The 144,179-nt window shown below is 36.5% G+C and overlaps 2 protein-coding genes and 2 pseudogenes across 2 annotated transcripts; 1 reads left to right on the top strand and 3 right to left on the bottom strand.

Moving 5' to 3' along the window:
• Positions 1-54,084: 54,084 nt before the first annotated feature.
• LOC116892755 (vomeronasal type-2 receptor 116-like) lies at positions 54,085-74,489 on the bottom strand. Its single transcript, XM_032894633.1, has 6 exons — positions 74,266-74,489; positions 68,839-69,133; positions 62,020-62,826; positions 61,067-61,267; positions 58,375-58,498; positions 54,085-55,028 (listed from the first exon to the last, which is right to left on the bottom strand). Exons 1-6 carry the CDS (start codon positions 74,487-74,489, stop codon positions 54,085-54,087), a joined length of 2,595 nt encoding a protein of 864 aa, XP_032750524.1.
• A 16,918-nt stretch (positions 74,490-91,407) lies between these two features.
• Positions 91,408-92,373, top strand: LOC116892757 (annotated as a pseudogene).
• A 21,739-nt stretch (positions 92,374-114,112) lies between these two features.
• On the bottom strand, positions 114,113-132,608 carry LOC116892756 (vomeronasal type-2 receptor 116-like). Its single transcript, XM_032894634.1, has 6 exons — positions 132,388-132,608; positions 126,704-126,998; positions 125,599-126,390; positions 124,764-124,979; positions 123,106-123,229; positions 114,113-115,041 (listed from the first exon to the last, which is right to left on the bottom strand). The coding sequence occupies exons 1-6, from the start codon at positions 132,606-132,608 to the stop codon at positions 114,113-114,115; spliced, it is 2,577 nt and encodes an 858-aa protein (XP_032750525.1).
• Positions 132,609-138,393: 5,785 nt separating this feature from the next.
• The window catches only part of LOC116893488, a 28,780-nt pseudogene continuing 22,994 nt past the window's right edge, over positions 138,394-144,179 (bottom strand).

Here is a 144,179-nt window from a genome sequence, read left to right as displayed (position 1 = left end):
TGGGGTAGACTCTGAATGGCCATTCCTTCAATCTCTGTTCAAAACTTTGCCTCCCTATTCCCTCCTAAGGGTATTCTTGTTCCCCTTTTAAAGAAGGAATGAACCATCTGCATTTTGTTCATCCTTCTTGAGTTTCATGTGTTCTGTTCATCTAGGGTAATTCGAGCATTTGGGCTAATATCCACTTATCAATGAATGCATACCATGTGTGTTTTTCTGTGATTGGGTTACCTCACTCAGGATGATATTCTCCAGTTGCATCCATTTGCCTATGAATTTCATGGAGTCATTGTTTTTGATAGCTGAGTAGTATTCTATTGTGTAGATGTACCACATATTCTGTATCCATTCCTCTGTTGAAGGGCATTGGGTTTCTTTCCAGCTTCTGGCTATTGTAAATAAGGCTGCGATGAACATAGTGGAGCACGTGTCTTTTTTATATGTTGGGGCATCTTTTGGGTATATGCCTAAGAGAGGTATAGCTGGGTCCTCAGGTAGTTCAATGCCCAATTATCTGAGGAACCTCCAGATTGATTTCCAGAATAGTTGTACCATCTGCAATCCCACCAACAATGGAGGAGTGTTCCTCTTTCTCCGCATTCTCGCCAGCATCTGCTGTCACTTGATATTTTGATCTTAGCCATTCTGACTGGTGTGAGATGTAATCTCTGTGTTCTTTTGACTTGCAATCCCTTATGACTAAAGATGTTGAACATTTCTTTAGGTGCTTCTCAGCCATTTGATATTCCTTAGCTGAGAATGTTTTGTTTAGCTTTGGACCCCATTTTTTTTTCGGAGATGGGGAATGAACCCAGGGCCTTGCGCTTGCTAGGCAAGTGCTCTACCACTGAGCTAAATCCCCAACCCCAGTGTCCTCTGTCTTACAGAAGCATTGTAACTTTATGAGATCACATTTGTCGATTCTTTTTCTTAGAGCATAAGCCATTGGTGTTTTATTCAGGCAATTTTCTCCAGTGCCCATATGTTCAAGATTCTTCCCCACTTTTTCTTCTACTAGTTTGAGTATATTTGGTTTGATGTGGAGGTCCTTAATCCACTTGGACTTAAGCTTTATACAGGGTGATAAGAATGTTTCAATCTGCAATCTTCATGACCTTCAGTTGAACCAGCACCATTTGCTGAAAATGCTATCTTTTTTCCATGTGATGGTTTTGGCACCTTTGTCAAAAATCACATGACCATAGGTGCTGAGTTCATTTCTGAGACTTCATTTCTATTCCACTGGTCTATCTGCCTGTCTCTGTACCAATACATACAGTTTTTATCACTATTACTCTGCAATACTGCTTGAGTTCAGGGATAGTTATTTCTCATTATGTCCTATTGTTGTTGAAGAAAGGTTTAGCTATCGTTGGTTATTTGTTATTCCAGATAAATTTGCAATTTTTCTATCTAACTCTGTGATGAATTGGATTGGAATTTTGATGGGAATTCCATTGAATGTGTAGATCGCTTTTGGTAAAATGACCATTTTTACTATATTATTCCTGCCAGTCCATGAGCATGGTAGACATTTCCATCTTCTGAGATCTTCTTCAATGTCTTTTTTTCAGATACTTGAAGTTCTTATCATACAGATCTTTCACTTGCTTGGTTCAATCACTCAGAGGTATTATATTATTTGGAACTATTATGGAGGTGTCGTTTCCTTAATTTGTTTCTCAGCTTGTTTCTCTTTTGTGTAGAGGAAGGCTACTGATTTGAGTTAATTTTATAACCAGCCACTTTCCTGAATGTGTTTATCAGGTTTAGTAGTTCTCTGTTGGAACTTTTGTTGTCACTTAAATATACAATCATATCATCTACAAATAGTGATATTTTGACTTCTTCTTTTCCAATCTGTATCCCCTGGATCTCCTTTTTGGCTGGTTGCTCTGGCTAGTACATCGAGAACTATATTGAATAAGTAGGGAGAGAGTGGGCATCCTTGTCTAGTCCCTGATATTAGTGAGATTACATCAAGTTTCTCTCCATTAAATTTAATGTTAGCTACCAGTTTGTTCTATATGGCTTTTAATATGTTTAAGTATGGGCCTTAAATTCCTGTTCTTTCCAGGACTTTTATCGTGAAGGGGTGTTGAATTTTGTCCAATATTTTCTCAGCATCTAATGAAATGATCATGTGGTTTTTATCATTCAGTTTGTTTACATAGTGGATTATGTTAATGGTTTTCTATATAATGAACATTCTTGCATCCTTGGGATGAAGCTTATTTGATCATGATGGATGATTGTTTTGATAAGTTCTTGGATTCGGTTTGCAAATATTTTATCGAGTATTTTTATGTCAATTTTCATAAGGTCTGAAGTTCTCTTTCTTTGTTGGGTCTTTGTGTGTTTTAGGCATAAGAGTAATTGTGACTTCATAGTAGGAATTCGTTAGCGCTCCATCTGTTTCAATTTTGTGGAATAGTTGGGATAGTATTGGTATGTGGTCTTCTATTAAGGTCTGATAGAATTCTGTACTAAACCCACCAGGACTTGGGCTCTTTTGGCTACTATGAACATAGTGGAGCATGTGTGTTTGTTATATGTTGGGGCATACTTTGGTATAAGAAATTTCATTCTTTAGGTTAGGGAAGTTTTCTTCTACGATTTAGTTGAAGATATTTAGTAGTTCTTTGAGTTGGGAGTCTTTACCCTCTTCTACACCTATTATCCTTATGTTTGATCTTCTCATTGTGTCCTGGATTTCATGTATGATTTGAGGAAAAAGGTTTTTCTGTTTTACATTATCTTTGACAGTTGTGTCAATGACTTCTATGGAATCTTCTACACCTAAGATTCTCTTTTCTATATTTTGTATTCTTTTGTTGATGTTGTATCTATGGCTCCTTGTCTCTTCCTTTGGTTTTCTATATCCAGAGTTGTCTCCCTTCTTTATTGTCTCTATTTCCATTTTCATTTCCTTCACCTGTTTGATTGTGTTTTCCTGGAACTTTTTTTTTTAATCCTCTCTAAGGGCTTCTACTTATTCGTCTTTCCCTGCCTTCTCTAAGGGAATTCTTTATGTCTTTCTTAAAGTCCTCCATCATCATGATCAAATATGATTTTAAATCTAGATCTTGCTTCTGGTGTGTTTGGATATTCAGTGTTTGCTTTGGTGGGAGAAATGGGTTCTGATGATGCCATGTAGTCTTGGTTTCTGTTGCTTTGGTTCCTGCGCTTGCCTCTAGCCATTAGATTGTCTCTGGTGTTACTTTGTTCTGCTCTTTCTGACAGTGGCTAGACCGTCCTATAGGCCTGTGTGTCAGGAGTGCTGTAGAATTGTTTTCCTGCTTTCTTTCAGCCAGTTATGGGAACAGAGTGTTCTGCTTCTGGGCGTGTAGTCGTTCCTGTCTACTGGTCTACAACTGTTCCTGTGGGCTTGTGTCCTGAATCCACCAGGCAGGTCGCTTGGAGCAGAAAAGTTGGTGTTACCTGTGGTCCCACAGCTCAAGTTGCTCGTGGTGGAGCTGCTTTTCAGCTCTCCCTGAAGGCGGCAACCAGGAGGGCCTGTGCCGCCTTTTCACGGAGCCCCCTTGCACCGGGGTCCCAAATGGTGTTAGGCATTTTCCTCTGGTGTCAGAAATGTGGGCAGAGTGTAGTCTCTTCTGGCTTCCCAGGCATGTCTGCCCCTCTGAAGATTTTGCTCTCCCTCCAACGGGATTTGGGTGCAGAGAACTGTTGACCGGGTCCCTTCACATCCGGGCAGTGTCTGGACTGCGGGGGACCCGCTGCTCGAGTGCCCCTATCTTCTGGTTCCCAGAGGCCTTATATAGTTTCCTCTTTGGCCAGGGATATGGGCAGGGTTGGGCAGTATTGGTGGTCTCTCCCGCTCTGCAGTCTCAGGAGTGTGCACCTGTCCGGGCTGTGAGCTGTCTCTCCCAAGGGGTTTTGGAACAGTGAGCTGTGGGCCAGGATCAGCGAGGTTGGGGCTCCAGCTAAAAACCGGAAGTGTCAGTCCCAGAGGAATTTTGAGAAAACTGTACTGGAAGCACTTTGTCTAAGTGAAATAAAATCTTAAAGGTTGGGTTAAATTGACTCTAATTTCTCTGCTGACTATATTTAATTCTGATGAGGGGGATGAGATAGGAGATATGAAGATTCCATGGCAGGCTTAAAATTGGCAGTTAAGGGGACTAGGCCTAAATCTCTGTTTCCAAAAATTGGCCAAGTCCGGGTAAGTCACTTTAAAAAAAAAAAGCTTCAGATGGTCAGAAGCTATCTGTCCATTTATAAATATAAAAGAGGCAAACAAAGTGGATTTGTCAACAGAGTCTATCATTCTGCTTATATAAGAAACACAACTCAGAAACACACACACACACACACACACACACACATATATATATATATACATACATATCATATGTCTATATATTACGCCAGATTAAAGGGATTGAAAAGGTTTTCAAAGCAAACAGATGCAAGAAACAAGCTGGAGTAACTATTATAATCTCTAATTAAATAGACTTTGAACCAAAAAAATCTAAAGAGATGGGGAAAGGCAAATCATTCTCATTAAAGAATAAAATAACCAAGATGACCTCTCAATACAGAACATCTTTGCCCCAAATGTAAGGTACCCAAACTTGTAAAAGAAAAATTACTAGTGTTTAAATCGTACCTTGTACCCCACACAATAATAGTGGAGGGCTTCTACACCACTTTCTCACCAATATACAGGTTATCAAAACAGAAACTAAAGAAATAATGAAATTGATAGGTTATATGAATGAAATGGACCTAACAGATATCTTCAGAACCTTTCACCCAAACATAAAAAAATATACCTTTTTCTAAGCACCTCATGGAACATTATAAAAGATTTACCATACAATAAGTCACAAGGCAAGCCTTAACTTATATAAGATTAAAATAACCCCACTGCTTCCTATCAGAACACTGTAGATTAAAGTTGACTTGAAATACAACAGGAAAAATAGAAATTTCATTTATTCATGGAAGTTGAACAACTCTCTACTCAGTGTTTACTTAGGGAAGAGAGAAAAAGGAAATAAATCTCAGACTTTCTAGAATTCACTGAAAATGAAGGCACAACATTCATAAGCTCATGGGGCACATTAAGAGCTGTACTAACAGGTAAGTTCATATAATTAATTGCCTTTATAAAGAAATTTTCTACTAGCAATATAACAGCATCCCTGAAAGTGCAAAAATAAAAATAAATAAAAACACCAAATATGAATAGATAACAGGACATAGTCAAACAAAGTGCTGAAACCAATATATTAGAAACAATAAGAACAATAAAAGAATCAGCAAAACAAAGAAGCTCATTCTTTGACAAAATCAACAGATAAAAAATATGTATCCAAGCTAATTAAAAGGTAAAGAGATGGTATCTAAATTAACAAAACCAAAAGTGACAAAAGAGGCATAACAACTGAAACTGAGGAAATTAAAAGAAAAGTCATTAGGTCTTTCTGCAATAGCCTGTACTCTTCAAGTCTGGAAAATCTAAATGGATGGTTTTGTCAACAGATATTAATATTAATGTTAAATCTAGATCAGTTAAACCATCTAAACAGTTCTATAACTTTTAAGAAAAAAGAAGACAATACAAGTCTAGCAACCAAAAACTGCTCAAGGACAGATGGTTTTAGTTCACAATTCCATTGGACTTTCAGAGAAGTGATAATACCTATACTTCTCAAAGTATTCCACAAAACAGAAACAGAAGGATCACTGCAAATTCATTCTTTGAATCCACAGTCACTCTAAATCACAAAAAGCCTCAACAAAGAGGGGAATTCTAGAACAAATGTTCTTACATACTTACATGCAAAAATAAAATTTTTGTAAACTTAATCCATGAACCTATCAAAAACATAATTGGCCATGATCAAGTAAACTTCATCTCAGGAATATGGGGATGGTTCAGTATATGAAAATCTGTCACTGTATCCACTATATCTACCATATAAAAAAGTGAAATTTAAAAATCATATGACCATCTCATTAGATGCTTAAAAATTGTTTTTCAAAATCCAAAACCATTTTATGTAGGTTTGTCACTTTGGGCATGTCCTTTGATACCACTGCCCTAGCATTCTAGGAGCCACTATTCTAGTAACCTTCAGACAAGTTGTAGAACTCAGTTTCTCCTGCACATGTCTGCCCATACTCTGTCATCTTACTACCTTAATGGTAATGGACCAAACCTCTGAACCTGTAAGCCAGCCCAAATTGTATATTGTCCTTATAAGAGTTGCCTTGACCCTGGTGTCTGTTTAAAGATTGACTTTAGCTGAGATGCATATCAGTAGAGATATAGAATCTGAAGAGGCCTACTCCTGAAGCCAGGTAGGATTCCTGGTGGAGGAATGAGGACACCGAATTACCAGACAACTTTGAAACAAAAATTTGTGCTACAAGAAATGATGGACAATGTAGGTGCAGAAATTGAAAGAATGGCGAAACAATGATAAGCCCAACTTGAAATCAATTCCATTGGCAAGCACCAATCCATGACACTATTAAAGATATTCTGTTATGCTTTAAAACAGGAGCCCAGCATAACTGTCTTCTGAGAAGTATCACACAGCAACTGTCTGAAACAGATGTGGAAACACAAAGGCAAATACTGAGTAGAACTCAGAGACACTAATAAAAGGACTTGGGAGGGAATGGGGCCTCTGAATGAGATAGGAACTCCACAAAGAGTTCAACATTATCAACTAAGCTCTACCTTTGAGGCTTTAAGAAATTAAGCCACCAAGCAAAAAGCATATATCAGCTGGACTGAGTCTCCCATTTACTCATCTATTGATGCTTGCCTTTAATGGTCTGATTACTTCTTTGTATTCAGAATTCACATTTTTTAAAAGCTAAATTCAATTAGTGACTTCCTCGTTGATGATTCTGATATATTCCTTGCTACAGCAGAAGCCAACCTTTGCAAACAGTCATGGAATATTTTCTTTGGATCTTGTTTGACTTGTTTGACTATTTTTGTGACCTTGTTCAATGATTTTACGACTTCCAAGAGGCATAATATCAATGTTTTTTCATCATATTCAGCCTGCATCTCTACCTCAGCAAAATTGACCTTTAAAAATATTATTATTTCTCAATTTATTTTGTTGTGCTATCTCCTTCACCTCTATTTTCCACCCTGAGAACCATAGTAAATGTGACCCAGATATTCTAATATTGTTTTTTATATGCCTTCAGTCTTGGATTATTCTATTTTTAATAGCCCAAGAAGTCAGCATTTGTTTTACAAATGGACAATGTATTTTAAAATTAGTGATGGTTCTTTTATTTCCCTCAATCCTAGCACACCTACTGGTTACTGTTATAATTTCAGATCATCATCTGTTGATTTTTTTGTATACTAATTGGATAAACAAAAGTTTGTTTTAAAAAAAACAAACTTTGGTTGGCTATCTAAAATTTTTCTTTTGTCTCTACCTAAGTATTTTTCAAAATTAATATTTGATGTTCCTCACCTTAAGTGCCCATGCTTCACACCTCTTCTTTTTTTCTTTCTCCTGTTCAGTAAGTTCCTGTATCCTCTTTTTAAGTTTCAGCTTCTACATTTCATTTTTTTATTTTATATCATAATTCTGATATACAGATGTCTATTTCATTTTGATTGATTTATTTTAAAGATTCTGCTCTAAACCTTGCTTCCAATTCTCATTATTTTCTCTCTGCCACTCAACAAAATCTGGCCTATGAGCTGTTACATCCTCCTTTATTCTAGTGACTTCTCCAGCTCCTATCTCCAACCTTCATTTTCCTCTTTCTGATGCTTATCATAACCTATGAATTTTTGTTCCTTTAGTTCTAGTGCTTCCTCTAGGCCATTTTGCCGAGACTTACACTTATCTTTCTGTTTTGCATGCTACTCCATAAATTCATGTATCTTCTGTTCTAGGCCATGCTTCCATAATCTTAATTTCTCTTTATGTTATAATTCTGATATTGCAGTCTCTACCTTATTTTGATTTATTAACTTTACCAAATTATCTTCCAGACTCTGCTTCCAAAATTTATTGTATCTTTTTGCTGTTTAATCTCATCTATGAAATTCTGCATTTTTGTTATAACATCCTTTCCGTTCCTGTCTTCAACCTTCATTTTCCCCTCTCTATTGGTTATCTTGATCTATTAATTTTTGTAGCTTTAGTTTAGTATCATCTAGTTTGTGTTGCCAAGTCTTGCGTTTATCTCTCTGTTTCCCAGTCATATATGTATAAGATAGCCTGCATCTTAGTTATGTTGCCTTCTACTCATTTCTTACAGTAATACATAGGCAGAGGGAAATTATATCTTACAAAGAAATTTTTAACACATATTATATGTAAGAAAGTAAAAACCTATAGAGAAAGATTTATAAGTTAACAGTAAAGGGAAAATGAGATTGCAATGATTAGCTGGAATGGGTCTGGTTAAAATTATGGTATTTTTTACTAATGCAGAGATAGCTTTGTTATGAACACAAGATAAACATTGACAAAACATATAGTAATTTCTTGTGAGAGATTAGCAATCCTCTAAAACAAGAAATTTTATTTAATAAAAAGAACTTATTAGATTCTCCATCACATAGTAAAAAGAACTCTAGTTTCTGGAGCCCCCACATTGTACAGAGATGCTAATAAATCAGGAAAGGCAGGATATCAGTAAAAAGTAGGGTGGTTGTGAGTCTCTATAAATCAGTTCAAAAATAGAAATTATACACAATACTTGTGGTGTTATCAGATTTACACGAATGTCTTAGTATAGTAGCTGACTCTCAATATGTAGAACGGGTTGCCTTAAACATAGAGTCTGCTGCATTCATTCAAAATGTTGCTATATTGACTTCACTGTTTATTCAGTTAAAACAAATGGTCAGAAATTGCACAATATAACACAGATAGGATTCCATATAGGTATACCAGGCCCTCTGTCACAACATAATTATAATAAAATTATTATTTAGCTATTGATAGGAAGTATACTAGAGTCTTCAGAAGTCCATAAAAAGTACATGTTAACAACAAAGGTATAATGAAAAATTCTTTGTCACTTACCAGCACATTACAAAAATATGAGGCAATATCCTACTTGCTCCTTATATTAGCAAACTCCAGTACTTACAAAATATTCCTAAATGCATTCTCAAAATTTTTGACCAATAGATGTGTTACATTTTACAGAGATTGGCAAACTAAACTATGTACATCATACTATAGACACATACTCTAGATTTCAATGAACATCTATCTTAAAACTAAAAAACGCAGGTTTTACAATTGTTTTATACTGGTTTGTTAGATTTGGAAATTTCATAGACATGGGTCTGTGTATAAATCACCTATTTCAAATATTTGCTTCTTTGATGAGGGGTGAGAGACACACTAGTCTATAAAGTACTCATAATACTATTACCTTACATTCTAATAAGTAATATTTGATCTTTAAATGAAGTGTGAACTATATCATTCAGCAAAATAAAAAATTCTTGCAAATAGGTCCATAATGCTTATATTTGTAGGGCCTTTCAGAGAACAACTTATTCCTGTAACCATGCAGCAACCCCAGTGAAGTGATAGTCACCAACCTACTCATAAAACTTTTATCCCAAAATTTTTCGTGTCTGCAAGAATTGCAGGCAGAGGAGATGAAGCAGAGCATTCTTTCTCTTCTCTTTTTTAATAAAATATTTTGTTTATTTACATGCAAAATGAGGCCACCTTTCCAGTTCTCCTTCTAGAACTCTTCACTCCATCCTCCACTTTAGCCTGTGAGTGGGTACCCCCACACAAACCGAATGACTCTTCCCTGGGGCATCAGTCTGAGGCAAGTCTCTTCTACATATGTGTTGAGGCCTTGGGCTAGCTCATACATGCTCTTTGGTTGGTGGCTTAGGCTCTTGGAAATACCAGTGTTTCTGGATACTTGATATGTTGGTTTTCCTATGGGGTTACCATCTGATTCACCTCCTTCAATCCTTCCTCTAACTATTCCATAAAGGTCCCCAACCTAAGTCCAAGTGTTGGCTGTAAGGATCTGCATTTGTCTTAGTCAGCAAATTCTCAGAGGACATCCATGCTAGGCTCAATTTGAGGCAAAGGGAAGGAAGTATCTAGGTGGGGTGGGGAGAGGAAGAGGCAGTGTGGACAGGTATGGGGGCAGGCCAGAGAAAAGCCCAGAAGGTCAGGAGAATGAATAGTAATATATGGCTACCATGGGTGGGAGTTAGGTAGAAACTCTAGAAAGTACTAGAGACTTGCAGAGTGAGAAGTTCACAGTCATCAATGAGGGTAACCTTAGCTGAAATGTCCAACAGTTGGGGAATGGAACCTTAAGAGTACACCTCCAATAGTTAAGGCAGTGGAGGGGTAGGGACACTAAACCACCTTCAGGGTTTTAACCAAGAGTTTTTCTTGTTCAAGGAAATACAGTGACAAAAATGGAACAGAGAATGAAGGACTGTCTGAACAGTGACTATCTCAACTTAAGATACTTGCTATGGGTGGGTACAGTTCACTTCTTTAAGGTCACCTTTGAAGATGATTTCTTAACAACTTGCAAATTATAAACATAAAATAAATGACAATAACCAGCATATGTGTGATCAATATGACCAGTAAAACCTACTGTACTTAGAATCTTTTAGGTATCACCCACTTGGTTTTACTTTGAGTGGCATAGCTGAGCACACTCAAAACAAGATGATGTAGGTGCAATCAAATAGCCATATCAAGTAGAAGAAAGAAGATATTAAAATTATCTTAAAGCTAAGATCTCATTAAGCAAATGTTACTTCTTTGAAGATGATTGTACCATGTGTTTGAAAACCAAGTATATTATTTTCAACATTACTTCAGTTGGTACAAAGGAAAGAAAAAGTACACAGAATCAATATGCACACCGAGATGTATACACTTCTACTTCCCAGTCTTGCAATAACACTCACAGTTTCCAATGAATAACATTTGTCTTCTGAATGACAGGATTTGTAAAAGAGAACACTGAAGCAATATGTAAAATCAACTGAAATAAGGTACTGTCACCAGTGTGTATTTATAGCATTGCCATGTTAAAATGCTTCATGGAACTAAGCTGAAAACTGCGAGTAAATTTCAACAATCCAGGGTCTTACCAGCTGTCATGTTGAAGAATGTATTTTCTTTCTACCTTTGTAGATATAACAAGTTGTTTCAATCCACATTATATTGCTTTGAGTGTGTTCTGCTATGCTAGAATCCTGGTATCATCTTGTTCTGGAACATACTTGAATTTGCTTAATAATTTGATGTAGAAAATTGAATTCTGTTCAGTGTCAAAAGAAGACTTTAGAGAACATTTTTAAAATGATTTTCTAAATTCAGAATGCTATTGCATGTAGTGTGGTGACTTAAGACATACGAATAATATGCTAAGCATAAAGATGGTTACCTGATATCTGAACTCAACAATACAATGTCAGCCACATTTCAAATACTCAACCTACATACATACTTTTTTCTTATATTGCCTTTGTGTCCTAAGTTATGGTAATAATGAAAAATGTTCAAATATTAACTTTATCATACAGCTCGGTTTCCTAGTCCACATTCAGTTTAAGTAATAGATTTATTTGTTAAGATTTCGGGAAATAAAATAGAGTTGTAGCTACCAAATGAATTATTGTCTTTGAAATTTATACATACAACATGAAAATTGACTTGTAATCTGATAGCAAGGTATAGAAGCTAAGTCACAGTTGAACTGGAGAGAAAACGCAATGAGGGTTCCTGCTCAAGAAAGCTGTTTTCATTCTGTACACTTTGGAACAGCCAGAATGCATTTTCTTTACCTTACAAGGTTTACTTATAGAAAAATTTCCATGAACTATAACAAGTATAGTTATTTGAAGTCAGGAATGTAAAAAGAATACCCTTGCATGTCTTTATTATAGCTGTGTAAAATATGAAAGCCTGGGATAAAGGTTCTAGCTCTTTCACCTGACACAGTACAGTAAGACATATCACTAGTTCTATTCATTTATTGTAGTTGTAGTCATATAGGCTAACTAAAACTATCACTTCCCCAGAATATGTAATCCTCAGCTGACTCCATTCTCTGTGGTACAATAAGTACATGTACAGATCCTGATTGTGTAATAGATAGCACTGGGAGGAAATGTGTAACCAGGAATAAAGGTCTGTGACTTCATCTCCCTTCTGACCTGCAACTTTTGCTTCATGTGCAAGGAAAAATGGCCTAATTGACATTAATTAGTATCAAAAAGTTTTTGAAACATTTCATTTGATAATTAACAAAAGCAATTATGATTTTGATGGGAGAGTTCTCAAAGAAACAATAAGCTTGGAAAGGGATTTACTGCTTTAGTTTCTCCAATTGTAAAAGCACTTCATATGAAAGTTGATAAAAATATAGAACTCCGTCATATGTGTGTTCAGTCCTAAAAATGTTATTACACCTAACACTTAAGTTGATAATTTTCTAATACCTTTATCATCTAGCAGAAGAGTGTTATCACCCAGAAACTATTTGATATTAAAAGAACTGTCAGTAAAACAAAAAAAATCATAATTTACATTAGGGACCATTGTACTCTTCATCCAGCCAAATACAAATTAATTAGAAGTGCTGATAAACAATTATGTTAGAAGTTAAGTTTGTTGCCCAAGCAAACAAAGGACATCTGAATATAGGGTTATCCAAGAAAGAAAGAAAGAAAGAAAGAAAGAAAGAAAGAAAGAAAGAAAGAAAGAAAGAAAGAAAGAAAGAAAGGAAGAAAGAAAGAAAGAAAGAAAGGAAGGAAGGAAGAAAGAAAGAAAATAAAAACTACAAATGTACCCTCTCTAAAATCAATAATGTTGTCTCTAATATTAGGCAAGAACTCATTCTTAAAAATTAATTGGAGATTCCTGAATTAAATACACATGCCTTTCATTTAATATTAAGTGTTGGGGAAAATTGGTTTCCCAGACAAACTGAGCTGAGCCACAACGTTCTTTCCCCAAGTGGTGTAGGTTTAGAACTAGGATAGAAGCTCTTGCCATTTGAAATGCAGGATTCTGAAGTTCATGGCATAAGGCTAGAATGTAATCAATCCAAGCCAGGAATTGGGGCAGCAGGCTCTGAGCTGCTTGGATAAGGTATGCTGCAGAGAACAAGCCTACAAAGACAGGAATGTTGGAATTGAAAATTAATGAGGTGTGGCCTTGCAAGCAACCATAATCTCTTTTATTAATTCATTTATTTTTATTATAAATATTACACTATCAAACTAAATATCACTGGAAATGTCATACATCAGAGTGCTGAACATACAATTTAGTAGAGAGTGTATTACCTGCCAGGCGAAGAACAAAATTTCTTTTGCAGTTTTATATGGTTGCAATTGTACTTCTTGACTTCTCATCTCATGAAAATTGTGAGCCACAACATACACACCATTTTATACAGTAGTGCTCTCTTCACTCATGGCCACCTCAAAAATGCGAGTGCATAATAGATCCAAAGAATCTTTCAACTAACAATTGTTTAACAATTTACAATCAATATCAAAATGTAAACACTTGAAGAACAATGTCACAATTTAGGAAGATAAATATCTTTGTGAGGAGATAACTTTTCAATTAAATTTAGTAAACTGAAAACTTTCTCTATAATGATATATGAAAATGAGGCTCCTGTGAAATGTAGTAAGTTTAGCATGAAATAGCATTGTCGTACCATGGTGCTCAACGTTCATGACCTAGAATGTTCATATCAATAACCGTTGCTAATATTACATATTAGAACTTTTAGAGAACCAATGTTATCATAAGGAATTATGACCTTTGCTTCATCCATATTTTTGTACAATTTCTTAAAATATGAATTCCAGGTGGTTGGAATCTTTTTCACAAAAGCTATGCAAACTCATTTTTTTTTCTCCATCACATCTCTGAAGTCTGATAAAACTTCATTCCCTTGTGTTCCTTTGGAAGGATGAGACCAAGCCATGGCAACCAAAAAAAAAAAAAAATCAAGAGACAATGCCAAATGAAAGAGATGTTTCCTTGGGGGCTGTTAGAGAGAATAGTGATTTCAGTCAGTCAAAATAGAATGAAAGAGCAATTTGCAAATACATTTGGAATAACAAAAAAATCAAAGATAACAAAATCTACTCTCCACATAAAAGGACTTTGGGGGAATCACTATCCCAGCCAGAGCATTTGTGTTAAAACAAACAAACAAACAAAAAACACCCCTCCCCCAAAATACAAAACATGGTATTGGCACAGAGACGTGCAGGTAGATCAAGGGAATAGAATAGAAGATACAGAAATTAATTTAAACACCTATGGTCACTAGGATTTGACAAAGGAGATAAAACCATCCAATGTGGGAAAAAAAGACTGCATTTTCAGCATACAGTGCTGGTTCTACTGGAGTTCAGTATGAAGGAGATTGCAAATCTCTTATCTCTTCATACAAAGCTCAAGTCTAACTATGTCAAAGACACACACACACACACACACACACACACACACAAACAAACAAACAACAAACAAAAATAAACCAAACCAAACCAAACCAAACAAAGCCAGATACCCGGAAACTTTAGAAGGGAAGGTGGAGAAGAGTGTCATCAAACGTTTAGGCACAGTGGAAAATTTCCTGAACAGAACACCAATGATTTATGCTCTAAGATTACGAATCAACAAATGGAACCATATAAAAGTGCAAAGCTTCTGGAAACAAAGGGCACTGTCAAAAGGATAAACACCAGCCAATAGATTGGGAAAAGGTCTTTACCTACATCGGACAGAGGACTTATATCTAATATGTACAAAGAATTTAAGACGTTAGACTCCAGAGAACCAAACAAATCCTATTAAAAATGGAGTGCAGAGCTTAACAAGTATTCTCAACTAAGGAACATCAAATGACCAAGAAACACCTAAAGAAATGGACAACATTCTTAGTTGTCAGGGAAATACAAATCAAAACAACCCTGAAATTCCACTTCACACCAATCAGAATGGCTAAGATCAAAAACTCAGGTGACAGCAGATGCTGGCAAGGATGTGCAAAAAGAGGAACACTCCTCCATTGTTGGGGGGATTTCAAGCTGGTACAACCACTCTGGAAATCAGTCTGTCAGTTCCTCAGAAAATTGAACATTGTGCTACATGAGGACCCTGCTGTACTACTCCTGGGCATACACTCAAAAGATGCTCCAACATAAAACAAGGATACATACTCTGCTATGTTCATGCTGCCTTATTTATAGTAGCCAGATGCTAGAAAGATCCCCATGTCCTTCAACAGAGGAATGGATACCGAAAATGTGGTACATTTACAAAATGGAGTACAACTGAACTATTAAAAATAATGATGTCAGAAATTCTTAGACAAATGGATGGAATTAAAAAAATATCATCCTGAGTGAGGTAACCCAATCAAAAAGAACACACATGGTATATACTCACTGAAAAGTGGATTTTAGCCCCAAATCTCAGAAAACCCACAAACAATTCACAGATCGTTTGAAGGTCAAGAAAAAGGAAGACCAAATTGTGGATGCTTCAGTCCTTCTTAGAAGGAGAAGCAAAATACTCACAAGAGGAAATACAGGGACAAAGCATGGAGCAGGGACTGAAGGAAAGGTCATCCAGAGGCTGCTCTACCTGGGGATCCATCCCATATGCAGCCACCAAACTCAGACACTATGGTGGATACCCAGAAGGGCTTCTTACAGGAGCCTGATATGGAGGTCTCCTGAGATGCTCTGCCAAAGCCTTACTGATACATATGAGGATGCTTACAGCCTACCATGGCATAGAGCACAGGAACTCCAATGGAAGTGTTAGAGCGAGGACTGAAAGAGCTGAAGGGCTTCACAAACCGGTAGGAAGAACAACAATATCAACCAACCAGACCCTACAAAGCTCCATGAAATGAAACCACGAAACAAAGAGTACACATAGAGGGACCCATGGCTCCAGAAACATATGTAGCAGAGGATGGCATTGTCTGGCATTAGTAGGAGGAGAAGTCCTTGCTCCTGTGAAGGCTCATTTTCTCAGGGTAGGGGAATGCCTGGGTGTTGTGGGAGTGGGTGTGTGTGTAGAAGTGGGGGCGGGGGTGTTGTTGGAGAGAGATGGAAGACAGGGAAAAGGGAACAACATTTGAAATGTTAATACATAAAATATCCAAGAATAAAGATATCTTCTTCCTCCACTTTGTTATCTGACAGAGACTCGTCCCTTTTTACCACTAGGCATTTCATTTATATTTCTCTGTAAATAAATTTATTCCCCTTTACTCAAAATTGACTCTACAACTGCAAAAGTATATTCATTCTTAGAGAAACTTTTTCTTGAAACAAGCAAAAAATATAATTAAAAATATGAATCTAAACAGGGGAAACTCAATGATGTCTCAAACCTACCACCCTCAAAATAAATAAATAAATAAATAAATAAATAAATAAATAAATAAATAAATAAAATAAAAATAGGCAATGAAGAAATGTTTCAGGTTGGAGAAATAGTCTTATTCAGAGGTGAGCACACCAATTAGATATCCAAATATCAAATGTACAGACCTGAAAACATTTACACATGATAATATACAGACAGAAGTTGTTGTGTTCATGTATTTAGAAATTCCCATGCAGACACACGTATGTAACAATTAAGAAAAAGAGGAAGGGCTGTGAATTTGAAAGAGGGCAGGTAGTAATGGGTTGGCACATTGGGAGGGAGAAAAAGCAAAGGGAAGTGACATAAATATATTATATTCTCTAAAAGCTAAGTAAATTTAAAAAAGGGATCATAATGCCCAAAGGAGAGTTGAAACAAATTGAGAAAGAAGAACAATAATCACATGAAAAAATCAATTCATTAAACAAAAGATGACAAGACGAAAATACTTTTACTACAATTTTAAAAGAAAATTGCACTTCCAGCATTTTGTAGAAATACCTGGCAAACCTGTTAGTTTTCATTACCTATGCATTTTCATTTACTTCATCATACATTCTCCTGCAAATTAAAGAAATGTAGACTGATTCCATATTTCTGAGTACTTGCTTTGATGTTTGAATGTATCAAATATCTTTTTTATGATTTTTTCTTGGATATTTCATGTATTTTCATTTCAAATATTAGCCCCTTTTCCTGTGATGGTTTGTATAAGCTTCGCCAGGGAGTGGCACTATTAGAAGTTGTGGCCTTGTTATAGGAAATATGTCACTCAGAGGTGGGCTTAGAGACCCTCCTTTTAGCCTGGGGATGCTCAGTCTGTTCCTGGATGTAGTACTTTCAGTTCCTACTGCACCATGCTGCAATGCTGCCATGCTCCCACCTTGATGATAATGGACTGAACCTCTGAACCAGTAAGGCAGACCCAATTAAATGTTGTCCTTTATAAAACTTTCATTGGTCATGGTGTCTGTTCACAGCAATAAAACTTTAACTGAGACACCGTCCTCCTCCACACCCCCTCCAGCCCCTCCCTGCTTCTATAAAGATGTTCCAATCCCAAGTACTCCATTGTGAAAATGTACCACATCTTCTGTATACATTCCCCTGTTGAGGGACATCTGGATTCTTTCCAGCTTCTGACTATTATACATAAGGCTGCTATGAACATAGTGGAGCATGTGTCTTGGTTATATGTTGGAGCACCTTTTGGGTATATGCCCAAGAGAGGTATAGTTGGGTCCTCAGGTAGTGCAATGTCCAATTTTCTGAGGAAACTCCAGACTGATTTCCAGAGTGGGTGTACCAGCTTGCAATCTCACCAACAATGGAGAACTGTTCCTTTTTCTCCACATCTTCAACAGCATCTGTTGTCACCTAAGTTTTTGCTCTTAGCCATTCTAACTGGTGTGAGGTGGAATCTCAGGCTTGTTTTGATTTGCATTTCTCTGAGGACTAAGGATGTTGTAAGTTTGTTTAGGTGCTTTTTGGTAATTTGTGATTCTTAGTTGAGAATTCTTGTTAGGCTGTGTACCCTATTTTAATAGGATTATTTGGTTTTCTGGAGTCTAACCTTTTGAGTTCTTTGTATATATTGGATATTAGCCCTCTATCAGATTTAGAAATGGTAAAGACCTTTTCCCAATCTACTGGTTGGTATTTTGCCTATCGACAGTGCCATTTGCTTTCCAGAAGTTTTGCAATTTTACGGGGTCCAGTTTGTTGATTCTTGATCTTAGAGCATAAGCCATTGGTATTCTGTTCAGCAACTTTTCCCCAATGCCTTGTGTTCCATGTTCTTACCCACTTTTTCTTCTATTAGTTTGAATTTATCTGTTTTATGTGGAGGTCCTTGATCCCATTGGAACAGAGCTTTTCACAGGGCAATAAAAAATGAGTCAATTTTCATTCTTCTACATGTTGACTGCCAGTTGAAACAGCACCATTTGTTGAAAATGCTATCTTTTTTCCACTGGATGGTTTTAGCTCAATGATCAAGTAATCTATGTATGTGGGTTCATTTCTGGGTGTTTAGTACTATTCCATTGATTTACCTACCTGTCTCAACACCAATAAAATAAGTCTTTATCACTACTGCTCTGTAAAACATCTTGAGGTCAGGGATGGTGATTCTCCCGGAAGTACTTTTATTGTTGAGGATAGTTTTTGCTGTCCTGTTTTGTGTGTGTGTGTGTGTGTGTGTGTGTGTGTGCGCGCGCGCGCGCACGCTATTTCAAATGAATTTGCAAATTACTCTTTCTAACTCTGTGAAAAATTGAGTTGGAAATTAGATGGGGATTGCATTTAAGCTGTATGTTGCTTTTGGCCAGTTGGCCACTTTAATAATATTTATCCTGCCAATCAATAAGCATGGGGTTATTTCAATCATCTCAGTTCTTCAATTTCTTTCTTCAAAGACTGGAACATCTTAACATACAGATCTTTCACTTGCTTGCTTAGAGTCAGATGAAGGTATTTTATATAATTTGTGGAAATTGTGAATGCTGTCATTTCACTAATTTCGTTCTCAGCCTGTTTACACTTTTAGTAAAGAAAGGCTAATGATTTTGTTTGAGTTAATTTTATGCCCAGCTACTTTGCTGAAGTTGTTTTAAGGTTTAGGAGTTCTCTGATAGAATTTTTTGTGGTCACTTAATATACTATCATATCAATTGAAAATAGTGATATTTTCACATCTTCCTTTCCAATTTCTATCCATTTCACCTCCATTTGTTGTCTGATTGATCTAGATAGTCAATTACTATATTGAATAGGAATGGAGAGAGTAGGCAGCTTTGTCTAGTCCTTGAAATTTAGATGGATTGCTTCAGGTTTCTCTCCATTCTGTTTGACGTTGGCTACTGGTTTGCTGTATATTGCATTTACTATATTTAGGTATGGGCCTTGAATTTCTCATCTTTCGAAGAATTTTAGCATGAAGGGGTGTTGAATTTTTTTAAGTGCTTTGTTGACATCTAATTTTTTTCTTTCATTTTGTTTATGTAGTGGATTATGTTGACAAATTTCCATATATTAAATCATCATTTCATCCCTGCACTGAATCTTACTTGATTCTGATGAAGGATCATTTTGATTTTTTCTTGGATTAGGTTTGCAAGAATATTATTAAGTACTTTTGCATTTATATTCATAAGGAAAATTTGTCTGATGTTCTATTTCTATATTGGGCTTTTGTGTACTTTAGGTACAACAGAATTGTAGCTTCATAGAAAGGAGTGGTTAGTGATCTTCTCTTTCTATTTTGTGGAATCATTTGGACAGTATTGGTACTAGGTCTTCTATGAAGATCTGCTAGAATTCTGCACTAAACCCATCTGGTACTGGGCTTTTTTATTCTAGGGTGGTGGGAGGCTGTTAATGAATGCTTCTCTTTCTTTAGGAGTTATTGGACAGTATAGATGTTTTATTTGATCTTGATTTCACTTTGGTGCCTGGTATCTGTCTAGAAAATTGTCTATTTCCTCCAAATTTTCCAGTTTTGTTGAGTATAGGCTTTTGTAGTAGGATCAGATAATTTTTTTATATTTCCACAGTTTTGCTTGTTATGCCTTACTTTCAATTTCTGATTTTTTAATATAGATACTGTATGCCCTCAGGTTAGTCTGTTAAAGAGTAGATCTAACTTGTTGATATTTTCAAGGAACCAGCTCCTAGTTATGTTGATTCTTTGTACAAGTCCTTTTTGTTTCTACTTGGTTGATTTCAGCCCTGAGTTTGATTATTTTCTGCCCTTTACTCCTCTTGGACATGTTTGCTACTTTTTGTTCTAGTGCTTTTAGGTGTACTGTGAATCTGTTAGTGTATGCTTTCTCTAGTTTCCTTTGGAAGTACTCAGAACTATGAGTTTTCCTCTTAGCAGTGCTTTCATTATGTCCAATAAGTTTCAGTATGTTCTACCTATATGTTCATTGAATTTCGAAAAGTCTTTAATATCTTTATTTCCACTTTAACCAAGTTATCACTGAGTAGAACACTCTTCAGCTTCCATGTGTATGTGAATTTTTGGTCTTTTTTTAAATTTTTTTTCGTTATTAAAACCAGTCTTTGTCAGTGTTGATCTGATAGGATGCATGGGATTATTTGAGTCTTCTTGTATCTATTGTGGCCTGTTTTGTTACCAAACATATAGTCAATTTTGGAGAAGGTACCATGAGCTACTGAAAAGAAAATATATTCTTTTGTTTTAGGATGAATATAAATATCTGTTAAATTTGTTTGGTTCATAACTTCTGTTAGTTTCTCTATGTCAGTGTTTAGTTTCTGTTTCCATGATCTGGCCACTGATGAGAGTGGGAGTTGAAAATTCCTACTGTTATTGTGTGAGGTGCAATGTGTGCTTTAAGCTTCAGTAAGGTTTCTTTTATGAATGTAGGGACCCTTGCATTTGGAGCATAGATATTCAGGATTGAGAGTTCATCTTGGTATATTTTATCCTTAGATGAATATGAAGTGTCTATAATTACCTTTTTGATAACTTTTGTTAAACGTCAATTTTTTTTGATAGTACAATGGCTACTCCAGCTTGTGTCTTGGGAACATTTGCTCAGTAAATTTTTTCCCTGTCATTTTTTTTTTGTTATCTTTATTAACTTGAGTATTTCTTCTTTATATTTCAATTGTTATTCCCTTTCCCGGTTTCTGGGCCAACATCCCCCAACCCCTCCCTCTCCCCTTTTATATTGGTGTTCCCCTCCCCATCCTCCCCACATTACCGCCATCCCCCCAACAATCACGTTCACTGGGGGTTCAGTCTTGGCAGGACTAAGGGCTTCCGCTTCCACTGGTGCTCTTACTAGACTATTCATTGCTACCTATGAGGTTGGAGCCAAGGGTCAGTCCTTGTATAGTCTTTGGGTGGTGGCTTAGTCCCTGGAAGCTCTAGTTGGTTGGCATTGTTCTTCATATGGGGACTCGAGCACCTTCAAGCTCTTCCTGTCCTTTCTCTGATTCCTTCAACGGGGGTCCCATTCTCAGTTCAGTGGTTTGCTGCTGGCATTTGCCTATATATTTGCTGTATTCTGGCTGTGTCCCTCAGGAGAGATCTACATCTGGTTCCTGTCGGTCTGCACTTCTTTGCTTTTTCATCTTATCGTATTGGGTGGCTGTATATATATGGGCCACATGTCAGGCAGGCTCTGAATGGGTGTTCCTTCTGACGCTGTTTTAACTTTGCCTATTTATTACCTGCCAACGGTATTCTTGTTCCCCTTTTAAAGAAGGAGAAAAGCATTCACATTTAGGTCATCCCTCTTGGGTTTCATGTGTTCTGTGCATCTAGGGCAATTCAAGCATTTGGGCTAATAGCCACTTATCAGTGAGTGCATACCATGTATGTCTTTCTGTGATTGGGTTAGCTCACTCAGGATGATATTTTCCAGTTCCATTCATTTGCCTATGAATTTCATTAAGTCATCGTTTGGATAGCTCAGTAATATTCCATGGTGTAGATGTACCACATTTTCTGTATCCATTTCTCTGTTGAAGGGCATCGGTGTTCTTTCCAGGTTCTGCCTATTGTAAATAAGGCTGTTATAAACATAGTGGAGCATGTGTCTTTGTTATATGTTGGGGCATCTTTTGGGTATATGCTCAAGAGAGGTATAGCTGGATCCTCAGGTAGTTCAATGTCCAATTTTCTGAGGAACCTCCAGACTGATTTCCAGAATGGTTGTACCAGTCTGCAATCCCACCAACAATGGAGGAGTGTTCCTCTTTCTCCAATTCTCACCAGCATTTGCTGTCACCTGAGTTTTTGATCTTAGCCATTCTACCGGAGTGAGGTGAAATCTCAGGGTTGTCTTGATTTGCATTTCCATTATGACTAAAGATGTTAAACATTTCTTTAGGTGTTTCTCAGCCATTCGGCATTCCTCAGCTGTGAATTCTTTGTTTAGCTCTGAACCCCATTTTTAATAGGGTTATTTGTCTCCCTGTGGTCTAACTTTTTGTGTTCTTTCTATATTTTGGATATAAGCCCTCTATCTGTTGTAGGATTGGTAAAGATCTTTTCCCAATCTGTTGGTTGTTGTTTTGTCCTAACAACAGTGTTACAGAAGCTTTGCAGTTTTAGGAGATCCCATTTGTCGATTCTTGATCTTAGAGCATAAGCCATTGGTGTTTTGTTCAGGAAATTTTCTCCAGTGCCCACGTGTTCGAGATGCTTCCCCATTTTTTCTTCTATTAGTTTGAGTGTATCTGGTTTGATTTGCAGGTCCTTGAACTACTTGGACTTCAGCTTTGTACAGGGTGATAAGCATGGTTGGCCTGCATTCTTCTACATGTTAACCTTGAGGTGAACCAGCAACATTTGCTGAAAATGCTATCTTTTTTCCATTGGATGGTTTTGGCTCCTTTTTAAAACATCAAGTGCCCATATGTGTGTGGGTTCATTTCTGGGTCTTCAAATCTATTCCATTGGTCTGTCTGTCTCTGTACGAATACAATGCGGTTTTTATCACTATTGCTCTGTAATACTGCTTGAGTTCAGGGATAGTGATTCCCCCTGAAGACATTTTATTGTTGAGGATAGTTTAACTCTCCTGTGTTTTTTATTATTACAGATGAATTTTCAAATTGTTCTGTCTAACTCTTTCAAGAATTGAATTGGTATTTTGATGGGGATTGCATTGAATCTGTAGTTTGCTTTTGGTAAAGTGTCCATTTTTACTATATTAATCCTGCCAATCCATGAGCATGGGAGATCTTTCCATCTTCTGAGGTCTTCTTCAATTTCTTTCTTCAGAGCCTTGAAGTTCTTATTGTATACATCTTTTACTTGCTTGTTTAAAGTCACACGGAGGTATTTTATATTATTTAGGACTATTATGAAGGGTGTCGTTTCCCTAATTTCTTTCTCAGCTTGTTTCTCTTTTGTGTAGAGGAAGGCTACTGATTTATTTGAGTTAATTTTATACCCAGCCACTTTGCTGAAGTTGTTTATCAGCTTTAGTAGTTCTCTGGTGGAACATTTGGGATCACTTAAATATACTATCATATCATCTGCAAATAGTGATATTTTGACTTCTTCTTTTCCAGTCTGTATCCCTTGATCTCCATTTGTTCTGGCTAGAACTTCAAGAACTATACTGAATAAGTAGGGAGATAGTGGACAACCTTGTCTAGTCCCAGATTTTAGTGCAATTGTTTCAAGTTTCTCTCCATTTTGTTTAATGTTAGCAACTGGTTTGCTGTGTAAGGCTTTTACTATATTTAGGTATGGGCCTTGAATTCCTATTCTTTCCAGGACTTTTATCGTGAAGGGGTGTTGAATTTTGTCAAATGCTTTCTCAGCATCTAATGAAATGATCATGTGGTTTTGTTCTTTCAGTTTGTTTATATAATGGATCACGTTGATGGTTTTCCGTATATTAAACCATCCCTGCATGCCTGGGATGAAGCCTACTTGATCATGGTGAATGATTGTTTTGATGTGCTCTTGGATTCAGTTTGCCAGAATTTTATTGAGTATTTTTGCATCGATATTCATAAGGGAAATTGGTCTGAAGTTCTCTTTCTTTGTTGGGTCTTTGTGTGGTTTAGGTATAAGAGTAATTGTGGCTTCATAGAAGGAATTCGGTAGTGCTCTATCTGTTTCTATTTTGTGGAATAATTTGGCTAGTGTTGTTATGAGGTCTTCAATGAAGATCTGATAGAATTCTCCACTAAACCCATCTGGACCTAGGCTCTTTTTGGTTGGGAGACCTTTATTTACTGCTTCTATTAGGAGTTATGGGGTTGTTTAAATGGTTTATCTGTTCCTGATTTAACTTTGGTACCTCGTATCTTTCTAGGAAATTGTCCATTTCCTGCAGATTTTCAAGTTTTGTTGAATATAGGCTTTTGTAGTAGGATCTGATTATTTTTTTAAAATTTCCTCTGATTCTGTACTAATGTCTCCTTTTTCATTTCTGATATTGTTACTTTGTACACACTTTCTGTGTCCTCTCGTTAGTCTGACTAAGGGTTTAATCTATCTTGTTGATTTTCTCAAAGAACCAACTTTTGGTTCTGTTGATTCTTCCTATGGTTCTGTTTGTTTCGACTTGGTTGATTTCCGTTCTGAGTTTGATTATTTCCTGCCTCCTACTCCTCCTGGGTGTATTTGCTTCTTTTGGTTCTAGAGCTTTTAGTTATGCTGTCAAGCTGCTGATATATGCTCTCTCCTGTTTCCATCTGCAGGCACTCTGAACTATGTGTTTTCCTCTTAGCAGAGGTTTCATTGTGTCCCATAAGTTTGGGTATGTTGTACCTTCAGTTTCATTAAATCCTAAGAAGTCTTTAATTTCTTTCGTCATTTCTTCCTTGACACGGTTATCATTGAGTGTAGCATTGTTCATCCTCCATGTATATGTGGGCGTCTTCCCTTATTCTTATTGAAGACCAGTTTTATCCTGTGGTGATCTGATAGGACGCATGGGTTTATTTCTATCTTTCTGTATCTGGTGAGGCCGGTTTTATGACCAATTATATGGTCAATTTTGGAGAAAGTATCATGAGGTGGTGAGAAGAATGTGTATCCTTTGCTTTAGGATAAAATGTTCTATAAATATCTGTTAAGTCCATTTGGTTCAGGATTTCTCTTTGTCTAAGTCTCTGTAAAATTTCTGTGTCCATGACCAGTCCATTGATGAGAGTGGGGTGTTGAAATCTCCTACTACTACTGTGTGAAATGCAATGTGTATTTTGGGCTTTAGTAAGGTTTCTTTTATGTATGTAGATGCCCTTGTATTTGGAGCATAAATATTTAGGATTGAGAGTTCATCTTGGTAGATTTTTCCTTTGATGAATATGAAGTGTCCTTCCTTATCTTTTTTGATGACATTTGGTTGAAAATCGATTTTATTCAGTAGTAGAATTACTACCCAACCTTGCTTCTTCTGACCATTTGCTTGGAAAGTTGTTCTCCAGCCTTTCACTCTGAGGTAGTGGCTGTCTTTTTCTCTGAGGTGTGTTTCCTGTAGGCAGCAGAAAGCAGGTTCTTCATTTCGTATCCAGTTTGTTAATCTATGTCTTTTTATTGGGGAGTTGAGACAATTGATTTTGAGAGATATTAAGGAATAGTGATTACTGCTTCCTGTTGTATTCATATTTGGAGGTGAAGTTATGTTTGTGTGCTTTTCTTCTCTTTGTTTTGTTGCAAAGACAATTAGTTTCTTGATTTTTCTAGGCTGTGGCTTGCCTCCATATGTTGGGCTTTACCATTTATTACCCTTTGTTGTGCTGGATTTGTAGAAAGATATTGTGTATACTTGGTTTTGTCATGGAATATCTTGGTTTCTCCATCTATGTTAATTGAAAGTTTTGCAGGATACAGTAACCTGGGCTGGTATTTGTGTTCTCTTAGGGTCAGTATGACATCTATCCAGGATCTTCTGGCTTTCATATTCTCTGGCGTGAAGACTGGTGTAATTCTGATAGGTCTGCCTTTATATGTTACTTGACCTTTTTCCCTTACTGCTTTTAATATTCCTTCTTTGTTTTGTGCATTTGGTGTTCTGACTATTATGTGACGGGAGGAGTTGCTTTTCTGGTCTAATCTATTTTGAGTTCAGTAGGCTTCATGTATATTCATGGGCATCTCTTCTTTAGGTTAGGGAAGTTTTCTTCTATGATTTTGTTGAAGATTTTTCTGGTCCTTTGGACTGGGAGTCTTCACTCTCTTCTATACCTATTATCCGTAGGTTTGATCTTCTCATTGAGTCCTGGAATTCCTGTATGTTTTGGAGCCATAGCTTTTTCCGTTTTACATTATCTTTGACAGTTGAGTCGATGATTTTAAATCTAGATCTTGGTTTTCTGGTGTGTTTGGATATTCAGTGTTTGCTTTGGTGGTAGAATTGGGCTCTGATGATGCCATGTAGTCTTGGTTTCTGTTGCTTTGGTTCCTGTGCTTGCCTCTACCCATCAGATTGTCTCTGGTGTTACTTTGTTCTGCTTTTTCTGACAGTGGCTAGACCTTCTTATAGGCCTATGTGTCAAGAGGGCTGTAGACCTGTTTTCCTGTTTTCTTTCATCCAGTTATGGGAATAGAGTGTTCTGCTTTCGGGCGTTTAGCCTTTCCTTTCTACTGGTCTTCAGCTGTTCCTGTGGGCCTGTGTCCTGAGACCACCTGAAAGGTCGCTTGGAGCAGGAAAGTTGTTCTTGCCTGTGGTCCCGAGGCTCAAGTTGCCCATGGTGGACTGCTTTTGAGCTCTCCCTGAGGGCAGCATCCAGGAGGGCCTCTTCCACGTTTTCTGGGAGCCCCCGTGCATCTGGGTCCCAGATGGCATTAGGTGTTTTCCTCTGGAGTCAGAAATGTGGGCAAAGTGTAGTCTCTTCTGGCTTCCCAGGCGTGTCTGCCCCTCTGAAGTTTTAGCTCTCCCTCCCACTGGATTTGGGTTCAGAGAACTGTTGATCATGTCCCTTCAGGTCCAGGCAGTGTCTGGAGGGCGGGAGACCTCCAGTTCCAGTGCCCCTTTTCCCAGTCTTTTCCTCTGAGTCAGTATCTTTCTTTGTCACTGATGTGTGTTTACTATAGGCATCAAAATGCTGTGTCCTGTTTATGGATCAAGTCTGTTAGTCTATGTCTTCTTATAGGAGAATTGTGTCCATGTCTGTTGATAGATATTAGGGACCAAATTGTTCTTTTCTGTTTTTTTTTGTTGTTGTTGTTCTTGTTGTTGTTGTTTTGCTTTTGCTATATGTGGTATTATGTTTGTGAGGCTACCTTCTTTTGTAGTAGGCTAAATTAAATTACATTATTACTTTGTCTCAGGTGTAGTTTCCCTCCTTGACTTGGAGTTTTCAATCTATTATCCTTTGTAGGGCTGGATTTATGGAAAGACACTGTATAAATATGGTTTTGTCATGGAATATACAGGTTTCTGCATCTATGTTAATTGGCAGTTTTGCTGGATATAGTAGCCTAGTCTGGTCTTTGTGTTATCTTAGGGTCTATATGACATCTGACCAGGATTTTCTGGCTTTCATAGTCTCTGGTGAGAATTCTGGTATAATTATGATAGGCTTATATCTTAGTTAGAGTTTTATTGTTGTAAACAGACACCATGACCAATGCAAGTTTTATAAAGGACAACATTTAATTGGGTTTGGCTTACAGGTTCAGAGTTTCAGTTCACGAGCACGGCAGCATCCAGGCAGGCATGGTGCAGGAGGAGCTGAGAGTTCTACATCTTCATCAGAAGGAAACCAGGAACAGATGGAGAATCCTCAGACAAGTAGGAGGAGGTTCTCCAAGCCCACCTCCACAATGATGCACTTCCTCTAACAAGGTCACATCTTCTAATAGTGCCACTCCCTAGCCAAGCATATTCAAACCATCACAGTCTGTCTGTATGTATTACTTAACCTTTTTCCTTTATAGGTTTTAATATTCTTTCTGTATTTTGTGCATTTGGTGGGAGGAATTTCTTTTCTGGTCCAATCTATTTGGAGATCTGTATGCTTCTTGTATGTTTACGAACATCTCTTTCTTTAGGTTAGGGAAGTTTTCTTCTTTAATTTTGCTGAAGATATTTACTGGCCCTTTAAGTTGAGTGTCTTCGCTCTATTCTGTATCCATTATCCGTAGGTTTGACCTTATTTTTGTGTCCTCGATTTTCTGGATGTTTTGGGTTAGTAGCATTTAGTGTTTTACATTATCTTTGATGGTTTTTTCAATGTTTTCTATGGTATCTTCTGCCCCTCAAATTCTCTCTTCTATTTCTTGTATTCTGTTGTTGATGCTTATATCTATGACTCCTGATCTCTTCCCTAGGTTTTCTATCTCCAGGATTTTCTGCCTTTCTGGTTTCCTTATTTTTTCTATTTCCATTTTTAGATCCTGAGTGGTTTTGTTCAATTTCTTCACTTGTTTGTTTGCATTTTCCTGTAATTCCTTACAGATATTTTGTGTCTCCTCTCTAAGGGCTTGTACCTTTTTATTAGTGTAGTCCTGTATTTCTCTAATGGAATTATTTTTGTCTTTCTTAAAGTCTTCGAACATCATCGTAAATTGTGTTATTTAAATCAAAATCTTGCTTTTGCCATATGTTGTGGTATCCTGGGCTTGTCGTGGTAGGGTAATTGGGTTCTGATGTTGCAAGTGGTCTTGCTTTCTGTTATATAACATCTTGCCTTTGCCTTTCATCATCTGCTTATCTCTGATGTTAGCTGTTCTAATTCTGTCTATGACAGTGGCCTGATCCTCCAGCAAGCCTATATGTCAGCATTTTTGTAGACCAGCTTTCTCCAAGTAGGATTTGAGTACAGAGAGGTGGGGCACAGAATTAGCTCCAGACACAGGCTGGCAGAAGGCTCCTGTCCCAGACTGCTAACAGGTTTCTGTGTCCAGAGGGCTCCTGGCGGGTTCCTCTGGGTCCAAGAATGTGAGCATAAGTGGTGATCTCTCCTGTGCTCTCAGGATTGTCTGCACTTCGGAGAATTGAGCTTTCACCCACTAGATATGAGTACAGAGACCTGTGTCACAGAGTCAGCTCCAGGTGCAGGTGAAAACCATAAGGTGTAGTTAATCTTTTTAATAGCTGAGTAGTACTCCATTGTGTAAATGTGCCATATTTTCTGTATCCATTCTTCTGTTGAAAGATATCTGAGTTCTTTACAATTTCTGGTTATCATTAGGCTGCTATGAACTTAGTGGAAAATGTGTCCTTGTCATACGTGGGAACATCTTTTGGGGGTACGACTAGGACTGGTATGGCTGGGTCTTCATATAGTACAATACTCTGAGGAACCACCAGACTGATTTCCAGAGTGGTTTTACCAGCTTGCAATCCCTCAAAAATGGAGGAGTGTTTCTATTTCTCCCCACCCTTGCTAACATTTGTTTTTCCCATAGTTTTTGACCTTAGGCATTCTGATTGGTTTGAGGTGGAATCTCAGGGTTGTTTTGAACTGCATTTTCCTGATGACAAAGGATGTCGAACGTTTTTTAGGTGTTTCTCAGACATTCAGTATTCCTCGAATGGGAATTCTTTTTTAAACTCTGTACTGAATTTTTAATAAGATTGTTTGGTTTTCTGGAGTCTAACTTCTTGAATTCTTTGTATATATTAAATATTCGTCCTCTATCTGATGTAAGACTCGTAAAAATCTTTTCTCATTCTGTTGATGGGCATTTTGTAGTATTGACGATGTCTTTTGCCTTACAGAAGCTTTGGGACTTTATGAGGTTTCATTTGTCGATTCTTAAAGCATAAGCCATTGGTGTTCTCTTCAGGAAATTTTTCCCTGTGACTATGTGTTTAAAGCTCTTCCCCTCTTTCTCTTCTATTCGTTTAAATGTATCTGCTTTTATGTGGACATCATTGATCCACTTGGATTTGAGCTTTCTATGAGGAGATAAGGTTGGCTCAATTTGCATTCTTCTACATGCTGACCTCCAGGTGAACCAGTACCAAATCTTGAACATGCTCTTTTTTTTTTTTTTCCATTGAATGGTTTTAGCTTTGTTCTCGAAGATCAAGTTACCATAGCTGTGTGGGTTCATTTCTGGGTCTTCAATTCTGTTCTACCTGCTTGTCTTTAAAACTATGCAGTTTTCTATCATGGCTACTCTGTAATACAACTTAAAGTCAGGGATGGAGATTTTCCCAGAATTTCTTTTATTGTTGAGAATAGATCTTATTACCCTATTTTCTTTGTATCCCAAATGAATTTGCAAATTGATTTTTCTAATTCTATGAAGAATTGAGGTGGAAATTTGAAGGAGTTGGCATTGAATCTTCAGATTGTGGTCACTTTTACTATATTCATCCTGACAATCAATGAGCATGGGAGATCTTTCCATTTTCTAAGTTATTCTTCTATTTCTTTCTCTGGAGACTTGAAGTTCTTGTCATACAGATCTTCCCTTGCTTCTTTAGAATCATCATACCAAGGTATTTTATATCATTTGTGACTATTATGAAGGGTGTCCTTTCTATAATTTCTTTCTATCCTGTTTATCCTTTGAGTAGAGGAAAGCTACTTATTTGTTTGAGTTAATTAAGTATCTATCTGTTTTGCTGAATTTTTTTGTTAGGTTTAGAAATTTTCTCATTGAATTTTGGGGTCACTAAAGTATACTATCATATCATCTGCAAATAATTATGTTTTGACCTCTCCCTTTCCAATTTTATCCCTTTGACCTCTTTTTGTTTTCTAACTGTTCTGATGGGGATGTAAAGTACTATATGTAATTGGTAAGGAGTCATGATGAAATGTGCGTGGCCACAGATAGATAATAAATTTTCCATTTAACCAAAAGATTACTGCATAATTCACTTTAAGGTTCAATTAAAGGTTTTTTAAGACAACTGGAGGTGGCTTAACTATAAATAGCTAGAGAAGTAGGTGTCACAGCAATAGATTACAAATCTATCACCATACAATGACATATCACATTCCTGACAATTGTACAAAGAGTATAGAAAGAAGACTAAATTTTCATGGATTTATATCCTTATTACATCTTATGACACTTGACATGCATTTACTTTCTTCTGAAATTTGACAGGTAATTCTGTGGAAATGCTGGAAAATATGTTGATGAAAAGGTGACTGTATGAGGCAAAAATAACATTTTGAAGAGTTTCATAGAAGAGGAGGAAATGGAGTATTTTATCATTGCCCAAGTCAACTTGCATGACTGCAGAATACATACTAGCATAGGTGGGTCAATGAGTGATGAGTAATAGAGAAGGGAAGGCCATACATGATATAGATATTGCCTGATTCTTAAAGCAGAAGACAAAGTGGCCTACATAAGGATGATGGAAGAAGGAACACACACTCTTGTTTATGTACTCGCACTTATTTGCCAGTACATCTGTAGGAACTACATTTTCAAGATTCCAGCTGAAACACCTAGCCCCTTGGGATTGAACAACTACTAAATTTGTGGGTTTCCCATCCACAACTGTACATTATTGGGTTAGCTTGACTTCAGAATGCAAGTCATTGCAACAGATTCCAATAATATATAGAGGGATTCCATAATTTCCATGACTCTAGAAAACCATACCTAATAAAATGCCTTAATAGTCAGTTAACACATTACATGTGGGACTTTCTGAACCCAACATTTCCCCTTTTTCAAGACAGGGATTTATCTCTAATATCAGTAAACAATATACAAGAAGAACTATTATGAGAACTATCAGGATAAGAATTGTATTTTCAATATCATTTGTATTTCTTAACACTGAAGAAAGTACTCCTACTACATATCCTATCTTGATGAGTTCAAAATTCTGTATAGGGTTTGTGTCAAATAAGTAAAATATCAAGTGCATTTTAAGTGTGTACATAGAAGTCATCAAGGGAAACCTAAGTTTTTGCGCTTGTGACTATGATAATATTATAAAACTCCATTGATTAATATTAAAGCTCTTAACTATTCTAGTTAAATGGTCTATGATTAGAAAAGTGTTCATACCCATTAAGTACCTCAGAAGAATCAGTTTCATCTGACTAAGCACTAGGCACAGATGAAGCAGTCTCTAAAGATAAATAAAATGACAGACTTACAGGTTGCCTCTGAAGTCACCTGAGATTTCTCTATATCACTGTGTACATCCATCTTTCCAGTTGAGGCACCAAAGATCTGACAGACTTTACTGTAAAATAGCAATTTGGGTGGCTGTCCTACGTTGTCTAGTCAAATTGGGCAATTGAATGCCCAGTGTCCTCCTGGTCAGTTTTGGCATAATTTGAGCAAGATAAGTGGGAATTGCTTTTGTGGCCATCATATGCATTGGAGGAACTTAGGAGTGCTGCCAGAAGCGGTTCTATTTCTCTATCATAACATTTTTCTTGATTGATTAATTAATTTTCATCATGATTGCCCTCTCCAATCATCCCCACCTTGATTTTTCCCCCATTCCCCACTCTATCCCCTCTGCCTCTGAAAGTTTGAGGACATTTGAGTATCCACCAAGCATGGTGCATCACATCTCTTCAGTGTTAGAGGCATTCTTTTCCACTGAGGCAGGACAAAGAAGCCCAACTGTGGAATAGATTCCACAGACAGGCAACAACTTTGGGACAGTACCATCATCATTTTAAGAGACACGTACGGACACTGAAACTCAAATATGCTACATTTGGGTAGGAGCACCCAGTTAAGCCAGTGTATTCTCTTGAGTTGTTGGCTTAATCCCTGAAAGCCCACATGGGTCCAGGATAGTTGATACTGTTGGTCTTTGTGTAGTTCCTGTGTCCTTCAGGGCCTTCAATCCTTTTCTTAACCCTTCCATAAGAATTTCTGAGCTCCTTCCAATATTTGGCCATTGGCCTCTCCATATGTTTTATTAAAATGCTTGATAGAGGACAGATATGCTATAGTCCTGTACATAATCATAGTAAAGTACCTTTAATAGCATCACGGATTGTGAATACCTATCAGATGGTTCTCAATTTAGACTGGTTATTGGTTGGCCATTCTCTCATACTCCATCTTGGTCCCTTCAATTCTTTTTTTTTCTTGGATATTTTATGTATTTACATTTCAAATGTTATACCATTTCTCCTCTTCTCCCATATCCCCTCCCCTCTGCCTGATTCTATGAGGAATCTCCCACTCCCACCAACTCACTCCAAACCTAACACCTTGGCATTACCCTAAATTGGGGAAACAGTACACAGAACCAAAGGCTTTCCTTCTATTGATACTAGACAATGCCATCCTCTGTTACATATGTGGCTGAAGACATGATTTTCTCCATGTGTACTCATTGGTTGGTGATTTAGTCACTGGGAACTCTGGTGGGGTCTGGTTGGTTGATATTGTTTTTCTCGTGGCTTTGCAAATCCCTTCATCTATTTTAGACAGAAAAAAATGGAAAGTTTTTTGTGTGGGTTAATATCTTTATCCCTCTACTGGGAGTTCTACCTGACTACAGGAGGTAGCCTCATCAGATACCAGACCCCCCTTTTATGTTTCTAAGTTAATGACATCTTCATTGTCTCCTGGGTTCCTTCCCCAGTCTCAGCTTTCTTGCAATTCCTAGAGATTCTTCTTACCCATTCCCTGTCCACTATCAGCAGCTGCAGATTTCCATTCATTCTTCTGACCCTCTGGATCTCTTATGTCTCTCCCTACACTTGGCCTAGGATTTTAGCTTAAATTTTGGTTAAATTCTTTTGCAGTGTCATGGGTTTAATCTTTGAACTGGTTATGTCTTGTAAATATGAGACAAAGTAAGGCCATCTGATGAGAATGAACCTTATTTGATCAGATACCTTCATTAAATTGACTTATGGGCAAGATTGATATATTTTTTTATTAGTGTTTAATATGAGAAATCCCAGACCACTGTGGGCAATTCCATCTCAGAGAAGGATTACACAAAGAGATGGAGAAAACCAGTAAGTGCAATAAATAATCAGCATTCCTCCATTGCCGCTAACAGGAAGAATAGCATTAAATAGACCAATTGGTAAAGTAAGACTTGATGTTATACCTTATCTGGTCTTTATTACACAAGGAAAGCATATCTAAACAAAATACAAAATACTCAAAATGTGAGAGGCATGTGCTATATAACTAAACTATAAAGATCCACAATCACATCACCCAGCATTGTGCATTTTTTGTTCATGATCTCTGGTACTCACCCTATTTTATAGAGCACTTTCATTTTCATAAAAAAAAAAAACCAACTGCTTCTATTTTCTTTATTCTTCCTTCTCATCTTCATTTCCTTCTCTGTATTAGCAAGAACCAGTGAACTTAAGTAATCAGAGCAATGAAAGTGAACAAAGGGTAATGTGGAAGGTTTGGATTTAAAAAAGGGAAAGGTGAAATGGCATATTTGTATCATAATCACAGTGAATTTAATACAACAAATTTAATGTCACCGTTATGAAAATACAAAAATGAATTTCAAAATATTTGATATAAATGTGTTTAACCAGAATTCCACCAAAAGACAATTGATGTTAAGGGAGAAAGACAGTGAGGCTTCTACTTGGGCAACAAACTACAGGCAACTAAAGAATGATGCTAAGTGGAATGAACCTCAGCCCCATGAAAGTGACAAAACCTTCCCCAGGTGAAGCTCAGAGGGATGGCAAAAGCATTCTTCTGGTCCATTTGGAAGTATTGAAGGTGTACACAGAAAATATCCACAGTAGCTTTCTTTTCTTTTTTTTTTCCTTTTTTTCTTTATTAACTTGAGTATTTCTTACCTACATTTTGAATGTTAATCCCTTTCCCAATTTCCGGGCCAACATCCCCCTAGCCCCTCCCCCTCCCTTCTATATGGGTGTTCCCCTACCCATCTGCCCCCCATTACCACCCTCCCCCCAACAATCACGTTCACTGGGGGTTCAGTCTTGGCAGGACCAAGGGCTTCCCCTTCCACTGGTGCTCTTACTAGACTATTCATTGCTACCTATGAGGTTGGAGCCAAGGGTCAGTCCTTGTATAATCTTTGGGTAGTGGCTTAATCCCTGGAAGCTCTGGTTGGCTGGCATTGTTGTTCATATGGGGTCTCGAGCCCCTTCAAGTTCTTCCAGTCCTTTCTCTGATTCTTTCAACGGGAGTCCCATTCTCAGTTCACTGTTTTGCTGCTGGCAGTTGCCTATGTATTTGCTGTATTCTGGCTTGATCGCTCAGGAGACATCTAGATCCAGTTCCTGTCGGCCTGCACTTCTTGGCTTCATCCCTCTTGTCTAATTGGGTGGCTGTATATGTATGGGCCACGTGTGGGGCAGGCTCTGAATGGGTGGTCCTTCTGCCTCTGTTTTAATCTTTGCCTCCCTATTCCCTGCCAAGGGTATTCTTGTTCCCCTTTTAAAGAAGGAGTGAAGCATTCACATTTTTATCATCTGTCCTGAGTTTCATGTGTTCTGTGCATTTATGGTAATTCAAGCGTTTGGGCTAATATCCACTTATCAATGAGTGCATACCATGTGTGCTTTTCTGTGATTGGATTATCTCACTCAGGATGATATTTTCCAGTTCCCTCCTTTTGCCTATGAATTTCATAAAGTCATTGTTTTTAATAGCTGAGTAATATTCCATTGTGTAGATGTACCACATTTTCTGTATCCATTCCTCTTTTGAAGGGCATCTGGGTTCTTTCCAGCTTCTGGCTATTATAAATAAGGCTGCTATGAACATAGTGGAGCATGTGTCTTTGTTATATGTTGGGACATCTTTTGGGTATATACCCAAGAGAGGTATAGGTGTGTCCTCAGGTAGCTCACTGTCAAATTTTCTGAGGAACCTCCAGACTGATTTCCAGAATGGTTGTACCAGTCTGCAATCCCACTAACAATGGAGGAGTGTTCCTCTTTCTCCACATCCCTCGCCAGCATTTGCTGTCACCTGAGTTTTTGATCTTAGCCATTCTCACTGGTGTGAGGGTGAAATCTCAGGGTTGTTTTTGATTTGCATTTCCTGATGACTAAAGATGTTGAACATTTCTTTAGGTGTTTCTCAGCAATTCGGCCTTCCTCAGTTGTGAATTCTTTGCTTAGCTCTGAACCCCATTTTTTAATAGGGTTATTTGTCTCCCTGCAGTCTAACTAATTGAGTTCTTTATATAGTTTAGATATAAGCACTCTATCAGTTGTAGGATTGGTAAAGATCTTTTCCCAGTCTGTTTGTTGTCATTTCATTGTGACAATAGTATCCTTTGCCTTACAGAAGCTTTGTAGTTGTACGAGATCCCACTTGTATATTATTGATCTTAGAGCAGAAGTCATTAGTGTTTTGTTCAGGAAATTTTCTCCGATGCCCAAGTGTTTGAGTTGCTTCCCCACTTTTTCTTCTTTTAGTTTGAGTGTATCTAGTTTGATGTGCAGGTCCTTGATCTACTTGGACTTAAGCTTCGTACAGGGTGATAAGTATGGATCAATCTACATTCTTCTACATGTTGACCTCCAGGTGAACCAGCACCATTTGCTGAAAATGCTCTTTTTTCCATTGGATGGTTTTGGCTCTTTTGTCAAAAATCAAGTGACCATACCTGTGTGCGTTCATTTCTGGGTCTTCAAATCTATTGCATTAGTCTATCTGTCTGTCTCTGTACCAATATCATGAAGTTTTTATCACTATTGTTCTTTAATACTGCTTGAGTTCAGGGATAGTGATTCCCCCTGAAGTCCTTTTATTGTTGAGGATAGTTTTAGCTCTCCTGGGTTTTTTTGTTATCCCAGATCAATTTGCAAATTGTTCTGTCAAACTCTTTGAAGAATTTGATTGGTATTTTGATGGGGATTGCATTGAATCTGTAGTTTGCTTTTGGTAAAATGGCCATTTTTACTATATTAATCTTGCCAATCAATAAGCATGGGAGACCTTTCTGCCTTCTGAGGTCTTCAATTTCTTTCTTCAGAGGCTTGAAGTTCTTACTGTACATGTCTTTTACTTGCTTGATTAAAGTCACACCGAGGTACTTTATATTATTTGGGTCTATTATGAACGGTGTCGTTTCCCTATTTTCTTTCTTGGCTTGTTTCTCTTTTGTGTAGAGGAAGACTACTGATTTATTTGAGTTAATTTTATACCCAGGCACGTTGCTGAACTTGTTTATCAGCTTTAGTAGTTCTCCGGTAGAACTTTTGGGATCACTTAAATATACTATCATATCATCTGCAAATAATGATTATTGACTTCTTCTTTCGCAATCTGTATCCTTTTGATCTTTTGTTGTCTGATTGCTCTGGCTAGAATTTCAAGAACTATATTAAATAAGTAGGGAGAGAGTGGGCAGTTTTGTCTAATCCCTGATTTTAGTGCAATTGCTTCTAGTTTCTCTCCATTTAGTTTAATGTTAGTGACTGGTTTGCTGTATGTGACTTTTACTATGTTTAGGTATGGATCTTGAATTCCTATCCTCATGAAGGGGTGTAGAATGTTTTCAAATGCTTTCTCAGCATCTAATGAAAATATCATGTGGTTTTGTTCTTTCAGTTTGTTTATATAATGGATTACGTTGATGGTTTTCTGTATATTAAACCATCCCTGCATGCCTGGGATGAAGCCTACTTGATCATTGTAGATGATTGTTTTGATGTGCTCTTGGATTTGGTTTGCCAGAATTTTATTGAGTATTTTTGTGTCGATATTCATAAGGGAAATTGGTCTGAAGTTCTCTTTCTTTGTTGGGTCTTTGTGTGGTTTAGGTATAAGAGTAATTGTGGCTTCATAGAAGGGATTCGGTAGTGCTCCATTGGTTTCAATTTTATGGAATAGTTTGGATAGTATTGTATGAGGTCTTGTTTGAACTTCTGATAGAATTCTGCACTAAACCCATCTGGACCTGTGCTCTTTTTGGTTGGGAGACCTTTAATGACTGCTTCTATTTCGTTAGGAGTTATGGGGTTGTTTAACTGGTTTATCTGTTCCTGATTTAACTTCGGTATCTGGTATCTGTCTAGGAAATTGTCCATTTCCTGCAGATTTTCAAGTTTTGTCGAATATAGGCTTTTGTACTAATATCCGATGATTTTTTGAATTTCCTCTGATTCTCTAGTTATGTCTCCCTTTTCATTTCTGATTTTATTAATTTGGACACACTCTCTATGTCCTCTCGTTAGTCTGGCTAAGGGTTTATTTATCTTGTTCATTTTCTCAAAGGACCACCTTTTGGGTCTGTTGATTCTTTCTGTGGTCCTTTTTATTCCTACTTGGTTGATTTCAGCTCAGAATTTGATTATTTACTGCCTTCTACTCCTTCTGGGTGTATTTGCTTCTTTTTGTTCTAGAGCCTTTAGGTGTGCTGTCACACTGCTGAAATATGCTCTCTCCTGTTTCTTTCTGCAGGCACTCTGAGCTATGGATTTTCCTCTTAGCACTGGTTTCATTGTTTCCCATAAGTTTGGGTATGTTGTTCCTTCATTTTCATTAAATTCTAAAAAGTTTTTAATTTCTTTCTTTATTTCTTCATTGACCAGGTTATCATTGAGTAGAGCATTGTTCAACTTCCATGTATATGTGGACATTCTTCCCTTATTGTTATTGTAGACCAGCTTTATGCCAGTCGTGGTCTGATAGGACGCAAGGGATTATTTCTATCTTTCTGTATCTGTTGAAGCCTGTTTTTTGACCAATTATATGGTCAATTTTGGAGAAAGTACCATGAGGTGCTGAGAAGAATGTATATTCTTTTGCTTTAGGAAAGAATGTTCTATAAATATCTGCTAAGTCCATTTGGTTCATGACTTCTCTTAGTCTGTCTAGGTCTCTGTTAAATTTCTGTTTCCATAACCTGTCCATTGATGAGAGTGGGGTGTTGAAATCTCCTACTATTATTGTATTAGTTGCAATGTGTATTTTGAGCTTTAGTAAGGTTTCTTTTATGTATGTAGGTGCCCTTGTATTTGGAGCATAGATATTTAGGATTGAGAGTTCATCTTGATGGATTGTTCCTTTGATGAATATGAAGCGTCGTTCATTATCTTTTTTGATTCCTTTTAGTTGAAAATTGATTTTATTCGATATTAGAATGGCTACTCCAGCTTGCTTCTTCTGACCATTTGCTTGGAAAGTTGTTTTCTAGCCTTTCACTCTGATGTAGTGTCTGTCTTTGTCTCTGAGGTGTGTTTCCTATAGGCAGTAGAAGGCAGGGTCCTCATTGCGTATCCAGTTTGCTAATCTATGTCTTTTTATTGGGGAGTTGAGACCATTGATTTTGAGGGATATTAAGGAATAGTGATTATTGCTTCCTGTCATATTCATATATGGATGTGAGGTTATGGTTGTGTGCTTTTCTTCTCTTTGTTTTGTTGCCAAGATGATTAGTTTCTTGCTTTTTCTAGGGTTTAGCTTGCCTCTTTACGTTGGGCTTTACAATTTATTATCCTTTGTAGTGCTGGATTTGTAGAAAGATATTGTTTAAATTGGTTTTGTCATGGAATATCTTGGTTTCTCCATCTATGTTAATTGAGAGTTTTGCAGGATACAGTAACCAGGGCTGGCATTTGTGTTCTCTTAGGGTCTGTAAGACATCTGTCCAGGATTTTCTGGCTTTCATAGTCTCTGGTGAGAAGTCTGGTGTGATTCTGATAGGTCTGTCTTTATATGTTACTTGACGTTTTTCCCTTACTGCTTTTCATATTCTTTTTTGGGGGCATTTGGTGTTTTGACTATTATATGACAGGAGGAGTTTCTTTTCTGGTCCAGTCTATTTAGAGTTCTGTAGGCTTCTTGTATGCTCATGGTCATCTCTTTCTTTAGGTTAGGGAAGTTTTCTTCTATGACTTTGTTGAAGATACTTACTGGTCCTTTGAGCTGGGAGTCTTCACTCTCTTCTATACCTATTATCCTTAGGTTTAATCTTCTCATTGAGTCCTGGATTTCCTGTATGTTTTGGACCAGTAGCTTTTTCTACTTTACATTATCTTGGACAGTTGTGTCGATGATTTCTACGAAATCTTCTGCTCCTGGGATTCTCTCTTCTATCTCTTGTATTCTATTGGTGATGCTTGTATCTATGGCTCCTTGTCTCTTCCTTTGGTTTTCTATATCCAGACTTCTTTCTCTGTGTTCTTTCTTCATTGCTTCTATTTCCATTTTTATATCCTTCAACTGTTTGATTGTGTTTTCTTGGAATTCCTTCATGGATTTTTGTGATTCCTCTCTATAGGCTTCTACTTGTTTATTTATGTTTTCCTGATTTTCTCTAAGGGAGTACTTCATGTCTTTCTTGAAGTCCTCCAGCATCATGATCAAATATGATTTTAAATCTAGATCTTGGTTTTCTGGTGTGTTTGGATATTTAGTGTTTGCTTTCGTGGGAGAATTGGGCTCCGATGATATCATGTAGTCTTGGTTTCTGCTGCTTGGGTTCCTGCGCTTGCGCCATCAGATTTTCTCTGGTGTTACTTTGTTCTGCTATTTTTGACAGTGGCTAGACTGTCCTATAAGCCTGTGTGACAGGAGTGCTGTAGACCTGTTTTCCTGTTTTCTTTCAGCCAGTTATGGGAACAGAGTGTTCTGCTTTTGAGCGTATTGTCTTTCCTGTCTACAGGTCTTCAGCTGTTCCTGTGGTCCTGTGACCTGAGTTCTCGAGGCAGGTCATTTGGAGCAGAAAAGTTAGTCTTACCTGTGGTCCCTAGGCTCATGTTTGCTCATGGGGTGTTGGTTATTAGCTCTCCATGAGGGCAGCATCCAGAAGGATCTGCGTCGCATTTCCCTGTAGCCCCCATGCACCAGGGTCCTAGATGGCCTTTGGTGTTTTCCTCTGGAGTGAGAAATGTGGGCAGAGTGTAGTCTCTTCTGGCTTCCCAGGCGTGTCTGCCTCTCTGAAGATTTAGCTCTCCCTCCCACGGGATTTGGGTGCAGAGAACTGTTGATCTGGTCCCTTCAGGTTCCAGAGGTGTCTGGGGCACAGGGGACCTGCAGCTCCAGTGCCCCTACCATCTGGTTCCCAGAGGCCATATACAGTTTCCTCTTGGGCCAGGGATGTGTGCAGAGGTGGGCAGTATTGGTGGTCTCTTCTGCTGTGCAGTCTCAGGAGTGCCCACCTGTCCATGTGGTGAGCTCTCTCTCCCACTGGGATTGGGAGCAGTGAACTGCAGGCAGGGATCAGCGAGGTTGGGAATCCAGCTAAAAACTGGAAGTGTCTGGACCTAGAGGAATTTTGCCTCTGTGTGTCCTGAGACCACCAGTCAGTTTGCTTGGAGCATAAGTTGGACTTACCTGTGGTCCCCTGGTTCACTTTTGTTCGTGGGTGTTGGTTTTGAGCTCTCTGCAAGGGCAGAAACCAGGAGGACCTGTGCCGCCTTTTCCGGGAGCCCCCATGCACCAGGGTCCCAGATGGCGTTTGGTGTTTTCCTCTGGAGTGAGAAATGTGGGCAGAGTGTAATCTCTTCTGGCTTCCCAGGCATGTCTGCCTCTCTGAAGATTTAGCTCTCGCTCCCATGGGATTTGGGTGCAGAGAACTGTTGATCTGGTCCCTTCAGGTTCTGGCAGTGTCTGGGGCCACCTTGGTGTGACTTTAACCAAGCAAGTGAATGATCTGTATGATAAGAACTTCAGCCTCTAAAGAAAGAAATTGAAGATACAGAAGGTGGAAAGATCTCCCATGCTCATGAATTGGGAGGATTAATATAGTAAAAATGTCCATTTTATCAAAAGCAATCTACCAATTCAATGCAATCCCCATCAAAATTCCAATACAATTCTTCAGAGACTTAGAACAATTTGCAAATTGATCTGGAATAACAAAAAACCCAGGATAGTTAAAGCTATCCTCAACAATAAAAGGACTTCTGGGGGAATCACTATCCCTGAACTCAAGCAGTATTACAGAACAATAGTGATAAACAAAACTGTACAGTATTTGTACAGAGACAGGCAGATAGACCAGTGGAATAGAATTGAAGAACCAGGAATGGACCCATACATCTATAGTCACATGATTTTTGACAGAGGAGCCAAAACCAACCACTGAAAAAAGGAAGGTAGCCTTTTCAGCAAATGGTGCTGGATCAACTGGAGTTCAGAATGTAGATGAATGCAAATCGATCCATTCTTATCACCCTGTACAAAGCTTAAGTCCAAGTGGATCAAGGACCTCCATGTCAGACCAGATTCAATCAAACTAATAGAAGAAAAAGTGGGGAAGAATCTCGAGCACAGGGACACTGGAGAAAATTTCCTGAACAAAACACCAATGACTTATGCTGTAAGATCAATAATATACAAATGGGATCTCATAAAACTACAAAGCTTCTGTAACGCAAAGGATATTGTTGTTATGATGAAACGACAACCAACAGATTGGGAAAAGATCTTTACCAATCCTACAACTAATAGAGTGCTTATATCTAAACTATATAAAGAACTCAATTAGTTAGACTGCAGGGAGACAAATAACCCTATTAAAAAATAGTGTTCAGAGCTAAACAAAAAATTCACAGCTGAGGAATTCTGAATGGCTGTGACATACCTAAAGAAATGTTCAACATTTTAGTCAAAAGGGAAATGCAAATCAAAACAGCCCTCAGATTCCAACTCACACCAGTCACAATGGCTAAAATCAACAACTCTAGCAACAGCAGATGCTGGAGAGAATGTGGAGAAAGAAGAACACTCCTCCATTATTGCTGGGATTACAGACTGGTACAATCTTTCTGGAAATCAGTCTGGAGGTTCCTCAAAAAATTGGACATTGAACTACCTGAGGACCAAGCTATTCCTCTCTTGGGCATATACCCAATAGATGCTCCAAAATATAACAAAGACACATGCTCCACTATGTTCATAGCAGCCTTATTTATAATAGTCAGAAGATGGAAAGAACCCAGATGCCCTTCAACAGAGGAATGGATACAGAAAATGTGGTACATCTACACAATGGAATACTACTCAGCTAACAAAAACAATGACTTTATGAAATTCATAGTCCAATGGATGGAACTGGAAAATATCATCCTGAGTGACGTAACCCAACCTCAGAAAAACACACATGGTATGCACTCATTGATAAGTGTATATTAGCCTAAATGCTTGAATTACCCTCTATGCACAAAACACATAAAACTCAAGGATGACCAAATGCAAATGCTTCACTACTTTTTTAATAAGGGAACAAGTATACCCTTGGGAGGCAATAGAGAGGCAAATTTTAGAACAGAGACTGAAGGAACGTCCATTCAGAGCCTGCCCACATGTGTCCTATACAAATACTGCCACAAAACTAGATAAAATGGATGCAGCAAAGAAGTGCAGGCTGACAAGAACCGGATGTAGATCTCTTCTGAGCGACATAGGCAGTATATGGACAATACCTAGGTGAATGCCAGAAGCAAACCATTGAATTGAGAACGGGATCCCCATTGAAGGAATCAGAGAAAGGACTGAAAGAGTTTGAAGGGGCTTGAAACACCTTATGAACAACAATGCCTACCAACCAAAGCTTCCATGGACTAAGCTATTACCCAAATACTATACATGGACTGTCCCTGTGCTCCAACTGCATAGGTAGCAATGAATAGCCTAGTAAGGGCACCAGTGGAAGGGGAAGCCTTTGGTCCTACCAAGACTGAACCCCCAGTGAACGGGATTGTTGTGGGGAGCGTGGTAATGGGGGGAAGATTGTAAGGGGAACACCAATATAGAATGGGATGTTTTGGGGTTAGGAGGATGTTGGCCTGGAAACAGGGAAAGGGAATAACGTTTGAAATGTAAATAAGCAATACCCAATCTAATAAAGATGGAGGAGAAAAAGACAGATCATGAATAGGATAGCATTCAATGAATTAGAGTTTTGAAATTTGCTTCCAAGAAAACTAATTTTATAATTTACCTATTCACAGCTGACCTTAGATCATATAGTAATCTTGTACATCAAACATTGAAATTTTACCTCAAATGATGGTAAGTCTGCCGAATAAGAACTTCCATTACAAAATTATTAAATGAGACAATTTACTGCAGTATGTTCATTGGATTTAAACATAAATTCATTTAGAGAATTATCAGAGAATATGAAATAACATCTGTTGAATAATTTTTTTATAATATTTGCACATATGAGCTCAGAGAGAATGTATCAGTATGTACATGTCCTGCATATTTAAATCAGATGTGTCTCATTGCTGAGGGTAGATAATGGATAAGAGCACAGGTTTCTAATCAATAAGCTATCTCCAACTGAAAAAGAGCTTCCAAAGATAAAAATACATCTTACTCAAGCAGTTCTAACTGAGTATCAGAATCAAACTTAAGGCTATGCTGCATAACTACTTGTACAATGCAAGAGATAATTGTTAAATTTTAATCTAATGCTGCCTTTGCAGGGCAGTTTTTTTTTTTTTTTTTAAGATTTACTCATTTATTATATATAAGTACCTGTAGCTGTCTTCAGATATACCAGAAGGGGCATCGGATCTCTTTACAGATGGTTGTGAGCCACCATGTGGTTGCTGGGAATTGAACTCAGGACCTCTGGAAGAGTAGTCGAGTCGGGTGCTCTTTTTTTTTTTTTTTTTTTTCTTTTTTTTTTTTTTTTTTAGGAGCTGGGGACCGAACCCAGGACCTTTGCGCTTCCCTAGGTGGCGCTCTACCGCTGAGCTAAATCCCAGCCCCGAAGTCGGGTGTCTTAACCGCTGAGCCATCTCTCCAGCCCTGCAGGGCAGTTTTTATCTGACTGGTGATTTGCTAGTATATCTTGTTTTGTAAATTAGTATTATTTTACTCTGTGTGTGTGTGTGTGTGTGTGTGTGTGTGTGTGTGTGTGTGTGTGTGTGTGTGTGTGTGTGCCACAAGACATGTGCTTCAACGCAACTGTCTGGGCTTGCATTTTTTATATGAGTATATTTTTGCATTTATTTTTAGTTCTGTTTTGTATATATATATGTATGCATATATAAAAATAAATTTATATGTATATATAAATTTATATGTACATATATATAAAATATTGGATATTTTGTTTATTTATATTTCAAATGTTTTCCCCCTTCCTGGTTTCCTTTCTGAACCTCTCCCACATTCCATTTCCTCTCTCCCCTGCTTCCACAAAGGGTGGTCTCCCACCCACCCAGTCCTGCCTGTCCCCCAAGAATTCCCCTACACTGGGGCATCAAGCCTTCAAAGATTCAAGGGACTTCCCTACCTTTGATGCAAGACAAGGTGTTCAGCTTTATACACCATTTTTAATAGAAATATTTGATTCTCTGGAGTCTATTTTTTTTAATTCTTTGTATATTTTGGATATTAGCCCTCTATTGGACATAGAGTTTGAAAAGATCTTTTTCCAGTCTATGAGTTGCTGTTCTCTACTATTGCCAATGTCCTTTGCCTTACAGAACCTTTTCAAGACTAAAAGGTCCCATTTGTAGCTAGCTGATCTTAGAGCCTAAGCCATTTGTGTTCTGTCCAGGAAAATTTGACCCTGTGCCCATGTGTTCCAGGCTCTTCCTCACTTTATTTTTCCTACTATATTTAGTGTGTCTGGCATTTTTCTACATTCTGACCTCTAGTTGAACTAGCAGCATTTGTTGAATATGGTGTCTGTTTCCACTGGATAGTTTTAGCTTTTGTGAAAGATCAAGTGACTGTAGGTGTGTGAATTCTTTTCTGGGTCTTCAATTTTACTTCACAGATCTACATGGCTGTCTTTGTACAAATATCATGCAGATTTCATCACTATTGCTCTGTACTGGAGCTTGATATCAGGGATAATGTTTTTCCCAAAGGTTCTCTTATTCTTTAGCATAGTTGTTGCTATCCCATGTTTTGATTTGTTTTGTTTTTGTTTTTGTTTTGGTTTTGGTTTGGTTTGGTTTGGGGTGTTTTTTTTCTGTTTTATTACAAGTTAATTTGAAGATTGCTCTTCCTATTTCTGTGAAAAATTGAGTTGGAATTTTGGTGTGAATTTCATTGAATTAGTAGATTGATGATCTATGAGTATGAAATAACTTTTCATCTTCTGAGGTCTTCATTTCATTCTTCAGAGACTTTACATTCTTCTCATATAGATTGTTCACTTGAAAGGTTAGAGTCATATCAATGTTTTTTATACTATTTGTGATTATTGTGAAGGATGTCATTTCCCTAAATTCTTTGTCTGCCTGGCCTGTTTATCCTTTGAGTAGAAGAAGGCTACTGATTTTTTTTTTTTAGTTAATTTTATATCGAGTCACTTTGCTGAAGTTGTTTGTCAGCTGAAAATGTTCTTTGCTTACATTTTTGGAGTCTCCTAAGTTTACTATCTTATCACCTGCAAATAGTAATATTTGGACTTCTTCCTTTTCTATTTTGTTTCCATTTGACCTCATTTTGTTGTCTAATTTCTCAGGCTAGAACTTCAAGTACTATATTGAATAGGTAGGGAGAGAGAGGGCAGCTATGTATTGTTTCTGATTGTAGTGGGGTTGCTTCAAATTTCACTCTATTTAGTTTGATGTTGGCTAGTGTTTAGTTAAATATTTCTTTTACTATGTTTAGGTATAGAACTTGAATTCTAGTTCTTTGCAATACTTTTAAGAAGAAGGGGTGTTAACACTTGTCAAATCCTTTTTCAGTTTCTAAAGAAATGAGCATGATTTTTTTCCCATGAGTTTCTTTATGTAGTGTATTTCACTGATGGATTCCCATAAATTGAACCATCCCTGCATCCACGCAATGAAGTCTATTGCTCATGCTAAATGAATGTTTTGATGTGTTCTTGGATTCTTTTTGTAAGAATTATGTCGAGTAAGTTTGCATCAATATTCATCAGAAAAATTGGTTGGAAGTTCTCATTCTTTGTTGGGTCTTTGTGCGGTTTTAGTATCAGAGTATCTATGGCTTCATTGAAGAAATTAGGCAATGTTCCTTCTCTTTTTATTTTGTGTAATGGTTTGAAGAGTATTTAAAATAGGTCTTCTTTGAAGGTCTGGTAGAATTCCACACTAAAACCATCTGATGATGGGTATTTCTTTATTTGTTTGCTTATTTCTATATTTGGTTGGGAGAATTTTAATGACTGCTCTATCTTTAGGGGTTATGGGCTGATTTAGAAGGTTTATCTGATCCTGATTTATCTTTGATACATGGTATTTGTTGATAAAATTATCCATTTTACCTAGGTTTTTCAGTTTTGCGGAATATAGGCTTTTGTAATAGTTTATGGTAATTTTTTTGAATTTCTTCAGTTCCTATTGTTATGTCTCCCTTTTTCTTTCTGATTTTGTTAATGTGGATACCTTCTCTCTGCCCTTCGGTTAGTGTGGATAAGGGTTTATCTATCTTTTCAATTTTCTCAAAGAACCAGCTCCCGCTTTTATTGATTTTTTGTATAGTTCTCTTTGTTTCTACTTGAGGATTTCAGCCATGAGTTGATTATTTCCTGTATTTTATCCTCTTGTGCTTACTTGCCCCCCTTTTTTTTCTATAGCTTTCAGATCTGCTGTTAAGCAGCCAATTTCTCTTTCCAATTTCTTTATGGAGGCACACAAAGCTTTGGGTTTTCCTTTTAGCATTGGCTTCATTTTGTCCAGAGGTTCGGGAATATTGTGGCTTCTTTATCTTTAAATTCTAAAAAGTCCTTAATTTCTTTCTTTATTTCTTCTCTGACCCAATTATCATTGAGTAGAGTGTTGTTCAGCTTCCATATATATGTAGGCTTCCTGTTGTTTTTGTTGTTATTAAAAATCAGCTTTATTCTACGGTGGTCTAATAGGAGGCATGTTATTATTTCAATCTTCCTGTATCTGCTGAGGCTTGTTTTCTGACTGAATATTTGATCAATTTTAGAGAAGGTACCATGAGGTGCTGAGAAGATATATTCCTTTTTTTTTCCTTTTTCTTAGGATGAAAGTTGTAATGATATCTGTTAAATCTATTTCATTTATAATTTCTGTTAATTTCACTGTTTACTTTCTGTTTCCATATTCTTTCCATTGATGAGAGTTGGGTATTGAAATCTCCCACTATTTTTGTGTGAGTTCAATGTGTGCTTTGAAGTACAGCAAAGTTTCTTTTATGAATGTGGGTGCCCTAGAATTTGGGGTATAGATGTTGTGAATTGAGAGTTTATCTTGATAGCTGCTTCCTTTGATTAGTATGAAATGTCCTTCCTCATCTCTTTTTGGTGAATTTTTCATTGAAATTCAATTTTATTTGATATTAAAATGGCTATTCCAGTTTGTTTCTTTGGACCATTTGCTTGAAATTTTTTTCTAGCTCTTTATTTTGAGGTCTTTGTCACTGAGGTACATTTCCTATATGCTGTATAATGCTGGATCATGTTTCCATATCCAGTCTTAGTCCATGTCTTCTTATCAAGGAATTGAGTCCTTTTATGTTAAGAGGTATGACGGACTAGTGATTATTGCTTCTTGTTATTTTTGTTTTTAGAAGTAAAATTAAGTTTGTGTGACTATCTTCCTTTAATTTTTTTGAAAGACTAATTTCTTTCTTTTTCTTGGGAGTAGTTACCATCCTTGTGTTGGAGTTTTCCATCTATTATCTTCCTTAGGGCTGCATTTGTGGAAATATATTTTTAATATTTGTTTGTGTCATGCAATAACTAGGTTTCGCCATTTGTTGTAATTGAGAGATTTGCTGGGAATAGTAGCCTGGGCTGGCATTTGTATTCTCTTAGGGTCTATATGCCACCTGACCAGGATCTTCTGATTTCCATAGTCTCTGATGAGAAATCTGGTACAATTCTGGTATCTCTGTCTTTATATGTTACTTGGTCTTTTCCTTTACTTCTTTTAATATTTTTTATTTGTTCATTTTGTGTTTTGATTATTACTTGGTCAGAATTTCATATTTGGTCCAATCTATTTGGAGTTCTGTGGGCTTCTTGTATATTCACAAGTATCCCTTTCTTTTTGTTAGAGACATTTTTTCTATAATTTTGTTGAAGATATTTACTGGTTCTTTCAGATAGGTATCTTCATTTTCTTCCTTGCATATTGTCTTTTCATTGTGTTCTGGATTTTCTGGATGTTTTGGCTTAGGAGCTTTTTGCATTTTCCATTTTCTTTGACTGTTGTGTCAATGTTGTGTATGTTATTTTCTGCCCCTGAGATTCTCTCTTCTATCTCTTCTATTCATTTGCGGATGCTTGCATCTATGACTCCTGATCTCTTTCCTAGGTTTTCTATCTCCAGGATTGCTTCCTTTTGTGATTTTCTTATTGTTCCTCATTCCATTTTTAGATCCTGAACAATTTTCTTCAATTCCTTCACCTTTTTGTTTGTGTTTTCCTGTATTTCTTTAAGGGACTTGTATGTTTCCTCTTTAAAGTCTCCTACCTGTCTACCTGTGTTCTCTTCTTTTCTTTAAAGGAGTTATTTCTGGCCTTCTTAAAATCCTCTATCATCATCATGAGACATGGTTTTAAATCCAACTGTTGTTTTCCTGTTGTGTTGAAGTATCCAGGTCTTGCTGTGTTGAGAGAACTGGGTTCTGACGATGCCTTGGTTTCTATTGCTTATGTTCTTGCACTTGCTTCTTGCCCTTTGATTATCAAAGAAGCCAAAACTATACAAAGGAACAAGGGGCAGCATCTTCAACAAAGGGTGCTGGTCCAAAAGAATGTTGGCATGTAGAAGAATCCAAATACACCCATGTTTATCACCCAGCACAAAACTCACGTCCAAATAGATAAAAAAAACTCAACATAAAATAAGACACATTTATTCTAATTAAAGAGAAATTGGAAAACATCCTTCAACACATTGGCACAGGAAAGATTTTTCTGAACAGAAAACCAATTATTTGGCTAGGAAGGTTGGGCATTAATAAATGGCATTTCATGAAACTGGAGAACTTTTGTAAGGCAACCGTCACTGTGAGTAGGACAAACCAGCAGCATATAAATTAAGAAAATATCTTCACTAACCCTTCATCTGACAGAGAAGAAATACCCAAAATATATACATAATTTAAGAAGTTAGACTACAAAATAAAAATAAAAGAATACAGTCAAAGAATGGGGTATACAACTAACTAGAATTTTCAACAGAGGAATCTTGAATGGCTAAGAAGCACTTCAATAAATGTTCAACATCCTTAGTCATCAAAGAAATGCAAATCAAAATCACACTGACATTCCACTTTGCACAATCAGAATGCCTACGGTCAAAAACACAAGTGAAAGCATATACTCCCAATGATGTGGTAAAAAAGGAACTCTCCTCGACTGCTCTTGGAATGCAAACTTTGAAAACCACTGTAAAAATCAATCTGGTGTTTTCCCAGAAAATTGCAATTAATTCTCCCTGAAGAACCAGCTGTACCACTCCTGGGCATATATTGTAAAGATGTTCTACCACATCCCAAAGTCAAGTGCTCCACTATTTTCAAGCAGTTTTATGTATAATAACCAGATACTGGAAACAAACCAGATGCCCAGGAATTAAAGAATGAATACAAAATATGTGGTTCATTTACACAATGGAATACTATTCAGCTATAAAAAGTGAGGACATCATGAGTTTTTCAGGCAAATGGATGAAATAAGAAAATGATATGTGGGTTCTGCCTGTGCCTGAATGGAACTGAACTGGTCCCACAGCTCCCTGAACCCAAATCCCGTGGGGGAGAAAGCTGAACACTCAGAAGTGCTGACAATCCTGCAACCTCAGGGGAGACAACTACTTCTGCCCACATTCACAAATAACTCACCTAGTGCTTTCTATGCCCTCTGGGCACAGGGACCTAACAGCAGTAAGGGGTAAGAAATTTTTGGTTTCTACCTGCACTGAGAGCTGAAAGCAATCACCAGGAGCACCTATAAACCTGAGAGTAGAGGTAAGACCAACTCTTCTGCGCTAAGCAATGTGCCTGGAGGTTTCAGGTCACACAAATGCAGGAGCAGCTCTCTGATTCCTGGTTTGGCTAAAAGAAAACAACACTCAAGAATGCTGACAAAGGCCTACAGGAGGATAAAGCCACTGTCAAAGACAGCAAAAGAAGTTAACACCAGAGACAACCTGATGACCAGAGGCAAGAACAAAATACTAAATCAGAGAAATCAAAACTAGTTGACATCATCAGAAATGAGTTCTTGCAAAAAAGTAAATACTGGATATCCCAACACACCAGGAAAGTGAAATTTGGATTTAAAATCACATCTTGTAATAAAGATGGAGGACTTTAAGAAGGACACAAATAATTCCCTTAAAGAAATACAGGACAACACTAGTAAACAAGTAAAAAGTCTTAAAGAGGAAACACAAAAAACTTAAAGAATTACTGGAAAAACAACCAAACAGGTAAAGGAATTGAACAAAGCAATCAAAGATTTAAAAATATCAATAGAAACAATAAAGAAAGCACAAATGGAGCAACCGTGGAGATAGAAAACCTAGGAAAGCGATTAGGAGTCATAAATGTAAGCACCACAAAGAGAATACAAGAGATAGAAGAGAGAATCTCTGGGGCAGAAGATACCATAGAAAACATTGAAAAAGCCAGCGAAGATAATATAAAATTGAAAAAGCTCCTAAGCCAAAACATTCAGGAAATCCAGGACACAATGAGAATATCGAAAGTAAGGATAATAGGTATAGAAGAGAGTGAAGATTCCCAATTTAAAGGTCCAGTAAATATCTTCAACAAAATTATAGAAGAAAGCTTCCCTCACTGAAAGAAAGAGATGCCCATACTAGAAGCCTACAGAACTCCAAATAGATTCGATCAGAAAAGAAATTCCACACATCACATAATAGTCAAAACATCAAATGCACAACGAGAGAGAGAGAGAGAGAGAGAGAGAGAGAGAGAGAGAGAGAGAGAGAGAGAGAGAGAGAGAGAGAGAGAATATTAAAAGTAGTAAGGGAAACAGGTGAAGTAACAAAGGGAGACCTATTGGAATTACATCAGACTTCTCTCCGGAGACTATGAAAGCCAGAAGACCCTGGGCAGATGTCATACAAACACTAAGAGAACACAAATGCCAGTCAGGCTACTATATCCAGCAAAATTCTCAATTAACATAGATGAAGAAACCAAGATATTCCATGAAAAAAAAACAAATTTACAAAATGTCATTTTACAGATCCAACCCTACAAAGGATAATAAATGGGAAACTCCAACAAAAGGAAGAAAAGTACATGCTAGAAAGAGCAAAAAAAGTAGTCTCCTTGCAACAAAATCAAAAGAAGAGAGACATAGTCAAAATTCCACTTATAACAACAAAAATAACAGGAAACAACAATAGGTTGCTGCTGATGTTCTAGAGATACAAGCAGTCAGGAATTTACCTGAGTCTCTGGGTTTTAAACTTTCTCTTCTCTCTCCATCAATGAAATGTGTCTGTTATATGTGGGTGTATGTTGTAGTTCTATGAGTTTAGACTGTGCTTAACAATTCTACAGTTGATTGTTGTGACTTTCTTGAATCACATGTCTTTTTCAAAAGAGAAAAAGAAAAATTAAGGTTCATTGATGAGTGGAGGGAAGAATAATTTTGTGTGTTTATAAGCACATTTATTTAGAATATTTAGGTATTCTAATATTTTAGTAAAATGGAAGCTGTTTAATTTCCTCCAGGACCCACTCATTCTCTGGCACTTGGACATTGTGGATGGTTTGTTGGTACAGACATGGTTTCCATCTTTATAATCTGATTTTCAGTCTAGGTGCAGAGTTACCAATACCATTTCTTGAAAGCGTATCGAGGGAGATATAATGAGAAGGGAAAGAGTGACAGCTAGTAAGACGCAAATCAGACACTAGCATACTAACAAATGTATAGATGTTTTCCTTTACATAACAATGGGGGATGCAAAGAAATTATTTTTAGAATATAGTACATCTTTTTACGCATTAATAATGGCATGGAAATAGGTAGTAATAAAATTGAATGTTGTATATATTTAGTGATTTTTAATTGAGGAAGGTATATCAATTTTTTGGAAAGTATTGAATTAGAAGTCAGTAAATGAGAGATGTATGTAGAAAGTTCTATATTTGAAGCAAAGTGAGCTGAGTCAACTGGACTTCAAATAGGAAAACATGAGACATATTTTCTCACACTATGAATATGGGCTATATAATCCACTGTAAGATGATGTTTGAATTGACTGACATTTGACCCTAGGTAGTAAAATCCAGTTCTAAATAATTCTATATCCTAAATAGGTATGTAAATCATTACACTATAAGACCCCAACCCTTGGTAAGTGTTACTTACATCAAGATGTCCCCAAGTGAGACACTGAGATGCAGATCGAAACAAATGCAAGAGGTTCAGTCCCTTGAGGCATATAATAAGAAGGCAACCCTGATTGGCTCTTACTTGGGTGCACAGGTTAAATCAGCAAGGTTATAATTCAAACTTATTGGCTAAGCATATTAACCTTTAAATCCACTGGCTAACAAACATGACACTATATCTGGGGCTTTCTGAGGATCAGGTGACTATCAATCAGTACATTCTGAGAATTTTTTACTCAAAAATGTTTCTGTGGGTGGAAAATAGCTGGCCCCACCTGAGACGGGTAAGCTGTAAGAACAGTGTGGGACGAAAAAGGCCCTTAGGTTCCCTCATTACAATGCTACATACTAGGTTATTATGCAGCACATCATCTGGTGTTTCCCTATAAAAACACATAAACTTGAAACATAATAACTTCAGTAAATGTCTTAAAAGCTTCAAAAATACCATGTTATTCACTTAAAAACTGATGTACTTATAATTGACTATATAAAAACATTACAATGTATTTGTAAACAAGTATACTTTTAATAAATGTTATTAAAGGACATCAAGAAATTATATTAGAATGCATTTTTGAAATAAAAATGTTATTATTTCAGGAAGAGGAAATACTATTTATCAAGCTAATAAGCAAATTCATACAGTAACATGAAAATAAACTGTTCACATCAAAGAAGGATGCTAAAAAGATACTGGTGCAGTTTCACTGATTTTGGAATTCAGAGTCATTGAAACACAAGAGAGGAAATGTATCTAAGTAAAAAAATATACTGTTCTACAAAAAAGATGCCAGAATACTTGTGTTTATATTAAGAAAGTAATCATGTGAAAAGTATATTATAATTTTATACCATGAGAAAAAATTGATGCACAAACTAGAACCACTCTTAATACAATTGGATACAGACACAGATTCTGATAAAATCAATCCCACATGATAAAACTGTTACATATTTAGAATGTTATAGTTTTATGAATTCAAATCTTATATTAATTTGTTATTATAAAAGCTAAATTGGTTTTTTAACTATGCTTTGTGAAACATTTCCTTTAGAATGTATTTTGTTCTTAATACAATGAAAGGAGTTTTTTTCTGGTCTCAACAATATAATGTAACATTTAGGGGTAAATATGAAGCCAAGGAGTGCTGCACTGGAAGCCAAAATACAGAAGACTTCCATAGCCAACATAATTTTCCCCTTAGTGCTGTGGTAGACAGGGAGGAAGGTGATCCAGACACAGAAGAACACCAGCATGCTGAATGACAGAAATTTGGATTCATTGAATGTATCTGGCAGATTCCTTGAGAAAAAGGCCATGGCATAACTCCCAAGTGCCAAGAAACAGAGGTATCCCAGAGCACAGTGAAAAGCTACAGATGAGCCCTTGTTGCAAAAAATGATGACATGCCCATGTTCAGTATGATCATCTTGGTCAACAAATGGAGGAAATGTTGCCATCCATATTCCACAAAGAACAAGTTGAATCAGGGTGCAGATAGGAATGGTATAGTTTGGGGCCCTTGATATCATTAGCCACCTTATTATTCTCCCTGGAAAAGTGGCCTTGAAAGCAATGACCACAGTGATTGCTTTGGCTAACACAGTGGCAAGAGCCACAGTGAATGCAACTCCAAATATTGTCTGCTGCAGAATGCAGGTGGCTGTGTTGGGCTGGCCAATGAAGTTCAAAGAGCAGAGAAAACAGAAGTTGAGTGAGATGAGCAAAGTGTAACTGAGAGCTCGATTATTAGCCTTGACCATGGGAGTGTGTCTGTGTCTTACAAAGATCCCAACAACAATGACTGTGAGGGCAGAAAATAACAGGGCTATGCTGGTGAGAGCCATTCCCAAGGGGTCCTCATAGGCCAGAAAGCTTTGAGCTTTCTGGAGGCAGTGGTTCTTCTCTGTATTTGCATAATAACTTTCTGGACACTTCACACAATGATCTACATCTGGTCAGAAATGAAGGTATTCATGAGTCCTTGCTGAGACATTACTAAATACATGCTTATTGAGGACAGATGCAAAAGTCACATACCCTTGTGTTCTCAAGAAAAAAAAGATATATGTACTCTTATGAATGATTCCATATTGATACTGACAATTTCTTCCTATATATTTCTTTTAATATTTTGTGTTGGTTTATAATAGGTTTTTGTCCAATCTCTCTCTTTCCTACTATGATATTCCTTCCTACGTTTCAGTTTTTACTACAAACTCAATGAACTCTCTGTCTCTGATTTTTTATATTTTACTACCACTGAGCATATTTTGTGCTGCCAGCATATATATCTATATAGATATAGATATACAGATATACAGATATATAGATATATAGACATATAGATGTATAGATATATAGATTTATAGATATATACAGATATATAGATATATAGTTATGGATAGAGTTATAGATATAGATAGAGTATAGATAGAGTTATAGATATAGATAGATAGTTAGATAGATAGGTAGATAGATAGATAGATAAATAGATATTCTTAAAAAGTGATGTTTCTATATAGATAGTAGAAGACTACCAGTAGTTTTTCTTCCTTAACTCATCTCCTTCATACTGATATAATTAAAATAGTCTTTTGCATTTATTCTCTTTATATACAAATTTTCTCGATCGTTTAGGAAATTAGTGTATTTTTCTTGAAAGTAAGTAGAATACTAAGAAATATTGCATAAATATACCTGGGCCTTTATATAACCACATGAATTACCTCTATAAATTTTGAATTTGATCTCTGAAATCAATGAAAGAAGAAGAATGCTTTTTATTTGCAATCGTCTTCAGGTAATGCTTTTTTCATATCTAATCCCTAAATTTACTTATCTTCTCAAAATTCCTTTTATATTCAATTTCCTTTTATTCTCTACTGAAGTTTACTGAATAAGCCCTATTAAATTATTAAGTGCTCAAAATACTCTAATGCATAAGATTTCATGGCAATCATCAATTTTTACATAAAAATTTGTGAAGAGTAAAGAAGAATAAAGTTTTACTATACTCCCTTAGAATTTTGTAAATTTCATGTTTAATATGAAATATTTGTATGCTTATTTATGTGTCATATTATCAACATATCCAAATATTTCTCAAAACCTGAAATTACTACCATACTCTGAATTTTATTTCATTAATAACATAGAATTAGCATCTCTCCAATTTAAAGATAATATTAGCTTATTGTTCAATTGTCAATCAGCAACAAACGTGAAGTGTTTAGCAATTCTTCGAACTACATGCTATTAAAATATGCTTATTGTATAGAAGTATAGTCATATTTTTATGGGTGGGTGAATTACTTTTATTATGTATCTTTAGATACACTGACAAACCCACTTTGCAACAAATGTGTATGAATGCATGTATACATACATAGATACATACATATGTGGAAAGGTCTCTTTGGCTAAAAACTTAAAAATATGCTGCAACATAAAAAGGATGAAATTTATAGAAGAAAGTATGGAAACTTCATAAAGTCAGTAGACTCATACTACTCTAAAGAAACAGTGATATACAGCCACAGTAAGATAGTTATATATATATACTCATTGCTGTTATAGCATGTTCATGATCTGCTCATGATTGGGTCTGACTCATTATCATCACAGAAGTGAAATTCGACAGGAACTCATATTAATATCAGAAGATCTCTTTTAATTTCTTTTCTGGTATGAGAGTAGAATTTAGTGTTCTTTAAGATTATGACAACAACAATGTGGATAATTCTATAGTATAGGTCATTCAAGAGTATTCAGGTAGAGCAAAAAAGAGTGAAGAGATTTTTTTAAAGAGAGAAAAAATTCGGTAGGTATAGAAAAAAGGTGCATCTAGAAAGCTCATAGGGCATGAGTATGTTTAAAATACATTGTGTGTTATTTTGAAAGAAAAAAAATAAACTCTATTTTAAACAGAATTAATACAACTCTATATTCAACTTAACCATGTACAGAAAAATTGAATGCTAATTCTTTTTCAGTTGTGGAAGATGCCATGATTATGTCCATGAACCATGAACTAGTATTCTATCTTCTATTTATGCACTTAGAACTCAGTATATCTTTACTGAGTTCTAAACTTCATTGCTGTTATAGTTGTATTGTTTCTCTTACATGGAGATGGAAAATATATAAATAATCCTACACATTAAGGAAATGCAACTTCTTTACTTACTTATTGGAACAATGCCAACCAACCAGAGCTTCCAGGGACTAAGCCACTACCCAAAGACTATACATGGACTGACCCTGCGCTCCAACCTCATAGGTAGCAATAAATAGCCTAGTAAGAGCACCAGTGGAAGGGGAAGCCCTTAGTCCTGCCAAGACTGAACCCCCAGTGAAGGTGATTGTTGGGGGGAGGGTGGTAAGGGGGGTGATGGGGAGGGGAAGCCCATATAGAAGGGGAGGGGATGTTGGCCCAGAAACCAGGAAGGGGAATAACTATCAAAATGTAAATAAGAAATACTCAATATAATAAAAATAAAAAAAATTCATGCAGGGGAAAAATTTTTAGATGTTATTCCCTTTTGCAGAAATATTCAGATTACTTCAAGAAAACACTTTTTTTAGACATATAGGACAATTGTATTTACAAATTTATAGCATTTAAGATAATTCATTAGATGTGTTCAGATTTAAGCCAGACAAAACTCTAGCATAGAAATTGTTAGTTGCCATGAAGACACATCTCCAGATAAAGAATTATGTGAAGTTGGTAGCTTTGGGAGGGGAGTCAGTTTAATTTTAAAGAGTTCTGCCCCTGCTGTTTGACATTACTCAAGTGACATCCATCACAGACATTATTAGTTATGTAAATTACACATAACTACATAAATGTCTGTTTTTATGGAACAGAGGAATGGATATATGAGGAATGGTAGGTGTGCAGACCATCAAAATATATTGCACCAAATTATTTAAAAAAATAATACAAATGAGAAAATTTATTTTTATCAAAATACTCCTAATTATTTCTCCATTTGTTTACCATATTTTAAGAATCTAAAGGCATGCAATAGAAAAGCACATCTCTGAAATTACTGCCAACTTGTATTTTGAAATGAGCTCTAAATGGTCACAATGAAGGTGCAACAGATCTGAACCTTGCATGTGTCCTAAAAGTGATCGAAATCCAGTTTGAAGTACATAAATATTCAATTTTGCTAAAAGGCACACAAAAATAAATCATTTATCTCTAACTCCTCTTTATACCATCTATATTTCCCAGGGTATTGTGAAAACTGTGGAGAAATGGGGAAGTTTCCTGTAAAGTAGGCATTTACCTGTCTCATTGGAAATCTCATTTTCTGCACAAGGTGTACAATTGTAGCAGCAGACTGCTTGACCCTCCAAGGTGACTTTCCTGAATCCAGGCCCACAACTCTCACTGCACACAGATTGAGGAATCTGAGCAGAATAAAATGTGTTATCTAAAGCAGCCAATTTTCAATATTTTTATAAATAGAGAAAAATTTTGGTATCATTGTGCCCTTCAAAAGGAAAACATGTTTAAAGCACGGTCAGAATATTTTAACAGTGTTGGAAAAACTGAAATCTTAATAAGGCAGGGACATTTTTGAGGAAGGTAGCTTACAGGAATCATAATATAGAAGGGTATAGAGTCTCTCCAGGCTGATATGGTCAATGTATTCACTGACTCCTGGGTTGAGCCGCTTTAATTCTACCATGATTGTAAATTGTCTTTTATTTCATTAAATATTTTAATATTTAAATTTAAAACCTTCTCTATCTTGTCAAGTACTTACAGCTTGGTGTCCACTAGGAAAGTGAATATATGTATACTAATGTCACAATAAGTGCATTAGCTCCTATAATTCATTTCACATGCCATTCAAATATTTTACTTTTGAGTTCTTTCAAATGTAATAAGAAAGAGAAAGAGTACCTACTCAAGTTCTCTCCTAATTTTCTTGACATAATCTGAAAAGATTGGCCTATATTAAACAATTTGATCAATAAATATGAAGACAAACAATACAATATATTTTAGGCTATAAAATAAACAAAAAGATTAAAGTAATAAAACTTCTATTATATGGAGAGAAATAAAATCTACCTGCTTTGGATGCCTTTCAAAAGGATAGCAGAAAATAGTATGAAAAAATATTTTGAAAGTAATTAGACATCATAAAAATATAGTGATCAAAAAGAAAGTTTAAGATATTAAGAATATAAAGTTTTCTAGTATCTCATTTAAATGAGATTTTAAAAATAACAAGCAGTCAATGATCCTGTTTTAGTTACAATATTTTCTGTAAACAGATTGCTAAATGCTGAGCTCAGATTAATACTGTAGATGCTAGCAGAAATTTTAAAATATGAAAAACTCTGATCTTGGCATTGTTCTAAATATCTAACATTGATATATTTCTCATAATCTCTACTATGATACAAATCATTTATTCTCTTGAGTATAATTATGATGTTTCATATATTTGAATCAAAAGCAAAATGCTTTTAAAGAATACATCAGAATTTTAAATAATGGGCCTTAATTTTATATAACAAAGTTATAAATAGTAAAGCATAGTGTTTATTCTACATAAGCTTTTTGTAATTAACTGTCAACTTGACAGCTTTAGAATGAACATGGAAACTAATGGGTGTGTATTTCTCTGAAGGAATTTATTAATAAATTTAGCTATGGTGAAAAGGGCAAATTACATTAAATTTTTGTCATAATTTATTTGTTTATGTGCCTGAAAAAAATGTAAAGGGGATACCCTCAATCTTTTTAATAAGTTCTTTTCCTATTTATTTTTTTGCAGTAGCCTGACAAGTCATTACTTTAAACAAATACACGGGGTTGGGGATTTAGCTCAGTGGTAGAGCGCTTGCCTAGGAAGCGCAAGGCCCTGGGTTCGGTCCCCAGCTCCGAAAAAAAGAAAAAAAAAAAAAAAAACCAAATACACATATCACAGTTTTCCTTTTCCAGAGGACTTAAAAGCAAAGAATAGCTGATCATGTATTAAAACATCTAAGCATGCAATAACACTGAATCTGCTGAATATAGACAGTAAAGGTATGCAAATAGAGTTACTATATGACACTTTCAATGAAAAATAACACAACATGCTCATGCATTTGACTGCTTATTTACATGTGAATTGCACCATTCAGGGAGTTATTAGACTTTAGGATATGCAGACTTGCTGGAGAAATTCTCAAAGTAAACATTCAAATATTAACTTTTTTGAAAGCAAGAAAAATCTATTTGCTTAAAGAATATCTTCAGAGATTCAGAAGTTAATTTATAACTTAAGTGAAAAAAAAACAGTCATGCTTTTACGTAAATATCTAACTTTTTATTTTAACTGTAAAAATGTATAGGAAAATATTGATTTTATTATTAAAACTATTAACTTAGGTAGGGATTGAAAGATTTTAATTCTTGCCTCTGGCTGTAATTATAATTACTATAATTGTATGTGGAACAGAAACCTATTTGCTCCTTGTCTTCTATCCAGAGCTACCTCTTGTTGTCATTCTGCCATCCATGATAGAATCTTATACCTCTGGAAACATAAGGCACATAAGTTCTTTCTTTCAAAGTCACTGTTGGTCATGGTGTTTGATCATAGTAACAAAAAATGATTTAACATTGTTTCATGTTGTCAAACATAAATGACAGATTTTCTCAAAACAAACAAACAAACCAAAAAACCAAAAAACAAGCAAATACAAAATAAAACAAACCTACCTATGTGACATTTTGCCCAGGTAAATTCACTCTTCCAATATATTTAGAATCTGTGTCAGGTTGAGATAAACTAACCATTATATGAATGAAATTTGGGTGACATATAAACATTAAATACTGCCATGTTCTGATTCAAAGAAAGAGAAAATTTACTATAGTAATGCTTCTGTGGTATTTTATATAAGTAATGAAAGATCAATGTGCCTTGCATCAGAAAACAATTTTTGTTATATCATGAAATATAGCAAACCCACCTTTGAAAACTTTTCTGGCCATTGAATCATCTGGTCAGATAAAGTCAACTGTTGCCCATTGGGAGCATTTGCTGAATAGTTTCCTATTTTAACCTTTAGTCCAAGACCCTTTGGAAAATTCCAAAGATTAAGAATGTCATACTCTTCATTTATTTTCTGTCTCCAATCTAATCCCATGTTTTTCCTCAGGAAAGAGTTAATCTGAAATAGATTAATTACTTTATAGTATACTGTATACAAAAAGTCAGAATAGATCCTATGCTATGGTAAGTTTCTAATTTCTTTTACTCAAGGATATAAATGCCAGCATGAATTAAGTTGAATAAATAATATCCTGGGTGAGTGGGGGTACCATCTGCTTCTGAAATATCATTTAACTTCAAGAGAAATATTTGAACCAACACAAATAATAAATCCATGCCTGCTGAGTCATTCAAATGTTAATTTTGAAAGCAATTCAGAACTATTTACTCTCAGAATATCTTCAGAGATCCAATATTTAAAAGGAGGGTTCTGATGTCTAAAAAATTTTAAAAGGAATCATTTAAGTAAAAAAATAAAATCAAATCAAACAAACAAAAAAACAAAAGCAAACCCCAAAAATAAAAACACTGTTTTCCTTTCCCTTAAATATCCATTTAAAAAAAATTGCTGTTGTAAAAAATGTATAAGGAAACTATGGGATGTTTTCTTTATTATTGATACTATTTACATGAGAATGCAGGTAGCAAGTCTTGATATGATCTTGATGCTGACTAAACAGATGTCCTTCTGGCATCATGCAATGTTTCTCTACAACACAAAACTGAGACTGCCTTGACTTCCATGGAAGATTAGAAACACAAATACTCCTGTGGGTTTGGATAAAATATACTGAATATTATAATATGTGTTAATTTCTTTGCAAATTTTATATATCACAGTTATTGTTATTACAATAGAAAGAATATTACCTGCCAGGGATAAAACAACAGCTCTTCTCCGTTTTTGCATGGTTGCATCTGTACTTGCTTAAGAGTGATCTCATGGAGACTGTGAGCCACAGCGTACACAGCATTGTAGATATTATAGCTCTCCTTACTCATGGACACATCAAATATGTGTCTAGGTAATACATTCAAAGTTGCATTGGCTTGACAGTTGTCCAAAAGTTTACAATCAACTTCAGAATATGAGCACTTGAAGAAATAATGCCACATTTTAGGAAGATAAATGTCTTCTGGGTATTTGTAAGGATTAACTGTTTGAATAAACTTGGTAAACTCAAAACTCTCTGCATAATGTTGTGTAAAAATGAAGCTCCCATGGAATGAGTCTAACAGGAAATAATCAGCATGGTCAGTAATATCCTGTTCAAAATTCATTACCCATACTTTCCCTGTCAGTAACCTTTGTCCAATATTTCGCATGAGACCTTGTAAAGAATCAACATCACCATAAATAATTATCACATTTGTCGAAGATTCCTCAATCTCTTCCATATTTTTCCATTGTTTGTTAAAATATAAAGTCCAGGTGGTTGGGATCATTTTCACAAAAGCTATGCAGACTCTTTCTCTCTCCATCTCATCCCTGAACTCTGATAAAACTTTATTCCCTTTATGATCATCTGGGAGGAGGAGACCCACCCAGGACCACCTAAAATAAAGCATCAAGGAGACAATGGCATGTGAGAGAGATGTGTCCTTAGCAGCCATCTGGTAGAGCGAAGAATACTGGTCATGGTCATTCAAGGCAGTATCATAAGGTCCAATAGAAAGCTGAACCAAATTAGAAAGAAATAGAAAAATGTTAGTATCAAAGACAATTTCAACCATAAAGCATTTGATGACAACAGGAAAAAAGTTAGGTTCATCACAGCTTTTTGTTTTGTTTTTTTTTTTTTCTTTCTTTTTTTTTTTAAGAACAGGTCTTTGGGATGTATTTTTTAAATTGGATATTTTATATATATTTACATTACATGTTACCCCTTTTCCAGGTTCCCCTCAGAAACCCCCTATCCCATCCCCCTCACCCTGCTTCTATGAGGGTGCTTCCCCATCCACCCACCTATGTCTGCCTCACTACCCTAGCATTTCCCTATGCTGGGATACCAAGCCTTCACAAGTCAAAGGGCCTCCCCTGTCATTAATGCCAGATAAGGTCATCCTCTAATACATATGCAACTCGAGCAATGGATTCCGCCATGTGTATTCTTTGATGGTAGTTTAGTCCCTGGGAGGTCTGGAGGGTCTGATTGGTTGTTCATCCTATGGGGTGGCAAGGCCCTTCAGCTCCTTCATTCCTTCCCCTAACTCCTCCACTGGGGTACCGTGATAAGACTGATGATTGGCTGCAAGCTTCCACACCTGTATTGGTCAGACATGGCAGATACTCTCAGGAAACACTTATATCAGGCTCCCGTCAGCTTGTACTTCTTTTTTTTTTTTTTTTTTTTTTTTATTAACTTGAGTATTTTTATATACATTTCAAGTGTTATTCCCTTTCCCGGTTTCCGGGCAAACATCCCCCTCCCCCTTCCCCTTCCTTATGGGTGTTCCCCTCCCAACCCTCCCCCCATTGCCGCCCTCCCCCCAACAGTCTAGTTCACTGGGGGTTCAGTCTTAACAGGACCCAGGGCTTCCCCTTCCACTGGTGCTCTTACTAGGATATTCATTGCTACCTATGAGGTCAGAGTCCAGGGTCAGTCCATGTATAGTCTTTTGGTAGTGGCTTAGTCCCTGGAAGCTCTGGTTGCTTGGCATTGTTGTACATATGGGGTCTCGAGCCCCTTCAAGCTCTTCCAGTTCTTTCTCTGATTCCTTCAACGGGGTCCTATTCTCAGTTCAGTGGTTTGCTGCTGGCATTCGCCTCTGTATTTGCTGTATTCTGGCTGTGTCTCTCAGGAGCGATCTACATCCGGCTCCTGTCGGTCTGCACTTCTTTGCTTCATCCATCTTGTCTAATTGGGTGGCTGTGTATGTATGGGCCACATGTGGGGCAGGCTCTGAATGGGTGTTCCTTCAGTCTCTGTTTTAATCTTTGCCTCCTTCCCTGCCAAGGGTATTCTTGTTCCCCTTTTTAAAGAAGGAGTGAAGCATTACATTTTGATCATCCGTCTTGAGTTTCATTTGTTCTAGGGATCTAGGGTAATTCAAGCATTTGGGCTAATAGCCACTTATCAATGAGTGCATACCATGTATGTCTTTCTGTGATTGGGTTAGCTCACTCAGGATGATATTTTCCAGTTCCAACCATTTGCCTACGAATTTCATAAACTCGTTGTTTTTGATAGCTGAGTAATATTCCATTGTGTAGATGAACCACATTTTCTGTATCCATTCCTCTGTTGAAGGGCATCTGGGTTCTTTCTAGCTTCTGGCTATTATAAATAAGGCTGCGATGAACATAGTGGAGCACATGTCTTTTTTATATGTTGGGGCATACTTCTTAACATTTGCAATAGTGTCTTGGTTTGGCGACTATATATGATATGGTTCCCCAGGAAGGGCAGTGTCTGAATGGCCTTTCCTTCAGTCTCAGCTCCACAATTTGTCTCCGTTTTTCCTCCTGTGAGTATTTTGCTCCCCCTTTTAAGGACTGAAGCATCCACACTTTGGTGACCCTTCTTCTTGAGCTTCCTGAGTTTTGTGAATTGTATCTTCCATATTTCAAGCTTTTGGGTTAATATTCATTTATCAGTGAGTGCATATCACATGTGTTCTTTTGTGATGGGTTACCTCACTCAGGATGATATTTTCAAATTCCATTTATTTGCCTAAGAAATTCAAGAAGTCAGGGGTTGGGGATTTTCAGTGGTATAGGAGGCTTAAGGCCCTGGGTTCGGTCCCCAGCTCCGAAAAAAAGAACCAAAAAAAAAAAAGAAATTCAAGAAGTCATTGCTTTTAATGGCTGACTAGTAATACACTATGTAAATATACCACATTTTCTGTATCCATTCCTCTATTGAAGGACATCTCTGTTCTTTCCAGTTTCTGGCTATTATAAATAAGGCTGCAGTGAACATAGTGGAGGATGAGTCCTTGTTATATGTTGGAGCATCTTTTGGATATATACCCAGTAGTGGTAGAGCTGGGACCTTATACAGTAATATGTCCAATTTTCTGAGGAACCATCAGACTGATTTTCAGGGTGGTTGTACCAACTTGCTATCCCAATAACCATGAGGGATTATTGCTCTTTCTCCATATCCTCACCATCATCGGTTATCACCTGAGTTTTTAATATTAGCCAATTTGACTAGTGTAAGGTGGAATCTCATGGTTGTTTTGATTTGCATTTTCCTGATGACTAAGGATATTAAGTATCAAACTGTATTACAGAGCAATCATGATAAAAACTGCATGGTATTGGTACAGAGACAGGCTGGCAGATCAATGGAATTGTACTGAAGTTCCAAAAATTAATCTACACACCTATGGTCACTTGATCTTTGACAAAGGAGCTGAAAGCATCCAATGGAAAAAAGTCAACATTTTCAACAAATGGGGCTCATTAAACTGGAAGTTAGCATATAGAAGAATACAAATATACCCATTTTTATCTCCTTGTACAAAGTTTAAGTGTTTCAAGGACCTCCATATAAAACCAGATACACTGAATCTAATAGAAGAGAAAGTGGAGAAGAGCCTCGAACACATGGGCACAATGGAAATTTTCCTTAACAGAACACTAATGTCTTATGCTCTAAGATCAGTGTTCAACAAATAGGAGCTCATAAAATTGCAAAGCTTTCGTAAGGCAAAGGACCCTGTTAATAGGACAAAATGGCAACCAACGAATTGGGGAAAGATCTTCATTAATACTGCATCTGATAGAGGGCTAATATCCAATACATACAAAAAATTCAAAATGTTAGACTCAAGAGAACCAAATAACCCTAACAATAAAAGGTATACAGAACTAAAAAACAGAATTCTCATCTGAGGAATAGCAAATGACCAAGAATTTTTCAAATCCCACAATATATATTTTAAAAACTAACACATATTGTGGACATTAATTTGTTCAGTATTCCGTTATTTTATTTAGGTTTTGTATACATGACCTATCAATTGGTGAGAGTAGGATATTGAAATCACCTTCTATCATTGTTTTGGGGTTATTCTGTCACTTTAATTTTTTTTATATCTAGCCATATTTTTAAATGAAATTTGGTGCATCTCCCTTCTATGATATTGTACTTTTGATTACCAAGATTGATACTATTCATCATTTTTTACTACTTTTGGTGTGAAGGCTATAATGTCAAATAGTAAAATACCTGTACTCACATTTCTCCTGCTAGTTCATTTATTTATGACATCTATTTTCTTTCTTTCTTTCTTTCTTCCTTCCTTCCTTTCTTTCTTTCTTTCTTCCTTTTATTTTTTATATCTTAACCTTTCTATACCTAAAACTATAGGTGCATTTCACCACACCTGTTTTTTGCTTCTTTGTTCTGTTTTGTTCTTGTTTTGTTTTCCTTTTATTATTGGATAGTTTTTATTTACATTTCAAGTGTTATCCCCATTCTTTTTCCTGTCCATAAATCCCCTATTCCATACCCCCTCCCCCTTCTTCTTTAAGGGTGTTCCCCTATCTGCCCACCCCTTCCCATGTCCTCACCCTAACATTGCCTTATACTGTGGGGTCAAGCCTTGGCATGACCAAGGGATTTTCCATCCTTTGGTGCCCAGCAAGGCCATCCTCTACATATGCAGCTAGAGCCATAAGTCTGTCCATGTATACTCTTTGGATGGTGGTTTAGCCTTTGGGAGCTGTGGTTGGTTGGTATGGTTGTGCTTAAGGGGTTGCAAAACCCTTCAGTTCCTTCAATCTTTTCTCTAACTCCTTCATTGGGAACTCTGTTCTCAGTTCAATGGTTGGCTTCATGAATCTGCCTCTGTATATGTCATGCTCTCGCAGAGCATCTCAGGACACAGCTCCTGCCAGCATGCACTTCTTGGCATCAGCAATATTGTCCGGGTTTGGGACTGTATGTGTTTGGCCTGTATCCCCAGGTGGGGCAGTCTCTGGATGGCCCTTTCTTCAGTCTCTGCTCCAAACTTTGTGTCCATATTCCTTCTGTTAATATTATTGTTCTCCCTTCTAAGAAGGACTGAGGCATATTCACATTGGGCATCTTCCTTGCCCTTCATATGGTCTGTGGATTGTATCTTGGGTTATCTGAGATTTGGGCTAATATCCACTTATCAGTAAGTGCATACCATGTGTTTTTGTGATTGGGTTACCTCACTCATGGTGGTATTTTACAGTTCCATCCATTTGCCTATGAATTTCCATCCTGTCTCTTTAAAGGATGTATCCATTGTTGATTGTCACATATGTTTCTTGAAGGCAGAATAAACATAGGTCCTGTGTTCATAATATTCTTTTTATGGGGGAATTGAGATCATTAATAAGAATAAATTTTGAAATATTAAAAGCACAGAAGAAAGAAAGGGCAATGAAACCTTAAAGAGATAAAGGATAGATCACTAATAAAGAGAGGATTATGATAATATTTTTATTAATAATAACATAATTATTTGTCAGAATGCTTTAAAGATAAGAAGGTCTAGAAAGGTGTTTTAAAATTTCTGAAAGATCATAACTTTCAATTAACAGTAATAATCCTAGCAGAACTATCTATTTAATTACAAGTTTAAATGAACAGAAGTAAATTTGTACTCATATGGCAATGAAGTGTGTTAAATTTAGGTGAAGATAAATAATATGAATAATGTTTTGAGATGTTTTTCTTTGAAAAAAAGAAAAGTATAGTATTTTAAAATTGTCTTTGCATTGATACATACCTGTCTAAGAACAGAATAATATGTTTTAAAAAAGTGAAAGGGAAATAAATACCTCCCTTAGAAATTAGAAGAATTTGTTACCAAGGAGCTCTACAGAGAATATTAGAAAGAATATTTCAACTTGAAAAGGACAAACATATCCAAGAGGTCATAAGTAATAACTAAACAATATCAGAATATTTTATGAATATCAGCCTAAGAAAACATCATAAAATCAACAAAATGGCAAGATTTAACATATACTTTCCAATAATATCCTTTTAGGGCTGGAAGAAAGATATTATGAATATTTGTTTTGTCATGGAATATCTTGTTTCTCCATCTATGTTATTTGAAAAGGATACAATCGAACCTTTGAAATTTGTGTTCTCTTAGGGTCTGTATGACATCTGTCCAATCTTCAGCTTTCATTATATTGTGAAAAGTCTGCTGTGAAATAGGTCTGCCTTTTATATGTTACTTGGCCTTTTTCCTTACTGCTTTTAATATTCTTTCTTTGTTTTGTGCATTTGGTGTTTTGACTATTATGTGACAGGAGGAGTTTCTTTTCTGGTCCAATCTATTGGAGTTCTGTAGTCTTCTTGTATGTTTATGGCCATCTCTTTCTTTAGGTTAGGGAAGTTTTCTTCTATGATTTTGTTGAAGATGTTTACTGGTCCTTTGAGCTGGGGGTCTTCACTCTCTTCTATACCTATTATAACACTGAATATTAATTGTTTATCACAGTTTAAATCCAAATACACATACATAAATCTACAGAAAGTCTAACTAAGCCCATTTTTTTTTCAAATACATACCTGGTTTCGTTCACTTCATTTTCTTTTCTCCTGGAAAGGAGAGAAGTTTGAATTGATCACCACATGTCTGAATTTGATGGTTGCATAGTTCAAGTCTATCCCTGATTCGGTTATTGAGACACCTGTAATATCGACAAAGGAGCCCTAATTTCCAGTCCCCATAGGCACATTGTCTCACCTGTGGGAATCTGAAGAGTTGTAGCAATGTCCCAATGTGTGCAGACGTTGTCCATGATGTTCCTGTGAAAGCAGCAGTAAAATTTTTCTCTTCGCAGTTGTAATTAGGTAAAACCTTTCCCCTTTTGTGAGCTGTAAGCCACATACAGACATTCATTAGAGTTTCCTTTTCTGTGAATTTGACATTGTAGAAATCAAACCCAATAGTTAGGTTTGGTAAAAGGTTGGGATTCCTATTGATCTCCTCAATGGCATATACCAGAGCCAGAACATACTGGTAGTTCTTGAAATTAAACCTGTGTAAATGGCATAAAAATAAATAAGAGAAGTATTACATAGACTACATATGTCTGCATATTTAGTGCAGTATTTTTTACATGTTACTTTGGTTTCTGTAAAACATATTTCCTAATTAATTTACTATTAATGGCTGGGACTATGTTGGGTACATGTTTTAGAATTCAGCAACATACTCTAGCATTAACTAGCACTTTATATATGGCAGAAGCATCACTATTTACCTTTTATAAATATATAAAACTGTGTTTATTTACTTTGATTGTATTTATCACTTATGTTCATATATAGTTTTCTGTAAGGGCAGGTGTATGGTGGTCACTACATATGAATACAAGACAGGACAGGCTCTAATTATTCCTAGCTATCTAAATTCTTCACTCATTTGCTATTTTATTTATTTATGCATTAAATTGATTTTGTGATTGTTTTACTGCATAGTTTAATAAGATAAAGGTTAAATATTTAGTTATGACTTTGGTCAGAATTGCCATGTGTATCAGGCTGGCCTTTAATATAAAATTGTTAACCTGCCTTTGGCTGATGAGTACATGGAATAAAGGTTTTCCAACACTCAAGCATACTAGGACAATGCAAAGTGAAACTCAAAAACATATCACATAGCAAAGCCAGGAGAAAATTTTAATTACAAAATATGATAACTCTCTTTTGAATTTGTTTAGGAAAGCACATTGTATACAGTAAACATACTTGGTTATCTTGTATGAAATTGTCATGACTGAATATATATTCATATATGTATAAAATCATAAAGACTGAAAGGTTTTTAAATACTGAATACAGTATCAGTAGAGTTTATTTAAAAATGCCAAAGGGAAAGCCAGATATCAATCTAAGAAACTGTCTAGAGGAAAATCAAGGTAGCTTGAAGAGCAGGATCAGAATTCAGAGCCATGATAGACTAGCCTATACATGATGGAATGATTAGATATAAATAAAGTACGACATGTCATTGAATCACCAAAAAAACACTTAGGTCCTAGATAGCATCCAAGAAAGACCCAGAGAAAAGAAAAGGCAAGTTAATGTGAAGAGTAAACCATATAGTAATGTTTTAAACAAAAAATACTCAACAGCACTGTTTAGTTGTCATTCCATTTTACACAACATTTAAAACTTGAATCATACAGATTGGATCAAAAGTTATTTTTTGTTAATATATGTAATGTACTTACTTGTTTTTGAATGAGTATTTTTATTGTGATTTTGGCCAAGTGAAAATGTTCAGAAATTGGTAAATTTAGTTTATAATTAAAGTATGATTGTGAATGCTCAGAGAAAAGCAATTTTAATGGATGATATTTGATATTTTTAAAAGGATGAAACTGATTTCTGAATATACAGACTAATGATTTTAAAATGTCAGCAATCTAAGAAATGCATTGTGTGTACCTTCTGCATCTATAATCTTTACTAAATTAAAAGAAAATATCATGAACTATTTTTACTTAAAATAGAACCAAGATAAAATATTACATAAAATATTTGTATTGATTCTGAGCTTAGAATGGTTTTCACAGAAAAATCAATTTACAAAGGTTTAAATCATTACTGGATATGAATATTGAAGTTGGATGTACATATTTATCTCTACAAGTGACTACATAAGATGAATTATAACAGAATTCCTATAATACTGACAAATAACAACCATCAACTTACCTCCCTAAAATCTTGTCCAAAACTCTTACACTGAATGTTTGAGTCATATCTAATGAGTTACTTCTGTTTTTATTTTTGGCTTTAATAGAATATACCTCTGCATATTACATTTTCCTTATAAAGAACACTAGAAAAACTAGAACTACACAACAAGGCCTATGTCCCAAGGAAAAGCACAAACTGGAGACAAATGAAGGTCTATGGTAGGTAAAACAAGGTAAACAACAAAGAAGGACTTTACAAGTTATGGTAAATGAAAAGAATGTCAGAAAGGAAGTTAGAGAACACTGAAGATTCAGTCTATCTTTGTGTACTATAAATCACATAGTTGGAGTTCAAGGAAAGACAAATATCAATTAGAAGGCCAATTCAGTATCAAAATAGAGTTAGGAATGGAGCCATATTCATTGCTAATATACAAAAGGTAAAACATGGTGAAAAGAATCCAGAATAGAATTTCCTAAGTGAGAAGTATTCCATTTAATGGGCAATGAAATTTTTTATAGATTTCCTATTCTTGAAAATAATGTGCTCATTTATTTAATGTATATGTTTATATCTAACTAAACACTTCTGTTTTTCAAATTATGATTCAATTTTTAATTACTATTAAATTAATATTGAATAAACAGTCAAAATGAAACATAATATATACTGGATAATGAATATAAAATATGAAATATGTTTAAAAATACATAATAATGTAATATATTTCAGAATAGTCTTCCAGTAATCAATTTGCCTTTTAAAATGAAAACTGCTCATAATAGTACATAACTTTATTAAAATGAAAAGCTTATTAAATCCAAACTGTCAAGAAATTTATTCTTGTGATGCATCAAATTTATGAAAATATGAACAAAATAATTCAATATATATTAATGAAATATACTTTCTTTATAAGTTCAAACATATTTTATTCATGCAAAAGAAAATAATTCACCTTCATAAACACCTAGAGGAAATTCCAGGGTATGTTTTTAAATATATGAGAAAGATCAATAAAATATTTATTGTTCTTTTTATTTACTGGCAAATAAAATGAAATAGCCAGTGCAGGATCATGCTGCTGGGAAAGGGGGCCTGAATTTAATCTCAGCACACTCATTGTAGAATGCAAAAATTTGTTCTTAGAGTTTAACTTTCTCTAGCATATGTGAATTGCATCAAAGGCATGTGCACACACAAACACACACACAATGTCTGTGATAAGAACTTTGAAAAGATTTTATCATCAATGCGATGATAGGACAAGCCAGTTTCTCTTAGAATTGTTCTGTACATGCATTTCTTCAATACTCTATACAACAAAAACTCATTGGTTGCTATCCTATTGTGATATACTAAAAGAAAGATCTATTAGGAGAAGGAAACCACACAAAAGCTAATGTAGAGGACTGACCCTGGACTCTGACCTCATAGGTAGCAATGAATATCCTAGTAAGAGCACCAGTGGAAGGGGAAGCCCTGGGTCCTGCTAAGACTGAACCCCCAGTGAACTAGACTGTTGGGGGAGGGCGGCAATGGGGGGGTGGGGGGGGAACACCCATAAGGAAGGGGGAGGGGGAGGGATGTTTGCCGGAAACCGGAAAGGGAATAACACTGAAATGTATATAAGAAATATTCAAGTTAATAAAAAAAAAAAGCTAATGTAGCAAATTTAATGAGCGCCCATGAATTCATTTATAAATAGCATAATTACAAGAAATATGTTTAAGCACATAAACCATAACAGGGAATAAGAAATCAAGAGAGATAAAAATCATCCCTTTATGTACATACAAATTTACAGATAGGTAAATAAAATATTAAATGAAAAAGAAAAAAAAGTAGTTTCTCAGCTTTTTGGTAAATATGTCTTCCTGTGGCTCACATTGTATAGAAAAATATATGGTTGGTTAGTGCAATGTGTAACATAATATAGTTAATTCTTAATAATAAATTTACTGTATTTTTGTAATGAATTTCAATGTTTTTTCTGAATATATAAAAAGTTTATATTTTAACAGGACACAATCTTTTGCTTACATAAGCACTAAATGCTCGTGTAACTGAAAATATAATCTTTGTAGTAAAGAGTTTGATCCTTCAATATATAAAGTGAAGCACCTACCAATGCATGCTGGTGCCTGAATTGTTCAGAAAAAGGGAGAGAGGCAAAATAGCATTATACAGAGTATTAATTATGATGAAATAGAATAGGCTCCATCCAACATGAAAAATGAGCATATTTGTTAAGCATATGAGAAATTTTTATGATCTGAATTGAGGTAAACTAAGATGTCCTAAGAAATTAGACCTACCATGAAATATTTCATGGAAACAAATTTTTGTTAGCTGTCATTGCTATGTTTCAAATTTCAAAGGCATCTGTTATGGTAACAAAAATTTAGTGACCTTTTATACCTCAACATATTTCCTTCTTAATGGTTTGATTAACTGACTTGATATTAAACATAGGTCTTTACAAACACAAAGTTTTGTCACACTGAGCAAAATTCCCCCTCACACCTGTATTTTCTTTTGTTATTTTCCACCTGTTGAGTCGCAAATTATTTCTTCACAGGAATTTATAATTGTTAGCACTCTATGACGGGCCTTTACTTCGTGGAACAATACAGATACAAGATAGCGTACATAAGATATAAAGGTCTGATTAGGATAAACATATCCTTTTACCTTTATTCAGATTCATTCATCAGTAGTCCTCTTGAATTTAGCAAGACCTATCTGACACTATCCTTTAATCATGGGAAATTCACTCAAGACATGAAGCAGTAAAATGTCATCACACTTACAGTCATTGTGTCTTTATAATCACATAAGTGAAAATTAGAATAACTACTGCAAACAGAAGGAACAAATAGATAAACATGGGAAAGCTATCTGAGAGTGAATATAACAAATTAGCAAACAAGAAATAATAATAACACGAGATAAATGACATGTCTGTAAAACACAAGTATTTAAAAATTCTAATTGTTACACTAAGTCTGGAACTAGTGGTATCTAAAACAAGATAGCTTCTACACTTGAGCATCACATATAAACACTCAAGAGTTTTTCCATTCAGTGGTATCATCTAATATCACAAAAACTGAGCAGGAGTTCAATTATGACTTGAGCACCAAGAACAGACTGAAATTTAAGTGTGATTCTTCTGAAATACATAAGATTGAAAATATTCACACCTTGTTGAATTATCTACATTGAAGGAGGATAAATTTGTAATCAAATAAGGAAACTGAAAAGACCAAAGAAGACTTTATCATTTTACTTCCCCATAAGAGATGAAAATTAGTCAAAATACAAATAATATTAAAGAGATTTTAGAATCTCTAACAGGGTAATTGTCACAACCAATACCACAAGTAACATGCAAGTTTTAATGGTTACATCTTATAAGCTATAAGAATTCTGAATTCTAAAAATGAATAGTTGTACTTACTGTATATAATAGTCTTGATAAAAGTATATAGAAGGATATTGTACATTTGGAATTTTCTTCCTTGTATAGTAAGTATGAACTGGGAAAAATGCACCAATCATCACATCTCCTTCATGATGAAAATCTTCAGTGGTTAAGAAATAGCAGATACTCCAGTTGAAGTTGAAAACAAAATAAGGAGTTTGCAAAAAGCTGGTGATAAAAATCCAGGAGAACATCTTCATACATATGTCTGCCTGTTTCAGATCACACAATATCCAGTAGATATTTTCTTATGTCTTTGTGAAGATGTTTGTTTGAACATTTTTTGAGTGATGTAATTACACTAATGATTCCAAGTATTTTCTATTGCCTCCTTCCTTGTCACTGGGACTTCTAAAGCTATTTTTCCCTTGGGCTCTGCTCCTGCACCTGATCCCATCAATTTATGTGTAAAATGTGCTGAACAAAATATTTTCATGGATATATTTTATTAGCCAAAGGCACTATGATTTCACCCAAGACTTCAGGTACCAAGAGATCATGGTTGACTACCTCATGGGATGAATAGCTAAAAAGATGAAGTAGAAAACACTTCATGTGAAAACAACTTTGGCTGATCTCCAATGGTTACATCAGAGGAATCCAACTAGGTGAAAGCAGAAATAGCCAAAAAGAATATATTGTAGTTATTACTACTAAAACTTAATGGGCCATCATGCTCTCAAAAATCAAAATATGTAAATATGTACTCTTTGACTGTATTCTGTTCATGTTTTAGACATTTACTTCCATGTTAAATATGCAAAGCACATCATTATTAGGTCAACATACATGAGAAAAACAAAGTATACTTTTTCTTTCAGTTTATGGAAATGACTGGCCCCTCTTCATATATCAATTCTATTTACTTGAAGCTTTTAATCTCTCACTAGCAATGGTTGCTTTTATATTTTATAACTCATTAATTTGACTGTATATTGCAATCCATCTTTACCCCTCAAACACTTGGAGATATATATATATATATATATATATATATATATCCTGCACACTGTTTTAGTATATTGGCATATATTAGATATCCATAACTTTCCTCCATAAGAGACAGAAAAGTACTTGATTTTCCTGCTATACAATTCCTTTAAGGGATCTTTTATTAGCAGGGCTTTATTTAAAAGTCTTTAGAAATAGGATACATTAGTGAACACACTTCAGATTGTAATATATCAATGAATGGGTGTCCCCACAAATAAACTCTTTAAGAAGAATGAAAGCCAGAGTGAAAGAAAACACTTACATTGCAACAATAACAGAAATTACAATACCAACTTAAATAGATTAAAGTGGGGCTTTTTACATTTGACTGATGACCTGTAATGAACAATACACATAACCTTAATGAAGGGTGTAATTAAGGGTGAACATGATAAGATTACCTGACATAGAAATGTAAAGACTTTGCATTTATTATACAACTTTCTAATAATGGGACACAGTACATCATCTCTCAGAAAAAATTCCAACAAAGTTAAACTGTGCTAATATTCATATTTTTCTATTGCTGAGTTGCAAAAGCAAATTGTGTAGACCCAGATAAGATCATTTATGCTGATGATCCATCATTTTGTCTCAAAAACCATATGGTCATATATTTTCTACCAGTGACTCTCACTGGGGAAACAAAACACAGACCAAGTAACTGACACCAAGAGTAATTTCTACTAAGCACACAGTGGCCACACTGGAGGCGAGATTAGCCCTCTCTTTTGGGTCATTTATATTTCTTTGCATCAGATCCATATCCAGAAACTCTTTCTCGCAGGAACACTGTCCACACTAGTATTATACTCAAAGATCATACAGCAACAATTTTTGACTAGAAAACATAGAGGGTAAAAGCAACCAAAGAAAAGAATTTTCACCCAACAAAGATAAAATCACCTACTGACACTGATGGACTCCTCAATTTCCTCAGAAACGTAGACCCTGGACCAAATCAAATCAATCAATCAATCAATAAATACATAAATAAGCATCTATGACATTGTGCTTCCAACAGAACACAATAAGCCTGTGAAGTTAATTCCTGTTACATGTAATATGGATAGAGCACAAGGAAACTCCTTCAGTACAATAATTACAAATACACAGAAAGACTTCAGAGAAGATATGAATAAATTCCTTAATAAGTAATGAAACAACGAAAGATTCAGTTAAATGAAATAGTGGAAACCATTGAACATATGAGAGTAGATATAAATTAACTAAAGAAATCTAAATCTGAAGTGGCTAAATTTAGGGAGTCAAATAAAACCCACATAGTTAAAACTCATCTATAGATTACAATATGTGGAAGATACAAATTGAAATGTTGAAGAAAATTTTAAAGTAATTGAAATTTACCTGAAAGAAGCATTTAAATGTAAAGCACATTCAAGACCAAAATATCCAGGAAATTTGTGAAACAATGAAAATATTAGACAGACAGATAGATAGATGATAGATAGATAGATAGATAGATAGATAGATAGATAGATAGATAGACAGATAGAATAAATGAAGGTACAAATTAACAAAATAACAGATAAACTGTTCAATTCACATAACTGGTTGCCAACTAAATTACTAAAATCATATAAAACACCAAATTGACTGAAAAAGTAAATCTACATAGAAAAAAGGCAATCAAACACTGATCAGACAGATAGACAGATAATGATATTTTACATTTCCATACATCAAAATAAAAGATTATTGTTTTTCTTTGACAATTAAGTTGGCCAAACACACACTTCACATTTTAAAGAATTAGCTAAAGCATTTCAGGCTTAAATAGGTGAACTCATAGACATTTCTTTCAGTCATGAAGTTTGAAGTGACAACTATAGCCTGGAAAAAAATACTAATACAGTCTTGGAAACCCATGGCAATTCTCTGATCTCACTGTTTCCCTTTACTGTCTACAAGTAGAACTTCTGGATATTTAGCAGCCTTGACTTATTTGATATGGATTATTTGGTTTTTCTTATTTTTCTTTTGATTTCAAAGGTAACTTTGATTGATAGGGTGATACTTACACAGAATTGCTCTCTATCAGGCCTTGACAAACATTGGAATTTCCTGACTTCAGGATGTCTATTGATGTCATATGGGTTTGCCTTATGCCTGGGATATTTTCTACTACATGTTTAAACATTCTGTGGTGTTACCATATTTAATTGTAATGTCATTTGGAACGATTATTTGTTTATTATCTTCAATAAGGGTTCTAATTACATGCCCAGTTTAGGTTCACAGATTTATTGTGATTTAGCAATTTTGCATCCTCAACCTCTGGATGGTATTTGATTCATAGACTTAGTCTCCTGTTCAGGTCTCAGAACTGTATAGTGTCTATAGTGCTTTGAATTCAACATAATTTAATTAAATTCATGTTTTTAGTAATGTATCTTATTATAAATATATAAACTTCTCTCTAATAAATAACCAATGAAACTGCTCTTTTTATCTTTACCAATGATCTTACTAATAATCTTAATGGTAGTTCTCTAATAATTAAACCCCAAGAAACAGCAGAAATCATAACAGACACTTGAATCGAGGCCAACAACAAAGAATTAGATTAGTCATAGATACTTGTGAAGGAACTAATACCAACTGGTCTGCGAAATGAGAACCCATTAAAGCTACAGTCACGTTTGTACATTTCCTTTCTTGGTTTTGTATGAATGTACTATTTTTTCAAGTAAGACTTCCATTTCTGATGCCTTCTTGTGACTCTGTGAATCCATTCTAAATATCACCAACACAAAGTCTGGTAAAGTAACCAAAGCTATCTCTCTATATCCATGTGTGACGTTTTACTGAAAAATCTTTAATAGATGGAAATTTTAATCATGTGGTAGATTAGACAATTGATTGAAAAGTCATATTATCACAAAAATGCTGGCTACCAAATAATAAGTCTAAGGTTACCTCACAAGCAAACATCATTTTTGTTTTTAAAGATTTGTAGATGTGGACCAATGAATGTATGGGAGAATATAAAAAGATACAAATTTCATTGTAAGGTGAGAAGCAATAGATATAGGTAAGAGCAAGCAAGGAAACCACTTATACATAGGAATGTTTATTTATTGATCCTTATAACATTATAGACTTGATAACTTTGACAGCACAAATTATAAAATTTGATATTTTAGAAGAGGTGAGAACAAGTTTGCATAACATAATTATAGTTCATGCAGAACTGAAGTATAAGCCTAATTTTATGTGTTAATTTAAAAACAGAGGAATGATTGTAATAATACAAACCTTCAGTTCCAGAATTCTGGAGATTGAGGAAAGAGAGTCAGGGATCAGCAAGGGCTCCATAGAAAAACTTGACTACACACAGCGATAGAGAGAGGGAAAGAGAGAATAAAATGAAATAAATGAAACATAAAAGGAAGAAAGGAAAGAGGAAAGAACTTCTACTTAAAAAGCAATAACCAGGATTTGTGTTGAAGATTTCAGTGGTTCTCTTATTTACATATGTGAACACCTTGATTTAAAAGAAAAAAATTCTACAGTTAAAAATAACTACACTTATCATTTGATTATTTGTAGTGGTGAATTGATTCGATCACAGTCGTTTAGGGGAAGAAGCACACACAAATTACATATTGTCAGGTTTTATATGGGTTTGAAGGTTTAAACTCAGGTCCTTATGCTTACATAGCAAGTGCTTTTGAACCTAGATGTTTTTACTTCAACCCAAAATGTTCTGGTTCTGAATTGTAACTTCTTATACCAAAGTCTCAATAAGAAAACTGAAACATATCCAGACAGAAAAAATCAATTTCCTTGTTTTTCAGGATATCTTTGCCCTAGGGCAATCTGAATACTCATAATTGAGAAGATGTGAGAAGTGAGTAGGTTAGGCTTTCCCAGGGTTGCCACAAAAATATGAGGCAAAATTATATCTAAGATTTAACAGCATTTGTACTTCTATGCCCAATGTTTTCAACATTGAAATAAAAGCACAAGGTTTTATGAAAGTATGCCAGAAATCTTATCTGTGATGCTAAGAACAAAACACTAGATATAGGAGACATGACAATCTATATTTTTCTCCATTTTAATTGTATTTCACTGCAATGGACCCAATGAAATTGAATAATGATAACAAATTCAGGTCTAAATAATCCCTATGTCCTGATGACTTGTTCTGGAAAAGAAACGTTTTAACTCCTCAGGTATACCAATTTCTATTTGCTGAAAATGACAGTACTGTTCAGGTCACACGGAACTTGCAGCTCATGATGAAGTGGTGAAGTTTGGAATTCTTGTGACTTATATCATCATTGACTACAGATTGTCCATGTTTACTGAGAGACACAGTACTGGCCCTGCTCCAGCAACAAAGATAAGTCCCAGTGAGTAATTCGTTTTGTATCAGTTGTTTATTAAATATAGAGAATGTTAACAAGGAGAGGATATATGATAGGCAGATAGAGCATTTTTCCTAGGCCCTACAAACACAAACACACAAAGAGAGAAAGAGAGAGAGAGAGAGAGATTCTGTGTATTTGAAAATTACATAGCCCTTGAAATTACTGCATAGCCCTTGAAAGTCTGAAACTCATTATATTGACCAGTCTTTCTTTGAGTTCACTGAGACAAATATCAAAAAGAATATATAAGGACCCCAAACCCCGAAATGAATCGCTTCCATTAAGCATACAATGAACACCATTGACAAAATAAACAGGAAGAAAATGAAAATAGGGTTGGCTGGAGAGATTTCTCTCTGGTTTCAAAAACTTCAATCTCTTCTAGAGGATGAACATTTAGTCTCCATCCACATGGCTACTCAAATCAATCCATAATCCCTATTTCTATACCATGATTATACATAAATTAAAGCACACACTGAAACTGTTTAAAATAAAACATTATTTAAAAAATGTTAATATGAGCAATATGGTGTCATTTTTACAGTTATGCTAACAGCTAACCTGCTGCTCAAAAAGAAAATATACTATTATTTTTATTTTTACTATTATTATTATTATTATTATTATTATTATTATTATTGGTCTCAGATCACTCAGGCAAGCCTTCTAACTGCCTATGTGACTAAGGCTTACCATAAAATCTTGATCCTCTGAATGCTGGAATTACAGGTATTACCCTCCACATATTGATAGAAATATATGGTTCTGGCAAGTTGTTTTTGGAAGAACCACTATGATGATGAAGTCAATACATGGTTTGAGATAATCCTTTTAATTTTCAGTACTAAATGCATATTAAATATAAAAACAGGACAGAAAAACACCATTTTGTTATAATTGCACAAAAATATACTCTATTTACTTTACAGGATAAATTTTAGCCAAATGCTGTTGAAATATTTCCAATTAATTGTTAGTTGTTAATCATTTTGTATTACTTCTTTGAGGAAAATTTTTTACATATTTTATAGTAGTCACCTGCATTATACACATTTTCATTTTTAAAAATTTATTTATTTCCTTTTTAAAATTTTTTACCATTTTTATTAAATTGGGTACTTCTTATTTACATTTCAAATGTTATTCCCTTTCCCAGTTTCCTGTTCATCAGCCCCCTAACCCCTTCCCCTCCCCTTCTATATTGGTGTTCCCCTCTCCATTGCCCCCCCCCAACAATCCTCTACACTGGGGGACCAACCTTGGCAGGACCAAGGGCTTCTGCCCTACAAGGCAATTCACTGCTACATATGCAGTTGGAGCCCAAGGTCAGTCCATGTATAGTCTTTGGGTAGTGGTTTAGTCCCTGGAAGCTCTGGTTGGTTGGCATTGTTGTTCTTATGGGGTCACAAGCCCCTTCACCTCTTTCAGTCCTTTCTCTAATTCCTCCAGCAGGGGTTCTGTTCTCAGTTCACTGGTTTGTTGCTAGCATTTGCCTCTGTATTTGACATGTTCTGGCTGTGTCTCTCAGGAGAGATTCATATCCAGTTTCTGTCAACAAGCACTTCTTAGCTACATCCATCTTATCTATTTTTGGTGAATATATATATATATATATATATATATATATATATGTCACTTGAGGGGCAGGCTCTGAATGGCTGTTCTTTCAGTCTTTGCACTAAACTCTGCCTTCCTATCCCCTCCTATGGATATTTTTGTTCCCCTTTTAAAGGAGTGAAGCATCCTCATTCTGGTCATCCTTGTTGAGTTTCATGTGATCGATGCATTGCACCTTGGGTAATTTGAGCTTTTGGGCTAATATCCACTTATCAATGAATGCATACCATGTGTATTTTTCTGTGATTAGGTTACCTCAGTCAGGATATTTTCTAGTCCCATCCACTTGCCTATGAATTTCATGAAGTCATTGTTTTGAGTAGGTGAAGAGTATTCTGTTGTGTATATGTACCGCATTTTCTGTATCCATTCCTCTGTTGAAGGGCATCTGGGTTCTTTCCAACCTCTGCCTATTTTAAATGAGGCTGCTATGAACACAGTGGAGCATGTGTCTTTGTTGTATGTTGGAGCATCTTTTGGATATATGCCCAGGAGTGGTATAGCTGGGTCCTCAGGTGGTGCAAAATCCAAATTTCTGAGGAACCTCTAGAATGATATCCAGAGAAGTCGTACCTGTTTGCAATCCCACCAAAAATGGAGAATTGTTCCTCTTTCTCCACATCCTTGCCAACACGTAATGTCGCCTGAGTTTTTTGATCCTAACAATTCTGGCTGGTGTGAGGTGAAATCTCAGGGTTGTTTTGATTTGCATTTCATTCATGACTAATGATGTTGAACATTTCTTAGGTGCTTCTCACCCACTCAATATTCCTCAGATATGAATTCTTTGTTTAGATCTGTACCCCATTTTAATAGGGTTATTTAGTTCTCTGGAGTCTAATTTTGTGAGTTCTTTGTATATTTCAGATATTAGCCCTCTATCAGATGCAGGATTGGTAAAGATCTTTTCTCAGTCTGTTCATTGTCATTTTGTCCTAATGACAGTGTCCTTTGCCTTACAGAAGCTTTGCAGTTTTATGAGATTCCATTTGTCAATTCTTTATCTTAGAGCATAAGACACCGTTGTTCTGTTCAGGAAATTTTCCCCAGTGCCCATGTGTTCGAGACTCTTCCCCACTTTTTCTTCTATTACTTAGAGTGTATCTAGTTTGCTGTGGAGGTCCTCTATCCACTCAGAATTAAGCTTTATACAGGGTGATAAGAATGGATCAATCTGCATTCTTCTACATGCTGACCGCCAGTTGAAAAAGCATCATTTGTTGAAAAAGTTATCTTTTTTCCACTGGATGGTTTTGGCTCCTTTGTCATATATCAATTGACTATAGGTGTGTTGGTTCATTTCTGGTTCTTCAATCCTATTCCCCTGTTTTATCTTCCTGTCTCTTTAACAATACCATACAGTTTTTAACACTATAGCTCTGTAATACTGCTTGAGGTCAGCAATGGTAATTCCCCTCCAGAAGTCCTTTTATTGTTGAGGATATTTTTAGCTATCCTGGGTTTTTTGTTATACCAAATGAATTTGCAAATTGTCCTTTCTTATTCTAGGAAGAATTGAATTGGAATTTTGATGAAGATTGCATTGAATCTGTATATTGCTTTTGGTAAAATGGCCAGTTTTACTATATTAATCCTGACAATCCATGACCTTGGGAGATCTTTCCTTCTTCTGGGATCTCCTTCAATTTCTTTCTTCAGAGAGTTAAAGTTCTTATCAGACAGATTGGTTGGTGAAAGTCACACTGTGGTATTTTGTATCATTTGGGACTATTATGAAGGGTGTCATTTCCCTAATTTCTTTCTTGGCCTTTTTTTCCTTTTGTGTAGAGGAAGACTATTGATTTGTTTGAGTTGATTTTATTCCCACCCACTTTGCTGAAGTTGTTTATCAGGCTCAGTATTTATCTGGTGAAAGTTTTGGTGTCACTTAAGTATACAATCATATCATCTGCAAATAGTGATATTTTTACTTCTTTCTTTCCAATTTATATCCAGTTGACCTCCTTTGGTTTTCTAATAGCTCTGGCTAGGACTTGGAGAACTTTATTGAATAAGTAGGGAGAGAATCAGCAGCCTTGTTTAGTCCCTGATTTTAGTGGGATTGCTTCCAGTTTCTCTCCATTTAGTTTAATGCTGGCTACTGGTTTGCTGTATGTGGCTTTTACTATGTTTAGGTATGGGCCTTGAATTCCTGATCTTTCCAGGACTTTTATCATGAAGGGGTATTGAATTTTGTCAAATGCTTTCTCAGCATCTAATGAAATCATCATGTGGCTTTACCTATGAGTTTGTTTATATAGTGGATTATGTTGTCAGATTTCCATATATTGAACCATCCCTGCATACCTGGAATGAAATTGATCATGATTGAAGATCATTTTGATGCATTCTTAAATTCGGTTTGTAAGAATTTTTTTAATATTTTTGCATTTATATTCATAAGGGAAATTGTTCTGACATTCTCTTTCTTTGTTGGGTCTTCGTGTGGTTTAGGTATAGCAGTAATTTGTGGCTTCATAGAAGGAATTTGGTAGTTCTCTGTCTGTGTCTATTCTGTGGAATATTTTGGACAGTATTCTTATGAGGTGTCCCATGAAGGTCTGATAGAATTCTGCACTAAACCCATCTCGTCCTGGGCTCATTTTGGTTGGGAGACTTTTAAAGACTGCTTCTATTTCTTTAGGTGATTTGGTGTTCTTTAGATAGATTATTTGTCCCTGATTTAATTTTGGTACCTGGTATTTTTCTAGAAAACTGTCCATTTCCTCCAGATTTTCCAGTTTTATTAAATACAGGCTTTTGTAGTAAGATTTGATGATTTTTTAAAATTTCCTCAGACCCTGTTGTTATGTATCCCTTTTCATTTCTAATTTTGTTAAGTCGTATAAACTCTCTATGACCTATGATTAGTCTGGCTAAGGTTTTATCTATGTGGTTGTGGTTTTTGTTTGTTTGTTTGTTTTGTTTTTGTTTTTTCTCAAAGAACCAGCTCCTAGTTTTGTTTTGTTTTGTTTTGATTATTTGTATAGTCCTTTTTGTTTCTACTCAGGGTTGATTTCAGTCCTGAGTTTGATTATTTCCTGCCTTCTACTCCTTTTGCGTTTATTTATTTCTTTTTTTCTAGAGCTTTTTAAGTGTGCTGTCAAGCTGCTGACATATGCTCTCTCCTGTTTCTTTTTGCAGGCCCTCAGAGCTATTAGTTTTCCTCCTAGCCCAGCTTGCATTGTATCCCATAAGTTTGGGTGTGTTGTATCTCCTAAGCAATAAGTAAATCATGCTTTTTACTAAAACCCTAGCAGTGTCTCATTTAGTGATATCATACATCTTGAAGGTGAATATACAACCATCATTTTCCTAAAAGAGCATAAATCCTTAGTACATTCGCACTATCTATTCCTTTTCTTATATATAAGTACAATATATATTTCTTCTCAAGGAAAATTTCTTTCAGAAACAGATGACAATCAGTATAGAAAAGTACAACTCAACAATGTACAGTTTTGGGGCTAAATCCAAATTGCCAACTTCCAGAGTACCAATGACACAATCCTTGATGACATAATTTTTGTACTTTAAGCATACACTTAATTGTAAAAGAAAGAGTGGAAAGAGTATAGGGACAAGAATATAGAGTTTTCTGCAAATGACATACATACACACACTGAAGAATGTATGTGTATGTGTGTGTCTGTGTGTGTGTGTGTGTCTGTGTGTGTATGTGAGAGCCTTGTCAGAAACTCTAATAACCTCACAAACGTAATTGCTCAAAATAAGCTGAAGAGGGAAGAAACCAATAGACAGGCTTATTAGTCATAAAGATCTATTGAGGCTTCAACAATAAACCAATAAGTACAATCAAATAAAGAATAGAGATATTTAGTAAAATATCTTCTTATGAGAAGAAACCAGTGGATGTCTAATAACAAATAATCAGCACTTAAAATATAAACATACAAGTAGAAATATACATACAAAAATTTTGTATTTGAGTATGTAAATATTTTTCTCTTTTTATTTCCCTCCTCATCTCTCTGTCTCTCTTTCTCAACCTCTCTCTCTCTGTGTGTGTGTGTGTGTGTGTGTGTGTGTGTGTGTGTGTGTGTGTGAATAAAAAATGAATTGAAAGAAGCAACTGGTTTTAAAGATTTAAAGGGAAGGTAAAAGAAAGTTTGACTAAAGGAAAGTGAAAACGGAAATGTAATTATTGTGGTATTAAAAAGAAATAGGAAACTAAGAAAAAGAAGTAATAGCATGATTAATAATTAAAATGATAGGAACAGATGCTATATTTTCTATAGAAATGGGATGGGAAGCAATATGTTGCTTTACTCTTAGATCAGTGCCTAGACAAAAGGCTTACTCCAGCAGTTGGTGGAAGCAGAAATAGAAACTAATAGTCAAAAATATAGTTGGAGTTAGGCAAACATCCTGACAATAGAGTGATAAAGGACTGTAGGAACCAAAAGATTCAAGAACTTCACAAGAACAAAGTCCACAGAATTAACTAAGCAGTGCTTATAGGGACTCACAGACACTGAATGTGCAATCATGCAGTTTGCATGGTTCTAAGTTAGTCCTGATGCACAGTGCTGTGTCTAATTAGGTTGTGATTTTTGGGGGTCTCATAACAATGAAAGTGGGAGTACCTCTGACTCTTTTACCTAATGTTCTACTTGGTTGTCTCATTCATCTTTGACATGAGGTTTTGTGCATCACCTTATCAGATCTTGTTGTACAGTGTCATCTTCATAGCTCTGTAAGTGCTTCTCTTTTCTGAAGGAAAGCTTCAGAAGAGCAGTAGATCTGGGGTAGAGTGGTGGTAGGGTGAACCAGGGAAGAGTGTAAAGTTTTGAGGATGAAGTTGAGATTTAATCTATGAGAAAATGGAACTTTAATATGTTAAGATATATTCCTAATAAGTACTTTTCAATATTGATCTACTACCTAAGATAATTATGAACTTGGGGCTTTGATTTACACTTCTTAGATCTATGAATTGTGAACCATAGCATTAGGAACTTGACAACCATAATAGACCTTCGTTAATATTAAAAAAAGTCATCTGTTTATCTAGGGTGCCATAATCATGACATAGAAACCAAAAAGAAAGAAGGAAAGAAAGAAAGAAAGAAAGAAAGAAAGAAAGAAAGGGAGGGAGGGAGGAAGGAAGGAAGGAAGGAAGGAAGGAAGGAAGGAAGGAAGGAAGGAAGAAAGAACAACAAACTTTGGCTTCAAAAGAAATTGATAATATGTGTCCTAAGAAAATTGCAGAATTAATTTTCAGTGGGATTTATCCTATCATTACACAAGTGGGTTGCAAATGTGAGAGAGGATTCACTTCAGTTCTAACCTTCTAATGATACTGTCTTTAACTACTTCTACAGATTCCAAGAGCTGCTTTGAGTCTTTCTATATCATAGTTGCACTTGTTATTGTCTGTAAAAGAAAGATCTCTACCCTTGGTAACTCACCATAAAGTTTATATCAACATAAATGGTGACTTGCAAGACTTGTTATTGGTTCTCATATAAATCTGATTATTGAAGGATATGAGGCAGCAAATATATTAGGATCACATGTTTATTCTCTTGAGTTTCCCCCTGCTTCAGCACAGATTATTAAATTATGCACTGTAGCCACTGTTTTTGAAATTTAGAAATCTAAGCTTTCAATTTGTATACTGATAGGTTTACAGTTGCTTGAAATTTTTCCTTTTTTAGATACTGCTACCCCCCCAAAATTTACAATTATTTATGCAAGTACAACTTAAGTTAAGAAAACATACTGTTCCTTTATAGGCCATTTAAGAACTCAGGCTGGATTGCCTGGATCCTTTAGTGAGTGCACTGCCACAGCAGGTTTGTATACCGGATAGACTATAGGCCATACCTAGGAACAATTAAACAAATAATCTCATTCTTTACATCATCAAAATAGTAATAGCTTGAGACAAAAATGTGGTATTTCTAGAGAATGTACAAGTCAAATCGTAAATGCTTGTCCTCAGTGTCTTCAATTTCTTCCTATATTACATAATGGTGTTGTTCCCCTAGGACAATCAATTATGACAAGTAGATGTTACTCCTTTCTGATTTTAGAAAACATGTACATGTGACTATTGACATCATTAAAAGCTTTAGTGGCACTACTTTAAAAGGAGTAAAATGTAAAAATGTAATTAGTCGTTCTACATTGTAGTCAAATGTAGTCAAAATGTAATCATCCTACATTGTTTTCTAACTGTCTATTGCAGTCAAACATCAGAGATGTTTTTTCAACAATTTAATATTACTTCTATTCTAGGATTTCTTAATCTTCAAGGAAAAGGTATTGTAAAACAGGTATTGTAAAACTTTAAAACAATATCTTCATATATAACAAGGGGAGTTATATTCCTGTATATTATGCAAATATTTAAATAATGCTCTTTTTATTTTAAAATTTGGATGCCAAGGAACTCTATAAGTGGCTATGGCACCCTATAACAAGGCACACTTATGCCTAGAAGAAATGACAGCATCCATTTACTGGCATATGGCTTGATCCTGATCAGATATTAACATGGGGAAGAGGGCATGTTTATGCTTTTTCTCTGCAGGATGCTGCAGGAGTGTGCTACCTGCCAGAGTGACTGGTGAGACAAGCAGATGCTGGGACAAAGAATGATGCTGACCTGTGTGCTTGCTGAGTGCCCTGACAGGGGTGACTAGGAAGCTGTTTTGGATATATGTGCCTGACCCACCTTTCCTTGCCTATATCTCAGATTGGACAAGCAGCCTTGCTCAAACTTTAAAACATTCTGTGATAGAGAAGTTAGGGACTGTTAAAACTACCTTCAAAACATTAATCAAATAAAAGAACTTATAATGAGTCTTTTCTTTCCTTTAATGTGACAAGCTCTATCATGGACTGGTCTGGAAATCAATCAAATTGGAAATAACATTATTCATTTGGAAGACTGATTCTAGACATGTTCAGAGACATTAAAAATTTCACAACTGCCTTGTATGAAGTTATATTTACAGTCAATAAAATTAGGACAGGATCTAGGTTTCTAACAAATGTTAGTGTGTGTGTTATGAAGCTCCTAATCTTTTAATAATTGATCTTGTTAAAATTATTCTTGTTTCTTCTATGCTTCTTAATGTAAGTTGTGAGAATTGTACACTTTCTAATTGTGTTAATGTGCTGAAATCTGACATGTCTGTTATTATGGTCTATCCACCAGCTTTTGTTTTATTGCTTGTATGTAATACAGGACTCTGGTATTCTGACAAAGGCTTGCAAAAATTTGAAGAAGTGAGTCAGGTTTTAAGCAGAAGCAAGAGGGTAGTGGACTTGATGTGCTGGTGTAGCAGCTTTAATTACATTAATAGATAGCACAACTGCTTTCGCAATTGCTTTGACTTGAAGCTAAGACAACTATTTTTTGTTAATCATTTAGCAAAAATGTTACTAATGTTTTGAGTATTCAAGTGGATTCAGGAGTTTGGAACAACAGATTGATGCTCTTTATGATACTGTTCTTCAAATTATCAGAGAGGATGTTCAGAACTTTAGAGAAAGAAGCCATCTTGAGTGTTATGCTAATTACCTGTAGATTTGTCTTCCTTCTAAAATTTACAATGATAGTCACTACAATAGGAAAAGGGTTCAAAGACACTTGCAGAGTATTTGACATAATTCTAACTCCTGAATGTTTTAACATTGGTTACCGAGATTGCTCTACTCAATGATAACCAGGTCAAGGAAGAAATAAAGAAAGAAATTAAAAACTTTTTAGAATTTAATGAAAATGAAGGTACAACATACCCAAACTTATGGGACACGATGAAAGCTGTGCTAAGAGGAAAACTCATAGCGCTGAGTGCCTGCAGAAAGAAACAGGAAAGAGCATATGTCAGCAGCTTGACAACACACCTAAAAGCTCTAGAACAAAAAGAAGCAAATACACCCAGGAGGAGCAGAAGGCATGAAATAATCAAACTCAGAGCTGAAATTAACCAAGTAGAAACAAAAGGGACCATAGAAAGAATCAACAGAACCAAAAGTTGGTTCTTTGAGAAAATCAACAAGATAGATAAACCCTTAGCCAGACTAACGAGAAGAGTCTGGGGCCTCTGGGAAAAAAATGCAAGTTATTGGAATCTGGTAGAGTGTCTTAGGGATTCAGAAATGTGAATGGTCCAAATGATTCAGTATAAAGATCAAATTATAGATATTTACTTGAGGGATAAATCCATATACTTAATTTTAAAATACTGGTTGCATTCTACTGCCATATCCCTGATTTCAAAGTGTCTCCAATCTCATGCTTGCTCTTCTCTTGGGTTGTTTTTCAGTAACTATTATTGGAAACTCTACACTCACAGATATGCCATGGCAGATTCTACTAAAGCAAATTCCTGAGCATGTGTTCAAGTAACTCAGTCACCTAAGTACTCTAGGTTGTTGGAATTTATGAAGTTTCCAGATAGTTCATGCTTAAATTTCTTTCTGTAATTTCTTGATATCATGTCAAATACTTTCCTATGCTTGATGTAATTATCTTAAGGAGCACCAAAACACAATAAAGTACAAAGAACATTGCGGACAGTATTTTAGGTAATGTCATAATGTTTTTACAAACTATGTTGTCATTGATATTTATGAGTCTTTCGAAGTTAGTGTTCATAATCTGGTTCTGTTAATAATGTTTATTAATCCTACAAAGATATTCCTGCCTACTACATATCTACTGCATTTACAGAACCCTTGTACTAACTGATATTCTGTTTTTAGTTATATGAGATAAAAATAATTCATTGTAATTCACAAATGAAATATATCTTAGTGTTAAGCACACACATGAAAGAACAGAATATCATCTATAGTAGCAATTATAGGAATCCATAGACTGTTGTATTGAGACTTTAGAAATGTCTTGGAAAGAGCTACCCATTAATTATTTACACTGAGATACTACTGAAATTCCTAAACTTTACAAAAGAGAAAGAGAATATTGACAATGTTATTTGTTACATTGCTCTGTGTTTTATGGAGGTGATGTGTGTTCATGCATTCATAGGATCCTATCTATTTTAACCTTCAAGAAGTATGGTAAATACAGATTTAAGCTGTGCTTTTATGAATGCAAAACAAAAAATAAACATTTTTATGGGTAGACTATTTGATGTGTTTTATTCTTTTGCTAGGCTTGGTCTTTCAACCACAATGTCCCAAGAACCTCACTGTGTTTCAACTTGGGCAGTGCATTTCTAATGGATATGTAAAGAGGTTTCTTATCAGAGACCACCGCTGGTTGTTAACTGTGACCTTGGACTTTGAATATACTATTAGGAGAATGAGTTTTGACAGATATGTTTATATCTATTCCATTAAATATTTCAGCCACTTAAAGCTATCAAAGTTTCATGAGATAATCCACATCTATAAGAACCGTTATCTCCAATGTTATTTTAATTATATTTGTACTATATCACAATTATACTAAACCATGTATCTATTAAGAACATCAGACATTCTTTCCCTGTATTCTCTTCATTAATTTTTTTTTTAGTTTGAATCACCTACTTTAATTAAATTGTCATTTGGTATAAGTTTACACAAAGAGCCTTTTTTGGCTCTCTGCCACACTCTGAACCTAAGAGATCATTCATGTTTCATTATGTATGAGCTTTCAATAAATTTGATGAGCATTACTTCTCAGCATAACCTATTTGAAATCTTAATGTATATGTATGGGTATTATCTTTATCCCTAATTGTAAACATATTTCATAAGATTACATATCTACCTTGCTGTATAATGTACAATTTTATGTCTTTTTATACCACATGAGAACTGCATGAATTTCTTACTTATTTCTTTCCTCGAGTATGACTTTTAAACAGCACTTAAATCTAAAATTGTAGAATACAACAATTAGTCCCTTTGAATTTACTAGCCATTGGCTCTCATAGTGGGAAATTATGCTCTTTATTTATAATAACTTTTCTACCAAATATGTTGGAAGCTCTCTTCTTAAATGTGTTCATTTATAGACTTCAATAGTTTGATTATATGTTATTAATGATGAAATGCATTTGCTTTGAAACATAGTCTTGATATGCTGCACACCATGGCTTTACGAATTTGAGCACATATGGTTCTTGCTCACATATGTCCTTCCTAGAAATCTTCAATACATGCTTTGGTTCACAAATGTGATTGTTTCTATAATTTAAAGGAGAAACTACTAAATGACAGAATGGAAACCAGGAACATGGCAATAGGAATCATACTCTTAGTACAGAGTATACTTTGAATTTTCAGAAACTTTTCTCTTTTTTTTCTATTATTTAATTTTTTACTACAAGGTATGTACATTAAATATTGTAGACATGATTCTTACACATGTGTTCATATCTAACTCTTTGATAATTCTTTCCAAAGATCTTGCCCAGATAATGGGAGCCTTTTGTTGGAACCAGTTCTTCAATGATGTTGGTTACAAACGTATTTTATATTTTCTAAGGCTTGGCAGGAGCATATCCATCGGCACCACCTGTCTCTTGAGTGTCTTTCAGGCAATTACTATTAAAACTACAAAGTTTATGGAACTGTTAATTTCTCTCTGCTGGATCCTGTTCCTGCTAATAAATATGGTTTTTTTCCTGTGTACACATCTACCAAAAGGAATAGCAAAAATAGGACACAAAAGAGAGGTTTTGAATTCTGCCTCTCTCTAAGTTGTGACAAAATTATAGATTTAATGTACATAGCATTTTGGATGTTCCCTGAAGTTTTATTTTCTGTTCTCATTGTATGTTCTAGCACCTTCATGATTGTCACACTTTATGGGCACAAGAAGAGGGTTCAACGGATTCTCAGCACACATTCTGAAAACAGAGCCACACAGACAATCCTTGTCTTGGTTTGCACCTTTCTAGCTATTTATACTCTCTCTTCCATTTTACAAGGCTATATTGCACTTTCACATAACTCCAGTTGGTGGATAATGAATATCACATCCATCATTTTTATGTGTTTTCTTACATTAGGCCCATTTGTGATGAGCCATCATTCCACATTTTCCAGATTTTGCTTTATGTAGTTAAGAAATATATAATAGTAATAATAATAATAATAAGTGCTATACAATTTTTTTGTTGATGAACTTAGGTTGAGACACTTGTATATTTCAAGATATCAGAGAGATCATGTAATAGTATGTGGAGAGATTATTTCAACATTATTATAATTTCACTGCAGAATTGATCTATATTTTCCTTATAGTCTATAGTCATAGGGTTTTCACCAATAATATGTTATAAGTATAGACTGTATTTCATTCAGTGGGCCTATGATCCTATTATATTGTGGATGATTCCTTCTGATGTATTTGCCCAGTTATTTCATATGTCAGTCCATTTGTAAAGTTAGTCTTTTCTTTTTGTCAAAACCAGTGTTCATACATGTTTTTTCTCTATTAGACAGTGTATAACTTTCCAGAACAATGAGTATAAAAGACTCCACCTAAGCCTTGCAAGTAAGTACCTTTTAGATATCCTCATATTTTATCACTCATAATTTTTCAGATATATCTCTTCATGAAGATATTATGTGTTAGTATACACAAGACTTATGCTAGTTCAAGTCAAATAATATTCCAACAATGTGGTCGGGAGGGAGCTAACATTCATGATTTCCAAAGACTACAGGAAATCCTAATAGTATTTGATAGTACCTGGGAAAGTAGAGATTCGCTTTGCTGTAACTGTGTCAGTAAGTATTAGGCTTCACACATTCACTGTTACACATTAGAACTAAGAGTTCTATAAATATAACATTCATTTTCTCTCACATTAGGTCTACTCCCTGTATCTGATTCAGATTTCTCAGTATCTAAACAATCTTTCACTTCTAATTTCCTATTTCTGCACTGAAATCTAGCTTCCAATTCAATTGCTATATGGAATGACTTCCTATGGCTTTCCAGATGCTATAATATACACTGCATATACCCTGTGGCTCTGTAAAATCTGTGGAAGATTCAGTGAATCACTTGTTCTCCATTTGATAACATTCCAAATGTAACACTACATGTGATATAAGTCATACAGCTTGAGATGCACCCTTACAAACACCAACTATATGGCATCATGGTGGCTGTTTTATTCTATGATGTGCTTACAAACAGGAACCTAACATGGCTTCCTTCTGTGAGGCCCAACAAGCGACTGAGAAGAGTCAGAAGCACATACTTACAACCAACCAATGGATAGACGCTGGGAAATCCTGTGGTTGAATTAGGGAAAAACTGAAAGAAGCTGAGGAAGATGGTGACCCCCGTAGGAAGACCAGCAGTATCAACTAATATGCACCCCTGATATCTCTCAGACACTAAACCACAAGCCAGGTAGCTGATATAAGGCCCCCAATACTTATACAGCAGGAGACTGCCAAGTTTGGCCTCAGTGAGAGAAGATGCACCTTATCATTGAAAGGCTTGAGGCCCCAGAAAGTGGGAAGGTATGGTGGGGTAGAGGTTGTTGGGCACATCCTCTTGGAGAAGGGTGGTAGGAATGGAATGAGGAATGGTAACAGGGTGGACTGGGAAGTGAATGATGTTTAAGGGTGCAAACGATTATAGACTAATAAAAAAGCCATTAGCAGTCAACACCTCAAGCTTTCTTTTTTACACACAGTGACTTGGTAGGGAATTGCCCTGAGAATATTACCCCAAATTCAACTAAGCATCAGGATATTTCCTTTCAAGGTCACTGATCTTTTTACTAAATATAGCATCTCTTTTGTCCTATGCCTTGGTTTTCATGTATCTTTTGTACATCTTTTCTTTCCAGACAATACATTTTACAATACTTCCTGCATTAACTGCCATTTTCACTCTCAATCAGAATAAAAATTAACAGTAGTTAAGATTCCATGGTGACAATGGTTTACCAACTTCAAATTTCCTGGGCCAAATATTTTAATCCTTTACTCCTAAATCCATCTCATAAAAATATTCAGGATTTGGCAGAAAATTGCCATAAACATTGCACCTATCAAAAAGTGATGTTTTTATTCCTAATCCATTTATTGAGATATATATTCTATACTCAATTGCCTGTCCATACAATGGCTCCTAACAGTTTCTTTCTTTCTCTCTCTCTTTCTTTCTTTCTTTTTCTTTCTTCCTTCCTTCCTTTCTTTCTTTTTCTTTGTACCACCATCTCTCTCCTTTTGTATCTTAGTTTCTTTCATCTTTTTCTTTTTTCTATTTTTTACATGCCAAATGTTGCCTCATTTTTGTGCCCATCACAATTTCCCTCTCCTCATACCACCTTCTGCTCTCCTCTGGGAGTATACACATGCACCTAGACTTCTACTTTCCCTGCCATGTCAATTTTCTGTAGGATTATGGCAATACTCTTCCACTGAAGCCAGAAAAGACAGCCCTGCAGGAAATTTGATCCCAACAGTCTTCAACAGCTTTAGTAGGGATAGCCATTTCTCCAGTTGTTGTGGTTTACATCCACATGAAAACTGAGTTGTTTGTCTGTTACATATGTGTAGGGGTCCTCAGTGAAGCAGGTTTATGATCTTTGACTGGTGGCCTAGATTCTGCGAGCTCCCCCAGGTGTCCAAGTTATTTGACTCTATTGGTCTTGTGGAGTTCCTATTCTCTTCAAGGCCTTCAGTCTTCCTACCAACCATTCCATAAGAACTCCAGTGCTTTGTCTAATGTTTGGCTATTATTATCTACATCTGTTTCTTTTAACTTCTGGGGAGAGCTGGTCACATAAGAGTTAAGTGAGGCCCCTGTCCCACTCAGGATGATAAAAGTGAATTTTATAACAGTTACTGCTATACTCCCTAAGTAATTTTGAATCACAAGCTCCAATAATGGACATCTACTTTTCTCTCAGCATAACAGTCTTCCAGATTAAAAGCACATTAGCTCATTAAGATCTTCTCTCTTCACCCAAATCACATGGGGGAGATAGCTGAACTCCCAGAAGGGCAGGCAATCCTGAGATCTCATGGGAGACCACTACTTATGCTCACCATTCTGCATAGTGGCCTCTGGATACAGGGATATAGGAGCAGTCAGTGGTAGGAAACTGCTGGTTTCTGCCTGCTCCCAGAACGTAACTGAATAGGGCCCATAACTCCCTGCACCCAAATCCTGGACAGTAACAAGTGCAGACAATCCTGAGAACTCAGAGGACACAACTACTTCCTGCGCACATTTCTGAACCAAGAGAAAACTGCCTAGTGTCATCTGTGGCCTCTGGGCACAGGGAACTGGGAGTGGTCAGGGACAGGACCCTTCAGGTTTTTGCCTGTGCTGAGAGCTGAAAGGCAGTCGCCAGGAACACCTATTCATGTGAAAGCAGAGATAAGACCAAATCTTATGTGCCAAGCAAACCACCTGGAGGCTTCAAGTCACACAGACACAGGACCAGCTCTCTGTCCCCAGATTCAGCTGAAAGAAAACAGGAGTGCTGAGACACAGTCCTACGGGAGGATATAGCCACTGTCAGAGAGAGCAAGACAGGTTAACACCAGAGACAACCTGATGGCAAGAGGCAAGCACAGGAACCTAAGCAACAGAAACCAAGACTACTTGGGAACATTACAACCCAGTTCTCCCACCAATGCAAATATTGGATATATAAACGCAACAGAAAAGCAAGATTAAAATTAAAAATTGCATCGTATCAGGATCAGTAAAAACCATCTAAACAATCTCATAACTCATAAACAAATAGAAGCATGAAATAAAAGTCTCCCAACCATGAAGAGCCCGAGACCAGAAGGTATTAGTGCAGAATTCTATCAGACCTTCATAGAAGACATCATACTAATACTGTCCAAATTATTTCACAAAAAAAAGAAACAGAAAGAGCACTACCCAATTCTTTCTATGAAACCAGAATTACACTTATACATAAACCACACAAAGACCCAACAAAGAAAGAATACATGAGACCAATTTCCCTTATAATATTTAATCAAAAATCCTCAATAAAATTCTCCAAAAAAAAAATCCAAGAATACATCAGAACAGTCATCCATCATGATCTAGTAAGCATCATCACAAGGATGAAGGGATAGTTTAATCCATCAATTTAATACCCGATAAAAAGGAAGTCAAAGGAAAAAAAAAAAACAGATTTCATTAGATGCTGGAAAGCATTTGACAAAATTCAACACCCCTTCATGATAAAAGTCTTGGAAAAATCAGGAGTTCAAGGCCCATACCAAAACAATGTAAAAGCAAACCAGTAGCCAACATTAAACTAAATGAAGAGAAACTTGAAGCAACCCCAGTAAAATCAGGGACTAGGCAAGACTGTACACTATTTCCCTAATTATTCAACACAGTACTGAATGTCCTAGCCAGAGCAATCAGACGAGAAAAGGAGGTCAAATGGATACAAATTGGAAAGGAAGAAGTTAGAATACTACTATTTACAGGTGATACAATAGTATACTTAAGTGAACCCAAAAATTCCACCAGAGAACGACGAAGACTGATAAACACCTTCAGCAAAGTGGCTGTCTGTAAAATTAACTCCAACGAATCTGTAGCCTTCCTCTACTCAAATGATAAACAGGCTGAGAAATAAATTAGGGAAATGACAGCCTTCAAAATAGATGCAAATAATATAAAATACCTTGGTGTGACTCTAACCAAGCAAATGAATCATCTGTATAACAAGAACTTCAAGTCTCTGAAAGAAGAAATTGAAGAAAATCTCAAAAGATGGAAAGTTCTCCCATTCTCACAGATTACCAGGATTAATATATTAAAAATGGCCACTTTTCCAAAAGTAATCTATAGAATCAATACAATCCCCATCAAAATTCCAATTCAATTCTGTATACAGTTACAAAGAGCAATTTGCAAATTCATTTGGAATAATGAAAAACACAGGATAGCAAAAACTACACTCAACAATAAAAGAACTTCTGGGGGAATCACCATCCCTGACTTCAAGTAGTATTACAGAGCAACAGTGATAAAAACTTTAATGTATTGGTACAGAGTCAGGCAGGAATATCTTTGAAATAGAATTGAAGACCCAAAAATGAACCACACACCTATGGTCACTTGATCTTTGACAGAGGAGGGAAAAATATCCCATTGAAAAGAGATAGCCTTTTCAATGAATGCTGATTCAACTTTTAGTTAGCATGTAGAAGAATGAAAATCAATTCATGCTTATCACCCTGCAAAAAGCTTAAGTCCAACTTTATCAAGGACCTTCACATCAATCCAGATTCACTTGAACTAATAGAATAAAAAGTAGGAAATGGTCTCAAACAAATGGACACTGGGGAAATTTTCCTGAACAAAACACCATTGACTTATGCTCTAAGATCAAGAATTGAAAATTGGGACCTCATAAAATAGCAAAGCTTCTGTAAGGCAAATGACAGTGTCAGTAGGACAAAATGGCAATCAACAGATTGGGAAAGATCTTTTCCAATCCTAAATCTGATCGAGGGCTAATATCCAAAATATACAAAGAACACAGGAACTTAGGCTTTGTAGATTTATGAGGTGCCATTTGCCGATTCTTGAACTTGGCTTCATAGAAAGAATTTGGTAGTGCTCTGTCTGTAAATTTATAGAGTGTTTCTCATGGTTGGGAAGTAGAGTAGAAAACAAGAGCCATGGAATCAGAAATAATATGTGGAGTATACATGTCTTCAGAAGTAGCAGGAAGATTGCCACACATTTACAAAGTTGTCAATATCAAGTCCCTCTTCAATGCAAACCTTTCTCCATCAAGATTGCCTCTCTAAACAGCATGAACCAATGGGCAACTCTAACTTTTTTTTATCTTTATTAACTTGAGTATTTCTTATTTACATTTCCATTGTTATTCTCCTTCCCAGTTTCTGGACCAACATCCCCCTAACCACTCTCCCTCCCCTTATATATGTGCTTCCCCTCCCCATCCTCCCCCCATTACCATCCACCCTCCAACAATCACGTTCACTGGGGATTCAGTCTTGGCAAGATGAAGGGCTTCCCCTTCCACTGGTGCTCTTACTAGGCTGTGATTGGGTTACCTCACTCATGATGATATTTTCCAGTTCCATCCATTTGCCTATGAATTTCATAAAGTCATTGTTTTTGATAGCTGAATAATATTCCACTGTGTAGATTTTCTGTACCCATTCCTCTGTTGAAGGGCATCTGGGTTCTTTCTGGCTTCTGGCTATTATAAAGAAGGCTGCTAGGAACATAGTGGAGCATGTGTCTTTGTTATATGTTGGGGCATCTTTTGGGTATATGCCCAAGAGAGGTATAGCTGGGTCCTCAGGTAGTTAAATGTCCAATTTTCTGAGGAACCTCCAGATTGATTTCCAGAATGGTTGTACCAGATTGCAGTCCCACCAGCAATGGAGGAGTGTTCCTCTTTCTCCACATCCTCGCCAGCATTTGCTGTAACCTGAGTTTTGGAACTTAGACATTCTGACTGGTGTGAGGTGAAATCTCAGGGTTGTTTTGATTTGCATTTCCCTGATGACTAAAGATGTTGAACATTTCTTTAGGTGTTTCTCAGCCATTCGGCATTCCTCAGCCGTGAATTCTTTGTTTAGCTCTGAACCCCATTTTTTAATAGGGTTATTTGTCTCCCTGCGGTCTAACTTCTTGAGTTCTTTGTATATTTTGGATATAAGCCCTCTATCTGTTGTAGGATTGGTAAAGATCTTTTCCCAATCTGTTGGTTGTCGTTTTGTCCTGACAACGGTGTCCTTTGCCTTACAGAAGCTTTGCAGTTTTATGAGATCCCATTTGTCGATTCTTGATCTTACATCATAGGCCATTGTTGTTTTGTTCAGGAAATTTTCTCCAGTGCCCATGTGTTCGAGTTGCTTCCACACTTTTTCTTCTATTAGTTTGAGTGTATCTGCTTTGATGTGGAGGTCCTTGATCCACTTGGACTTAAGCTTTGTACAAGGTGATAAAAGACATAGATTAACAAACTGGATATGCAACGAGGACCCTGCATTCTGCTGCCTACAGGAAACACACCTCAGAGACAAAGACAGACACTACCTCAGAGTGAAAGGCTGGAAGATAATTTTCCAAGAAAATGGTCGGAAGAAGCAAGCTGGAGTAGCCATTCTAATATCAAATAAAATCAATTTTCAACTAAAAGTCATCAAAAAAGATAAGGAAGGACACTTTATATTCATCAAAGGAAAAATCCACCAAGATGAACTCTCAATCCTAAATATCTATGCCCCAAATACAAGGGCACCTACATACATAAAAGAAACCTTACTAAAGCTCAAAGCACACATTGCACCTCACACAATAATAGTAGGACATTTCAACACCCCACTCTCATCAATGGACAGAACATGGAAACAGAAATTAAACAGAGACATAGACAGACTAAGAGAAGTCATGAACCAAATGGACTTAACAGATATTTATAGAACATTCTGTCATAAAACAAAAGGATATACATTCTTCTCACCACCTCATGGTACTTTCTCCAAAATTGACCATATAATTGGTCAAAAAACGGGCCTCAACAGGTACAGAAAGATAGAAATAATCCCATGCGTGCTATGAGACCACCACGGCCTAACTGGTCTTCAATAACAATAAGGGAAGAACGCCCACATATACGTGGAAGTTGAACAACGCTCTACTCAATGATAACCTGGTCAAGGAAGAAATAACGAAAGAAATTAAAGACTTTTTAGAATTTAATGAAAATGAAGGTACAACATACCCAAACTTATGGGACACAATGAAAGCTGTGCTGAGAGGAAAAATCATAGCTCTGAGTGCCTGCAGAAAGAAACAGGAAAGAGCATATGTCAGCAGCTTGACAGCACACCTAAAAGCTCTAGAACAAAAAGAAGCAAATACACCCAGGAGGAGTAGAAGGCAGGAAATAATCAAACTCAGAGCTGAAATCAACCAAGTAGAAACAAAAAGGACCATAGAAAGAATCAACAGAACCAAAAGTTGGTTCTTTGAGAAAATCAACAAAATAGATAAACCCTTAGCCAGACTAACGAGAGGACACAGACAGTGTATCCAAATTAACAAACTCAGAAATGAAAAGGGAGGCATAACTACAGATTCAGAGGAAATTCAAAAAAATCATCAGATCTTACTATAAAAGCCTATATTCAACAAAACTTGAAAATCTGCAGGAAATGGACAATTTCCTAGACAGATACCAGGTACCGAAGTTAAATCAGGAACAGATAAACCAGTAAAACAACCCCATAACTCCGAACGAAATAGAAGCAGTCATTAAAGGTCTCCCAACCAAAAAGAGCCCAGGTCCAGACAGGTTTAGTGCAGAATGCTATCAGACCTTCATAGAAGACCTCATACCAATATTAACCAAACTATTCCACAAAATTGAAACAGATGGAGCACTACCGAATTCCTTCTATGAAGCCACAATTACTCTTATACCTAAACCACACAAAGAAAAAGAACTTCAGACCAATTTCCCTTATGAATATCGATGCAAAAATACTCAATAAAATTCTGGCAAACCGAATCCAAGAGCACATCAAAACAATCATCCACCATGATCAAGTAGGCTTCATCCCAGGCATGCAGGGATGGTTTACGGAAAACCATGCACAGAAAACCATCAACGTGATCCATTATGTAAACAAACTGAAAGAACAAAACCAAATGATCATTTCATTAGATGCTGAGAAAGCATTTGACAAAATTCAACACCCCTTCATGATAAAAGTCCTGGAAAGAATAGGAATTCAAGGCCCATACCTAAACATAGTAAAAGCCATATACAGCAAACCAGTTGCTAACATTAAACTAAATGGGGAGAAACTTGAAGCAATCCCACTAAAATCAGGGACTAGACAAGGCTCCCCACTCTCTCCCTACTTATTCAATATAGTTCTTGAAGTTCTAGCCAGAGCAATCAGACAACAAAAGGAGGTCAAGGGGACACAGATCGGAAAAGAAGAAGTCAAAATATCACTTTTTGCAGATGATATGATAGTATATTTAAGTGATCCCCAAAGTTCCACCAGAGAACTACTAAAGCTGATAAACAACTTCAGCAAAGTGGCTGGGTATAAAATTAACTCAAATAAATCAGTAGCTTTCCTCTACACAAAAGAGAAACAAGCAGGGAAAGAAATTAGGGAAACGACACCCTTCATAATAGACCCAAATAATATAAAGTACCTCGGTGTGACTTTAACCAAGCAAGGGAAAGATCTGTACAATAAGAACTTCAAGACTCTGAAGAAAGAAATTGAAGAAGATCTCAGAAGATGGAAAGATCTCCCATGCTCATGGATTGGCAGGATTAATATAGTAAAAATGGCCATTTTACCGAAAGCAATCTACAGATTCAATGCAATCCCCATCAAAATACCAATCCATTTCTTCAAAGAGTTAGACAGAACAATTTGCAAATTCATCTGGAATAACAAAAAACCCAGGATAGCTAAAACTGCCCTCAACAATAAAAGGATTTCAGGGGGAATCACTATCCCTGAACTCAAGAAGTATTACAGAGCAATAGTGATAAAAACTGCATGGTATTGGTACAGAGACAGACAAATAGACCAATGGAACAGAATTGAAGACCCAGAAATGAACCCACACACCTATGGGCACTTGATTTTTGACGTAGGAGCCAAAACCATCCAATGGAAAAAAAGATAGCATTTTCAGCAAATTGTGCTGGTTCAACTGGAGGTCAATATGTAGAAGAATGCAGATCGATCCATGCTTATCACCCTGTACAAAGCTTAAATCCAAGTGGATCAAGGACCTCCACTTCAAACCAGATACACTCAAACTAATAGAAGAAAAACTGGAGAAGCATCTGGAATGCATGGGCACTGGAAAAATATTCCTGAACAAAACACCAATGGCTTATGCTCTAAGATCAAGAATCGACAAATGGGACCTTATAAAACTGCAAAGCTTCTGTAAGGCAAAGGATACTGTGGTTAGGACAAAACGGCAACCAACAGATTGGGAAAAAATCTTTACCAATCCTACAACAGATAGAGGGCTTATATCCAAAATATACAAAGAACTCAAGAAGTTAGACCGCAGGGAGACAAATAACCCTATTAAAAAATGGGGTTCAGAGCTAAACAAGCATTCACAGCTGAGGAATGCCGAATGGCTGAGAAACACCTAAAGAAATGTTCAACATCTTTAGTCATAAGGAAAATGCAAATCAAAACAACCCTGAGATTTCACCTCACACCAGTGAGAATGGCTAAGATCAAAAACTCAGGTGACAGCAAATGCTGGCGAGGATGTGGAGAAAGAGGAACACTCCTCCATTGTTGGTGGGATTGCAGACTGTTACAACCATTCTGGAAATCAGTCTGGAGGTTCCTCAGAAAATTGGACATTGAACTACCTGAGGATCCAGCTATACCTCTCTTGGGCATATACCCAAAAGATGCCCCAACATATAAAAAAGACACGTGCTCCATTATGTTCATAGCAGGCTTATTTATAATAGCCAGAAGCTGGAAAGAACCCAGATGCCCTTCAACAGAGGAATGGATACAGAAAATATGCTACATCTACACAATGGAATATTACTCAGCTATCAAAAACAATGACTTTATGAAATTCGTAGGCAAATGGTTGGAACTGGAAAATATCATCCTGAGTGAGGTAACCCAATCACAGAGAAACACACATGGTATGCACTCATTGATATGTGGCTATTAGCCCAAATGCTTGAATTACCCTAGATGCCTAGAACAAATGAAACTCAAGACAGATGATCAAAATGTGAATGCTTCACTCCTTCTTTAAAAGGGGAACAAGAATACCCTTGGCAGGGAATAGAGAGGCAAAGATTAAAACAGACACAGAAGAAACACCCATTCAGAGCCTGCACCACATGTGGCCCATACATATACAGCCACCCAATTAGACAAGATGGATGAAGCAAAGAAGTGCAGGCCGACAGGAGCTGGATGTAGATCTCTCCTGAGAGACACAACAAGAATACAGCAAATACAGAGATGATTGCCAGCAGCAAACCACTGAACTGAGAATGGGACCCCCGTTGAAGGAATCAGAGAAAGAACTCGAAGAGCTTGAAGGAGCTCGAGACCCCTTAGAGGAACAATGCCAAACAACCAGAGCTTCCAGGGACTAAGCCACTACCTAAAGACTATACATGGACTGACCCTGGACTCTGACCTCATAGGTAGCATTGAATATCCTAGTAAGATCATCAGTGTAAGGGGAAGCCCTGAGTCCTGCTAAGACTGAACGTGATTGTTGGGGGGAGGGCGGCAATGGGGGGGGAGGAGGAACACCCATAAAGAAGGGGAGGGGGAGGGGTTAGGGAGATGTTGGCCCGGAAACCGGGAAAGGGAATAACACTGGAAATGTAAATAAGAAATACTCAAGTTAATAAATAAATAAATAAATAAATAAATAAATAAATAAATAAATAAATCAAGAGACATGTTTTTAGTAATGCATGACAGATCAATCTCAGGCTCAGAACTCTTATGGAAACAAGGATGGTCAGCTAGATTTCAAATCTCTGAACATTCGGTTAATTTGAATAATCATAATAGTATAATCCATACTATAAATATGGACCAAATGTAATTCAAAATGTGATGATTTTTCTGGATTGACTCATATTTCATTTTTAGTAACAAAATACATTTCTATACAATTCCACATATAATTATTATGTAACATTTTACACAATAAACTAGAATGTCATTATTTCTAAATATGATTACATTTATATAATGATACCCTCTGTTTTTAATATAACTACATAAAACTAAACAAAACAGTAAAAATTAAATAAATGTCTTAATATATTTAGAAATACAATTTTATTCATTTTGAAATCTTGTGTATTGAAAATTGAATATATGAAAAATCTCTTGGGAGAGAGAGAGCTGAAGACCCAGAAGTGCAGGCAGTCCTGAGACTGCAGGGCAGGACAGACTGTCACTTCTGTTCATCTTTGCCCATGTCCCTGTCCAAAGAGGAAACTGCTTTGTGCTACTGGACACAGGAATATAGGAGCTATCAGCAGCAGGAGCCCTGTGGTCCAGATCTGCACAGAGATCTGAACTGAACCAATAAAACAGCTCCCTTCACCCAAATCCAGTCAGAGGAGAGCTAGACCCTCAGAAGTGTGGACACTCCTGAGAAACCAGAGGAGGCTACTCTCTGACCACATTCTAGACTCAAAAGGAAAATGCCTAGTGCCATCTGTGACCCCTGCACACAGGGATCTAGGAGAAGTAGGGGGAGCAACCTTCTAGTTGCTACCTTCTCAGAGATCTGAAACCCAGCTACCAGGTCCAACTACATGCCTGAGAGCAGAAATAAGGCCAACTTTTCTGGTCCAATTGACCTGCCTATTGGTTTCAGGACACACAAAGGCAGAAGTCTTCTGGGACCCGGCACTTCCAGTCTCTGACTGTGGCCAGAACTTTCCCAATCCCTGTCCATACCTCCTGGCTACCAAAGGGAGCTATGGAGAAGTATGGACAATCCTGTAAATGCAGGGCAGGACAGACTGCCACTTTTGCCCACATTGCCCAAATCCCTGGCCCAAGAGTAAACTGCATAGTGCCTCTGGACACAGGTATATAAGAGCAGTCAGCTGCAGGAGCCCAACATTCCAATTCTGTGCCCAAATCTGAACTAAACCAGTCAAATAGCTCCCTACATCCAAATCCCATGGGGGAGAAAGCAGGACCCTCAAAAATACAGACATTGCTGAGAAAACATAGGAGACTACTCTCTGTCCACATTCCCAACACAGAGGAAAATGCCTAGTGCCTTCTGTGCACAGTGCACACAGGGTCCTAGAGCATTAGGAGCAGGGCACACAGTTGCTGTGCTGGCAGAGAGCTGAAAGCCAGATGCCAGGAGCAACTACATGCCTGAGAGCAGAACACTGTTTTCCCATAACATGCTGAAAGAAAACATGAAAACAGGTTTACAGGAGTGTTGACACACAAGCCCATAGGAGGGTAAAACCACTATTAGAAACAGAAAGACAGGTTAATAGTAGAGACAACCTGATAGCGAGAGGCAAGCATGGGAATCCAAACAGAAAACAAGACTACTTGGCATCAACAGAGCCCAGTTGTCCCACCAAATCAGACATTGGGTACCTAAATACACAGGAAAAGCAAGATTTAGGTTTAAAATCACATTTTATCAAGATGATGGAGGACTTTAAGAAAGTCATAAAGGACTCCCTGAGGAAATACAGGAAAATACAAGTAAACAATTAGAAGCCCTTAAAGAGGAAACATGAAAATCCCATAAAGAACTACAGGAAAACACAAACAAATAGGAGAAAGAAATGAACAAAACTATCCAGGAGTTAAAAATGGAAATAGAAACAATAAAAAATGCACAAAGAGAGACAACCCTGGAGTATAGGAAACCTAAGGAAGAGATTAGGAGTCATAGGTTCAAGTATTTCGAACAGAATACAAGAGATAGAAGATAGAATCTCAGAAGCAGAGGATACCATAGAAAATGTTGACACAACTGTCAAACATAATATAAAACAGAAAAAATTTCTAACCCAAAACATACAGGAAATCCAGGACAAAATGAGAAGATCAAAACTAAGGATAATAGGTATAGAAGAGAGCAAAGACTCCCAACTTAAAGTGCTAGTAAATATCCTCAATAAAATCATAGAAGAAACTTCTTATCCTAAGGAAAGAGAAGCCCGTAAACATACAAGAAGTCTAGAGACGTCTAAACATATTTGACTAGAAAAGAAATTCCTCCTGTCACATAATAGTCAAACCACCAAATGCACAAAACAAAGAAAAAAATATTAAAAGCAGTAACATATAAAGGCAGACCTATCATAATTATACCAGATTTCTCACCAGAGACTATGGAAGGCAGAAGATCACATACAAATATTATACAGACCCTAAGAGAACCCAAATACCAGCCCAGTGTACTATATCCAGCAAAACTATCAATTAACATTGAGGGAGAAACCAAGATATTCCATGACAAACCAAATTTACATGATATATTTATACAAAACCAGCACAAAAAAGGATAATACATGGAAAAGCCCAACACAAGGAGGGAAACTACACCGTAGAAAGAGCAAGAAAGTAATCTCCTTTCAAGAAAAACAAAAGAAGAGAAGCACACCAGCATAATCCCACCTCTAAATATGAAAATAACAGGAAACAACAGTCACTATTCCTTAATATTTCTCAAAATCAATGAATTCAATTCCCCAATAAAAAGACACAGATTAACAGACTGGATATGTAAAAAGGACCCAGCATTTTGCTGACTATACAAAACACACCTCAGAGGCAAAGACAGAACCTCAGAATAAATTACTGGAAAACCATTTTCCAAACAAATGGTCCAAAGAAGCAAGCTGCAGTAGCCATTCTAATATCAAATAAAATAAACTTTCAACAAAAAGTCATCAAATAGATAAGGAAAGAAACTTCATATTCATCAAAGGAAAAATCCACCAGGATGAACTCTCAATCATAAATATCCATGCTTCAAATACAAGGACACCTACATTCATAAAGGAAACCTTACTAAAGCTTAAAGCACACATTGCATCTCACACAATAATAGTAGGAGATTTCCACAGTCTATTCTCATCAATGGACAGATCTTGGAAACAGAAATTAAACACAGACATAGAAAGACTAACTGAAGTTATGAATCAAATGGACTTAACGGATATTAATAGAACATTCCATCCTAAAACAAGAGGATATACCTTCTTCTTACCACTTCATGGTACCTTTTCAAAAATTGACAATATAATTGGTCAGAAAACAGGCATCCACATATACAGCAAGATAGAAATAATCCCATGCATCATATCAGATCAACAAGGACTAAGGCTGGTCTCAATAACAACGAGAAGGAAAGAAAGCCCCCATAAACATAGAAGGTGAACAATGCCTACTCCTTGGTAACTTCGTCAAGGAAGAAATAAAGAAAGGAATTAAAGACTTCTTAAAATTTACTGGAAATGAATTTACAGCATAACCTAATTTATGGGACACAATAAAAGCTCTTCTAAGAGGAAAACTCATAGCTCTGAGTGCCAACAGAAGAAACATGAGAGAGCATACAAAAGCAGCTTCACAGTACTCATAAAAGTTCTAGAACAAAAAGAAACAAGTAAAGCCAGGAGTAGAAGGCAGGAAATAATCAAACTCAGAGCTGAAATTAACCCAGTAGAAACAAAAAGGACCATAGAAAGAATCAACAGAACCAAAAGTTGGTTCTTTGAGAAAATCAACAAGATAGATAAACCCTTAGCCAGACTAACGAGAGGACACAGAGAGTGTGTCCAAATTAACAAAATCAGAAATGAAAAGGGAGACATAACAACAGAATCAGAGGAAATACAAAAAATACTGAAGTTAAATTAGGAATAGAAAAACTAGGTAAACAACCTCATAACTCCGAAAGAAATAGAAGGATTCATTAAAAGTCTCCCAACCAAAAAGAACCCAGGTCTGGATGGATTCAGTGCAGAATTCTATCAGACCTTCATAGAAGACCTCATATCAATACTATCCAAACTATTCCACAAAATTGAAACAGATGGAGCACTACCGAATTCCTTCTATGAAGCCACAATTACTCTTTTTTTTTTTTAAGTTATGGGGAGTATCTCTGCCAGAGGACATTTAATCATACAGATTTTTTATTAACTTGAGTATTTCTTATTTACATTTGAGTGTTATTCCCTTTCCGGTTTCGGCAAACATCCCCTAATCCTCCCCCTCCCTTCTTTTGGGTGTTCCCCTCCCATCCTCCCCCCCATTGCCGCCCTCCCCCCAACAATCACGTTCACTGGGAGTTCAGTCTTAGCAGGACCAAGGGCTTCCCCTTCCATTGGTGATCTTACTAGAATATTCATTGCTACCTATGAGGTCAGAGTCCAGGGTCAGTCCATGTATAGTCTTTAGGTAGTGGCTTAGTCCCTGGAAGCTCTGGTTGTTTGGCATTGTTCCTCATAAGGGGTCTCGAGCTCCTTCAAGCTCTTCGAGTTCTTTCTCTGATTCCTTCAACGGGGGTCCCATTCTCAGTTCAGTGGTTTGCTGCTGGCATTCGCCTCTGTATTTGTTGTGTCTCTCAGGAGAGATCTACATCCAGCTCCTGTCGGCCTGCACTTCTTTGCTTCATCCATCTTGTCTAATTGGATGGCTGTATATGTATGGGCCACATGTGGTGCAGGCTCTGAATGGGTGTTTCTTCTGTGTCTGTTTTAATCTTTGCCTCTATTCCCTGCCAAGGTATTCTTGTTCCTCTTTAAAGAAGGAGTGAAGCATTCACATTTTGATCATCCGTCTTGAGTTTCATTTGTTCTAGGCATCTAGGTAATTCAAGCATTTGGGCTAATAGCCACTTATCAATGAGTGCATACCATGTGTGTTTTTCTGTGATTGCGTTACCTCACTCAGGATGTTACACAATTACTCTTATACCTAAACAACACAAAGACCCAACAAAGAAAGAGAACTTCAGACCAATTTCCCTTATGAATATCGACGCAAAAATACTCAATAAAATTCTTGCAAACCGAATCCAAGAACACATCAAAACAATCATCCATCATAATCAAGTAGGCTTCATTCCAGGTATACAGGGATAGTTTAAGATACAGAAAACAAATGACGTAATCCACTATGAAAACAAACTGAAAGAAAAAAGCCACATGATCATTCAATTAGATGCTGAGAAAACATTTGACAAAATTCAACACCCTTTATGATAAAAGTCCTGAAAAGAACAGGAATTCAAGGCCCATTCCTAAACATAGTAAAAGCCATATACAGCAAACCAGTTGCTAACATTAAACTAAATGGAGAGAAACTTGAAGCAATCCCACTAAAATCAGGGACTAGAGAAGGCTGCCCACTCTCTCCCTACTTATTCAATATACTTCTTGAAGTTCTAGCCAGAGCAATCAAACAACAAAAGGAGATTAAAGGGACACAGATCGGAAAAGAAGAAGTCAAAATATCACTATTTGCAGATGATATGATAGTATATTTGAGTGATCCCAAAAGTTCCACCAGAGAACTACTAAACCTGATGAACACCTTCAGCAATGTGGCTGGGTTTAAAATTAACTCAAATAAATCAGTAACCTTCCTCTACACAAAAGGGAAACAAGCCAAGAAATAAATTAGGAAACAACACCCTTCATAATAGTCCCAAATAATATAAAATACCTCGGTGTGACTTTAACCAAGCAAGTGAAAGATCTGTATGATGAGAACTTCAGGCCTCTGAAGAAAGAAATCGAAGATGTCAGAAGATGGAAAGATCTCCCATGCTCATGGATTGGCAAGATTTATATAGTAAAAATGGCCATTTTACCAAAAGTGATCTACAGATTCAATGCAATCCCCATCAAAATACCAATCCAGTTCTTCAAAGAGTTAGACAGAACAATTTGCAAATTCATCTGGAATAACAAAAAACCCAGGATAGCTAAAACTACCCTCAACAATAAAAGGACTCCTGGGGGAATCACTATCCCTGAACTCAAGCAGTATTACAGAGCACTAGTGATAAAAACTGTATGGTATTGGTACAGTGACAAGCAGACAGACCAGTGGAATAGAATTGAAAACCTAGAAATGAACCTACACACCTATGGTCACTTGATTTTTGACGAAGAATCCAAAACCACCCATTGGAAAAAAGATAGCATTTTCAGCAAATGGTGATGGATCAACTGGAGGTCCACATGTATAAGAATGCAGATCAATCCATTCCTATCATCCTGTACAAAGATTATGTCCAAGAGGATCTAGGACCTCCACATCAAACCAGATATATTCAAACTAATAGAAGATAAAGTGGGGAAGAATCTCAAACACATGGGCACTGGGAAAAATTTCCTGAACAAAACCACCAATGGCTTATGCTCTAAGATCAAGAATCGACAAATCGGATCTCATAAAACTATACAGCTTCTGTTAGGCAAAGGACACTGTTGTTAGGACAAAACGGCAACCAAGAGATTGGGAAAAGATCTTTACCAATCCTACAACTGATAGAGGGCTCATATCCAAACTATACAAAGAACTCACCAAGTTAGACTACAGGTCGAGAAATAACCCTATTAAAAATGGGGTTCATAAATGAACAAAGAATTCACAACTGAGGAATGCCGAATGGCTGAAAGGCACCTAAAGAAATTTTCAACATCTATAGTCATAAGGGAAATGTAAATCAAAACAATCCTGAGATTCTACCTCACACCAGTCAGAATGGCTAAGATCAAAAATCTCCAGCGACAACAGATGCTGGTGAGGAGGTGGAGAAAGAGGAACACTACTCCATTGTTGGTGGGATTGCATACTGGTACAACCATTCTGGAGATCATTCTGGAGGTTACTCAGAAAATTGGGCATTGCACACCTGAGGAACCAGCTATATCTCTCTTGGGCATATACCCAAAAGTTGCTCCAACATATACCAAAGACACATGCTCCACTGTGTTCATAGCAGCCTTGTTTATAATACCAGAAGCTGGAAAGAACTCAGATGCCCTTCAACAGAGGAATGGATACAGAAAATGTGGTACATCTACACAATGGAATATTACTCAGCTATCAAAAACAATGATATTATGAAATGCATAGGAAAATGGATGGAACTGGAAAATGTCATACTGAGTGAGGTAACCCAATCACAGAAAAACACCCATAGTATGCACTCACTGATAAGTGGATATTAGCCCAAATGTTTGAATTACCCTAAATGCACAGAACACATCAAACTCAAGAAGGATGACCAAAATGCAGATGCATTTCTTCAAAAGGGGAACAAGAATACCCTTGGGAGGGGAGAGGGAGGCAAAGTTTAGAACATAGATTGAAGGAATGCCCATACAGAGCCTGCCTCACATGTGGCCCACACAGATACAGCCACCAAACTAGATAAGATGGATGAAGAAAAGAAGTGCAGGCTGACAGGAACTGGATGTAGATCTCTTCTGAGAGACACAGCCAGAATAGGGCAAATACATAGGTGAATGCCAGCAACAAACCACTGAAGTGAGAAAGGGACCCCCATTGAAGGGTCAGAGAAAGAACTGAAAGAACTTGAAGGGGCCTGAGATCCCATATGAACAACAATGCCAACCAACCAGAGCTTCCAGGGACTAAGCCACTACCCAAATACTATACATGGACTGACCCTGGGCTCCAACTGCATAGGTAGCCGTGAATAGCCTATTAAGGGCACCAGTGGAAGGGGAAGCCCTTGGTCCTGACAAGACTGAACCCCCAGTGAATGGGATTGTTGGGGGGAGGGTGGTAATGGGGGAGGATGGGGAGGGGAATACCCATATAGAAGGGGAGAGGGAGGAGTTAGGAGGATGTTGGCCTGGAAGCCAAGAAAGGGAATAACATTTTAAATGTAAATTAGGAATACCATATTTAAAAAAGATGGACAAAAAAACTGTATGGTATTGGTACAGAGACAGGCAGATTTATCAGTGGAATAGAATTAAAAACCCAGAAATGAACCCACACACCTATAGTCACTTGCTTCTTGCTTTTTGACAAAGGAGCTAAAACCATCCAATCGAAAAAAGAGCATTTTCAACAAATGGTCCTGGTTCAACTGGAGGTCTGTATGTATAAGAATGCAAATTGATCCATTTTTATTGTCCTGTACAAAGCTTAAATCCAAGTGCAACAAGGACCTCCACATCAAACCAGATACACTCAAACTAATAGAAGAAAAATGTGGAGAGCCTCCAAAACATGGGCACTAAGGAAAATTTCCTGAACAGAACACCAATAGCTTATGCTCTAAAATCAAGAATCAATAAAAGGTACTTCATAAAACTGCAAACCTTCTGTAATGCAAAGAACACTGTCACTAGGACAAAATGGCAATCAACAGATTGGAAGAAGATCTTTACCAATCCTACATCTGATAGACAACTAATATCCAAAGTATACAAAGAAGTAATGAAGTTAGATTTCAGAGAGTCAAATAACCCTATTAAAAATGGGGTACAGAGCTAAACAAAGAATTCACAGCTGAGAAATATCCAATGGCTAAGAAGCACCTACAGAATTGTTCAACATCCTTAGTCATCAAGGAAATGTAAACCAAAACAACCCTGAGATTCCAGATCACACTAGTCAGAGTGACTAAGATCAAAAACTCAGGTGACAGCAGATGCTGGTAAGGATGTGGATAAAGATGAACACACCTCCAGTTTTGGTGGGATTGCAAACTGGTACAAACTCCCTTGGAGTTTCCTCAGAATATTGAACATTCCACTACCTGAGGACCCAGTTATACCTATCCTGAACATATACCCAAAAGATGCTCCAACATACAACAAAGACACATGCTTCATTATGTTCATAACAGCCTTAATTATAATAGCCGAATCTGCACAGAACCCAGATGCCCTTCAACAGAGGAATGGATACAGAAAAATGTAGTACATTTACACAATGGAATATTACACACCTATCAAAAACAATGACTTTATGAAGTTCATAGGCAAATAGATGGAAAAAGCAAACATCATACTAAGTGAGGTAACACAATTACAGAAAAACACATATGGTATTTATTCATTGATAAATGGACATTAGCCCAAATGCTCGAATTATCCAAGAGGCAATACATGGACCACATGAAACTCACGGAGGGTTATCAAAATTCAGATGCTTCACTCATTCTTTAAAAGGGGAACAAAAATATCCATAGGAGGGGATACAGAGGCAAAGTTTAGAGCAGAGACTGAAAGAATAGCTATTAAGAACCTGCCCCACATGTGGCCTATATATATATGGTCAATATATATATATGATCACCCAACCAAGATAAGATGAAGCTAAGAAGTACATACTGACAGGAACTGGATATTGATCTTCCCTGAGAGACACAGCCAGAACATGTCAAATACAGAGGCGACTGCCAGCAGAAAACCAATGAACTGACAATGGGACCCCCTGTTGAAGGAATTAGAGAAAGGACTAAAAGAGCTGAAGGGGCTTGTGACCCCATAAGAAGAACAATGCCAACCAACCAGAGCTTCCAGGAACTAAACCACTACCTAAAGACTATACATGATCTAACCCTAAGCTCCAACATCATAGATTGCAGTGAATAGCCTTGTTCAGGAACCAGTGGAAAGGACAGCCCTGGTCCTACCAAGGTTGGACCCTCAGTGTAGGGGATTGTTCGGGGGGATGTGTAGTAATGGGGAGTGAATTGGGAAGGGAACACCCATACAGAAGGTGAGGGGAAGGGTCTAGGGAGCTGATGGACAGGAAACCTGGAAAGGCAATAACATTTGAAATGTAAATAAGAAATACCCACTTTAATTAAAATGAAAAAAATTAAATATATGAAAATTTATAAATTACATATGTAACAATGAAATTAGTATGAATTATTAATGGACATTAAGAAAGTTTATTTGGATGAGCATGTCATATTAAATATTGTACTAAATCAGACATAGGAAATTATATGCTAATTATGGTTGATAAACACATTAAAAGAAGAAAAGAACAAAGGAATTTTTATATCAAAGAAAGATTAAAATTTCAACATTACCCAGGTATGATGCCACCACTTTATTGACTAAGAGAACTGAGGAGCAAACGAGAAGATGTGGTTTTCATAAATGGAATAGAGAATTTTCTCTCATATTGTAACACCAGAGTATAATTGTTTAAAGAAATAACGTTTGATGGAGATGAATCCATTTTATACTTGTATATTTATGTTTTTAGTATGGAATAGGGAATAAATTCAAACTAAATTTATTTTTCAACTATATTTTAAGAGACTTATTCTTTCTAGAATGTGTTTTGTCCCTCATATGATAAAATGAATTCTTTTCTGGTCTCAACAAGATAATGTAACACTTAGGAATAAATATAAAACCAAGGAGGGCTGCACTGGAAGCTAAGATAGAGAATACTTCCATAGCCACCATGACCTTCCCCTTAGTGCTATGGTAGACAGGAAGAAATGTGACCCAGACACAGAAGAACACCAGCATGCTGAATGACAGAAATTTGGATTCATTGAATGTATCAGGCAGATTTCTAGATAAGAATGCCATGGTGTAACCACCAATTGCCAGGGAGCAGAGGTATCCCAGAACACAGTGGAAGGCAAGAGATGATCCCTTGTTACACAAAAGTAGGATGTGTCCATGTTCAGCATGAAAATCTTGGTCAATGAATGGAGGAGAGGTAGCCATCCATATTGCACAAAGAAGAAGTTGGATCAGAATACAGATAGGAATTATATAGTTTGGGGCCCTTGATGTCATTAACCACCTCACCATTTTCCCTGGAAAGGTGGCTTTGAAGGCAATGACCACAGTAACAGTTTTGGCCAATACAGTAGCCAGAGCTACAGTGAATGCAACTCCAAATATGGTCTGCTGGAGGATACAGGTGGCTGCATTTGGTTGACCAATAAAGTTCAAGGAACAGAGTAAACAAAATGTGATTGTGATGAGCAAAGTGGAACTGAGACCTCGATTATTGGCTTTCACAATGGGGGTCTCTCTGTATTTCACAAAGACCCCAATAACAAAGACTGTGAGTGCAGATAAGCAGAGAGATATACTGGCCAGAGTCATCCCCAAGGGGTCTTCATAGGCCAGAAAGCTCACAGTTTTCTGGAAACAGTGGTTCTTCTCTGGATTTGCATAATGACTCTCTGGACACTTCATACACTGATCCACATCTGGTCAGAAATGTAGGTTATCATGAGATCATGAGTCCAGGCTGAATTGATACCTTATTTTTTCTGAGTCATTTCTATGTTCCAAATTTCACATTACCTTTTTTCTCAGAAAAAAAGTAATAAGCACACTGTTATGAATATTTAAATATTTGTATAGTGTTCCTTCTTTCTCATGTATTTCTTCTAGTATGCATGTTCACATATAATGTGTTTTCATTCAATCATTCTTCCCTACCATCATATTCTTTCTCTTACATAAGCTATCTACATTTCCACTGATAAGTGGATATTAGTTCCAAAGCTTGGATATACAAGATACAATTCACAGACCACATGAAGCTCAAGAAAAAGGAAAACCAATGTGTGGATGCTTCAGACTTTTAGAAGGGGGAACAACAAAATATTCACAGAAGGAAATACAGAGACAAAATTTGGAGCAGAGACTAAAGGAAAGGCCATCAAGAGACTGCCATACATGGGGATCCATCCCATATACAGACATTTAACCCAGACATCCTTGGGGATGCCGAGGAGTACATGTTGACAAGAGCCTGATATAGCTGTCTCTTGAGAGGTTCTGCCATACCTGGACAAATACAGAGGCAGTTGCTCACTGCCAATCATTGGACGGAGAAGTGGGTTGGAAATGGAAGAGTTGGAGAAAGGATTGTATGAGCTGAAGGGGCTTGTAACCCCATAAGAACAATAATAACAACCAACCAGAGCTCCCTGGGACTAATACCCATCTACTGTGTACACATAGACAGACCCATGGCTTCAGCTCCATATGTAGCAGAGGATGGCCTTGTTGGGCACCAATTGGGAGAAGAAGCCTTTGGTCCAGCCAAGGCTGAATCCCCCAATGTAGGGGAGTGTCAGGTCAGGGAGGCAGGAAGGGGTGGGTGGCTTGGGGGGGGGAGCACCCTCACAGAAAAATAGGGAAGAGGGATGGGATAGGGAGTTTAAGGATTGGAAACAGGAAAAGGGGATAACATTTGAAATGTAAATAAAAATATATAATTAAAAAAAGAAAGATTAAATTAATCCAACTCTTCACTCAATATTAAGAAATAGAAAAATACTGAGAATTATTTTTCCTTTGTTTTAGATACCATAATTGTGCATATTACCTATTCTTAAAACTAGAGATTGAATATTCTAAAAGACCTCTTAGTCTTGTTACATCTCTACATTATAGATGGCATACACTGTAAGTTGTATAAATTCCATAACCTGAGTTTATAATTGCATGTAGTGTTCTACTACATGGAGATAGACAATAGCAATGTAATCTACAGATTTAGGAAATTTAAATATTGAATTACAATAGACAGTAAAGATGCTGGGGAAATCAAGTGCAAATTTCCAATTTCTAGCCCGTATGAAAATTAGATAGAATTCAATGTAAGTTTCAAGTGCTAGGACTTGAACTTATTAACTATTAGGCAAATTGTTTAATATTAGCAAGATAGGGCAGGAAAATGCTTTGTATTCAAATACTAGATATCCAAATTTAGACAAGTTAGATGACATTTTTTAATTTTAGGATCTTTGCATTACCATATAAATCTTCACAGATTTTATAGGTACTCAACATGTACATGTGATGCATTTTTCATGTCTTTGGCTATTTTTGACTCTTAAGTATCTCCCTGTGTTTATTGTAGGTTTAAATCTTTGCTGTCAGCCAAGTGTTACTGAAAATTACTGAAGTCACCTCAGGTAGGATGATATTCTCCAAAAGACCCAACAAGCAGCTGAAAGAGTCAGATTCCGATATGTGTACCCAACCAAAGAACAGAAGCTGCTGACCCCTCTGTTGAATTAGGGAAAAGCTGGAGGAAACTGAGTACAATACTGTAGGAGGACCAGCACTGTCAGTTAACCGGACCCCCGAGATCTCTCAGACACTGAATCACCAACCAGGCAGTATACATCACCTGAGATGCGGCCCCTGACACATATACAGCAGAGGACACCTGGGTCTGGGTTCAGTCAGAGAAGATGAACCTAGTTCTCAAGGGAATGGAGGTCTGAGGAAGTTTAGAGGTCTGGTATGGTAGGGGGTGGAGACATATTTGTGGAGACACAAGCATAGGCAAGGAGGAGATGTGGCATATGGAACAGTTGGGGGGGTGGAGCAGGAGGATAATAAAACCTGGAGGGTAAAAGTAAATAAAAAATCTTTTAAAATATACTAAACTTTACAAATCTGTGACAAGGCAGGAGGTTTTGAGGATGGGAAGACAGAAAATATGACATTGAAGCTGATTATAAAACCATATACACTACCTCTATTAAGAGTCTACCTACAGAGACAAAACAAAACAAAACCAAACAAAAAACAGAAGAAATGTATGTTGGGTGCCTAGAGTTTCTGAGCAGTCTCATTAAAGTAATACAAAAAATTACATCCAAAAGTATATGTTGCAGCTCCAAGTATTTTTAAATATGTTTTAAAATTATATGATTTTAGGCCATAAGTAAAGTCTATCATAAAAATCTGGTAGTCATCGTTTTAATCCAAGAAGAAAGCTAGTCAATATCCTTGAAATGTGTTCATGGACATCATGCTTTCCTTAGCTCCTCTCTTGCATATATCTTTATTTGTGTACTCTGCCAGCTTATGTCTAGCATATGCTCATGTCAGTATTTTCATAGAAATGACAGTTAAATACCACAAAATCTAAGTAAGTATGAACAAAAAGTATGACTATATTTCAAAAGTTGATTTTGTGACTTTCATGAAAGCACTAGTAGTAGTTTCTCATCTATTTTATAACTGACCTTAAATTAAATAGCAAATTTCATTTACTACACATGCTACTCCCTTAATTGCAGCCAAAATCACAACATGTATGAAGGTAACAGTGGTTCTTTCAAAAGTTATCTTCTCGAGGGGACAAAATTCATTTAATTGAATTGAAATCTATTAAAAATCTGTGTATGGTGAAATGATAAATTCCTATCAAGGAAAATTAGAAGATAGTAGGACTGACAGCTGTCACCCTAGTCACCCAAACCTTTTTATAAAGTTTATCAGTTCAGATTCTGTGTATTTTCATAATATGTAATGTATTACCATGTTAAAATTGACAATAAATCTTCATTAATTCTCATTTAATAGACTTTATCTGTTCATTAAAAATATTTTTACTACTTTTTATAATGTAATTACAGTAGGAAAAATAAAATTTACTATAAATTTTATGATTCCATGTCAATACAATAACACTTATTTAAAAGATATGTGTGGTTGAAATTCAATAATGGGAGTATTAAATAAATGATAGAAAATATGTTTTTACTTTGATGATGATAAAAATGTGATTCTCTGTGTCTCTCATGTTCTCTGTCTCTGTCTCCCTATATTGCTATATCTCTGTTTATCTCTCTTTTTCTCTCTCTATCTATATAAATATGAATATTTATATGTATAAAATAAGATATATGCATATATTACCTATGTACATATACAAACACATATTATACATGTATGTACATATACCTCTATAATTTTAATTCATGTGCTAGATATTCATTCCTAAACAATAAAAAGAATTGACCTAATTGCAGAGATTTTTCATGATGACAATCTCCTCATCAATTTATTCAGTAATATGGTAAGTGGATCAGTATTTACAAGAATTATATGAAAAGTTCTGGGCAATAGTTCATCTATCATACACACTAAGTTCTTAATGAGAACAAATCTCACTACCAGACCTTAATAAAATGTTACTCTCACATTTCAAATAGTGATACAAATTAATCTATCATATTTAAAAATAAAATCTGTAGCATCTACATTCAGCAACAGGAAACAGAAAAGGATACCTAACTAATAATAATGAAAATGTGTATATAAAAGCTATAACTATCAATTGACTTTTGATTAAACTCAGCTAGATATTTTCTAGGTAAAATTTTCAAAAATCTTTAAGGGATTTTGTTGTTATCCTATGTTAGTTATTGTTCTATTCCTGTGAACAGAAAATAGCTTATAAATCTATTTAACAGGGGTGTTTCCTTATAGGTTTGCACTGTTAGTCAATTTCTGCCGTATCAATAAGCATGACAGCATCCAGGCAGAGATGACACTTGAGCACTTGGTGGATTGAATTCTTATATTCTGATTTGAAGGGGCTTGAGACCCCATATGAACAACAATGCAAACCAACCAGAGCTTCGAGGGACTAAAGCACTATGCAAAGACTGTACATGCACTGACCCTTGGCTCCAACCTCATAGGTAGCAATGAATAGCCTAGTGAGGGCACCAGTGGAAGGAGGAGCCCTTGTCCTGCCAAGACTGAACCCCAGTGAACGTGAGGGGGAGGACGGTAATGGGGGGAAGATGGGAAGGGGAACACCAATAGAGAAGGGGAGAGGGAGGTGTTAGGGGAATGTTGACCCAGAAACCGGGAAAGGGAATAACAATTGAAATGTAAATAAGAAAAACCCAAGTTAATAAAGATGAAAAAAAGCAGAATTCAGAAAAAAAGAGAGTCCAGATTTCACATACACTTTTAAAATTTCAAACTTGTCTCTCATAATATATCTCCCCCCAAAAGATCTCAAACTCTAATCTTCTCCAAAATTCTTAATAACAAAATAAAATGTTTGTTAAAATTTTATCCAAGAGAAAGCAGGAAGCCCTGTAATGTGCAGATAACTACACATTACAGATAATTATTGTTTTCTGGACCTATTAGACACTTGGAATTATGAATTTATAGCCCGCGGGAAAATGAATAAGAAAGTTGCAGATTTAAATCAGAGCAAACTCCCACATAGAGAGTGTAGGTAGGAATAAAACATAAAAACACACCCCTGGAAAATAAGATATTGGCAATTATTAGCTGTTTGGAAGAGAGTCAATTTTTATCATGCATCTCATGGTTGGTTGACAACTGTCAAGTGAGATCTACCAAAACCAAAGTAGATGAGTTTCGTAGGAAGTTTTAGAAAGTTTAATTGCAAAATATTGAATAGCTAGAAAAGAGGGACTAGATCTGGGAGGATTGAGAGGGCTGTGATTGGCTGTATATGCTTGGCTCATGGAGTGACACTATTAAGAGGTGTGGCCTTGTTGGACTAGGTGTGGTACTGTACTCATGGGCATTAAGACATTCATCCTAGATGCCTGGAAGGCAGTCTTGTCATTTTTGCTCTCAGAACAAGATGTAGATCTCTCAGCTTGCCTATGCCATGCCTTCCTGGATCTTCCTTTAATATTAAAGGACTGAACATCTGAAATTTTAACCTGGCCACAATTAAATGTTGCCATTTTAAGAGTTGCTGTGGTTATGGTGTGTATTCATAGCAGCAAAACTCTAAGAAAGAAGTTGGTACTGGTGTATTGCTGTGACAGACTTGAACGTGCTTTTGTTTAGAAGAATATGGATTTTGTGGCTTTGGATTTGGACAGTGGAGGAATCCTTAAGTGGGGTTAAGGGTTATCCTAGTAGGAATATCAAAGTTTTTGTTGCTGAGAGTGATTTGAACTCTGCAAACCTGGTCCAAGATGTTTCAATGGAGAAGAATTTTAGTTGTGACTTAGAGATGATTTTGTGGTATTTTGGTGAAAAATGTATATAATTTTTGCTATTTTCCAAGGAGACAGCCTGAGGTTATGCTGAAGAGATTTAGATTGCTTTAAAAAGGGAAGTCTCAAAACACCCTGGTATAACTTCTGTTGTGTGCTTACTAACGTTCAATTTTATGAAATTGTTTTTAATAAAAAGAATCAAAATGAAAGAGGAAAAATAAAATATATGTTGCTCAAGAATTAAAGGGGCACCAGGGAGTAGATTGGAGCTGAATTCTATGTTCCAGGAAATAAGCTGATTAAGAGAGTAGGATTGGGGGGAAAGATCTCACCCAGTTAAACTTAGGCAGTTATAGAGGTACAAACTATCAAAGTCAGGAGAGAGAGAGAGGTAAGCAGATCTCTGAGTTCAAGTCAGCCTAATCAAGAGCAATTTCCAAGAAGAGAAAAGCTTAAGAGCAGCCTTGGGGGAACCCATCTTTAAACCTAGTACTTAGAAAATAGGACTGCAGATCTCTGCATTCAAGGTAAATCTATGGAGGAAGTTCTAGGATAGCCAAGCATAGACTGTGAAGGAGTAGGAAAAGAGAAGGCTGGTGATGATATGATAGAGTAAAGGGGACAAAGTTTAAGTCCCAGGAAGCAGCAGAACTCAGCAGCCTTGTATCTCTGACTTTTGAGGCAAGAATGGAAGGGACTACTAGAAAAATTTATGCTGGTTATCTAGAAATTTGAAATTGGCAGTTCTTAAGAAGGGAGCAACATCACTGTGGTGAAATCTTGGAAGTATTTTCTTAGAGTATAAGAATGCTAGAGATAACCAAGGTAGCACCTACAGCTAAAGCTGTACTTGGTAATGCGTAGGAATTGACCTGGTGATCCTGGCTTTTCAGGTATGTAGGGGTCATGGACAGCAGCTGAGGTGTGGCACCATGAGATGCCATTGAACACCATTGGTGAAGATGAAACCTCAGCTGCAGTTGAAGACCCAAGGTTAAAGGGTCAGGCAAAGAAGCTGAGGCAAGACACCATGAAGAGAACCTCTGAGAGACTATTGGTGAAGCCTACTTGCAGCAGAAAATGCTATATTTGAGATGTCATTACCATGGCATGATCACTGAGAATACCAGGAGCAGTGGTGGAGTGGAGAAAACCAGATCCTAGAGGTTAGAGGATCCATAGGGCAGAGTTAGAGAAGTGACATAAGCCCTTTGGAGGAGACCAGAAGATCATGTATGGATCCAAGACATTTGATTAAGAAGCTGTGAAGTTGAAGTTGACTTGGAGACCCTAAGGGGTTAAAGATGCCAGAGCTGTGGAATACTTGCCAAGGAAAGTTGCTAACAGTGAATGGTTCCAATCCAGAAGATAAAAGTTTGTATATTCAACAAAGATAAAAAAATGAGTTGGGGAATTGAAATCTACTTTGATATCAGATGTGGAGATGCAGAGTTTGTAGTTTGCTCAGCTGCTTTGCTGTCTTTCTTTGGGGATTGCAGTTCGGGGATTAGATGAAACTCAGAAAGGTCTTTGAACTTTGGAGTTTTAACATTGTTGAGACTGCTATAGACTATGGGAATTGTGGAAAACAGACAAGATATTTTTATTATTATGTTATGGCTGGGTATGTCTCTGTAGAGTAGACTTAAGTTTGAACATGAATAGGAAGCCATGGAGTGGAATGTGATGATTTGTATATGCTTGGCCCGAGGAGTGGCACTATTAAGAGGTATGACCTTAGGGGTTGGGGATTTGGCTCAGTGGTGGGGCGCTTGCCTAGCAAGTGCAAGGCCCTGGGTTCGGTCCCCAGCTCCGAAAAAAAAAAAAAAAGAAGCTTTACAAGACCCTGCTATCTGGAAGGTCTTCTCCTGTTTGCCTTCAGAACAAGATGTAGAACTCTCAGCTCCTCCAACACCATTCTTGCCTAGATGCTGCCATGCTCTCACCTTGATAATGGCTGAACTTCATAACCTGTAAGCTAGCCACAATTAAATATCATTCTTTTAATAGTAGATGTGGCCATTGTGCCTGTTCACTGGATAAAACCCTAACTAAAAGAAGGATTGAATGTGATCAAAACATATTGTACAAAATTATTGAACAACTAAAAATTGAGAGAAAATATATTTTGAAAAATTAGTTTGAGATAATCATTAATATAAAGATGCAAAAATTCTGAGTATTAAAAGTTATTTAAATATAACTGGAAAACCTATATTAATACTTTATCAATATGTGTTAAATGGTACCATCAAATAAAACATACTGTGAACTACACTGAAAATATTTTTTTTCTCCCAGGGTCAATTTGGAAGAACTACAGATATAAATCATGTATGATATTTAATGGCTATGGTGGGCCATTTCAATGAGATGCTGAAGAATTATGACATTTAAAATCCTAAACAAAGTGAACACATTTATTTCTGATTTGAATTTAGACAATTTTATTGGCCAGATTATTATGGAGTCCTGTGGAGAAATGAGAAAGATTTCAGTAAATCATGCATTTACCTGTCTCATTAGAAATCTCATTGTCTGCACAGGGAGTGCAATTGTAACAGCAGATGGCCTTGCCCTCCAGAGTTACTTTTCTAAATCCAGGCACACAACTCTTACTGCATACAGACTGAGGGATCTGAAAAAAATTAAAGAAATGTTATCTAAATCTTAGTGTTTTATCAAAAATCATCATAAATAGAATTTTTGAATGTATTACAATCAATTCCCAAGTATTCTTGTAAATACAGAGGATTATTTAGAAAGATTATACCCTGGAGAAACATATGTGCTTAAAGATTTATTGGATAATTATTACTGGAGTGTTGGAGAATATGTAGCCATAATGAAGAATGGGTTAGTTTGAGCAAAGTAGGTGATAGGGAATATAATATAAAAAGACAAATCCTGAGTGATACAATCTTTCTACTTTCTGACTAATGCATTGATCACATTTACTTCCATCATGACTGAGGATCTGCTCTGTCAATTTGATAGGATTTAGATTGGACATAGAAACAGATATGCATATTTCTAGGAAAGATATATAGATAATTTGAAACCAAAGTTGAAAAGGTACACTTAAATTTTGATGATGTCTCAGAATGAGTGTATAGAAGGTAGAAGAAAGCATCATTATTCATGCCTTTCTGAATTCACAGAATATATATAAATATATATGTTTATATATATGTGTGTGTTTATAAAGATGTTTACATATATATCCTCATAATTTGGAAATTATATATTTCCAAATATAATGCACACACCCTGAAATTGTTTAAGTATAGATTTACAGGAGATATGCAAGCCAGTAGATTCTCCATATGCACCCAATATAGGTCTCCTTATACTAGAGGCTGAAAAACTAGCCTAATTGTTCATGGAATAGACATTTTTTAAGCAAGATTGACAATGGACCTATTGAAAATATATGAACAGTTAAGGGACGCTAACAGGGTTCCTATATGGTATTTTGAATACCATAGGGACTAAAGTATTTGAGTGCTTATTTCCAAATTTGTAGTACTATTTGGAATGTAATTTAAACTTTTGAAGATACAAACTTGCTGGAGAAATTTTTTCAATGCGGTTGGAATCGAAACATTTTAATTTTCTCCTCAGTTCTAGGTTTCTCATTGTTCTTACTGTAAACATGGATGTATAGATGTGCAGTTCTTGAGACTGTCTTCACGACTAACCCTCAGTGTGATGCTTCTATCTATAATTGAATTTCATATTTTTGGATCATAACTAAAAATAAACCATTTTCCATGAATCACCGTTGGAAATGTTGTTTGATCCTACAATAAAAAGTAAATTTTATATTGTTTTATGTTATTAATCTGGAATGAAAATTTTTCTAAAACACATTGAACCAAGACACATTTGAGAGCTGGAAATGTCCTCTTCCAATGTGTTCCTAATATGTGACAGGTAGAAACTAAATAATATTTATATGAATGAATACTGTGGGTCTTATTTAACACTAAATAGTACCACTAATCTGAAACAAAGAATGAGAACATACAATACTCTAGTACTACCATTGTGGTATTTTGTATTGGTAATCAAAGTGTAATGGACCTTAAGACAGAAAACAAGTGTAATTTCTTCAGAAATTAAAATTTTATTAACACAAGGTTAAAGTATTGATTTAATACATAACTCACCTCTGAAAATCTTTCTGCCCATAGTATCATAGGCTCAAATAAGGACAACTGTTGGCCCTCAGGAGCATTTCCTGAAAAAGATCCTATTTTGACTTTACGGCCAAGACCCTTTGGTAAATTCCAAAGGTTAAAAATGTCATATTCTGCATTTAATTTCTTTCTCCCACCTAAACTCATGTTGTCTCTCTCATCAATGTCCTTTAGGAAAATGTTTAGCTAAAAGAGATTTATAAATTTATATTAAACTGTGTCCCAGAGACCGAGATGAAATATACTTTTGAATGTGTCTTATTTATCTTAAAGTATGATGCAAATGGCAAATTGATGAAGCTTCTAATAATGATAAATAAGTGAATGACTGGTTGTGTGGGATACCATACAAGCCAAACCTATTTGCTTCCAGATTATCTACAAAGATCGACTATCTAAAACGAAGTTGCTGATTTATAAAGGATAATAAAAGAGAATTGTTTAAGTGTACAATCATTCTAATTGTTTCACTTACGTATCTACTCATTTGTTGCTGTTATAAGAAATTTACAGAAAAATTATTGATTTTTAATTGTAACTTTTACCATGAGAATATTGTATATCTAGCTATTGATGACATGACATTTGTTTTGACTAATACCATATCCTCCTGTAATCTTTCATCCCATTTATCACAAACACACACTGGAAACTGTCTTGACCTTGAAATGAAGAATGTTTAGAAATACAAACATTCCTAAGATTATGAACAACATGAATATAATTTTATAATACCCAACTTTCTGTAATTGCATATCTCACATATAGAGGTGCTGATGACACAATATAGTAGAGTGGCTACTACCTGCCAGGGGAAGAAGGTCATCACTTCCCCATTTTCATGTGGCTGTATTTGTACTTGTTGAAGACTCATCTGATGGAGACTGTGAGCCACAGCATACACAGCATTGTAGATGTTGTTGCTTTCTTCACTGATTGCCGTGTCCAATATATGACGAGGTAATACATCCAGAGACGCATTGGATTGACAGTAATCCAATAGTTGACAGTCAATATCAGAAAATGGGCACTTGAAGAACAAATGCCATAACTTAGGAAGGTAAATGTCTTCTGGATATTTGTAAGGATTAACTGTTTGAATAAACTTAGTAAGTTGAAAACTTTCTTCATAATGGTGTGTAAAAATAAGACTACCATGAAATGAGTCAAGCATGAAATAATCAGCATAATCAGTAATATGAGGTTCAGTGTTCATGACCCAGACTTTCCACGTCAACAGTCTTTGCCCAATATTTCGCATTATACCTATGATGGAATCAATGTCACCATAAATAATTATGACATTTGTCTCATCCATATTTTCCCAGAATTTGTTAAAATATCTAGTCCATGTGACTGGGATTATTTTCACAAAAGCTATGCAGACTCCTTTTCTCCCCATATCTTCTCTGAACTCTGATAAAATTTTACTCCCTTTATGGTCATCTGGAAGGATGAGACCAACCCAGGACCACCTAAAATGAACCATCAAAGATACAATGCCAAGTGAAAGAGACGTGTACTTTGGGGCCATCTGATACAGAGAAGAATATTGACCACGGTCACTCAAGATGGGATCATAAGGTCCAAAAGAAAGCTGAACCAAGTAAGAGGAAGAATATTAACATGGAGCAAAATTTCATTTCATTCCTGAAGCAACAAATAACAATGGGGGGAAGGTAGTTTTTTCTCAATTTTAAAGAATAATTACATTTACATAATTTACAGAAATTCCTGCCCAGCCTGTGAGTTTCAAAGAACCTGAATTTAAGAGAAATCTTGATCCAATTAAAGTGTTTTGTTACTTCTTTGATGTTGAATAATTTGAAAACTCTTCTTGTAGTTTTAAAAACACCTAAAGTATGAACAAAGAGACCTTATTCCCAGGTCCACACTCGAAATTCTCTTACCTGAGGAAATTTAAAGAGTTGAAGTAATGTTCCAATTTGGGCAGATGTGGTCCATGATGTCCCTGTGAGAGCAACAGTAAAAATTCTTTTGCTACAATTGTAATTTGGTAAAAAATTTTTCTGTCCTTGACCTGTGATCCAAATACAAGCATTCATAAGTGTTTCCTTCTCAGTGAATCTGACATTATAGAAATCAAATCCAAGAGATATATTAGGTAAAAGATTGGGGTTCCCATTTATCTCCTCAATGGCTAATACCAAAACCATAATATACTGATAGTTCTTAAAATTATACCTGTATAAATGACAAAATAGACAGCAAATACAAAAGGAATGCAACATGGGACATATATCAAGTATAGTAAACTTTATACTATATATTTGTTCCCATAAATTATTCAGTTTAATTTTTCACTATATATAGGTGGAACTAGGTTGTGTAAATAAGTTAATATTTGGCAAGATCACTTAATATGACTACACAATGACTATAGTTCCTCAAAACATACTTCATTTATAATCTATTAGATTATACTATGAAGATCAGTCTACCTATTATGAATCACTTTCTCATTAAATTACAGATTTTCTAATACGTTACTCTTGACCTTCTGAGATGTTTAATTATGATAATTCATCATATATTATCAAACCAATCAGATTTTAGAGACAATATGTATATTAAATAATATTACAAATGAAATACATTTCATATGGGTAACAGTTACCATAACTCTGATATTATTTTTCTAAGTAGGGCAGTCTGAAATTGCTAGTAGATAATAAATGAGCTTAGAACTTACTCCATATAATCACTGGATTATAGGCATGAACTCACATTCTTTTGTGAAATATTACCTCAGGTCATCACTCTTTTACTTTGAATTCTTTTTAACAAAAAGCAGAAAAATACTGAGTAAATAAATTAATATTATTCAATGGAAAAGAATTGGTAAAAATATTTAATTTGGGGAATAGAATAACTAACATTTTATCATTGATAAATACTGTGTATTCAAATAAACACACACACATATGTATTTGAAGAAATAAATGATTTTCGACAATTTCCTATGCATGAGTCATTAGAATAACTTTTATGTATTGCATACTAAAGACAGCAAAGCATCTCAATATAATCAATCACAGAGCAAAGAAATTTTAATAAGACAAACTTTATAATTCTATATTGAATTCCTGATTTTGATAGAAAATGGAATAAAATAAATATATTTTGAAATGACAACTATTTATATTATTTTTCTCGACATTGTGACTTAATTACATCATTTCCTTTTCCCTTTGCTCTTTGTAAAACCTTATGAATCTCCCTTTCTCTTTCTGAATTCATAGACTTTTCCTTATTAATAGCCAAGAAGGACATAAACTTATAAACTTATACACATGCAAACACACATGCGCGTGCGCTTACACACACACGCGCACACACACACACACACACACACACACTCTCTCTCTCTCTCTCTCTCTCTCTCTCTAGGATATTCTTTGAAGTAGTCTTCTGAAGATGTAATATTCTTACAAGGGAAAGATTATACAAAATGCTATCCACCACCAAATGAAGTATATATAGCAGTAAAATTACACAGGCTGAATAGGTTTTTAAAGACTAAAAAGAATCTCCTTAGAGTTTTCAGAAAAATATCAACTGATACTGAGCTTTCAAGTTGAATACCTGTCTAGTGGAAAATAAAAGTGATAATGATGTATGTTAATCAGGCTAGGAACAAAGATACATGATGGAGAGCAGCCATATGATAGGAAAGTTAGATTTAAATAACTTAAATAACTGCTACTCTCAGCATCACAAAGAACTCTTAGGTTCTGCAAAACATCCAAAGAAAGAACCAGAGAAAAGGAAAGAGAAGTAAACACTAAGGATTATGGGCACACCCAAGAAAACAAGCAATAGAATGAAAAAAAATATTGTCTCTGATTATTTTTTTAAATTTCTTACCTCAGAGTGATTTTTAATCTTTTTTCTCAGATATTGGATCAAAATTATGATTAATATACATAAAGCTCCTACATGTTTTTAGATGTTACTCAAATTAGGTGTGACCCATGTGGAAATGTTAAGAAAGTGGGAACCTAGTTCAATATTACAATATAAGATTGAATGTACTAAAAAAAAAGCAATTCTGATAAATCAGAAATGATATTCCAAGAAATATGATAGTTACAACAAAATACCATACAAATCACTTGGAAACATCAAACATCTATGAAATGACTGCATGAATTTTTTACAACATAAACGTTTTTGAGCATCTTAGAAAATATTCTCTATTTACTTACATAATTGCAGTGAAACAAATTAAAACATTACATTTTTAATATTATATTATTTGAGAATGAAATTAATTTTATAGAAAATCAGTCTATACATGTCTGAATTATTACTGAACATGAATATTTTAATTGGATGCATACATTTATCTGTATGAGATGAATTTCTAATCCTTACCATGCTGAAAAATAAGAGACATCAGTTCTTACTTCAGTGAGACTTTCTAAACATCCTTAGGGCAGAAAGTTTGCTATATATTTTATGAGCTCGCCATTTTGGTATTTCTGGTTTTGCTCAAAAATATCTGTCCATATTATATTATACTTAAAAAACACACTGACAAAAAGCTAACAAACAAGATCTCAGTGCCAAAGGAAAGCCTAAACTGAGAATGAATGAAGGGAAGTGGAAGCAACAGGGAAAACACCAAGAAAAGGGTTTTCTAATTAACATAAATAAAAGGAAGGCCATGAAGGATACTTGTGAGCACTCATGATCCAGTCTATATCTCCATGTATTAAAAAAATATACTGCTGAAATTCAAAGAGGATATCAATGTTAAAGCCAATTCAGAATCAAAATCTAGCTAAGATTAGCACCACATTCATTCAAAATATATGTAAAATTGGCAATGCAATGTTGCATAGATTTTTCATTTTTCAAAGAAATATAATCTTCATTTGGTTTAGTTAAAATCTATCTATCTATGTAATGTTTATAACTAAATATTTCTGCATTTAAAATGATAAATGTTTATATATTATCAGGGAATAAATATTGAAAACCTCTAGCTGTAATATTACTTTCTGTAATTTAAGCAATAGACATAAAATATCAAATATGAATAAAACATACCATAAAGTAAAATATTTTAAAACAGATTACCAGATAATTTTATTTATTATGAAAAATTGATGATGATGGTATATAACTACGACTAAGAGATATGTTCTTGTGATATGTCAACTTTATAAAGCTAGAAATAGAATAAATGAATACATGGTTGATTAAAACCATTTGAACATAAAAGTTAATATCCATATTTTAACTGATGTGAGAGAAAGTAATTTACTCTCATAAAAATATAGAGGGCATTTTCAGTTGTATCTGAAATCATATTACAAAGATCAATAAAGTGACTGAACATATTGCCTAATATATTGTTTTAACAAGTGTAGGATCCTGATCAGAGGGCCTGAGTGATCTCAAGATACTCATTGTAGGATGAGAAAATTTGTCCTCACAATTTTTCTTTCACCTGAAAATGTGAGCTATATCAAAGTTTGTCCACACACAAAGATGTTCATATTATAGTAAATTTGAGAAGACTATACTATTAATGTGACAATTAAGAAAGCCAATTTCTTCTTAAAATCCTTCTATGTTCAACAGGAAACTACACAATATGAATAAGAATCACAGAGAAAGATAGGAATTCATCCCTTTAAAATGCATAGAAAAGTTTCAAACAGATAGGTAAAGAATTTACTAAGAATGACAAAAGAATGTTTTCAGCTTCCAGAGACTAAACCACTACCCAACAACTATACATGGACTGATTCCAACTCCATATGTAGCAGGGCATGGCCTTGTTGAGCACCAGAGGAAGGAGATGCCCTTGGGCCTGCCAAGGTTGGACCTCAGTGTAAGGGAATGCCAGGGGGCATTAAGGGCTGGTGGACAGGGAGGGGAACACCCTTATAGAAGAAGGGAAAGGGGAGGAAATACGGGGCTTATGGACAGGAAACCAGGAAAGGGAATAACATGTGAAATGTAAGTAAAGAAATATCCAATTTAAAAAAAAGACTGTTTTTATCTTTGCAGTATGTATGCCTATTTGAGATCAATTCTATAGGAAGATTATGCTTAGAGAATGAATAATACTGTTAACTATTTATAAAAACTTCAATAAATTTCTATCATAATTTTTTTCTGACAAGTTAAATATTTGTGACAAGGAAAATATTTTACTTTTAATGAACAAGCCAGACACTAATACTCACAGCACAAAAACTGTAGTCTTTGCAGTGAATGACTTGATACTGCACAATATAATGGAAGAACAAGTCAATGCATTTTCATGTCTGAAATTGCTGAGTGTAAAGGACACAGAGATAATGAAGTTATAAGAAGCATTAATTATGATGAAATAGAAGAGACACCCAACAACTGAAATTTCCCTATCTGCTAAACATTTGAGAAAATTGTGGTATTCTCTAAAATAAATGGAGATAAATAAATACTGAATATCAATCATTTTACCTAAAAATCAAATTTTCCATAACCATATTTGTTGTTTTAAATTTTCAAAATAAATCCCTCAGAGTAGCATAATGTTCAATATGCATTCAAAAATAAACTTTCTTTCTCCTACACTATGTTTGATAAAATTCTTAATATCTCACTATGATTTTACCAAACACATAATATTGTCATACTGAGTGTAATTGACCTTCACACTTGTATTTCTTTTGGTTATTTTTAACTTGTTAACTCCCAAAAGGTTTTGTTATGCTTTTAAGGGGATTTCTAAGTCTTAATTTTCTATTTCAGTGCCCTACTTTCTGTATAAATACAGACATAAGATGTTCTTCATGGAATTGGAAGGTTTGGTTGAGATAAATATATCTTATCTCCTTTTTTGGGAAACATACAGGAATAGTCCTGTCTAATTCATAAAGACCTGCTGACACTATCCATCTATCTGGAATATTTCATACAAGATAAAACAGCCAAAAGTTGACCCACTCATAGTCATGATGTCTTGGTAAATACAACCATAAAAATGAAAATACTGCAAAAAATCATAAATCAGTAAACAATGGGAATTGGAGAAAAAAACTTATATCAGCAAACACTTATAAGAAAACGTGAGATAGGTGAAATGTCTGTGCAGCACAAAAGTATTCAGAACTTCTAATTGTGATACACTATTTTGAAATTAGCTGCATGTAGCAAAACCACAGCCTCTTCAATCAAGCAGTATAACAAACACTCAGGACTTAGTGCATTTAGTGAAATAATCACAGGGACACACCCAGAATATGAGCAACAAGGTCAGGATGCGATTAATTTATCCTTCCTTGAGACCATAATATTGAAAACTATTCTGACATTGTGGTATAACAGCAATTGCAAATAAGAGGTTTACTTCGTTAATCAAATGAAGAAACCAAAATAAATAAATGCAATGTTAACATTTATTTCCACCTGAGAGAGGAAAAGTGGTAAAAATTATAATAAATTTAAAAAATAGATTTTAGAATATCTATGAGTTGTTACATTAAAGTAAACCAACATATTAGTACATTTTAATATCACACCCATTAATATATAAGAATTCTAAACATTAAAAATGAATAATTGTACTTACTGTAAATAATTGTCCATATATTGGTATGGTACAGTTTTATGTGGAACTTTGTTTGGAGAATAGTAAGTATGGATAGGAAAAAATGCACCTATCATAACATCTCCTTCATAGTGAAAATCTTCAGGAGTTTTGTAAAAGCACAGACTGATATTCACAGTCATAAAGGAAGAGACAAATTTGGGAATCTGTAAGAACCAGGAAATAAAGATCCAGTAAAACATCTTATTGATACATTGGTTCACTTCACACAGATCTTGCAGTGCCTAATACATATATGCTGAGGTCATGTTTTGCAACTAGGGTTGTTTTTAACTTTGTTCTCTAGTGAGGCTGTCACACTAATCATTATAAAATTTTTTGTTGCCTCCTTCCTTTCTATTGGGAATTTTTAAACTATTTTTCTTGGGCTCTACACATGAGGCCCTCTATTCAAATAAAAAAATCTAGGATATAAATTTGCTTGTATTTACTAGCCAAAGGCACTATGGTTTCAGCCAATGATACAAATATCCAGAGATCAGAGTTGACCTCCTCTTGGGATGAATTGGCTAAAAATATGAAGCAAGAAACTTTTTACATGAAAACAATATAGGGTGCTCACCACATGTTATATCAGAATAGCCCAATTACATGAAAAAGGAAAGGACCAAAATGAAAATATTGCAGGTATATCGACTTAAGATTAATATATTCCAAGGTTTTTGAGAGGTCTTATTTGTGGCTTAACAGTAAAGCCTTAGAAAACTGTATAATATTGTTGATATTTTTGTTAGGGCAGTTTCTCAGCTAACATTCTGGTCCTGACTCACTTGCCACTGTATTTCTACCAAGTGGTTCTCATTTGGCTTACCTCAGTGCTCTGTTGCTCTTCTCCCATGATTCATCATCCATATTCTACATTACTGCATTCCTACCTTCTTTCTGCATTCCATGACACTTAAAAGACATCTTCTTTTTTTTACACAAACAAACATACACACACAAAAAAACAAAGAAAGTAAAAACAAAACAAACAGGAACAATAACAACAAAAGGTAGTGTGAGAGTAGCATTGCCCAGTAATGTTGCCTTTTGGAGTATTCCACAAGTTTTCATTTTAACGTTTCAACATGGTAATCTCAGAAAATTATGTCTTTTTTTAATGTGTGTGACAGACAAGGAAGTCACAAACATTTATATAATGAAAGTAATAATTGTGTTATGGAAATGACAACACCATATATCTTGTCAGCAAATAAAATGCCAGCACACAATTTACAAATTTTAATACAGGGTCACATATTGATAGTCAATTGACACCACAATTTTAAGGAAACAATAAATCAACATCTCCTTTTTAATCTGAAAATGGTCATTATATTTCACATTAGGGCACTATACACAATTATAAAAACTTTGAGAAATATGAGAATAGGAGTTTTATTTACACTATCCAGTTCATTTATATTTCACAAATTTGAAAATGTACTCTTACTATCTTATCTTAACGTATGATTTGTAGAATATATATTTTTTGTTTGTCAGTACAGAACATTGAAATGTGCTTTTTAACTTTAAATGTAGAAGACAACTAAAGGAAATTTAAGATTTTGAGTTTTTATTGTATGTTTTTTTATTTACATTTCACTGCTCAGGTTTCCCATTCATATACACCCTATCCCAATAGCCCCCAACACCTTTTTGTATTGGGGTGTTACCACACCCAACTACACACCCCTTCATGCCTCCCCACCCTGACATTCTCCTACACTGGGGGGTGGGGTTGTCCAGCTTGTCATGACAAAGGGCTTCTACTCCCTTGGTGCCAAACAAGGCCATCCTCTGCTACATATGCAGCTGGAGCCATGGGTCTGCCCATGTGTACTCTTTGGATGGTGGTTTAGTCTCTGGGAGATCTGGTTGGTTGGTATTGTTGTTCTTGTGATGTTGCAAGCCCCTTCAGCTCCTACAATCTTTTCTCTAACTCTTCCAACGGGGACTCAGTTCTCAGTACTATAATTGGCTGCTAGATTCACCTCTGTATTTGTCAAGCTCAGGCAGAGCCTTTCAGGAAACAACTATATCAGTCTCTTGTCAGCATGCAATTCTTGGCATCAGCCATATTGTCTGTGTTTGGAGGCTGTATGTGTATAGGCAGTATGACCCAGTGGGGCAGGCTCTGATTAGCCATACCTTCAGTCTTTGCTCCAAACTTTGTCTCCATATCTCCTCCTATGAATATTTTTGTTCCCCCTTTTAAGAAGGACTGACACATCTGCATGTTTGTTCATTTCGAGTTTTCAATTCTATTGCAATGATCTACCTGCCTGTCTCTGTACAAATACCATACAGTTTTTTATATCACTCTCAGTATAAAATACAGCTGGAGGTTAGGGATGGTGATTCCCGCAGTTCTTTTATTGTTTAGGATACTTTTGCTCTCCTGGGTTTTCTGTTATTCCAAATGAATGTGCAAATTGCTCTTTCTAATTCCATGAAGAATTGAGTTGGAATTTTGAGGGGAATAGCATTAAATATGTAGATTGCTTTTGGCAAAACTGCCATTTTTATTCTATTAATTCTGCCAATCAATGAGTATGGGAGATCATTTCATCTTCTGAGACCTTCTTCAATTTCTTTTCTTTAGAGTCTCTCTCCGGAGCTGGGGACCGAACCCAAAGCCTTGCGCTTGCTAGGCAAGCGCTCTACCACTGAGCTAAATCCCCAACCCCTCTTCAGAGTCTTAAAGTACTTGTTATATAGATTTTTTTACTTGTTCTATTTGAGTCATACCAAGGGATTTAATGTTGTTTGTGACTATTGTGAAAGGTGTTGTTTCTCTAATTTCTTTCTCAGCCTGTTTATCCTTGGAGTAGAGGAAGGCTACTGATTTGTTTGAGTTAAGTTTGTATCCTGCCACATTGCTGAAGTTGTTCATCAGACTTAGTAGTTCTCTGGTGGAACTTTTGGAGTCAGTTAAGTATACAATCTTATCATCTGCAAATAGTGATATTTTTAATTCACCTTTTCCAATTTGTTTTCCTTTGACCTCCTTTTGTTGTCTGATTGCTCAGGTTAGGATTTTGAGCACTAAATGAATAAGAAGGGAGAGAGTGCGCAGCCTTGTTTAGTTCCTGGTTTTGATGGACTTGCTTCAATTTTCTCTCCATTTCTTTTGATGTTGGCTACTGGTTTGCTGTACATTGCTTTTACTATGTTTAGGTATGGGTCTTGAATTCCTGATCTTTCCCAGACTTTTAACATGAAGGGGTGTTTAAATTTGTCAAGTGCTTTTTCAGCATCTAATAAGATGATTGTGTGTTTTTTCTTTTAGTTTGTTTATATACTGGGTTATGTTGATGGATTTCTATATATTGAATCATCCCTATATCCCTGGGATGAAGCCCTCTTGATCAGGATGGATGATTGTTTTGATGTGCTCCTGGATTCGTTTTAGGAGGATTTTAATGAGTATTTTCATAAGGGAAATTGGTGTGAAGTTCTATTTCTTTGCTGGGTCTTTGTGTGGTTTATGTATAAGTGTGATTTTGGCTTCAAACAAGGAATCGGGTGTGTTCCTTTTATTTCCTTTTTGTGGAACAATTTGGACATTATTGGTATTAGATCTTCTATGAAGGTCTAATAGAATTCTCCACTAAACTCTTCTGGTCCTTGGTTTTTATTTTTTTTAATTAGGAGAATTTTAATAACTGCTTCTATTTCTTTGGGATGGTTTAGATGGTTTATCTGATTCTGACTTAACTTTCATTTATCCATATTTTCCAGGTTTGTTGAGTATAGGCTTTTTTAGTAGGAGCTGATGATTTTATTAATTTACTCGGTTTCTCTTGTTATGTCTCCTTTCTCTTTTCTGATTTTGTAAATTTGTATACACTCTCTGTGACCTCTTGTTTGGCGAGCTAAGGGTTAAATCTATTGTATTAATTTTCTCAAAGAATGAGCTCCTGGTTTTGTTGATTATTTGTATCTTTTGCTATTGTTGTTGTTGTTCTACTTGGTTGATTTCAGTCCTTCGTTTTATTATTTCCTGTGATCTACTTCTCCTGGGTGTCTTTGTTTCTTTTTGTTCTAGAGCATTTAGCTATGCTGTGAAGCTGCTAATATATGCTCTCCAGTTTATTTTTGGAGGACTTAGAGCTATGTGTTTTCCTCTTAGCACTGCTTTCATCGTGTACAATAAGTTTGGGTATTTTGTACCTTCATTGTCATTAAATTCTAAAAAGTCTTTAGTGTCCTACCTTCTGTAGGGAAAGTGGGGCAATCAATTATGTAGTGTCCTACTTGTTGACAGTTTTGGTTTTGTGCTCTTAGCAGTCAATATTATGGGAAGTTTATAACACACTTGCCAGTTTTGACACGTTTCTTTATAAGGTCAAAGTCCTTTTGTCTGTCACCTTCTTTGGAGGAAAGAATGATGCTAGGACCTGATTTGGTTCTCTGTTAAAAAAAACTTCTTTTAAAAATAATAAAACATCTTGGGGTTGAAGAGATGGATCAGAGGCTAAGAGCACTGACTGCTCTTCTAGGGGTCCTGACCTTAATTCCCAGGAACCACTTGGTGGCTTATAAACATCTGTAATGGAACCCAATGTCCTCTTCTGATGTGTCTAAAGATAACTACAGTGTACTCATATACAGAAAATAAATGTTTTAAGAACCTCAAAAATGCTACTTTCTGAGGATCTCTGAAGTGCTATAGAATAGCCTATCTCTCCAAAGTATATCTAAATAGACTACTTTTACCTATTTCTTGTTAATCATTCAATGCTTATTCTGGAAGACATATATAGAAGGCAAAATCAGTCTTGAAACAATTATTAGTTAAAATCCCTTGTGAGCAAGACTGAAAGTACAGCTCTGAATGCATTAAAGGATTTGATCATTTATATTGTGGCTAATTAATTAGGTTAATCATTTGATTCAATTATTTACAAACATAAGTTTTTTTTTCAAGAGACAAACATGTTTATACATAGGTACCCGTGTGAGCCTAGATACGCACATACACTAAACACAAAGACATGAGTATACTTAACACTTAAGTATGCATTATCACAAACAAATGAAACTCAGCCTAACACATGTCACACAACAGAAGTAACACAGGCATGCACACGTGTATCTGTACACAGACACATGTTCATACAGATATACACACATTCAGACTGGAGATGAACGCAGATTCTCTAACAAGGGTGACCAGAGCAGATGTATCTTCTAAGCTCAGTGGCTTCCTGGACCTTTGTCTTTTCCTGGCACTTGTTACTCAGGTGTTCCTCAGGCTCCTGGAGTGTGTGAGGCAGAGGCAGGAGCTTCAGTGCTCACAACTTTGTGAGGCAAATATCTAAGCCAACTCTTGACCTCTCCCCCTTAATGACCACTAGGCTAGTTGTCTTATCTTCAGGCCACAGTTTCTGCACAGAAAAGACTTGGATTTCAACTGTCCATTTTTCTCCCTGCCGCCCTCACTTATCCACTGCCAACAGCATATACTCTGTATGGGAAACCTGAGAAATGGTTGTGAGTCTCCTCAGAAAACAAGCCTCTCCTCCCACCCACAGCTGCTTTAAGTGCCCGTCAAATCAGAGCCAGAATTATAAATAGTTACAGCTTTATAATGCTTGACAACACATATACTATAGTATTTACAGTACCATAAATGCTTCTGTTCTCTGGTTAAGCAATACCTGAGATGGAACAGCGTTCTGTGTTTGCCAAGGGAGTGGGGCCAATGGCCAGGACATGCAGGATATAAGGGCGTGAGTTGACATGTTGTGGGGGCTTCGACCAGTCTGCAGGGTCCAGCTCCTCCAGGAACTGGAGGGCTGGAGTGAGAAGCTTGCCAAGGCAGATATACTGACTAAAGTTGGACTCTCCCCATCCTTAGGTCTGGGTTACTTTCAGCTCAGCCACAAGTACTGAGTCCTCTCAGGGTAGACAGATGTTTCAGAGTCCTTGTCCTGACCTGGGAGCCCAGGCTGCCCTAGCAGCAAACTATCCACTTTCTCAGCCAAAGCGCTCCTGAACCAGCAGCATCAGTTTCTTCTTGCCTTTGTATATCTGTTTGAGGTTGTCAATGAATTGGGCAAATTGCAAATGGCCATCCTGGTGCAGTAGGAATGTCTCACGAGCCTTGCTCAGAAACTCAATGAACTCTCCATAGTGGTGGGGACTGATGTGTGTCAGACGGGAATGTTTGATATTGATGTAGGCATTGGTGGTTGCATCCAGTAGCTGGTGCAGTGGAGCTTTGTCTGTTGACATGAGCTTTCCAGAGCTGCGGCAGCCTGAGATGCCAGCCAGGCCTGATGCAGTCATTGTGCACCATGCAGGATAACAGAAAGCACTGTGGCGCAGTGCACACTTTTCACCACCAGGAGGATGAGAGCTGCTAGTTCATTCTTGCCCAGAGAGTGGCTGAGAGCACAAGCCCAGAGCACATCACTGAGGCTGGATGGGTGTCCTGGTTGTAGGCCAGGTTAAGATGGCTCATGGCCAGTGAGGCCAGCTTGAAGGCACATAGCAGGTAGCCACGGAGCTCCATGTAGCCGGCAATGGTGAACAGCTGTGAATGAGTCATGCCACCAGCAGCAGCATCTATGGCAATCTGGTAGGCTGCCTCAAAGACAATTTGGTCTTTCTTACAAAGTGTAAGAGCTGATAAGGCACAGCTCTGTTGATCCTTCATAGCACACTGTAGGGCCAGTGTGTGAGCACAGCTAGCCAGTTCCTCCTGCTGTGGGTAGTCAAGACTGAGGGGCAGGATAATGGTATGGGATACAGCTGTGGCAGCCACAATACTTGTAGCCTCGGTTGGGGTGAAGAGTGTGTACCAGCTCTGCAAGATGCTCACCAAGGCCCGCACACCCACTTCTGTAGCACAAGTAACCAGCCATCGAACCATCTCTCCGCACCTCCGATTAAAGGTTGATAAGGTCATGTGCATCACCTGTAACCCCAGCTCCAGGGCTACGTTGAGCAGAGTGCTATCTGTACTGCTGTCTGTGGGAGTAGCAATCTTGAATGCATTTTGAGCTTTGGCAGCAGTCAGCATGGTGGAGGCCAGTTCACACTGCTGTGATTCCAAATGCCCGAGAGTGAGCCATAGAGGATAGTGGCTGGGCACCACCAGGTAACCTCATGGCATGTAAGACTAACTTATAAGACAGGTCTGGATCATGAGGCAGCAGAGTTGAGAACAAATACTTTGCAAAGGTGTGCATGGGAACAGTCTCGCGGTGGATAACTTCTCCTAGACTGCTGAAGGGGCCTCCTTCCAGCAGTAAGATGCACTGTTTTCCCAGTGTCTGAACTAGCTCCTCATCCAGCTGCAGCTCATGGAGTTGGCTTAGGAGATGCTCCTCATTATGGCACACCTTGTCCTGTGCATAGAGGCCTTCAGGCATCACCCTCTGTTGACCCATGCCCATGATGGCGACTTCCAGGGTCAATGACAGGTACAACTCATTGCTGCTTGGGCAGCCAGAAGTCACAGGTACGTGCTAGTAGACAGGAACTCTGCTTTCATTCACATCTGACATCTCCATGTAGCTGTCATCGTTCAGGCGGCAGGCCTCAGTCAAAGTGAGAAACAGGCAGCCAATGGGATCCAGGGGATGGCCCACCCAGCCCTCCAGGTTTGTGATTGTTGTTGTTCCTCTCTGCAACAACTCTTTCTTCTGATGTTTGTAGATCTCCAGCTGCCGCTGCTGCTGCAACCTCAGAGTATTAATGATGGCCACCGTGAGTCTGGGAGCTTCTTTTGGATACCCATGACCCAAGCACAGGCTGTAGGCACATGCTCTAGCCACAGTGGCTGGCCATGGGAATTAAAGAGTAGCCGCTCATTTTCCCCCTGGCAGGCAGGAGCTGTATAGGTATCACTGCTGATTATACGCTGTAAGTGGCTGTCCTGCCAATGTAACTCACGACCTTCAATGGCTCTAGTGAAGACTGTTCGTCTTGGTCTGGATAAAGAGTCTGGGCTGTGGCTGGCACTCTGGGAAAGTGCATTGGTAATGCTGGGCAGTTCGTGCCCATAGTTCCCGTCCTCCAGGGGACAGATATCCAGGTTGCTTCACTTCTGCAGCTGCTAAAGCCAACAAGATTTTTCTTCCAGTTTGCAGTGTGGATTTAAAATTATACACACCCATAAAGCCCCTAGCTCATCCCAGAGCTGCCTGCACTTGTCTGTCATGCTTGTTCCTTGCTGCCTCCAGAGGTGAGGCGTGGATCAGCCATAAATTGTTCAGTGATAAGTGTCAGCATCCTGGCTCCGTTGGAATCTCTCATCCGAAGCATCTCTCGAACCTCGGCAAACATTGAATTGAGCTGTTTCCCAGAGCCATAGTAGCCCCCGCTGAGAGAGAAAAAACTTCACTTGTTCTTTCACCTGTTCTTCATCCAGTGCCAACAGTTCTCATCATTGATGCTGGCCCCAGCTGTGGGGTCAGGAGCGCAATTCACTTGGTTGATTTCTGGAGCTGGAGGACAGAATCTGCCTGCCAGCTTTGGTAGGAAGAACTTCAGTGGTGTAAAGGATTAAATATTGAGTAAACTTGAAGCTGGTCCCTGTTCATATCGGAAAAGGGTTTCGAGATAGGAAGACGAAGTTTGACTTGGTCTGGTTTCGGATCCTGTAGAGAGAGAGTGCTACCACATGAGCACAGTAGAATATGTCCTTATTTCCACAGCCACAGCTCACAGAAGTGATTTTGCATCGATCAAAACTGATCACAACTTTGTAAGTCACTGCTGATTCAGAAGCAGTGGCTGGTTCGGTTACTGTGCCACTCAGATGGAAGCCGACTTGCCCCACGTTCTCCACGGAGCCGCTGTCCAGCAGACGGATGCCCCAGTAGAACGGCAGCCCTTCGCCGCCGCCGCCGCCGCCGCCGCTCGCTGCGCCAGTCCCAGCGCCCAGCCGGGGTGAAGCGCCCACCCCAGCGGCCCCGGGGGGTGGAGCCGGCCGGAGCGGCGGGCGGTCCCTCCTTGACCGGCGAAACCCCCGCCGCGCCCGCAGCCGTGCGGGGGCCCTGGCCGCCCCAGTACTGAAGCTGGAGTACATGCAGATCTCCTGCTCATTCCGGGGAAAGGACCAGTAGACCTTGCGGCGCTGCACCGGCTCTGGGATCCGCTCGAAACGCTCCTTCACCCGCTACTACCGCCACCGTCTTGGCGGCGCAGTCCAGCAAGGACCTGGCTGCAGGTGGGGGTGGGCCCTGGGGCCAGGCCGCTGTGCTGCCGCCTCCCACCTCCGCCGGCCGCCCCGGGAGTTCTGCGGGGCGAGTGCGGGCTGGCCAAGAGCACAGCCTCTGGCAGGAGAGATCGGCGGCGGCGAAAAGCAGCTCCTCTAGCCCCCTCTGTCCGCCATTGCTGGGACCGACTGACAGATTGAGGTGGAGGCGGCTGCCGGGCTGCGGCTCTGAGACCCTGGCCGAGGTCACGCGCGCCCAGCGAAGCGCCCAAAAGCGCAAAGGTGGGAGGGGCGGGGCGAACGAACCCAGGAGCCCGCTGGCCTGTGTGGGGGCCAGGGCTGTTTTCAGGTGCTCAAAAAAAACCAAGGGCTGGCGCTGGTTGGCCCCACATAAGTATTTTTTTTTTTTTTTAACTTACTCTTAAGAGCTTATGAGTGTAGCTTTTCAAAGACAAAGAATTTATGTTTATCCTTCAAAATCCTAATTTTAAATTGTAGCTCCTTTAGTTTCAAATTAAACTTTTAATCATGGGTGCAGTCCATCAAGAGACTTTTGAGTTTTTTAATCCTGAGTTTTGGCACAGTACAGAAACCAAAATAGTCACCCCAGGGGGTTAAAAAAGAACAATGTTAATTCTAATCTGCCAAGGATGTTGTCCAGTAAAACAAATATTAGTGGACAGCATTGACTTTGATAAGTTCATAGGTGGCAGTCCTTTATAAGTGGAAGGGATACAAGTTCCTCTTTCCAGAGACAAGAAGAAAAAATCTGTGTTCAAGGAAAAATATTTAGGCCCAAGGACAGAGCCACAAATTTTCATTATAATAAGGCAAGACCATATAAAAACTCTTGCTTTGAGTGTATTCCCATTTTAACAAGGAAGACATATGCCGTTTCTTATGTAAGTTATTTAGCACCTTCATTTGAGCATTTAGCAAAGATATAAGCAGTTAGACATACATCTTACATGAATTATTATTAATCTAATTAGCCCTTCATAACATTAAATTTTCTATCATAAAAGATCCTTACCTATCTAAGATATTACAGTCTTCTTTTCATATTCTTAGTCTAAAAGTTACAGCAGCCATCTAGGAGAGGCTAGCAGGTAGACTTCCTGTAGGTGACCCACTATTTTTACAAGGCCTACAATGGATGAGCTCATTTACAAGGATTCAAAGGGACTTCACCTCAGCATTGCTTCTTACTGCCGATATGACTTTCCTGTTGATAAGATTTCAAGATCAACACATAAATATGAACGTCTGCGAACACAATGTTAACAGTCAGTCGATTCTAGATAATTCCTGGATTTGAGTCAATTAATTTTAGAAAGGGAGTCTTAGGTGATAGTCTTAGCTGCTTTGTTAGAAAGATCTGATAAATTTGAAATCAATAATAGAATAAGCCCACTCCTCATAATAGTAAGAAAATTTTGCAAAATAAGAAATACAATGAGATTTCATAATTAACCAAAAAGGGAAAGAGACTTGGGAAAAGCTTGTGTTCAAGGAAAAATATTTAGGTCCAAGGATAAAGCCACCACAGCTTTACACTATTGCAAGGCAAGATCATGGAAAAACCGTTGCTTTGAGCTGACAATGACCATATAGAAAGAAACAGTGCTTTGAACTTAATATCAAAACCTGTTTGTAACTGCCATTTTATGTAAAATTTTATCCTTGGCGTAATTTTCTAAAGAACTTTTTATCTTAAAAGGGTATAAAAAGGACAGAGAAAGACATGAAATTTTTGGTAGGATGATTTGACTTAGGGAGCTCTATCCCACCCATCCATCTATCCATGCAAATGGAAATGACTATTTATCTATATGATGTGTGTATGTATATATGTAAGCATGAAGGAATACTTATGGAATTGATTGTGAGGGATAGTAAGGCCCAGAGAGAGAGTGAGTGTATGAGTGTGTATGTGTCTCTGCATATTTGCCTACATAAAGCATTTTGATACTTTTCCTTTCCTTCCTCTCTGGTTCAAAATAAGTTAACCGAGCATGCTGGCCAAAAAAGAAACACTAACAATAAATCCTTTACTGAATTCTGATTAGTAAATAGTATGTGTTGATTTCCATATATTAGTACTTTTAAAGCACAAGTAAAAGAATGTTCAGTTTTTAGCACATAACAGTAATAAAAAGTTAAATTTTCAGTATATAATGAAGAAAAGACAGTAATAAGCACTTTAATTTTGGGCACTTAATAAAGCACAGAAAAATAATATAAAGTTTCAACAATTAATAAAACACAGATTTATCAACAAAAAAGAAGCCAACAGTTTTAATCCACAGAATGAGAAAAAGACTCTTAAGTCTACAGAAGCAATAAGTAAGGATTCAGCTAGCTAGAGAGCTAGAAGAGCAGCAATTATCTATCTGTACTTCTATGTCCTAAACTGTGTCCTGCTTCAATCCATTCTAGGATGGGCTGGCTACCAGCTTAAAAAGGATTGCACATTCTCAACTATGAAAGAACGTCTGGGGGAATCACAATCCCTAAACTCAAGCTCTACTATAGAGTAATGGTTATAAAAACTGCATCATATTGGTAGAAAGAAAAGAAAGTAGATCAACGGAAT

Source organism: Rattus rattus, chromosome 2 (genome assembly GCF_011064425.1).
Source record: "Rattus rattus isolate New Zealand chromosome 2, Rrattus_CSIRO_v1, whole genome shotgun sequence".
In the NCBI taxonomy this organism is placed as follows: Eukaryota; Metazoa; Chordata; class Mammalia; order Rodentia; family Muridae; genus Rattus; species Rattus rattus.
Note: the sequence above shows the minus strand (reverse complement) of the source record. Positions and strands in the feature narration are given on the sequence as shown.

What these genes read in the sequence shown, in the direction of transcription:
- LOC116892755 (XM_032894633.1), bottom strand. Translation starts at nt 74,489, where the DNA reads ATGAAGATGTTCTCCTGGATTTTTATCACCAGCTTTTTGCAAACTCCT. An exon ending in AACTCTTCAGATTCCCACAG is followed by an intron (nt 62,827 to 68,838) that starts GTGAGACAATGT and finishes AATTTGGTTCAG; the next exon opens with CTTTCTATTGGACCTTATGA. An exon ending in GGCCAGAAAAGTTTTCAAAG is followed by an intron (nt 58,499 to 61,066) that starts GTGGGTTTGCTA and finishes TATTCTGCTCAG; the next exon opens with ATTCCTCAATCTGTGTGCAG.
- LOC116892756 (XM_032894634.1), bottom strand. Translation starts at nt 132,608, where the DNA reads ATGTTTTACTGGATCTTTATTTCCTGGTTCTTACAGATTCCCAAATTT. An exon ending in AACTCTTTAAATTTCCTCAG is followed by an intron (nt 126,391 to 126,703) that starts GTAAGAGAATTT and finishes TACTTGGTTCAG; the next exon opens with CTTTCTTTTGGACCTTATGA. An exon ending in GGGCAGAAAGATTTTCAGAG is followed by an intron (nt 123,230 to 124,763) that starts GTGAGTTATGTA and finishes AATTTTTTTCAG; the next exon opens with ATCCCTCAGTCTGTATGCAG.